General features: G+C 40.9%; 2 protein-coding genes across 8 annotated transcripts; one reads left to right on the forward strand and one right to left on the reverse strand.

Moving 5' to 3' along the window:
• The first annotated feature begins 34122 nt into the window (after positions 1 to 34122).
• On the forward strand, positions 34123 to 41904 carry PAQR3 (progestin and adipoQ receptor family member 3). 5 transcript variants are annotated; one of them, XR_014183908.1, is made up of 7 exons: positions 34123 to 34689; positions 35899 to 36054; positions 36784 to 36981; positions 38378 to 38468; positions 38802 to 38950; positions 39409 to 40951; positions 41234 to 41904. XR_014183908.1 is itself a non-coding variant. In XM_082051056.1 (7 exons), exons 1-6 carry the CDS (start codon positions 34253 to 34255, stop codon positions 38942 to 38944), a joined length of 936 nt encoding a protein of 311 aa, XP_081907182.1. In that variant the 5' UTR covers positions 34123 to 34252; the 3' UTR covers positions 38945 to 38950; positions 39409 to 41904. The 5 variants fall into 5 exon arrangements, 3 of the variants coding, with proteins under 3 accessions (XP_081907182.1, XP_081907181.1, XP_081907183.1); XR_014183909.1 differs by having other exon boundaries at positions 39409 to 39660; XM_082051056.1 differs by having other exon boundaries at positions 34123 to 34437; positions 34527 to 34689; positions 39409 to 41904.
• Positions 41905 to 43453: 1549 nt separating this feature from the next.
• BMP2K (BMP2 inducible kinase) lies at positions 43454 to 111222 on the reverse strand. Of its 3 annotated transcripts, none has more exons than XM_082051048.1 (16): positions 109049 to 111222; positions 88692 to 88810; positions 87303 to 87408; positions 85743 to 85885; positions 85296 to 85417; positions 84244 to 84325; positions 83496 to 83628; positions 80864 to 80967; positions 78610 to 78689; positions 76793 to 76953; positions 75113 to 75285; positions 72174 to 72263; positions 70778 to 70959; positions 66773 to 66930; positions 60349 to 60462; positions 43454 to 49005 (listed from the first exon to the last, which is right to left on the reverse strand). In XM_082051048.1, the coding sequence occupies exons 1-16, from the start codon at positions 109200 to 109202 to the stop codon at positions 47594 to 47596; spliced, it is 3333 nt and encodes a 1110-aa protein (XP_081907174.1). In that variant the 5' UTR covers positions 109203 to 111222; the 3' UTR covers positions 43454 to 47593. The 3 variants fall into 3 exon arrangements, with proteins under 3 accessions (XP_081907174.1, XP_081907176.1, XP_081907175.1); XM_082051050.1 differs by lacking the exon at positions 109049 to 111222 and adding an exon at positions 93080 to 93138; XM_082051049.1 differs by lacking the exon at positions 60349 to 60462.
• Between the last annotated feature and the right edge of the window lie 32957 nt (positions 111223 to 144179).

Raw genomic sequence — 144179 nt, forward strand, 5'->3', positions numbered from 1 at the left:
TATTAATACAGCAAGAGTGAAATGATGATAAATTACCAACAAGTCAAATGCCTTCACTGACTCACGCTTGCAGTGCCTTGCTCGCTGGGCAGGCACAATCACAAATGACGGAGCACAGAACAAGAACAAAAGAATATGGTTTTACCTAGGCAGAGCTGGAACCTCAGGCAACACTCACTGAAAGGTCATTTCCTCAAAGGTAACAGTTCCCTGCAGCAGCCAAGAAGCTGCTGAGGGAGTTGCAGTTTGTAAAAGCAAACAACAACAAGCAGAGAACTAACTTGACACTCCGAAATAAGAACGGCAAGGTTTGAAAAGCAGATCACATTGCTAATAACTCATTTCCTCCCACTGACTGATGCAGACAAGAGTATTCCACCACCATCTCCCTGCTAGAAGACAACGAAAAGACAATGAAAATGTTTTTTTAAATGCTTTCGAGTTCACCCCATAATTCTAGTAAGGGAGATACAGACATATATTTGTGCAGACGTCTCAGCAGCACAGCCCTACTACTCCAAAAGTGCTGATCCCAGGCAACCAGTTAGCTGAACACTCACCTATTTCTGCCTTTATCATTTCTGTGCTTCAGACAGCAAGTGAACTTTGGTGAGCCATACATGAAGTTATTTTTTGTTTCATCTTGTCCTAAATTATCCATTTGCAGCAGAAGAAATCAGAAGCATGTCCAAAGAATACATATTCACATTGGCAACTGCTCCACTGCAGCAATAGCCTCTTTCACAAAGGCAAACTGAGGTATAACTCCAAAGTGCTTGGATTAAGGCACTTATAAAAGGCAAATATATTGCATATATTTATAAATGCACACACATAGACATACAAACACACATACATGCTGTGAAAGAAAATAAATGTTTTAGTATAGTAAGCTTACTTGCAATGGGCAATTAAGTATCCAAAAGCACACACCAATTAAAGGAAGATCTTTGTGGCCTTAAATTGTTAATGTTTCTGTATTATACCTTTGCCTGTTGTTCAGTTTCTGTGGAGTTCCATCAGGGTAAAAGAGCAGGAAAGCAGGTCCCTAATTCACCACGTTAAAGTCAATATTTAAAACAGTGAAACTTGTCAAAATTGAATTCATATATTAGGTAAATGGACTTGCTGTTATCCTTTGCGAGTGGCAAAGCACTCAAGACAATCATTAGCATGGTATGTACCACCTCTAGGCAGGGGGCAAATGAAAAAAAAAAAAAAATCAGAAGCATACTCTGTCAGCTGGGATGCCCAGCCTTCCATAAGGGGAAAAGGAAAAAGCTAGATAAACAACCACTACTGGAGGCAGCACCCTCAGCTAAAGTCAAGAGAGTAGAAACAGCTTGAATTCCCTGACAACTTTATTTCTCTTCCTCTGTTGCTGGGCCTGTGCTCCTGCGCTTTAGCTTTGAATTTCCGATGTGCCACTCACTTGTCCTTTAGGAGCTAAAAAGTTGACATCATCATGCCTTTCAGAAGGAAATCTGTCAATAAGAGCATGAAGAAGAAATCAAATGGGTAGAAAGCAAAGAACAAAACTGCATTTTTACTCCAAAACATAGAAGTAACTTATACAGCACATAGGATTTGAGAGTTTTCCTGGCTTGTACAAGCAAGAGAACATGCATTTTGCTGGGAACTGCTCAGTCTGAAAGGACAATGTTACAACTCCTTCCACAAAACAAGTTTATCCTAAAGCTAGCTGATCTGTTCCTTTGAGAGGGGCAGTATGGGACAGAGAAAGAGGGGGGCTGGGAGGGGGAAGCTTTTCTTTACACTTGTGCTGTTCTGAATGTGGACCATCTGTGCCCCCAGCTGGAGTGCTGGAGATGGTCTGGCACTTGAACCACACCATATTTACAGATCTAAACACAAATGGCTACTGCCTGATTGTTTCATGATTCATTAGTCAGACAAGCTCTCCTCTCCCGCCAGCACAGCTGTTACAGAGTAAACCTTTGTCACTTAATAGGCCTGATTATTACTTTCCATCAAAGGTATTGATCTGTGTCATCTCTACTTAAGGGAAAAGGGGAGAAGCAAAAAGGAAACCAAAATGTGTTGGGAAAACAAGAAGGGGGGGGAAATAAAAAATTAAAAACCAATGACATTTGTATGGTGACTAGAGGCACCAGTCAATACGTTTAATCTCTCCTGGATGTACTGTATTCATGTATTCATTTACCACAGTGACTAGGTTACTCAGGGAGATGAAACATTTCATGGGATGTGGAATTTCTTGCACTGCACCAGACTGCTGCAGTCAACAATATGGCCATGCATATAACTGGTCAGCAAAATGCAGAATGTGAATGAATAAACAGATTTTAAAAAATAGAAATCAATTAAGTTATGTAGCAGAAGGTAAAAATACAGGTTCATCTCTAAATGGCATGAGATTATATGAAAAGATGCATAGCAAGACTCCAGAGAATCATCCCCGGGTCAAGTCCTTGACCACCCAAGTCAGCAGTGCTACCCCACTTTACACCAGTGGAGGAGCTGGCCCCTTTTGTTTAGCAAACCAGCTCAGGGTAGGACATGGTCTGCTACATAATTGCGACGTAGAGTGTATTTACCACAGCTGCTTCAGTAGCCGCCTGACAAACTGCCATTGCAGCAGTTTCAGTTTTACTGCAATTTCAATCAGAAAAAGGCTTGCAATTTCCAGATTTAGAGTTTCATTGCCTCTCCGACTCACAGCATTGTTATTAGTAGCATTGTTGCTTCCCTACTGTATTTGAGGTGGTACCTGGTAGACATTTCAGAGCCATGGATGTGCCTCTGTTGGGAGGGTTGGCTGTGGGAGTGAGGAGTGAGCTCTTGAGGAAAGATGGCTTCACTCTTTCAATTTTCTTTGTGTTTAAGGCATCATCTCTCTGAGTCACAAGGCCAAATCACAAAGCCCTTGTCCAGTCCACTTCCAGATCAAACAGTGTTGAAGGTCCGGGAACTGTGGGAGAGCAAAGGAGCCACAGCAGAGAACTTCTTGGCTTGCACCCATAGCAGCATCACTACTCAAGCTACTGGAATTGAAGAGGAATAAAAACCTTAGGTGCATCTTTGGAGCCAAACGGGACATACAAAATGTGTGAGAGTTTCAAGTGTGGCATTCAGTTCTCTGTCCCAATTTGGGAACAGTTTCAGGAGCAAGCCCAAAATTTCTGCTGCTTAGCTATTCCAGAACATGTTTTTTCTGGGTGAAATCCACTCCCCTTGTTCCAAGTCTCAACAGCTTTAGGACAGGGCAAGGTGTCATTGTTTTAGCCCTTTTAGATCAGAGAAGTCTAGAACCCAAACACATTCCTACACAGTACAGTGTGCCCTTGGTTATGCCCTGGTTATATCGGCATACACACCTGCAATATAATTCCTGTATTTTAAGTAGAGACCAAGGTCTAACACCAAACAGGCAATTACAGGATTGGACGTAATTTCTGCATGAGAACAGAACAATAAACAAATGCATAGGCCACTGCTAACTACTTAATAAAGGAGATCTGGTTTTCCTTGTGCAGCCTGTTTGCTGTGCAGTCCTGTGAGGTCCAGCTCGGTTTTCTGCACCTTCCAACAAACTCCTTTCCCCCCCACCAATACCTCTCCAAGAACAGTCTATAAATACAAGGAACTCTTCCTCAAACCAAGACTTGCATTTTCAAAGCAAAGAGGTCAGTAAGACGTTACACAAGGGAATATCTGTCATTTAAGCCAAAACACTGTTGAGAGAATGAAGGAGAAAGAGTGGGAGCTTAAATTAGCGGTGTGGAAGACTTGCTCAAAGCACTTCATTTTCACCTGAGGTCAGACTCCCTCCTGTGTCCAGCTGAGGTGAGCAGAGTGCAATGACAGATGACGGCCCAGCACATCAGTGGACAGGGAAGCAATCAACAGTCTCATGAGAGAAGCACACAGGTATGTTGGCAGCTATGACATGGCATATTGTTACAGTCCAGTTTCCACCCAAAGCTCTGAAACACATCAAAAAATACATGCTTTTCTGATTAAATCTGTGCCCCTAAGGAAACCTGGCCCCTCCATCGTAGTAGTTCCCACAGCCTGCCAAGATCCCACTTCTACCCACTCACTCCCACATCCTGAAGAACATGCATTTTCACTGGATGGAAAGAAAAATCAGAAGACTGCAGCATGTGACACCAAGCAAGAGTTGTGGCACACACAATCCATAGAAAAGCATTGCTTGGCAATACTGTGTGTGCTCAGCTTCCTGCCAAGGGACCAGCGTTGTCCCTGTGCCAGGAAATCAGCCATTCAGCTAACAGGCAAAGCAGCGGCCACAGAAGACAGAGAAGCAGAAGGGAGCCGTCAAACTGAAGAGACATGCTTGCTCTCTTCTCCTCATACACTACAACAAATAGCAGGGGGGTAGGGGTGGGTGTGAGGAGTGAGGAACCAGAGAGATGCTGTAAATTTTAGTTTAACCCATTCATCTTTCTAATGCATCAAGGAAGAAAACTGCTTAGTCAGTTGTTAAAGGAGGACCAAACCCAACATACTGAGACAATACCTTAGAGTTCAGGTTATGAGCAAAATCCCCCCCATTTCTGAGCCATCTTGGAATGCAAAAGGCTGACATTTCGTCACCAAATGATTTTAAAGTAGGCTGAGTAAAGCAGGCAGAAACAGGCTGTTAGGAACAATCCTGCAGTAGGCAGGTCTTTGCCATTGTCAATGCTTTGTTTTCTTCCCTTGGAGACAATGTTAGATTCTTGTAACTGGTGACAGGACTAGAGCAAAAAGCCAGCAAAAGAAAAGAAAGACACTGAAGGGGGAAAATAATAATAAAAAAAAAAAAAAGAAAAAAAGGAGAGAGAGAAAAAAAATCTACTGAAGTAGCTCTTGAATAAAACCCTAGCTTTCCAAAATCTGTCCTTTCTGGGGATTTGCTGAAAGGTTTTATTATTGATTCATAGAAGTGGGTTATCCTTGACATGTCAATGCTGCTAACTAACTTCACTATCCTTTTTAAGAAAGTGCTGCTGATACACACCAGATTTATTTTTCTTCCTCTTCTCACTTAGGCAATTCAGGAACAATTGGACATAAGCACAGCATCACACCTGCTTACAGCCCAGTAAGATCCTGGGTAGACAGCATTAGCAGCAACATCTTTTCAACTTCACAGCAAAACTCAGGTATAAATCTTTTTCCTGTAGTACATAACAGAACCTGCCCCAACACCCAGACTTCTGCATTTTTCTTCTTAAGTCAACAGGCACTAATGGCCCACATGGATTTCCTACTTATTTCCAACACTGAGTTTCTCCGTTCCCTGTTGTTTAAAATAAACCCTTCAGACAGCCTTGACAGGCACATGAGGCCTAAGGCACTGATGACATGGTCTACCCACCTGCCAAAAGCATAGATCTGAGTTTTCTGAGAGAAAGACACTCAACTACATTGTTTTGCTCTTACTTGTGCCCCTGTTGCTGTGCTCAAAACAATGCTGAATTAATTCACACCTATATAAAGCAGAGGTTTAACAGGTTAGACCAACTGATGTCAACTGACAGAGCTCCCCTGAATCCTAAGGACCTACTTTGCCCAAGTATTTCCTGGCAGGAGGATCCTCTCTCTGAGAAACAGCACAATGCTTGCAGTATCACTGAACATCTATGAGCCATCATCCACAGTTTTGAAAGGACTCAGGAGACATTCCAACACAGCTCTTCAGAGGGCTACTTCACAAAGCAGAGAGATCTTCTGACCAGCTGCAGTACAAGGCAGGAGCAGACACAGCCTGTCTCACACAGGCAGGGAAGGCAGCTACCTGAGCCAGCAAAAGTGTTTCTTGACTCTGGGTTGCATGAGTGGCCACAGCCTGAAGAACATGGCCAACGATTCTCAACTTGCCTCAGGCCACAGGTCTCATGCTGGATCTGAAAGGGACCAACTGGCGTAAAACTCCTTGCAGCTAGTGATGGGAGGGGAGAGTAGGAACAAAGACCTTCTCATCTTGGTTGTGACGAAAGGATGTTGAGGCTGCAGGAACACTCAGTTGAGTCCATCCCCAGATTTTCCATATAAATATATAGGTTGTCGCTGGTATAAGTTGCAGCAGACCTGTGTCAGGTTCCTTCTGCAGGTCTTGTGAAGTACCAAGCCTTACAACTGAACTGTGTTGTCAGCCAAAGACATTTTCCGTGGTAGGGGAGGTGGGGGGGGAGGAAAAAAGTAAAAAAAAGGGGGGGCAGAAAGCTTCAGGTCAAACGATTGATTACAGTTTTGAATTACAGGGGGCTATTGATTTTTCATTAAACACCATGTACTGCTGTAAAGCAGAAAAAAAGTAATTCATTGATCAGAGCTGTGGGCCATGTTCACTTATTGGCTTCCTGCCACATCCCATTATTCCCAGTTCTAAATGTATATTGAAGTCAGTTCATTCTAATCATTGCCTCCTGTCACCAGAAATGTCTCTCAGTAACTATTAGTTTAATCACCCCTTTCTTACAATGGTAATGAGTGATAATATCCAGCATTATGGCAGATTCATGAATATTATTCATTGTATTACAGCATTGCATTTCACAATGCTACAGTTAAGGGTCTGTCAGCATTTCCATTACAAAGCCCCCAGGCCTTAGACTTTATAAATCACTCCTAGAAATTTGCTGCTGGCAGAATTGACGAGCAGAGGGTGTCTCAGTTCTGGAGAGAATATTGTTGGAACTGCTCTCCGCAAAAATCTTTCTGGCCACAGTTTAGCTGTGTTGAATGAGTGCCGGAAAGGGGAGAAAAAAGGGGGAGAAAGAAGAGGAATTTTGCCAGCTCAAGCTGCTTTTTCCAATTGATTAAAATGCCATCATTTCAAAAACAGGATGATCTTGCTGTTACATTGGATGGTAATTCAGGAGACAGGCATTCTCTTCCTAAAGCTGACACACACAGACAAGACTACCATATTATCTTGCTGATAGAGACACAATAAATTTAAGAATGTCTTATTTAAACCATTTTACTTCTGCAGTATGCTTTTCTCTCTACTGGCTTCTATGTTTGCTAACCTGCAAATTGCTTCCTGTAGGGCCAAGTGTTGAAGTCCTCATATTTTATGCAGTGTTTGCTTAGGTAAAGCTTTGACCTGGGAACAATGGCAGGTACAATTTTAGGAAAAGGTTTGTGTCTGATTCCAGAATCCAGCTTGGAGGTTTAGAGGGAAACTAGGCAAATTTGGGGTTTACATCCACACCTATTGGAAGCCTTTCTGTTTCAGTGATGAGCAAGACATAAAGGTGTTACTGGAACTATATGCCCTAAAACTGACAGCAGGCTCTGACCCATTATTTTCAAAACCCTAAGCTGATTAAGATTTGCTGAGGTGAACAGTTGTTTTTACACTACCCTCAAGCAAGAGGAGGAAAAGCAGATATTGCAGGATTCAAAACTGTGCTATGATGATTGAAGATAAACAAGTAAAGAGAACAATAAGCAACAAGGAATATCAAGTGAGCGTGCTGTCTTAGGCTACTCAAGGATTCTTCATGATTTTCAACTTTGTCCTAGTTTTCCAGATGCCAAAAGTATCTCTGGTACTCAAGAACATGTACTTGGACTTTGCCCTGGCTGTCTAAAATCATCCTCTGGAAGGAGAAGATGTGCACAGGTTAATAAATATAAACCAGATTTATTTATTCCAGTATGTGAAAGCATTTAGAAAGGAAAGATCCATTATAGGAGAAAATATGGAAACGAAACAGATTAGTACCAAACTGTAACACAGCCCTCACACTAATTAGGTAGAATTAATATAAGACAGACACTCCTCCAGTATCCACACACTGATGGTGGTATCAATGACTTTTGTCTGCCACTTTGTAGGCATGCTCCAAGCCATCAAGTCCAGTCTCACACAGTGCTGGAAAAATTTACAGAAAAGTAATTTCAACTCCCTGCACATAAGCCTCCTGTTACATACAGGCCAAGTTTCATCTTTATTGCTAAAACTTCAGCTGATTGCTTTCATTGTTTAGTCCAGAGGTGCAAGCGCTACTCTTTCCATCACCATTTCATCACCAACATGTCTATCACCAACATTTACTGCTGGTGTGAACAAGAGTCATGACAAGTGGGATCCACTGTTACACCTACCCCAGGTAAGGAGCTCTCAGGGACAGATTCAAAAGGGGCAGGCAGGGCACACTGAAAAGGACTGAAGAATGCCACCTTGCCCATTCAAGGAAACAGAGACCCCTGTGAATGCAAATATTTGCATCAAACACCTGAGGGAGTCCTCTTTTTCATTAGGGGTCTTCAGGCCCTCCAATCCTGCCAGAAAGCAAATTCCAGCTACAGGCAGAAAAATAATAATTCATTTACTTACCCATGTTTTCTTGCATGAAGTGTCATCTACAATGTGTTCCAATACATTGCCTCTCCCTGAAGCCAAACTCCTGCTGAAGCTCTTCACAGTCTGTTGTGAAGGAGAAGATGAAGTCTGCTAATTCCTGCTTTTGAGTCCAGAGCCTGTACTTGAGAGGTCAAGTGGGGCTCAGGGTGACCATCTGGGCAGAAAAGAAACAGCAAAATCCAGCCACAAACTTGCTTTTGTACAATGGGGCTCTGGGGTTGCAGGGGTAGAAAGGTCCTATACATGATGCAGCAGAGGAGGTGGTAGCCATTGTAAATAAATTCTAGTGAGGAAAAGGGCTAATGGGTGAGTTATAGTGTGTGGGAATAAGTTAGTGGGTGACAGCAGGGCTAGCAGTAATCAGCTTAGGCACATCAGGTGAAGCCCAAAGGGAGCTCTTGCTTCTTAGAGGATGCTGAAAGGATAAATAACACTTTTTCTTACCAGACATGTGCACAAAAGAGCAGCTTATCCATGTCAGGTATTTATATGGCTCCTACTATCAAGTAAGCACTTTGCAATCTTTATTGTGTTTATTGTCACAATACCTTGATGAGGGAAGAAAAGAAAATTCTTGCAGAAGGGAGCAGGTTCATCTGGGTACTTCGAGTATGACAGGGAAAACAGCATCATTGAATCTAAAGATAGTAGGACTCAAATTGTCAAAGACACTTCAGCCTCTATATCCCACAGAAAATTACTTGGAAGTCAATGTGCAAATATGTCTGAGGATTTTGATCTAAGTGCCTAATCCAAGCTCACACAAGGAGACTGCAGCAGAGCAGGAGACTTACCTGTGGTGTTCTCAGGGAAATCTTACTTTCATTGCTGCTAAGACAGACACACCCAATATGGACAGAAGGATCCCATATTTGCATGGCATTCATCTAGCCCTACAAAAAGTTAGAGAAAGAGCGATCAAAGCTGTTATTTTGGCTGCCTGAGCATTCATCATCTCCCAGAAAACCCTGTGCCTACAGAAGCCAGGTCATTTTAAATTAACTGGTTGATGCTATTAAATCTACACCCTAGGAATGAAGTCCTTTCTGGCAAGACCTGTTTTTTTCCTCTAATGTCCTTATGTCGTGCCAAATAAACAGCGTTGATTTCACATCATTTGCAAAGGACAGAAATCCTCTGCAGTGCTGCAACAAACAGCCCTTTTTCCATGCCAGTATGCAGCATGCACCTCTTGGGGTAATAAAGCCTTCATTTCATGCTTCAGCACACCTGATCTAAGGCTCAGATTCAGCAATGTATTCAACAACACCTCAGATTCAACAATGGCTTCCACCTAAATTCACTATTAATGCCCCCATATTTTATTCACATGTTTAACTTTTAACCTGGTTTCCCATGGGAAAAAGAAAACAAAAACCATTCAGACTTTGTACTTTCCAGTTCTCTGGTAACCTTTGTGCATACTGTAACCAAATCTGAAAGAGTACTGACAGTCTTCAAGACAGTTGGGCTCCTGCAAGTGTCATGAAAATAGATGGCTGGTTGCAGAGAATGAACATTTTACTTCAACAGCAACTTAAACCAAATCTTCAGAATTGACCCCTTCTCTAACTCTCTCAAGCAAGCTATTTCTTGCTGTGTGTTTTGTAATCAGCCTGTATGATTGGTCTATCAGAGTCCAAGAGGATTCAGAGCCCCCAAAAATTCATGTGTGCTTGTCAAAAGCATAGCCTAAATAGTTACAGTGCTGTAAATATAAACAGCTGCTGTACTTTACAGTTCAAGGTAAGACAGAATAGCTGATGTAAATTGTGCCAGCATGCTATCAACACATAAAACAACAGGGCACAATATATCACTCCAAGCCCCAAGCATTTCACATCTGTCTTGACACCATCGTAAGTTTGATACCCATCAGTTCAATAGGTAAAATACAGCTTGCAAAGGGAATCATTTTGGCCCTGCATCAGACCGCTTGTGCCTACCACAGGGCAGGAAGACAGAACTCTCTGTTCAGTCAGCATTAAAAAAAATCCAGGCAATGAAGCATGAGGCAAATATGCTGATCCGTTCTACAGGAAAATACCTACCAAGACAAGTCCTGGTCCATCTGGGTGCTTCTGCTGGCATATAACCTCAAGCACCGATTTGAAGAGAGCTGCTTGCAGTCTTCAGGTTATGCACATACTTATGCTGTAGCCATATACTAGAGCAGGCTAAAACAGGACCTACCAGACACTACCTCACTACAGCATTTCAAACAGACTAAACGATATTCCTTGCCAGAGCCAGTCTTCAACACAAATTTCACCATACTCATTACCATCTCCACTGATTTAAAAAGATCACTTCCCCACTCCTGATGGGAAGACTGCTTACTTCCTTCTGGGCAACAGGAGGCTTGCTTAGATTCTATATTATTTTAAAGCCAGCAAATACACACAGACACCAATAGGGTATAACAGTGAAGGCTCATGTAAAAATTGGACATTGGAAAAGAACAATACAAGCCATAGTCAATACCTGCTCTTCTGATCCAAGCCTTTTCTGACCTTAGCATTGCTTGGAAGGGAAGATAAAAATAAGTAATTCTTTATACAAAGTCATTTCTTATGGGGCTTTGGTCTGATAGAAACCCTTGGCTTTCAGCTATTCCTCACTTTATAACCACAAAACCTTTCTCCCATCCTGCTGTGATAAAATCCTTCTCCTCAGGTTTAATTGGAGGTACCTGCGTGATTTTACTGAGGTCATTGGCCTCATTTGCACTTCCTTGTGTGCATCTGGGAGCTGGGAAGGATTTTGGGATCCCTGAGTTCGGAGGGACACAACAAGACTGCATGTCTTCTTCAAATTAGAACTTTAGGGTTTTGTGGAATGTCAAATAAACGTGTTCAAAGCATTCAGATGGTACATTAGCAGAGCACATCACTACAGGCCCAGCCTCAAGCACGTTAGCTATCACACTAAAGCCTGGCACACATCTAAGCAGCTTGCTGAATCAAGACCTGAGCTCCCAAGAATTTGAGAGCATGGGAGAACCAAGCTGTCACTACGGTCTTCTCCATATTTATTCTGCAATGGCATAATCTATTCTGGACACCATTAGAAGCATTATTGATTTTTGCAGATAATCCCAGTTGCCTTTACTCAGATATAAACCTTCAGATGCAGATTTAGCCCTAGGGAGTGAATGGAGCAGAAGAAGAGCAGAGCCAGGCACAGCAAGCATTTGTGACTGCTAGTGAGCACTGAATATTGCCAACCATTATAAAGCACAGGAAAATAGCGAGCAAGGCTTTAGCCAGTTTAGATAATCCTGCAGGGAATACTACCAACAGAAACTAATGCATATGCAAGCTACAGCAAGCTGCCTGGGAAACTGAGCATGTTGCCTTCGGTGTCAGATAAAATGCAACACTTAAATTGCCTTTGGTCCAGCATTACGTGTATTATTTAACATACATATACCCCCAAAAGACTATTCCCGAATATCTACACTGATCTTATCCCCTCTTGTTAGAAGCTTTAGCACAGGAGGTCAACACTATGCATGTGGTCTGAATTAAGAGCAACTGATTTTGCAAGTCTGGAAACAGTCAAGATTTCTCCCTAAGTACCTGGGAGGAGAATTAGACCATGTGGAGACATATCCTAGGTGACAGCAGTTGCTTTTGTTTTCTTGGGAATAGTCAGTTTCTCCATTTAAACATCCTGCATTGTACTGTTTTACTTGCATTGCCCTAGACCTGCTCACTCATTCGCTCTTGCTGTTGGTGTAAACTCTTGGTCTCTCCTTCTGCAATCCCTTTCACTTCTTCTAGGAGGGCTGTATTGCTCTCCATTGTGCAATCCTGCTGCATATGTTTGTAAAACACTGACGTCCCAGAGAAAGGGAGGGTGCATGGGCCCACACGCAACATAATAGCATTGCTATGCCCAGAACAAAACATCCCCAAATGGGGGTGGTCAGCAGTACAAGTGACTATCAGAAAGTCGGTGCAAAATTCAAGAGGCTGAGCACTCTCAATTACAATTAAAATCTGCCATTTAGTTCATCATGTTTATTTAGGCATTAAAAGCAATTTTCCAAGCACATGTCTGTCACATTTAGACACAATGGGCTAGCCTGTAATTAGGAAGTATATGATCTCACTGGCTTTAATTGGGAGAAGCCTGTATCCAATCCATTTACCAGATGATAGAAGGCAACTGGCATTAGAAGGGAAGTTTGGTGTCAGCTGGTAGAATGCAGACGATACCTGCTATAATGGCCCTCAATTCATCATCACTCCCTCTACCATCAGGACTTTGTCAATGGTTTGCTCATCAATTTGCTTGTGAACCAACACAAGAGATCAGGATACAGATACTGCATCACAGAGGAGGACTTTTATCACATATCAGGAAAAAAAACCAAAACAGCAGCAAAAAACCCCAAAACAGTAATAGCAAATCTTGCTTTGGCAAGGGAGCAGGGCAGGCATGGAGCCAAAGCCAGGTTTAACCTAAGTGGCTGTAACTCAGCTAACTTTACACCTGCCAGAATTTAGCCCATATTACTCACCAGGGCACACTGTAGCTTAACACACAAGAAAGAAAAAGAATACATTTAGGACTGAAACAGCCTAGTAGAAGGCAAGTATAACAAAAAGTCAATTGTTGTAGAAAAACACAACAAAGAACTGAAAATTCGGCTAGATGTATCCTATGAAATAGGATGTACATTTTGAACTGGTTAAGAGCTGACAGACCTATTTCTCTACCTCCAGTGCACCTCCACTAACTTCTGTAATGCTGCACAGATGCTCCTGACTGCTAGACAGGCCACATAACTATGACCCATTCCAGGCACTGGCTCTCAGAGATGAATACAGCTGTTGTCAGTAGTTTCAAACACAGGTCATCACCCTTCAAAGGGATCTATGTGCAGGCCCAAGAAGTCCTGCCAATTGATTTTTTCAGAAGAGGGAGGAGACAAGAGAAAAGCTACTGTGTATAAGTTAAATGTAATTTTTGTTTTAACTGTGATAGCAACAGGATCTGCAGCTCTACTACATTAAGAACATGACTAGTTAAAGACATATGGGCAAAGAACATGCAAGAAAAAAAGTTAGAGATAAGAGAGGCTCATGTTCCCTTCATCACCAACTATCTCTGTACACTAAAATCACATCCTCTGCATTCTGGGGATCACTTGTCAGCTCTGTTTGCTGGTAGAAGGATACAAGGATTTCCATACCTCTAAGAACAGGTCTCAGGTCAGTCACTGCATTTATTTCTGTTGGCTATTCTGCTTTGCCTTGAGCAAAAAAACATCCGCTCCACTCCCTCGACTACAAGCAGCCTCTCTCTTCAGCTAACAATTTCATATCACCAGCAGAAAAAGTGAAAATTGAGAATTTTCATCTCTCACGGTTTTCTAATATTTTTAAAAACATATTGATGAAATGTTAGATGGATAGTTAAGTAGACAGATCAATTATTTTTTACCTCAATTTGAGATAGAAAGCCAAGATCTCAGAACATTTTGCAGAATGAAATTCTGTTTCTGTTGAGCATCCTCCAATGGGCTAAGATATTTTTCCCTGTACACCAGCCAAAACATTCTCATTTGTGAAACCAGCCAAAGGTCAAATACATCAGCCTTCTTATTACACAGATTTCTTGTACGGCCTCAGTAATTTCACCTCTAACTCAGACAACAGAAAGAGTATGTAAGCACTCTCTTGGCATTATCTTGGAGAAGGGAAACCAGCCTCCTATCCTCCTGCAAATTGCAAGGAAACCTTCAGGTGCCAAGAGGAGTCTAACCTGTGATTCTGGAAGCTGAGGTGAGCTCAGAAGGAAACATGCTCCAAGGTGGGAAATATTGTCAGCTCCTGCTAAACCCTGCTGTTTCACAGGAAAGCTGAATAAGCAGCTGGTGTGGAGGGACTCAGCAGCCCCATAATTTGGCTATGCTTTCTGCAGCTCCTGGGCATTGAGGAGGTAATCCATATACCATCCAAAACCAGGGTGGCTGGAAATGTGGTACATCTGTGTACAAGCTTTCACTCTTTTCTTGAGTTCAGTCTCTCTGTCCTGGCTAGACCTTTATTTTGAAGAAAATGTTGTATTTCCACTGACCATACCTGCACAAGATTTAATTCAGAGAAGAAATAGTTCAGAGATGCTGGTCAGATATTAATTGAAAGGCAGGGTGAAATATTTACAAATATATTTTTGCTTCTACTCACTTGGCCGTAAAAAAACCAAACAAAACCAACCAAACAAACCCCACACAACACACACCAAAACACCACAAGGCTGACATATATGAAGAGTTAGCACCGTTTCTTAAAAAAATAACCGCCATAAGTGATATGCACCTGCTGCTGATTACTAAGTGACCCATTATAAGCTGCTTGTGGTGAACTCGAGCACAGTGACAGAACAGGTTCACAGTGATATCAGATCATTGTGCTTTGTCATTACTTGGAGTGCAGTGTGCAAATGAGTGATCTGGCAGAAAGTAGTCTCTAGCTAATACAAACATCCTGTAAAAGAACAACTGCATTCCCAGCAGATTTCCACCTTTGTTTTGGCCTATGTCAAACCAGCTAACTGCTTGGTCTTTTTGTGGCTGACACATTTTACCGGTGCAACAGAGAACCCAACCAAGGTGAGACAAATATTCAGGCACAAGGAAACACAATGAGTAAGTAAAGGACAAAGCCACCCAGATCTTCCACATAACTAGTCTGGCTTCTGTTCTTAGCACAATTAATGAGCTCTAATGCCGAGCAACTGGCCTCCTAAGAGACTGCCAAAGCATGCACTGGTTGTAGCAAGGCCTCTTGCTTCCTTGCACTCGCAGTTCCCTCCTTCATGCCTGTGCTAAAATAACCTACTTCTCCACATGATTTCTGTGTGCTCTTGGCCTGCTTCAGTTTTCCTTCAGCATCACAGCTCACTGGGTTCATCCCATGCTCCTGTCCCAGTCATCCACAGGGTCTGCCTGAAAGACATGACAAAGAGGGAGAGTGGAACTAGTTGCTACAGTGCACCTGATTTGTATGCAGAGCACAACTTGGGGACAGACCCCAGCCTCCAGCCACAGCTTCATGATATAAAGCTGGGCCAGTGTGGGAGAGAGAAGCTACCTGCTTACTGTTTCCAGCAGACATAAATTATGATTCTCAATGTGTGCTCTCATTAAAGAGGGGCTGGGGCGGGGGGGGGGGGGTGTGGAATTAATAGCCATTGAGCATATCATGTAATAGACCGATGAGCTAAATAAGTAACCAAAAAAAAAGGCACGCAGAGCAAGCATACAAGGGGAGGCTTATTACGTTACTTGCATTAGAGCAAGGGAGCAGACGATGGGCCTTGAGGGCCTCCAGAGCAATAAAACGCCCTTGCTGTTTTTGGATAGGCAGGGCTGGCCATGGCTTTGACTTGTGTGCAAGCCTGCAGACATGGCAAGCACCTCTCTGGAAGCTGCTGCTCTGACTTGGAGGCATCACATGTGAAAGCTGTCAGTGTGAAAGCCAGTTGTTTGAAAGCAGAGGCTGGTGTTGGTGGAGGGGGTGGGAATGCTGGTGGATGGGCTGCGCAGTGCAGAAATGTGTGCCCATGGGCTGGGGCAGGTGATGGGGGGGGCAAAAATGTGGGGCGGGGGTGTCAATTGCAGAAAACACAGTGCCTGGCACTGTACATGGCTGAAGAGTAGAAGAGAACATAATTTCTTTAAACTCATCTTGCTTTCAGCCAGCTGCATATAAATTTCCCTCTATCTCATCAAGCTCTCACTGTTTGGCCTCCTCTGACTGATATTGGCTCATCATACTTAATCTAGGGTGAAATTTCCTCGTCTGAGCTAAATTACTCGCAGCCATCAAGGGAAATGATATTTATTTTTCGTGGGGCTAATGACCTGTCCCCTGGACCCACCCACTGATGGTTATTTACTAGGGCCCAGATGCTTGGGCTCAAAATGAGTGCTAATGTCAGTGGGGGCCATTTCTCATTCAGGTCTCTGACTGAATTGGAGCGATCCCATTGACATTGACTCTGTGACTTTTAAGGCCATTACCCTCAGCAAGAGATGAACCTCTCATCATTGCTCCAGCACTGACAGCTGATTAGCGACAAATTACAAGCAGGAAGAACCTAAGGCTTTGTTGGGTGAGGGAAGGGTGGGGAAGGAAGAAGAGGAGGGAACCAGAGGAGGCAAGGGGAAAGCACAGAGTTGGGGAAGGTGGAATGAGTAGAAGAGGGGAAGAGTGGGAGGAGAGAGCAACACTCAGAAGCTAATGCAGCCTGTTGCCATTGGTACTGCTCTACAGACTTTTCTGAACACAGAACAGAGCTCAAAGCCAAAGGCTGGAGGGAGTGGTGAAGATGTATACTGACTGCAGGGCACTTCAGTCAGAGAAGGGCTGGGAGGAAGACAGTGGGTAAAGAATGGACAGCCGGGCCAAAGCCACAGCAAGCAGTCAAAGTGCCATCTGGGGAGCACAGGCAGAGAGCTCAGTAGCTGTGTGCTCTCTTGGAAGCCGTGGGTTCTGTGACAACAGAAAATCTCTAAGAAAGCAAAAAACTGCTGCTGTGAACTGACAGCCCCAGGGGTTGAGTAGGAGTCTGTCACTAGCTCTCACTGTGCAGCCTCCAGCAATCTGCTCACCTCACTGCCTCAATTTCCCTACTAGGAGGCTGGGCCATCAGGAATGCCAGTAATCCAGACAGCACCTCCCTACATCCGTCAGCCACCAATGTCTGACACACAAAACACGTGCTGTGGAAAAAGCTGCCTGACAACTCTGCTACACATTTCAGTCATGGCCCTTGCATTTTCAGTGTTCTTAGCTAACAGGCAATAAATAATACATAAACATAAAACACACTGTCACCATGACATATTTTGCCAAGCACGGTGGTACCCAAGCTCCTCTTTTCACCGCTATTATATTAAGGATAAAGTTTTGAATTATTCTAGGCCATACTCACAGTTTTGTTTCTAACTACAGAAACACAGACACTCCTGCTGTGAAACGTGGGAGCCAGCCAGTAACGTGCACCAGCTTTCAGAACCAGCTCCTGCAAGGGAGTGAAGAGTGGGTGCTATTTTAAAGCTGCCAGAGAAAAATTCCATACCTTAAAAATGCTACCTGGTGTGGATACAGTTCTTGTTACCTGGATGATTTTTCAGGCAGACTATGCTCCCCTAAGTAAAAGTGAATATTTTTAGTGACACAATTAATATAAATGGAGCCATCCTGAAAGACATCACAAGGAGGCTTGTTGCTCTGCAGTCCTGCATAAGCAGGCTCAGAGACACTTTACAGCTCACAAAACACCAGGCCTATTTAAAAGAAAAAGTGGCATGAAATACCAACGGAGAAAATGCTTGCAAGGCTGAACTGCCACGGTCACAACTGCACTCCCTGAAATAAAAACTGACTTCGGTTACTCAGGCAAATAAATGCAGTATGGCTAAGTACAGCCTTGGCATGCCATGTAAGCACCAGAACTGTGATATCTGTTACTCAAGACCTAAAAAATCCAAATGGACCTTCAACAGTGGTGAGGGTGTTAGAATCTCAGCCCCCACCTGAAGAAATGATGTTCTGAAGGAACTCAAGCCTGTGATCAAAACCCCCCATGATAGCACTTTACAGCTGTGTTTGGCAAGTGTCTGCCCACCATTCCTACAGAAACCCAGCAAAAGCAGTTCCACTGCTTTCCCCTCCCCTGCCTTTCTACCCTCCTCTCCACACCATTTATTTTATTCAGGAGTACACTGTGAAAGATAACACATATTCAGACACCCTAAAAACCTCTTGGAGACTTGGCAACAAACAGTGTAGTGGACTAGCTGCACAACTCACTCCCTGTTATGGTCCACGTAGAAAAAACTGTGATCTCATTTATGCTGATTGAAGTCCAGAGCTAATCCATTCAAGTAGATTTAAGATACCCCACTGCAGAGCAGATGGGTTTGTGATCAGGTTTGGTTATAGTTGACAAACTGACATATATTTTGATCGAGCAACTGACTAACAACCCCAGACAGTGCTCTTCATATGTTAAATGCACTGTCCCACCTTCGGTCCTGCGTGTTTAACACTCATTAGCTTCCACAGAGTATCCTACAAGTGAATGCAGGCTGCCTTTTCTTTACATGAGCATAAGCCACTGCAAGCATAACAGCATGAAAGATGTGCTGAGGGATGAATGTCCATCCTCTTGCCAGCCCACATCTGATCCTCATGGGAAGTTCCCTGGAGTACTACACAGGTTTTAAAAGATCCTGGTAACAAAACTTCCACCCAAGGGACCACTCCACGAGCTCATAGCCCACACTGAGGTTCTTCTCATACAGGGAACTCATACTCCAGAAGTTAACTCTCCCTCTTACCCAATTTTTATCTACCCCTACGTAAAGGGCATGTCCCCGGCACTGGTCAAACCTGCTTTGAGAGGAAGCATTGCCAAACCACCATCTCCCAGCACTGCAGAACTATGTAAGACATTTCCTTCTCCTGAGCTGTCACTTGGCCAAACAAAACTCAATCCAGTCACTAACTGCAGCATCACAACACTTGGTAATCAAATGACATCTCAGAGCATACAAATATTGCAAAAGATTTTGCATTATCTCTTGAAAACAACAACAGAAATCAAAAGGAAAATAAGATTAAGCTTGCTAGTCATAGGACGTTTGAGCTAAGCTGACAGGTAAAAACAGCTGTGATTTCAGTCTGCTGAGCAGCAGCAGGAAAGAAAAGCTGATGGAGTGCCTGACTGCCTGCACAAGCTGCACAGTTGCTGGGGTGGGCCTGTAAGACTACACATCCAAACAGGCTAATGTTCCCCTTAGCAGCCTGATTGGTCAATTTGGACGACATATTTTGGGCATCTCTGCTTACTCAGTGACTGCGACTTGTACACCATCCACAAATCTCCATCTGCATCTACAGATGGTCCACTTTTTTTTCCCCTTTCTTCATTGTGTGTAACAGCTCTTCGAGGTTGCAGAAAAGAAACAGAGAGATGCAGTTTTACTGTATCCTGCTCCAGAAGGCAGGTAGCCATTAAATTCAACAGAAATAAGGCAAAGCCAAATTTGGTTTCTGCAAAACTGTCCCCTCTGCACTGTCAAAAGCCTGTTTTTCTGGTTCAAGCTCACACACAAAGCACAACCTAAAAGCAGCCTTTAAACACTGATGTTGGAACAAACCAGAAAAAGATCCTGTAGAGCTTTTAACTTTATGGTCTTCATTTAGTGTTTAATATACTTTTTTCTACACTTTGTGAAACATTCTCTTTTTCTGCACCTTATGAGGAATTACAAGATTTACCCAAACCTGGGAATGAATACTTCACAAAACCTGGAAGATCTGATGAAACACCACAGGGAAATCAAGCTCCAGTTTTATTCGTGCTGCAAAATACCTACCTGTCTTTTCACATTTCCTTGTTCTTATATTTTTTCTTCTTCACTATTAGAGTAGACACACAGAAGACAGAAAATACCTGCTTCACCACTCATCAAGTTTCAGTCCGCTCTAGCGAAATTGGACCAAAATCAGAGTAAACAAGTTAAATAGGGAAGATGAAAGAAACATTTTCTGCATACACATATACTCACACACACACACTGCTTCTTTCAAACTGCTTCTTCTGAAAGGAGGAGTTAATTTACCTGTATGTCAGTATTTTATGCGGGGCTGTTACTGCTGTCAACCAAACTATTCCCAAGACCCAGGGCTTTTGCCTCAGAATTTATATATTTATTTATTTTTCCAGTATGTGTACTGGGAAGAGTCCTGCACTTGTAGAAGCTCACCTTGAATACTAGTCCAACTCTGAAAACACATTGCATATGATATTTTGCCAGCTGGGCCCAAAACTATTAATCCATTTTTAAAACACAGACCATTTTGTTTTTAATCACACACTTCTATTTTGAGTTGGGTGCACTGTAATCCACAGAGTTCTGTAATTTTCTGCTTCATTTATTTTGGATTTAATGAGCTGGCAATAATGTATATTTCCAGCTGAAATGACTGCCTGAAATGTGGAGTGGAAAGTCACAAAAGTAAAGAACTTGGGGAGGGAACATCGCTGCCTGAAGCTTTATGGAAATAAAATTAAGCAACATTAGAACATGGAATATTCAAGCAGGGTCTGCTAGATATCACAGAATAAAAACCACAGTTAAGTGCACATATTCCTTTTTTTTAGTACCTTTTTTTTTTTTTTTTGGATTTAGTACTAATTAATACGCTAGGCTGGACCACTGAAGAAGTCATGGCACACCTCAACACTGCATCAAATACAACTACAATTTTGAATAGCAGAGGGGAAATCCACTCTTCATTAAAGCCTTTGACCCAAATCCCATTGAAATCAAGCTGGGAAGCCTCAGATCATGAGCCTCCAAAGTTAGGCTCCTACCTTTTACTTAGGCAGCTAGGCGAGGGGGGTGATTTTTGAAGGTTCTGAGCAACAAGCAACTCTGAAAGACGCTTGAAAATTAGGGCACTTAATTAGATGTAAAAACATGGGGCACTATTTTATACCTTCAAGTGTACTCTCAAGCACATGTCATTCCTTTCATGGCTCGAAGACACAAACTGCTTTTCCTCTGCTCCAGAAAAGCAGCAGTTTGATCACAAGCCAAAGCAACGAGAAGTTTCACGTGTTAAATGCATGTTTATGTCTAGTGTGTGTTCTTTTGCTCCCTCTGGGCATTTGACACCATCACATCATTATACCATTGAAATGTGGTTTGGTTAGCCAAAGATGGCAAGGATCAGATATCTACAAAGTAGCTTTGCTGCATGTGAAAATACATGGGGGTTTCATCTAATTTAAAATAATTCAATAAAAATGTTGCATGTTCTTGTACAGCAACTTTTAAATACAATAATAGGTGCAAAATCAGCCTAGTTATCTACTCTTTGTCAGTCTGACCAAGCGCCAGGAAAGAGGGAGTACTTCCAGCAACTGTTAGACAACCACGTTCACTGCTAGCACGCGCAAGCCAAATTCTGTGTTTCAGCATGGCTACTCCAGCAAGGATCTGGCCTGATTGGTTCTGTCAGATCTAGACCTCAAGAAGAAACTTGGCAAAAAAAATAGTCTCTCTCTTTAACAGTGAAACTGCTTTTAAAGATTATATTTAAAATATTAGTTTAAATGCTACATTCACAGTCCTGATCTGCAAACTGTAAACAAAAGCTGATTAGCCAAAGACATTTTCCCCATAATTAAATTCACTCCTCGGTTTGAAAAAAAAAACAACCAACCAACCAACTAACCAAACAAAAAACAAAAAACCACCAAACTCTTAAGAAAAAAAAAAGCCATGTGGTATATTTTCAGTGCTTTACACAGAGCACTATGAATAATGTGGCTGTGCTAATTGGTACCCATTAGGGCACTGAATCAGAATCCCACTACCCCAAACAGGCTGCCTTTTCCTAATAATTGTAATGCTAGGAAGCAATCCCTCAACAATTTCAGGGCTAATCACAGAGAATCCTGTATATAGTGTAACGTTACATTATTCAAAAAGGTAATGAAATTCCAGGAAACATCAGATGCAGCAGGTACATGAAGATAATTTTGTTTTTATAACCAATTTCAGTCAGATAAATACTAGAATCCTTTCCAATTTTCCCCCCATGAAACTAAAGTGTCACTGAGATTTACAGCCCCCTCAAGTTCTCTTTTCAGAGGAACATTCATTTACATAAACAGATAATCCCAGATAAAAATTTCCATTAGACAAAGGTGAAATGGATCAATTTTCTCTGCCAAGACAAATCTTAAATCTTGAACAGATAGGGTCATTATTACACCAGGCCTATTTCAGAAATAATGTATTAAAAAAAAAAATCAGCCGATAGCAGCCATTTCCAGCTTTCCAATTATCTTTAAGAAAAGCTTATTCTGTGGACAATAAAGCACATTACTGCACAATATGATACAGTCCATAAAGATCACAATGTTTTATGAAAGGTTAAAGAAAGCTCAGCACATTTAGGGGAATGTCATAACCCACAAAGTCTTTCAAGACTTAACTGAATCCAAACGCAGGCTGTGCAAATATTGTGCTACGGTTTGCAGTGGTCCCCTCTTGGTAGCAAAACCAATGCACTAGGAAGCATATGCCATCCTGGTTCCACCCTGGAAATCGGGTATTTGTGTGCCATAAAATGGAAGGTGAAGGAGGCACTTGCACAGCTCTTCTTCCTTCAAGGAGGAAGTTAATTTACCCCTCTCGATGTTATGTGCTAAGAAGGGAGAGACGGTTGCTTGTGAATACTTACCAAAACATGGGGACCTTGTCTTCAAGATCAAATGGCTCTCTTCAACCCACACAGATGTTGGCCCACTCAAAGAAACATGGGGGGGAGGTCACTGTCCATCTCACCCAGCATGTTGCCCCTTCCTTCTCCATCTCGACTGGTTTCAGCATTAACATAGCAGAAGCAAAAGCACAGCCTCTCCTCCCCATCACTGCCCACTTGCTCCACACCTCTTGGATCCCTTCCTCTCACACTGGCTGCTGTAGCCCTTAATGCGATACCAGTGAAGAGCAACCAGCTCTTCCCCTGGCCCAAAGCTCCAGGGGGCACAGAGCAAGGCAAGGCAGCTGGGGCAGGAATGCCCTGCTGCCACAGAGACGCCATGCTGCTCTTGAGTACCACAAAAGTTTGTCAAGCCCCTGGGAATGGAATTTATGAGGGGTGACAGCAGCAAGAAGAAAGTGCTAGAAATCACTGCCTAATAGGCACAGCCATCACAGCAAAACCAAGCAGCAAAATACCTGACTTGTTTTTTCCTCTAAAAGGAATCAGATTAATTTGCCATTTAACTAACTAACTGCTCCTTACAGACATCATGTGACGAACAAGGAGAGCAATGACATGGGACTGAGTGAAACCTGCCTAGTGGCAAGAAATGAGATCCCACCATAAGACATAACCTGCAGAAAGACTTTATACTGGTCAGTACCAAATGCAGTCCTATAGAGTGCTAAGCCTTCTTATGAGCTAAGGTGATAAGGCTGCACAAATCCCTTCGAGAGTTTGAAAGACCACAGTGCTGTCACTAGATGTGAAACACAAGAAACAGGAATTACCTGAAAAAGAAACAGAGACCAACAGGCACATCTGGACATGCTTTTCCAAAGTTTGCCCATGTACCACAGTGTAAGGCCAAGTTATTTTCGCTCCTTCATTAAGAGCAGCACAAGACTATTGGGCAAACCAGTCTTCTCCTGAGCAAGGACCTGATTTTCCATCAAGTAAATAAATAGCCCAGTGATGAACTTAAATAATTACTTGAAAATAATCACAGAAAATACACCTGTTGTATCCCATCACAAACAGCAAAAAACTCAGAAAAAACAACACTTCAACTTTCTAAACTCTTAGCCTACATATAAAAAAAATCATTACAGTTCAAAAAGGATGGAAGAAAGTAAAATATAAAGCAGAACCTCACCTCTGCCAAATCTTATACTTCAGACATAAAGACATTGTGATTTAATTCTCTGCAGTCTAGTGACATGTAAGACATGATAAGAGATACGCCATTTTTGAGAGAGACAAAGTGTTTAATTTGGTAGTAGGTTTAGGCTGACTAGAAGAGATCTCAAAAAGGCCATGTGATTTAGTGACCATTGCACAGAAGTCATTGTAGAGGAGGGACTTGCTTGCCCAGAGAGGGCTCACTGGATCATCTTGCAACTCTAGATTGGGTCCCACATGCTTCTGAATAAAACAAGGTAACCCTTGTACACCAAGAGAACACAAAACAAAAAGCAGGCTTTTCTTATGAACCAATGTAACTATGGTAAATCAAGATGGGGTCTAATCTGCCTCATCATGCAGCATTTCAGCTGAATTTGATTGGCTCAAGATGCAGAAACCATGGGAAAAGAAAAATAATTTTGATTTTCAAAAGTGTCAGGCAATGTGATTAAAGCTGTCAGGTGCAAAAAACAGCATGGCTTGAATAAACAGATACTTGTGGTTCACTAGAAGAGAAGTGCATGCCTGTCTTGATCATTTTAGAAAATTGCTTTAATTTTGAGCTGAGAAAATCTTCCAAGTAGAGCCATACTTTCTTCATCTGTTATCTGAAACTTTTTTAATGTCTGGAAATACTTACTACTGCAATCACTGGAGTATCAGTCACAACATTAATGATGTGGAGATTGTTGCCTTATAAAATTCACAGCTGGGTAGCTACATGGCTCAAGGCTAAAACCCATTTTAAAATCCAATGTTTTAAGAGGGAGAATGTTTATTAAAGTGTTTTGCCCATTAAAAATATATGACATATCATTGGTCATTCCATGTGATGCAGTGCCAGCCTTTTTTAGGCATTCCATTCAAGATGACTGCTGAAAACCTGGCAAGCCTGTTTGACAAGTCCACATCCTAGTAATTTACTATTCTATCAAATATTAAAACAAACAAAAAACCCACAACAAACAAAAAGAAGCATTCCAGCAGCCTGAAAGAAACACACCAGTGCCCCTCACGTAGCATGCCCAGGAACTTGCTCTCACATACAGCCACAGTTGGTCTCTTCATGCTGACAGTCAGATATTGACATTCAAAAAGGAAAAAATTGCTTGATCTCCTCATGTCAGAAGTTACATTGAAATAATAATGAGGCTGTAGGTCTGTCTTTGCCTTTATTTTGGTCTTCATTTTTTTTTTAAGAGAGGAATGCTAGTAAATATTCTGTCAGCATTTCCATGAATTGATGCACATCTTAACATGCAAAACACAAGGATGAATACTACGAGGCTAAATTATATCGAAATTGCTGTATCTTCTACCATTCACCCATGTGCATTGCATAAAGACAGTGCTTGGTACTCCACAGGAAGGATCTCAGTTTTCATGGGTGAAACTCTGTCCCTCAAACAAGTACTCCCACTGAAGCCAGCGAGACTACCAAGGGAATGAGTGATCACTAAAGCAAGTGACAGAGTTGACCATCTGATCCCACCTTAGACACAGCTAGTATGTCTGCAATCACTGTTTGAGAAAATGATCTGAAAAGCTCTGACATAAAGTCAAGATGACTTGGATACAGAGAGATGGATGTGCAGTCAAAGTCATCTATTCTCCCAGGTTATTTGCTGGTCATCCTGCAACTCTCTGCCAAAGGGCAGCTCAGGAGTGTGAGAATAAGTGTAGACTAGACTACACAAGGAGGATGGTAGGTCCCCAGATCAGAGGCAGCAACTGTATTCTGTTTGGTGTTAGCCCTGTCAAGGACAGCCAGACAGCAAAGTTACCTGCTCTTTTTACTCACTTCACAGAAAAGAGGTCCAAGAGCAGAATAGATGGAACTTAACAGCTGTTAAAATGGTTTTCTTGCTGAAGCACAGGTTTCCTCAGGGAAGTTCAAAGGGACACACACAAATATGTCCTGAGGACCCAAAAGCACAGCCCATGCAGTAGTAAGTCTTTGGTTTTAAAAGATCCCAGCTGAGCCTTGGCTCTGGATTACCTCTTCAGCAAAAAGAGCACAATGTTTTGTACTTCAAACAAAAATATCACCGTTGCTAACAACCAGGAAAATAACCCTGACCGCATTGAACATCCTCTTGTATGACAAAGCATGGATACTGTTATTCATATTCAGACCGTACAGATGTCCCCAAAAAGTCAACCTCTCCTAATGATACTAAAGTGATTGAAAATTAAAGTGCTGTTCTGGGCAGGGAAGTGACTCTATTAAAAATAGAGACAGAGGGTGACCATGGCCATTGCCCATAACTGTTCCTAGCTGTCTTCCAAGTTGTATATATTAACTAAGCTTATGTACAAAAGCCATTTTTTTAACTACTGTCAGCACTGCAGAGTCAATACAGCAGCAATAGAGCAAGCTGTTCTGCCTCATGCCTCATCAACATTTCTCACACTCTGTATCAAAGCATGAACATAAGCAAATTCAGCTGCCCTTCAAACTTTCAGCTCCAGTCAGGAGAAAGCATCTGTGGCTGTTCATCTCCTTGCAAGCCTGCTGAAAAAAAAAAAACTAAAACTTGCCAGAAAAATCCATAATAGGCAAGCCCAGTTGTTCTCCATGACAAATGGCCATAGGACAAGTGAGAGAGCTGTTGAGTTCAGCTCACTTGGTCGCTCCGTAATATCCACACTGCATTCCAATTACCACTCAAAATTGCAGCACAGATCAGTGGGTTAGCTGTAAACTTTCATAAGTCACTCATACCATTTAGCATGTCTACGAGAATCAAAAGATGTTAGAAAGGGAAGAGGCCTACTGCAAATGTTTGTAAGAGCACTTCCAAGTGACATACCAGAAGCTAATGAAATAGTAGCTGTAGCAATATGTCCGTTGTGGAGTAAAAAGCTTTAAATCTACCAGTAGTTCAGAAGGCAAGAACACTGTCAGAAGACATCCATCACTTTTTCAGACAGTAGGAAAACATTAAACAGAATAAAGACGGGCTTTGGGGAAAAGTAACAGAACTTTAACTCCTTATGGCTTAATGTGTACAGCACAAACAGGGAGTTACTTCTCTACCTCATTTTACTGAAGTACAGCATCACAAGAAGAGACTATATTACCTTTATTCCAAGGTTACAGAAAAAGGAACAGAAGCATAACAGAATTCTCAAGGTGGGTCAAATTCAAGTGCTCTGCAGGCACTTTTGGGACATACTAATGATTCTTGTGTGACCAACAAGATACGGTACAAAGCATAGTTTGTGAACCAAAGGAAACAGCAAGGAAGATGCAACTGGAGAACAATAGAGAAAAATTCTAACAAATGCTTCTAAGATTGTGAGACAATCTTGTATGGATTTTACCTAATGATTGGTGACAACAAAAAAAATCAACATATTAGCTTAAATATGTGGAATTAACTGATGAAACACCAAAGTAATGTGATGAAAAAGGGGAAAATTAGGCAGGAAAGCAGGCTACTGACCCCCCTTCCCCTCTCTGCTGCAGATAATCTTCAGTTTAAGTAATTGCTGAAAAGAAGCATTCTAGGGCTCCCAGTCTCACATCAAGAAAGGACCAGAGCATCTACTAACATAAACAGTAGACAACCAAAAGACATTACAAAAAATATATTAAAAACAACTGCAGGATTTTGCTGCTTACACTGTACTTCATTCTTCACTGACTTCCCAGCACTTCCCAACTCATTGTCTCTTCCATACATCTTCACACTTAAAGGTCTGAGTGACTTAAAGGAGCCAGACAGACAATGAGGATGAGAGAGGGAAGACGAACTGCATATCTTCGGAAGAACACAATTACGGGATTGCAAATATAGTAATCAAGAGAAGCACAGAAAACCTAAAATCTTGTAAGACTAACTAACTAGCAAGGGGAGAATCCCAGTCGTGGCAGATGAGCAACAGTACACGCAGTGCAGTCAGCAAAACAAGGCAGCTGTTTCCTCCCTGTTTCCCAGATCACTCCACCTCAGGATGCTTTTGGAGGCAAGGCAAACATTTATTTTTGACAACTTCAATTCTCAAACTATACCACTGCTACTTAGGCATTCAGCAGCACAGGAAAAGAAAAATGCATGCACTTATCTTGGCTGGTGAAGAAAAAACAATACAAAAGTGGAGTGAGATGATCCCAAATGCCAAGTGCCCAAGTTTTGTTTAGGATTCAAGTGGCACTTCACGGGTCAAATTTAAGAGCACATTAAAAGTTTGGAAGGGATTTTGAAAAAGGTCAAATGGATTTAGGCATACAAGTCCTCATTAGAACCAAATGAGAATATGTGTCTCCTGTCACATTTATAACTACATTCAAATACCTACAGAGGTCAGTCAGCAACACTATGGATTTACAACTGAAGTGTTGCAACAGGCACCTCATCCCGTGACACCAAGAAATCATTCTGAGTACCCACACAGCTCATAACATGCTTAAACGTCACTGAAAATCCAGCCTTTCTTCTCTCATGCTCTATTGAGAAGCCACTATAGAAATTAAAATAATGTAAGCCACAACTGTAGGACTACTTTACAGAAAGGCTATTTTGACTTTCAACAGTGTCTTGGAAATGACTCAGACTTTCACAGGAATGGTCTGGTTCTTACTTCAGCAAAGTCAGAAACCCACACGGTTGTCCAAGAGTGAAAATACTGTATTGACCAAAGCTGTCTACAAATCCTGGAGTGTCGCCTTTGTTATAAATAAATCAACTAAATTCACCACAGCTAGAGAAATAAAACCTCTGTGGTCAAAATAGTTTGTCTGGAAATGCCTTCTGTCATGGCACAATTTCTAGCTGTGATAAAATTTTATAGGCAAGCCAGAGTTAGAGAGACCTTTAAATATGGGAGGGGTTGAGGGCGGGGGGGGGGATGTGGTAACAGAACACCAAACAAAACCCCAAGCTCCTAAAATTCAGGACTCCAAAGAAAGGAGTTCATTATTTTTCTCCCCATCAGTTTCACTGGGAGCAGGTTGTTGTTGTGCTAGGAAACACCATCCCACATGATTGAGCAGCTTTCCAAACAGTTTCTTTCTTTCCCTAAATATACTCAAATTTCTCAAAAAAATCCTTTATTGCCCCCTCACCACTTGCACCTTTGTAACCTACCCAGAAGAAAAGCCATTTGTCAATTAATTCCAGTCCTTCACATTCATTACTCTATTACACTGCACATTCACATGTGTCTACTTAATATGGAGGGAAAATATGCTGCTAAATAAATAAATAAATAAATAAATAAAAGTAGGCTGGGCAGAAAAGGTGCCTTCTTCCATTGTGTGCACAGTGCATTTTTGCTGACTGTAAGCTCTCACACAGCAGGAAGAAGCCCAAATCTCATCCTTTCTCTTGCTATTGGCAGCTGTTCTCTTATCACCAAAGAGAATTTATTGCACCACCGACAGATGCTGAGATTCGGAAGATGGAGCTGAAAGCCAAAGGGATTGAATCAGAAAACAAAAAACAACAACAACAACAATTAAAAAAAAAAAATAAAAAGACCCCACCAAAACAAGTCACTTCATTGGACACACATCTCTCCGTGGGGAGATGAAAGAGACAGATGTCAGGCATTCTGTTTCGGGCACTCTTGGAAGTTGCTCAAGTTCCATACCAAGGACTGCACTACAGGAAGCCACAGAGAACTTCACAAAAATCTGAATGGGGACAGTGCAAGGAAGAAGGATGTATCTTCAGAGAAGACGGACTTGAAATCAAGTTTTCTTAGTGTTAAGGTCACTCTAATTATCAAACACAAGGTACTTGCATTCCTAATGCTCTCTCATGAAGGAAGTCTGTGGATTGGGGGTATCCCAGGATTTCTATTCTTCCCACATACGCATTCTTTCAAAGACTCTTTGACTTCCACAAAGCTATGAACTTTATTTTCTTATACGCAACTCCACCACATATCAACATCCAGTAGGCAGTTTCACAGATGCTTTGGCTACTTCCAAGAAAGGATGAGACAGGATACATCTGTTTTACATAACAAGGGGCTTTAAATGTCTTCCTCTCCTGACGTAACTGTCAGTAAACGTGTATTCTATACACAGCCATTTGCAAGTTTTCTTTGCACACTGATACAGAACCATAAGTGCTTTATGCATGGAAGACATACGATCCCTTTGACCAGCATTCCCAAATACATTTTCTCAACTAAGGTCAGACAGATGACAGGTTTTATTCCTGGGCAGTAAACTGTCATTTCAGGACAACTCAGAGCAAGCTGAATACTCCCACAGCAGCAGATTCCAATAGGACTTTCAGAGCACCTCCCATTTCTTTGCTTGCAATGAACATGTGAAAAAACAGATCGGCATGAACAAAAATCAGGAGATGTTCTGCGAGCACTTCAATAGAATAGAATCAGACACTGAGCCACAGCTGCTTTGGGAACACCAGCACTGACCTGATGGATACTGCTACAGGTCTGCAAGAAACGGCAGTGCCAAGATGAGAACCCAAGTGACGGTCTCAGGTCTTTGTCAATTTGAAAGAGAAGAGGCACCTCCTGGAGCCGGGGAGGCTGAGGAGTTCCGGCTGCAGGACGGCAGGCAGGCGGCCGCCCGCGCGGGTAGCGCGGTGCCAGGCTGACACCTGCGGGCAGAGCCAAGAATAAGCCCGCGGGAGGGACTCGCCTTTCGCAGAACCACACACACACAGAAGCTGCCTCGGATACTCTTAGCGCTTACAGCTGCAACCAGCCTGCAGCTGGAGCAGCTCTGGGATGGGTCTCCTAGAAACAAAGTGGTGGTGGGAAAACATTTCAATGTCTCAAAAATCAGCACCAAGAATATTCTAGACATTTTCATCCTTACCGTTTCAAAACTGAATAGCGATTTTCTGTTGTTCCAATTTTATATGACCATTTGAGATACTTGGTTTGAATAATTGTTCTTCCAAGTCATTTGCCTCTTGACAAACAAACCAGAAGGGAGCAGGGCATAAAAAGATACTATCAGTATTACAGAGTCAATACAAGTTAGTTCAAATAAACTTGTTCTTTCCTAGGTTTTCCTCAAATTGCAGGCTAAACAGTGGTTCCAAGCTTATACTTCACATGCCTAAATTATACCAGTAGACTGATGACAACAGAAATCAACTCAGCAAGGCGCAGTTACAATTAACAAGAGTTTGACTCATTTGTGATCTCTTCAGCTATCTCTTTGAAAGCCTCCCCTACCTTTGTCTTCACAAGTGGTTCCAGTTTCAACAGAAAAGTATGGAACTCTCAGGCACGATTATCTTTATTCCCAATTAAGCTTATCTGCCTATAAAATTAGGGATACAGTACAGGAATTAGGGCAAGCTACTTACTTAGTCAAGTAGGTCAATTTAGGTCAAAGCTATCTTGCACAAATGGCTAATTTCAATCACTTATGCATACAACACAATTGTTCAATAAGCTAAAAATAAATAGTTTAAGTAATTAATTTAAAGCTACCCTAATTGTTTCTCAGTTTTCCCTATTAATTTAACCTGTAACACTTCTGCTATCAAAGCTTCAAAGCTTTAACGTAACAGCCAATTAAATCTCTTCCAAAAAAAAGTGCTGTCAGCTCTCATTCCTTCTAACTGAGTTGTTTGAAGCACTTGAGGTTTCATTTAAATTGGACGGGGCTTAGAAACAAAGTGTTTTTTCCAGGTATAACGTTCTCAGTGAGCTAATGATTTAATGGACAATTAAGACTAATTAAGCTTTTAACTTGGTAGCAACTTTCTAAGCAGCATTTGGCTTGACAAAAGTGAGTCACCACTTGAGTGAACAATGAATCTCCTCATTTATCAGCAGGAGCTGGCAATAACACGACTTCTCCAGCTCAGTTTTGCCACAGCAATGAGAGACTCCTTGGGACAGTTGGTGTTCACTCACCTGAATTAACATGGCAGCTATATGCTTATTCCATTAAATGCATGTGTGTGCATAAATGCATATTATCTCCCTCATTCTCCAAATGAACATTGAAAAAAGAAAAGCCAGTGGAACACTCCATAGGAAAAAAGGTTGCCATCGTGCAGATATCATTGCTAGCTTGGTCCCACTAGTCAGGTTCAGAGATTATAGCTTTTCAGTGCAACACACAGACAAAACAGGACACTTTCCTATTTTTAGCACAGCTGGTACAGGTCAGCTGGAAATTGAACTGTTCTTCCACCACAGAACAGAAACATCAGCAGCATATGAATTATTTCCCTTTTGAGTAAGCTACCAAATAACACTTCCATGGCCTCTTAAGATCTTTTTTTCTGAGTAAACTGGCTATCTGAATTCTGATTACTTTTGCGACCCTGTCATGGGCGAGACCCACTGAGCCATCTCCCATCTCAGCCAACTTAGCTCTTCTCCACACTGTTTTGTCCCACAAGGCGCTTTATTACACTGTGCTTTCCTGTGTACCCAATATGACTCCACAGAAAGGATATCCTGTGTTCCATCCTAAACATAGCCAGCAGTACTATCTGGATCTCTCTCCTCCTGTCAGGAAAGCCATGTCTAAGTATCTTTTTTTCAGTATGCATATTTCTATATATCTCTCCTAAAGTATTCTTATTAATTTCATTAACAGCAAGCTAAGGTGAAGGGAAAAATAAACAAAACCAAAAAAACACAACAAAAACCACCACCACCACAACAAAACAGAAAAAGAGAAGCCATATGGAAAGGAAGACAGAAACTAATTAAAATATGAATGAGCCATTCAGAGACATCCCAGAAAGATGAGAATACAAAGAAGTTTCTTAAAGCTAAGACTGCTGAATTATTACTATGAACATGATTCCTCTGGGTACCTCGCCAAAATTCTGAGGTACATGCAAGAGAAAAATGCACCCAGAACACAGAGCAGCTGAAGAGGAACTAGAAGGCATGAAGAATTGCCAGCAGGTTTGCAGAGCTAGGAGAAATACCATTTTCAGAGCACTGACATTAAGAAATTTCAGTGAATGATTGATTAGTAGAAATATTCAAGAGCTGTTATTGACCAGAACGAACTTAATTTGGGTAACTAAATGGTGTAAACATGGAAATTTGGGGGTGATGTAGCACAGCTGGTTATATTGCAACGCCTAGGATTTGAACACCTGGTCTTTACTGTCTTTCTTGATTTCAAATGCCCATCATCCTGTATCTTTTATTTCACAACACAAATCTCTCTGCCATGGGAAAATCTTTCATACTTGTCATACCACGTTGGAGACAAGCTCTCACATTTTCTTTAATGAAACAGAAAACCTTTGAAGAATTCTGCATGGCATATCACTAGAGAGGAAGAGCAGGTGAATGAAGACTACCATTCAGCACACTTGTTTTCAACTTTGAAAACAAGAACCAGATGTAGCAAAAAGGATCCTACTGATACCCAGCAAATTACTTCTTTCTCCCTTGTTATTTTAAAAAGAAAATAATTATAAAGCAGCTAGCAAATAACTCACAGGGTTGTTTTTTGTTTGGGGTTTTTTAATATTATTTAGGCAAGACAAATCCTTTAGAAGAGTCTTCTTAACTAATAATATTTTTGCTGGGGTCCTTGATAGACAACTCAGAAAAAACCCCAAATGCTAATCATTATTATGTCAATTAAGCAGAAATCGCTCTTGCAAGGTATAAGTACAATTCTCACAACTGATGAGATTACACACTTTTTAACTTGAAGTTTTTCTGGCCCTTGTTTAAGAAAGATTTGAAGCACTGAGGTGTATCTGAAGTAAACAGCTGGTTTTCAAAGAGAAACATTTTTCTTCAATAGCTTCTCAGAGATACATTTCTTTCTTTTTGCATTATATTACCTGCCATGACATGAATGTAACATTTTACTGTGTGCCATATGCTACAAGAACTACAACCAGAGCATTAGTTATACCCCCACAAAAAAATGCAAAGCAGCGCTGCATTCTGCACCACTTCCATCCAGCCTGGGCCACTGACGGACGTCACACGCAGGCCACGAAGCACCCGTTTTGGAGAACGGGTTCCTTCCAAAGCACTCTCGGAAAAAAAAAAAAACAACACCAGCACCTCCTCCACCTCTGACAGCACAGCCCCGCCTGTCCGCAGCCGCCCAACCGCTTCGACGGGAATTACCGGGGGCGGCAGGACGGTTTTGAGGGCGGAAGAACCTGCGCGGGTCCCAAGGGCAAGAACTGACGGGACCCGGTCTCCGCGAGCCCCCTCGCTCCGCCCGCAACGGCTCCGCGCGCGGCGGAAAAGAGCGCCGCCGCCCGCCAGCAGCCAGAGCTATGCGCAGGCGCCGCAGCGCTGTGACGCGATCAGCTCGCGACGCGCGCAGGGTCGCCGCCAGCCGTGACGGCCGGTGCCGGGGAAGCAGCGTGGGCGGGGGGCGGTGGCCGCCCCGGGGCGCGGAGCACGGGACGCCCGCGCGGTCCGATGCGGCGCAGCGGGCAGGATGCACCAGAAGCTACTGCGGAGCGCGCACTACATCGAGCTGGGGAGCTACCACTACTGGCCCGTGCTGGTGCCCCGCGGCATCCGCCTCTACACCTACGAGCAGATTCCCGTCTTCCTGAAGGACAACCCCTACATCACCGACGGCTACCGGGCCTACCTGCCCTCCCGTCTCTGCCTCAAAAGGTGAGGGCAGGACCCGCTGCTCCGCCCCGGGCCCGTCGGGCTGAGCCCCGGCTCACCGCCCCACCCCTGCGCCTTATGTCTCCTCGCAGCCTCTTCATCCTCTCCAACGAGACCGTCAACATCTGGAGCCACCTGCTGGGCTTCGTCCTCTTCTTCACGCTGGGCATCTACGACCTGACGGCTGTGCTGCCGGCCGCCGGCGCCTCCCGAGAGGACTTTGTAATCTGCTCTGTGTGCCTCTTCTGCTTCCAGGTACGGGCCGGATGTGTGTGGGCTGGGGAGGGTGCTCGGGGGAGCGCTGCCTTTCAGAAATAAACTCTTAAAGCCCACTGGCAGTGCGTCCCTGTACATTGTGTAAATAAGATTGCATGCATGGCCCTTGGCAATAGCTGGGCAGAGCAAGATGGACCAGGGGCAGAGCTAGGAAAGCATGTTTTAATTGCACTGTTGTTAAGGTAACTGACATGCTCACCGTTTGATTTTAATCTGCTTAAAATATGGAATAAACCAGGGAGGACTGAGCATAGCTGGCTTAGAATAGAGTCAGTGAAAACCACTTGTGCAAGGCCACATTTCACAGCTTCAGCTGGGTATTGTGGTGTCTGATGTGGCTCCCAGACAGCACCAATTATTGCTGGAAATGGTTACTAGCCAGAACATGAAAATCAGCCATGGCCTGATGGTGGTCTGGACTGGCACTGGGGCTTGTATTCTTTTTGCCTGCTATACGCCAGAGTTTCTCTGTCAGATTAAATCTGTTCTCAGCAGCAGACTGCAAGTGTGTCATCATTTGGCTGCTGAAGCTCTGGTAAAGTATGTTATCCCTAAAAAAGCATGAAGAGCTGAAGAAGGCTGTTTGTATTCCCTGAATAGAACTAAATACCTTTGCATAGCTAGAAATGGGGAACATTCCCTTGCTGGCTTGGAAAGCACTGATGTTGTGCTCTTCTCTATTCCTGTTGAGGGTTGTAGAGAAACAGAAAAAACATTTCTCAGTGAAAAAAAAAAAAATATACCAACTTAGAAGCAAATAAGTAGTCTGTGTTTAATTTCTCATGTGTTCTCTCAGTAAAGTAATGTGGGTGCTGGGCAGCTGGAGCAGATTTGGACTTTGGTTTCTGCTTGTGGTAGTTTGGCCAAGCAGAATTCATCATCCCACTGTAGTCATGCAGATGTGGCCCTGTTCCCTTGCATACTTGCTCCTCTCTGGCCTCATCATCTAAGCCTCCATAGCCTAATTTTCTTAGCTGTGCAACTTGGGGTTATCAAGTCTTGAAAGTTTTATTTTCCTCCTCCATTCTGATAGGGAAGCTTATGTTAGTTTCTTTTGATAACTGGCAGGAATCACTTGCACTGTAAAACATGTAACAGGTTAATTTAATGCTCTCAGCCTCAGAGTTCAAGCTTGCATTAATCCAGTGTTCAAGAAATTAATGCAGCCTTGTTTGGATATTCATATAGGTCTGTATGCTTTGCTCAGTGGGATATCATCTTTTCTGTTGTCACCGCTCAGAGAAGACCAGTCGACGATGGATGGCATTAGATTATGCAGGAATTTCCATTGGTATCCTGGGCTGCTATGTGTCAGGCGTGTTTTATGCATTTTATTGTAATAACGTAAGTTTGAAGCACTTGTTGATGTGATGTTTAGTTTCTGTGGTCTCATTGTTGTAGTTCCCGTGCCTTAGGAAGGGGGGTTCATTGCAGTGTCCAAACAGAACGCTGGTCAGGAGACAAAGATGGAAACTGAAACAAATTCCTTCTGGCAGGAACAGAACTTTGCTTGCTGAAGTGATAGGCAAACTGAGATTTTCCTTTCAAGCTGTCAATCACACAAGCCTCAAGAAAATAGCTGAACTCATATGAAAGCAGGATAAACTTTGCAGGTCCTACTTCTGTGAAATGCATGAGGCTGAGGATGGGATGTGTCCCTATCACAAGTAATTTACACATCATTTTCTACTAGGTAGCTCACATGAGGCAGGAACAAGCTTATTTTCTCTTCAGCTAACAGAGAACGAGTAAATTAGTTCCCTTCAGAGGCCTAGATTACATCCATGTCTGCAGCAGACGCAGCAGTCAGGTAGTTTAACAAGTCCACTTAGGCAGAGGTATATTTAAATTGTTTTAGTAAAGGCAGTGCTTGGAAGAAATGATCAGATGTACCCAAGCAATAGAGTCACTTCCCCTCAAGTATAAGTCTATTCATTCAGACCCTATCATTTGTGCTTGCAGAAGTGACAGGAGAATTGATATATCTTTACTAAATGTAACTTTCTACCCAGAGTTTACTTCTGCACATGATGAGAAAACCCAAAAACTTACTCATTTCTCTTTTTTTCTCAGTACTGGCGTCAGGTATATTTGATCACTGTGCTGGCAATGATCTTGGCAGTATTTTTCGCTCAGATTCATCCCAGTTACCTCACACAGCAGTGGCAAAGATTGCGTTCCATCATCTTTTGCTCAGTGTCTGGATATGGAATTATTCCCACTATCCACTGGATTTGGCTCAACGGTGGCATGGGTGCATCTATTGTACAGGTAAAAGAAAAAAAAAGAAGGAAATAAGATTCCCTTTTGCTTTTCACTTGGCATCTTCCTTCAGTCCTATTACACTTTGGGGAATGAGGGGAAAGCAGCAGCAATTAGAATTTCTTAAAGCAGAGAATTCTTTCAGACAATAGGATCCCAATGCTAACACTTAAAAGTTAATTGAGAACCAGTAGACAAGTTGAGTAGATTAAATCTGTTTTACTGATTTAAACCTGCACTGTGAGAAGGAAAACTGGATACAAATGTGAGTGTGCACACCTGCCTGAGGGACAGAGCAGCCTGTGTAGGGGGCCCACACCCTTGGTTACCCCAGGGTGAGGGACAGGAGCGAAGAGCTGACTTGCCTGCAGAATGGGAAGTAACCTGTCAGGCTGCAGAAGTGCTCTGAGTTGTCCCCTCCACAGCTTGAAAGGAGAGAGGGGAACCAGAAGATACTGATGGGATGGTTATTTCTTTCCTCTTCTGTTTGCTGGTTTGCAGTAAATTTGCCTGCCCAGTGCTCTGTCTCTTATGCAACCCTTATTTAACATCACTGTGAAGTAACTATTTTCCTGTTCTTGCTTTACCGCTTGTGCTCTGAAAAACGAGAAGCACAGCTAAAGAAAGTATGCTCAAATCTGAAAACCCCAGAAATCATTGCAATTACCCAGTGACATAATTGTGTTGAAGAAAACATTTCCTTTTTGTAGTAAGCAGTAACTGTGCAAGTTCTGAGACTGGCCCTGCTGGAGGACTGTCACCTGGGGTGATGGTTGAGCCCGGTGCAAAGCTGCTGTTGAATGTGGAAGAGCAGCATTTATGAATATAGGTAGCCTTTAAACAAGGCACTTAACACTGGCCTCCTAAGAATCAGATAAACAGTAGCCATCCCCCTGTGTCTCCCCCCATTCAGTTTGTCCTGGTATGGCAGAATGGTAGGTATGGTACTCATTTTGTATTCAGACTTCAGAAAAACGCTCTGCTTCTGGTAACAAAACTTTCTGTTAAGGAAGACTAAAAGCAACTCATGAATGTGTTGCTTGATTATTTACCTTGGCCTTGGATTCTAGCAACTGCAATCCCAATGAGTAAATGAGATTTTGCAGTGAAGTCATACTCCTCACTTATCCTGGCCACTTTGTGTAAGATCACTGTATGAGATGCCCTTTTACTGAGAAATTTTACATAAACACTAAGCAGTTTGTGTGTTGCAGCTGAGAGATCATGATAAAACAAGTTTCTATCCATTCAGATTTTCCCAAATTTTGGCATTTGCTTCCCCCTTGGATTTTGTCCATAGATAACATAAGCAGTGAAGTAAGATTCAGTTTTGTTGTGCCTTTTTTATATTTAGAAACTTCATTTACCTTCCAGCAGAATAGGAGAGCTTCATTTTCTTTTGCAGGAGTTTGCTCCGCGTGTAGTTGTCATGTACTTCATCGCTGCTGTAGCTTTTCTCTTCTATATTTCCAAAGTTCCAGAAAGATACTTCCCAGGTAGGAAATTCTCTTGTGGGTGTTTTTTCTGCACTTAAGCTTCCTGCACTGCCACAGTCCTTTCTGTGAGTCCTGAACTTCCTGTGAGAGAACAGGTTGCCTATGTTCTACATGAAGTGTGCTTATATGGGGTAAAACACTGCATGTACTTCCATCAAAAGAAGGCAGACAACTTCCAATCAAGTTTGTTAAAGAACTTTCACTGCCTCCCAGTAACCTGAGTGTACAGTTGAGCTTTGGAGGAGACTGATTGCTAATTGTGTTGCAAGAGCTATTGTTGAATTTAACAACGTAAACGCTTTTTCTTCTCTTAACCCATTTTCTTCCCCACAGGGCAGCTGAACTACCTCGGCTCTAGTCACCAAGTATGGCACATCCTTGCGGTTGTGATGCTGTATTGGTGGCATCAATCCACAGTGTACATCATGCAATACAGGCACAGCAAACCCTGTCCTGAGTACAGCGCAGACTTGTGAGTGAAGGTATAGCAGTTTTCATACTCACGGGAACAGGATATTTTAACAAGTGTAGGGTTAAATAATCCTGATTGTAGCTTGTCACAAATTTCACTCAACCTCCCTAATTAGCCTCCCCAGAGAAAATGCATACTGGTGTAACACTTGCTCGTAAATCAAGAAGTAGTTCTCTTGATGGCAGGCACTCTGGTCACGTATACCGTTGAGGCTCCCTGAGGCTGCAATGCCCTTGTGTGGTTTTAGAGCAGCTGGGCAGAGGTATACCATATACCTTTCACCTGTTTCACAATTCTAATAATCTCAAGCAATCATCAGTCTTTGTTCCTAAGTAGCCTTTTCCCTGGGCTTTTGTCAGGTTTTCAAGACTACTCAGCATTGATATGGATTTTTTTGGAAATCAGGTAAAAGTTGATTATTTCATATGTGTAGTCAGTGACTAAAGTTGTTTCCTCACTGTATTTCAGAGGCACTCTGATGAGATTTCTGACTTTGAGGCTGTGGACCTTGCCTAATATGCTGAGCTATGAAGTTGAGCACTGAGGCAGTTCCTTTCTGACTTCTGGACTGTTACCCTGGTTGCAGGGACAGCATATTACCAGGAGGTTTGAAAAAAAACAACAGCATTGCACAGGATCCAGGATGCATTTCCTTCTCAGTCTTTTTCTGTTCTGCAATCAAGTACAAAACAGGTCTTCCTGGAGTAGGACAGTGAAAAGGTGGGCAGTAAAACTAAGCATTTGGATCAAAGCATTATTTTTTTTTTGCTTGCTAAACACAAACAACAGAAGTACCTTTGCTGAGCTAACAGGCTCATATGCCAGGTTTTCAGGTTTTGTTCAAGTGCATAATTAAGAAACCGCTCCTGACAGTGTGCTTTTAAAACTGTTATAACTGTGGGATATGCTCTTGGCTCCAAATCACAGCAGTTTGGTGTGTTGCATTCTTCCGCCTCATTAAGTGATTTGTATACGCTTCAGCATTGCTCTGGTAACATATAAAATTGAATTTAGTGGACTCTTCTACTTTTCTGGACAGCTGTTTTTGCTTTTTTTTTTTTTTTTTTCTGGAAAATCAGATCACATTTCATCCACCATAGCTATATCTTCATTTCAAATCTTGAAAATTGCCTCTCCCAATATGGGTAGTGCCATTACTTCCAAGAAATTTCTCTAGCTAGCTCCTTTTGGTAATTTGGAATTAGTATTCTAAAATATTTCAGTAGCAGCACTAACCTGGCATGTTTGTTACTATATTGCAGTCAGTAGAGTTGGTAAGAATTTTAATTTAAATTTTTTTAACAGGATGAAATAATATGCCCTGAGTAGTGAACCTGCTGTGGATTCAAATCACTGAACTTTGGCCTTTTGCCATGTGACATGTACTGTACTTGCAGGCTTAGTTACTGAAAATGACTTCTTCCCATAAACTTTCCACAGTGAAAAGGTTGCCTTGTGTTTTATAATTTGTCTTGAAACCATGTTTTATAAACTCAACAGTAAAGAGATGTGAAATATGCTGGTGTTAAGCTCTGTGTGTTCCAGTTTTTCAACCAGAATTCTTTGGCTTTTTAGGTTAGAATCACCATTTTTAAGTGGCTTCTGTATAGCAGCCGTGCTTGTCGTTACAGCTGGTTTGAGCAATGGTAGCAAATGCTGCTGCTGCCCACAATCCAAGTGTTAGTCAACATTAGCCATTTGGAGGTTCCTTTGCATGCCTCAAGATGCTGTTGCGACTTAAGCCCAAGTAGTTTAAGTTTGGCACTAGAGCTGTTAAAGGGCATGACTGCAACAGTGTGGCTAGCCCTACAAAGTGGGAGATACCATCACTGTTTCTGCTTTGACTACATGCAGAAGCATTCTGTTCTAGGATTATAAAGTGTCACAGCTGACCTCACTACAAGTCCCTCTGTTATCTGCAGCGTGGCCTTGGAGGGTGTTCTGGCATCCTCTCTCTTATTTTGTGATCAGCTGACAACAGCCAGATGATGGAAGCCTTGTACGATTTCAAGTAAGTCTGACAGAGCTCAGGAAGAGCTGTAAGAGCCTGCAATGGGCTAGGAAAACCCAAGGCAAACATGCTTAAAGCTGCATAACACACAAGAAGCCCTTAATGAAGTGTTGGCCTTATCAATGCTGTGCTATTGCCTCTTTCCTCTCAGAGAGGGTTTTCGCACCCTCAGAGCAGGGGTGAGGCTGGCTTTGGCAGTGCGGGCAGGCTGCAGGTAGGTCCCTGCAATGCTGCCTACTCCTTAGGCTAAACAAGCCCAGCCCCTTCATCCTTTCTTTTCAGGATGTGCCAAGGAGATGAGGAATAGCGACAGAAATTTACTGTTGGGCACCTGAACACTCATCAGGGATGGAGAAGACGGGATACTAACCTGTCTGTGGGTATGCTGGACAGTACTGCTAACTGATGATTAAATTCAGATTAAGTTCGGGGGGTTGTCAGTTTTCTTGGTTTTGGTTTTTGTTTCTGGTTTTGTGGGTTGGTCAGGTTTTTTCTGGTTGTTGTTTGGTTTTTTGTTGTTTTTTTTTTAACCCCATAAACAAATAGTAGCAAGAACTGACTTTGCATTTAAAAGCCAACTCCCAGACCTTTGAGCCTTCCAGTGTAAACACTGATTTTTATTTAATTTTTTTAAACTTAACAGCTAAGCGAGTTTCAAATGCACTAATTACTGCTACTTAAGACTGACAAGGAACCTGCAAGTATAAAAGCCTGTTTCCAGTGTTATGTGAACAATATTTGAAGAATGTGTGTTTGTGTATTGAAAGCATACTTACTTGATAATTAGCTAATGTATTTTTTAATGTAAACTGTTAACTACTGTAACAGTTTTCACTGGATAAGGAAACTGATGGCAAAGTTGTACATTTTTATTACCCTGACAAAATTTATCAAGCTGCATGATGGTCTTTTATGTACATACTGAACCTGTAAATAAATTTTGGTTCATTGGATGTTTACTTGGAGTAACATCATTCTTGCATCTCACATAGGTGAAATGACAGATGTGAACTGCTCAACCACACAACTTCTGTCAAAAACCCCTGGGTTTTAAATACACAGGGTTTTAAATATACAGGGAGACTGGCTCTTGAATTACCAAGACACAGCATGGAAGGGCAGGCCAGGAGTTCAAACTGCACTATTCCAATAGTCGATATAGTATATTCTCAAGAAATCTAGTGTACAGTATGTGTTTCTGAAGGAGGATTTCTAGCTTATTCTGCTGATGAACACAGCTTTGCAACCTTCCACCTTCAGATCTAGACAGTTTCCAGGCAGCGCTTTGTTCTAAAGAGTTCTGGCCATTTCTGTTGCTGTATCCTAAGCAAAAAGGGAAAGTTCATTCTGACTCAACAGTACTATTTCCAGCCTCAACTTTGTAAACGTGCTTTCACCCTAAGAGAAGTAGTTCAACTGCATGCAAAACACAGTGATGAGAAATCACTTATACCGCAGTATTCCGCAGTTATACCGGAAAAACAAAACAAAATTTTGCCAGAAGATTTTTTAACTGCTTTTGTCACTGCTGAGGCCTGAAAACAAATGTTCGACCAGAGATGGCAAGGGCAGAAAACCTTTGACCATATGCAGACCTTGCCTGTGCATACAGCCTGAAGCAGGCAGCGGCTCAGGCAGCAGGAACTACTCAGCTCTGTTCAAAGCACCCATTCTCATTCTGTCCTGCAGCACACGGCTGGTGTTCTCAGAACGCTGGTTACCAGTAACCCTCGGGACTGCCCCAAGTCCCCTTCCTCCTGCACTCTGCCAAACCTTTAAACCACAGGTAGGGTGCAGATTGAAAGACCACATTATCCATGAAAAACTATTTAAAGCAGGAGTTTAACGGCAATGCTTGTTCATGTTTGTTTAAGCTGAAACCTCCAATTAAATTGTATCCTTGTGAATTTGCTTTTAACAAAATTAAGACTGAACTGGGACATAATCAGAAGGCAGAATGGCCAGGACACCAATTACTATGTCGTAACTGAGTTCTGTTGCTGCTCAATCTTTTCTTGACCATTTTTTACTCTTTCCTCAGCTTATCCAAGAGCAAAATCAGTACAAGCAGCATCCAGAAAACTGCCCTAGTGAACAGTTGGTAGAAGGGTTCAAATCACATGAAAGTTATGTCTAGAAGATTAAGGGCAGAAATCCATGGAGGCAGCATGGGAAACTACTTAAAATTTTGGCTATAGACAAGGGACTAAGCTTCAGTTACCGCCTAGGAATCAGAACACATTCCTTCAGAACCATTCTGCTAGAAGGCTTTAAGAGTAATAATGAACCTTAGGAATGAAAAACAACACATGATCAATGGGTTAACAAGCTGAACAAAGAAAGATGATTGGGCAGCAAATACAAGTATTTTAAAACATTAAAAAAATAATAGCAGAAGCCTACAGACACTAAGAGCAATCAGTAGAAGCAGCATTGCTTATAGCAACTAAATTCAAGCCTAAATATGAAAACTCAATGCAATGTTTAAGGAGATCTGCAAAGTCATGTTATCATGTTTGTTTATTTAACAACTCCAAGTATTTCATGACATACATCGGTTTCACAAAAAAGTTAAAGTTCTCTGTTTAGTGGTACATAAAAAAGCTTTAGAAACTTGAAGTCTAACAAGAAATGGAAGTATAGTTCAGGAAAGTGCACTTAAAAGCTGAATGCCAGCAATTTTAAAATAGTTTTGTTGCTCTTTAATATTACGTGATGCCTTAGTCACAAATTTTGCTATACACACAATTTCCTTGATTTTTCCTTTACAAAAGAAGCACTGTAGACAAGTAACACAGCAGCTACCCTTTGCACTTTTTTTTCTTTTGCAGCTTTCACTCATACTCACTCTCTCACATCAGAAGAAAATGATTGTGGCTGCTATGTCACCTAAAACACAGCAGCTCCAAGAGATACACAATGTATGTGAGCATGTGTATATTTTATATATACTTTTCATATATAAAAATACACAATAAAGTATAAAAGACTCCAGATAAACTCATTCTCACAGTAGCAAATATATCAACTTATTTTCACAGTACTTTGATTTACTAACCGGGACACCCAGAATGATTAAAAGTTCTTTCCTCCGAAGCTGTTATCAGAGGTCCCACATTACACAAGTCAGCCAAAGCAATCACACACATCTCAAGGCCATTTGAGAGTCTGCAGAGAAACAGAACTATGCTATTTTTCTTTCAGTGACCGTAACCATTCAGGGCTTCTTAGTACCTTATAACTGACAGAATCTCTCTCTCAAGCAGCTGATGATAAAAGGCCTGTGGTTCAGTCATTCAATGTGCTGAAAGTAAAGCTGTAAAAATCAGTATTTTCTGATGCAAGTATCAGTTCCTTACCTCGCTATTATTGTCTCCATAGACAGTATGGTACATGTCCAGTGCAGTAAGGCCATTCCTGTGTTACAGGTAAGGTCATAATACACCCCATGGCAAGTGCACATGTGAGCACACACACACACACCCCAAATAAAGGCAAAAGGATATGACATTCCTCAACAGTACCACATTTTGTCTCTCTTGAATAGTGGATCTTAGTAGAAATTAAACCCAAACTTCGGTTTAATTGTGTATAAACAAAACTTACCACAGAAAGTCAACTTACTGAGGCATACTAATCTCTTTTCAGTCACAAGGAAGGATAATTTTAACTCTAGAAACAAAAAAAAATTACATTTATGCAAAACCCTGTTTCATAACTAGAATACAAAGAACAAGACTCATTAAGGCCATTAGAGAGCAAATATCATAGGCCATAACTCATAGCCAGCCAGAGGCATTATGCCAGTTTTAGAGTAACTTGTGTTTACAGTTTGCTTTTATCTCCTTTTTCAGTTTATATGCACAACCTCGCTTCAACTTTCCTGTATTGTACTAAAACTGCTTATGGACCCTCTGCCAAAAAAACAAACCGACCCACCACAAAAGGAGTAAACCTGTAGCGCTCCTCAAACTGAAGTCTCAGGGTAAACAAATAAAAAAACCCCATGCTTCCTTCTGTTTTTATTTAACCTGAATATTTAGGCCCATGCCAAGTCCGCCAATGCACCACCTTTTCCTTCTGTGTCAAACACCAAACCATCTCTCAGGCAGCGGAGCTAAGCCCCAGTTTTAGTGCATGTTGTTAACCTGCTCCTTTGGCACCAAATTGCCAAGCAAGCCCTGAAGTCCCTTTTCCAGCAGGGAGAGCAGTGGCTGCGTGGTTTCCATGAGGACTAGCCACAATTGAGACTGTGAGTCTGTTGCCTGTTGATTTTTTCTTGTTTTATTTCCACTCAACTGCCCCATTAGTATTCTGTTCCAACAGCTCTTAAGGCAGGTGAGTAACAGTTCAGAAGGAAACCATAGGAAGGCAGCTCATACACATATGCAGAAAAAGGAAAAAAATGACGAGTTAACCTGAGTATCAGAAAATGCTACAAAACCTGGTGTGTGCTTCTTACAGCCTTTGGCACAAAAAACCCAGGTGAGAACAGTAGTAATAAAGCCTAAGACACTCCTGTGCAAATAGAGGTGAAACATTTCTACTCATAACCTGCTAAGAGCTTAATTTCTAAGCCTAAAAAAGACATAGTTAACCAAGCACAGCTGTAATAATTCACTTCCATTTTGTGAGCAAAATGAAAACGAGAAAGATAATGGTAACAAAGGTACGTATGAGCTACTTAAAAATTCCAGGAGTAGGGGAAACAATCTCGCATATATCCGAGGGAGTGTTTTATCAAACCAACCCCCAGAATCAAGTGGCTTGTTTTTAACGTGGTGTTTTCAACAAATATTGTAAAGGGTCCACCCCTGACTCTCACAGATCTTGGGATGACTGTATAAACCAGCACAACCCTCAGTATTTAATTTTACCTCCTGTGAAAGAGGGTGGGACAGACATTGGGACACACAATGATGAATGCTTATGGATTCCATATATAAACATCCAATTATCTACTCATCAGCATTCAGCAGAGCAGGATATCAAGTTGAGACGAGCAAAGGAATCACCTCCTCATGAAGGCTTTCTCTTTAGGATTGCCATGAAAAAAAGGCAAATCGGACCGTCCCAACTTGTACTCACTCTGCAGACACCGTAAATGGCTTGACACAAGTTGTGAAGCAGTCAAGAAGCCATCCTGCCTACATGCAGCATGTGCTTCTATAACAGTAACAAAATCTTATCTTCGACGAGCCTGTTCACATCTTCCCATCACCTACTAGCACTGCACTTGCAAGCTTCTAGCCATGTCTCATGCACCTAATGTCTAAGAGGTATTGTGCAGCAGGACAGGAGTCCTGCCTGTAAGGCTTTATGGTATGAAATGCAGTTTACTGGTACAGTAGCCATCAGCTTCTGCAAGCTACCTGCTGCTTACTGCTTCTGTTCTGAAACAAATCCAGTTTCAGAGAAGTTTCTTCAAAGCTCAGTGCATTTAGCAAAACTTTCTTATAAAATACACCTAAGTACAATAATAGATTCATCAAAACGTAAAGGAACATTAGGTTACAGTAATTACATAAAATTATTGTTTTAAAAAACAGCAGGTTTGAAAGAATACAAGTTTTCTTCGCAATAAAAATCCAAGAGAAAGAGAAAAAGTATTTTCAGACAAATCTCAATTTGTAATCGAATAAATCTGATGGTTGCATCTCATGGCCAACTATACAAGACATATAAAACATTCCATATATGGCAAATTATTTACTTGTGTAAACTAGCCTTTCTTCCCAGTGTACTGAGTAGTCTTTAAAAGTGCTGCAAACACTGGATGCATGCCTGCTGGTTTACTCCCCTACATTCAGGCTTTCTGTCTTACAAACCATTACATTCCCTGCATCTTTAGTTTTAACTCTAAACTTCCAGTTTGCTATTTTATATTAACGGCACTTATCGTAAAAAACAAAACAAAACAAAAACCAAAACCCCCTGAATATTTAGGCACACACAAAAATAATTTGCATTTCATCTCTGCAGCTGCATAGATGTCTACTAGGTCCCAAGCCACAGATGTGCTCTGGAATTCTGGGCCACAACCCCTTGAGGACTTTGCTTCTTTATTTCTATGATTAACCAAGGTAGTTTAGCTAGGAAGCAAAGACTCAACTATTTCCAGCAGATCAGTCTGAATATTAGTACATTTTGGTTCTTAGGTCTACTGCAACTGAGATGTGATGAACCGTCACAGTTCTGTTAGCCTACCTACACGTATGTAAAACTTTTTTCATGTGATCTCTGCCTCTCCCTCTCCCTCCACCCCAGCACATCACAGAGGACTGAAAAGGCAATGCAAAAGTACAAAATGACATCATGTTCCAGGGCTCAAAGTCTGTGACAGGCAATGATTCGTATCTGATTTCTCTTTTCATTCTGGCAGCCATCTGTCATAACCAAATAATACTCCTGTTTTGGTTTTTTTTTTTTTTTTCTATTTCTCCCAGAAAACAAACAAACTAACTAAAACCCAACAATATAAATTCACCATCATTACATCATGCAAACTGTCTGTGCCTTCTTGAACTTGAACGAACTGTACAACTCAGGTCCCTGTCAATTCAACCAGATAAATTACTCCACTAATCAAAACCTCTATGAAGCAACTCAGAGAGGTGGAAGGGTGGAACCCCTTGGAAGCTTTTATGGTTTGGAAGGAAATGGAGCTGCTCCGAAGGGATCTAACTCTAGTGCCTGTTGCTGCTGGCTCTGCGTGCTCTGCACAACCAGTTCTGTGAAGGGTACTGCACCAAAGTCATCTATTTTCAGCCCGTCACCACTGTGAACAGCTGCATGCAAGGAGCTCTGCCTAGGTCTACCACCCACTACTGCAGTGCCATGATCTCCACGGCTGTCACTGGAACCTTGATGCTGAGGATGCCGCAACAAGTCTGGTGGGTGGAAGGGTTTGGCTCCAAAAGGATCCAGCAGACTCTCATCTGTCTGCAGAGGGTTGCTCCGATCTTTGCTGTCAGTCAATGAAATGCTTATGTTCTCTTTGGAGTCCGAGATAGTCAGGAACTCATTGCTGCTCTGCGAGTCCCTGCGGCCTGCTTTCTTGTGCCTGCGGGCTCTCTCAGGGGTGCGGTAGCTTGGCTTCAATGCCTTCTTCGTGGTTGTCGGGGTGCCGTGGTGGCGCTTCCCATTGTTCTTTGAGACCTCCTGTTTCATGCGCCTTTGGCGGGAAGAAAGTTTCTGCAGGTTACGCTGCTGCTTCACCTTCTGCTGCTGCTGACTCCCTGTGACCTCTTCAAAAGGAACCAGCCCAAATAGGTCCTCTTTACTCCCACCGGTCTTGGGGAGAAGGGAAGGCTGAAATGGGGTGCAGCCGAAAATATCGACACTCTGTGGAGAGGTGGGGGAGAGCAGAGTCTTAGTTTCTGCCACCTGGCCATCTTGCTGAGACACCTTTTTGCTGAAGGGGGCTTTTGTGAAAACATCAAAGTCATCCTGCTCTTCGTTTAGGCTGGGAAAAGCAGTCTGAGCAAAGACATCTTTGTCCCTCTTCTCTTTTGCCTGAGGCTGAAGAGTGAAAAAGGGCACTGCCCCAAACACATCAAATTCTTGGCCAGGGCTCACCTTGATGACAGTACTTGGCACCTCAGACAAGGATGTGTGCATTAAACTGGGTTCTTTGATTTCACCACTGGCAATGCCACCGCTGAATCTACTGCTTGGGAGCCCTTCCACAGATTTTTGCTTGGTACGACCAGAATCAGAGTCAGAACTTTGCTTCTCTTCCTCCTCTTCCTCCACCTCTTCCTCAGAGTCCATGAGGAGGGGCCGGTGGCCTAAATTCTCTGGTTCTGTATCATTGTCGTCATTGAAGTCTCCATTCGCTCCTTGCAAGACTTCTTCATCCTCCTGTTCTTCTTCCTCACTGCTCTTGGGAGAAGGAGGATCAGATTCAAAATCACTCTCTGACTCATTGCCACTTTTTGTCACATCTCCCTCTGCAGTTTTACTCCCATGGCTCAGTTTTCCAACCTTGTTTGGGCTCCCTAAGTTATTTCCTTGATTGCTGGCTGAGTTATCCACTTGTTTTCCAGGGGAACCTGCAGGTTCGAAAAAAATGCAAAACAAAACTTGAAATACACTCTTAAAATCAACACTTACTCCACACGTGCCATAGCCACACATACAAAGAGTTAATGCAAACATATATTCTGTAATTACTGAAGAAAATAAGCTAAAAATCAGATCTAATATTTCAAACAGCAGTCATAAAATTGATTAATAGTCAGACTTTCCAGCTTTACTCCTCAAGCTCAAGATATCTAGAAATACAGCACTAGTACTTTTGTGGGATGAAGAAGGGACCAATGGACACAGGTGGTCTCTAGAGCCAGCTTTTCAAATGCACTCACTACGCAGCCGCACCTCTCCAAAGAAACAGGAGCCAGCATGCTTGAAAGATTTTAAATATATTATTATTTTTTAAAGCAAGCTACTTATTTGTTAAAGTGCTTAGGTTTTGATAATCTGCTTTGACAACCTTAATGCTCTAGTAATAAAAACAATCAGCATAGGCAAAAGTATTCAGCAATTTCAAATAATTCACTTCAGATCTCGGGTACCACTTCATAGCAACAACAGATCTCAGAGTGCTCTGCTCTACTGACCTACCTACTAGTGCATGTGCAGTTTCTGCATTTCAGAAACTAAATGCACCTTGTTGACAATCACATCCCTTAAGGCTGCCTTTTGAAGAGGTTCTCCAAATCTAACCCACTGTATGAAGGGTTTCACCACACAGTTGAATACATGTGGCAATACTGACATAGTCAACATCATTTTTACACCTTGTTAAGCCTCCAGTCTTTCCCAAACTTTCATAGCACTAGCCAATCCTACAAAACATCTCCAAGATAATTAGGTTCCTCTAAAGTCCATGAAAATCAGGGACAAGGCAAAAGAGAAAGTTTGTTCACATCCAAGCTGGAGGAAAGATTCCATGACAACCCAATGTTGCAGAATAAATTTAATCAAACTAACTTCTTAACCATATTGCATTCTTTCAGCAGTATTCTTTCGTTTGAATAACCTATTGCAGCATAAATAGCGAAAATTAGCCTGAGTAGCCAGGCTCACTGGAATTCCAGGCTGCATGTCGTGAATTTTATCTTAACCTGGTTGCTCGGTGATGGAGGGACCTTGAAGACTGGTACAAGGAGCTAGAGAGGAAACTGTCAGCAGAGGCTGAAAACCACCTTAATAAGAACAGTAAAAAAGCTGCCTGGAGGACAGAAAAGAACATCTATTAAGAAACAAAGAAGCCCCTAGATGCAGAATTACCATTGGACCGAAAGGCATGTGGGCAGCACATGAAGGATGCATGAAGTGTGGATGCACAGACTAGGAGGGTTTAAAAGCCCAAGACTCCTTTGTCTCAGGGTCCTCCCCCTTGAGAGGCACCCAGTACAGACTGTTTCTTTGCTGTACCTTCCCATTTATTATTTTAGCTTTTAATTAAATTACTTTTTTCTAAGCACAGATGTCTGAATCTATGCTACAGGAAACCTAGGGTCAAGAACATTTCTTTAACAATGATCTCTGTCCTGCCCTCAAGGGCAACAACTCCTTCCATGAGCTGAACAAGCATGACTTTGAGCCTGTATACAGCCACAACAGAGCTATGTGGTTTGGGGGTTTTTGCCTCTCTAGTGTGTTTTAAGGTATACAAAGGGAAAGGGACTGGACAACAATCCCCACGAGAAGACAGCAAGGTGATTACTGACATAATTATACGGAAATGGAAATGCAGGAAGAAAGATGTTTTCCAGCATGTGTCCTAGTCTGAAATACTCCATCCCTCCCACCCATCAGTGCCAAAACTCTAATTTGGATTGAAAAAATCCCACCAAGAATTAAGCTTGATGGCCACTGCCATTTGTGCATTTTGAAAAGTCTCTCAAAGTGGTTCCCCTTGGTTTCAGCAGAAATAGCCTCTCTCCATCAGGGCCTTCCCCACCAATAATGCCAACAAAGCACACATTGTGATAGCACAACAACTTTTTTAAAATTAATATTTACCTTGGTATTTCAAACCTGCGCTTAGAGAATACCTTTTCCCCTAGTGACACTGAAGCTCCACATTCACGCCCTTCTAACTTCTAGTGCAGCAGTTCAGGCCACCCCCTCAAAAGCTCTTGTTTTAACTCAAGCTTGAGAGAATTGTTTCTTGTTTCTTGTTTGTTTCTAAATACAATCTGTGAGTTTACTCTCTCTACAGTTTGACACCTTGATCCCTGATATTTACTATCTGACAACTAGGCTAAGAGAACAACTCACTGATGACTCTTTCATGGGGTGTTTGGCTTCGAAATACAGGAAACAATGAAAATTTTACATCAGTAAAGAAAACAGATGGCAAGAGCCCACAGACAAGATAAGCCTGCACAGCATAAATTAGTATGAAACTCGTCAGACTCATTGAAACCAAGTTTCTCCCTATGTTGGAGCCCCGCCACTGCACAGCAATGTCTTCAGAAGCATAACTGATTGTCAGATTTCTATTTGAAGAGACTGAGTAGGACAAAAAGCAAAACACTTGATCTCAGCTCGGGAAAGCAGATTTGCTCATGAGATGTCCTTTTCTCTAGGACACACATCACAACGCAGCCATGCTGCTCTACGAATGTATAACTGAACATGTAACACTAATAACAACAATAATAACGCACCTCTTCACAGAGAGTAACTACCAAAAATTTGTGTGCAATACTTAGAAGTGGGCTATATTACAGTCACTCTAGACTGAATATTACGCATGATGAAGCCAGATGAGGGCTAGAATGACAAAACCAACTGCATTTTTGCTTGTGTCAGCAAGGACTTCAACTGAAAACCAGTTTATACTTGCTTAACATTCACCTTGAGTTCCCTTTTACCTGGCTAGGAACATCCATGTATCCCACTTCAAAGCCTCAACTACCGAGATACTGTGCAACATAAACAATACACCATGAGCAAGGCATACAAGTTTCTCTGGCATCTTGAGGACAGACACTAGTTCTCATGAAAGCAATTATTAGAAGCTCTATTCACAGCACTGCACTAGATTGCTGACCCTCTCACCTAATCAAAATTAACACATTCCATTTACAGGTTTGTTAAGCAGTTGCTGGAGTTTAAAGAAACTCAATGTCATCACATGATTGAAAAATCTGGGGATGGATGTGTGCACCAGTTCTTCTTCTGAAAAAATAAATCTTCAGCCAGAATCCAGATTGTGACTCTTTTTTTCTTGTAATATATAAAATAATTTCTCAGATAGTTTATTCTTTCACAAGGAAACTAGCATGCAACTTGCAGGCTAGGTCATATTTTTCTCTTTTTATGCTTAAGTTTAGACCAGAATACTAAGTTCTACAAAGTCAGTTCCTTCCTTTTTTTTTTGGTTGGCTGGTTTGTTTTTGTTTGTTTGTGGGTTTTTGTGTGTTTTTGTTTTGTTGCTGTTGTTGTGTTTTTTTTTTTTTTTTTTAAGAAGGAATTAATAGTGGGTTTCTTCATTCAGTAACCATTTTGATGTTTTCCAATTACATTAAAAAAAAAAAACAAAACGAAAAATCAGCAGCAATATATTTTATGATGGATTTAAAAACAAGATGACCAGAATGACTAAAAACATCAGGTGATTATGGCTTTGAGCTGTTGCTTCTTTGCTTCTAGTGTCAGATTGCTTCTTATCTACTGTAATTTTAAATACTACATATTTGCTTTACCTACTAAATTAGAATCTGGATTATTTGTCTGCTTACTTTAGATTTCCCAAAGGTACAGCCTTCACATTGCACTGTATAACTCCCTATCTTCCAAATCCTGCTTTTTCCAATATGTACTGAAACACTAATGTTAACATAAACACAATGAGATCTCACAAGGGGAAAAGAAAAAATGTTTCTAGGTTAAAAGATACCACCACTTATAGAACAAAAAATTCAAACCTTTTTGATGTATGTCAATATCCACATGAGTTTCCACTCCCAAAGAATGTTTGTACCTTTATACATTATATCAATACAGTGAAAATAATTTACAAAGTTATTTTTTTTAAATACAAGAACCGAATCACAGTATATCTAACATACCCGACATACCATGAAGTTTAAATATTATTTGTTAATTGCTGCCACAGCCACACTCACTGGAAAAGAAACCACAAAGGACACTGACAAGGCATAAAACCCCAACCTATACTAACAGCCACTGACATGCTAAACAAGTAATTTAATCCACACGATGTTTAGCTCTCAGCAGAAGACTTCTCTGGACAGAACAAACATCAAACAGGACTCAAGGATAGATGGCAAAACACTTAAAGACATTTCCCAAACCTTATTCAACGTGTAAGTACTGGCACACAAGCCCTTTCAACATCTTTTAACTGGAGATTTGTGTTCTATAGTAAATACATAGGCTGCTTGCTTACTATGTATGAAGCTATGGGGTTTGTTCACATACTGAAATCTGAACCACTCTTCGTGAAAATGCTCAGCATGCTATTCATTGTCAGAGGCAGAAATATGGAAGGTGCTTGAATAGCTAGAAACAGCATTTAAAATTTTGAAATACTTGTTTATTTTTACAGTAGTTTACACACACACACACACACAAAATAAAAATCTATCTTGGCACTAACTAGTCAATTTTGTGGCCTCTTGTTTTATGAGCAACACAGAGCTAAGCCATCACATACTGAATATAACACACAATATACTTTTTGAACCCTGGCAAGAATGAAGCAGCACACAGGAAAAGGAAGCTTGAGTCTGTGCATTTGTCAAGGTCTAACCTTGCACATGAGAAAACACTCTCTTCAGTATCTCCATTCTGAGGCCACTCAAAGATACTGCACACATTTTTTTTTTCCAGCTGTAACATCACAGCACCAGGCAATTAACTGCCTATGAGCTCATCAGCTTCAAACATCTAATTTCAATACAAATTCTGAATTTCTGGCTCTCTAGCCCTGGGATTACTACTTATCCACAACCTTCCTGCCAAAGTTACAAATATTACTTCTTCACCACAGCAGGAACTTTATGTTACTGTATATTGTTGAGAATAAAAATTATCAAAAAGACAATGGATTTTGCAGCAATTAGAAACTCACAAGCTACAGTAACAGCTCAATGTGATGACAATTTCAGAACCAGCATGTATGACCCTACATGCACCACAAGAAAGCAAGTGCCACACATCAAATGACGCTGGGAGCTGTAAGTGCTCCAGCAACACAGTTCTGAAGAAAAAACTTATATTTCTGAAATATTTTAAGAGTGGTGATCTCACTGCTCCCACATTTGTCTTTTTTAAGAAAGGGAAAGTATCTTGATTTTTCATTTTGTGTTGAGGTGTTATAAACCAACAGAGCCATCTGCTCCAAGCAGATATTAGTCTAAGATAGAACTGTCATTGCTCTATAGTCTAACATGGTAAAACTTCATGGAAGAAACTACCTCTACATGTGCTTTCTCATGTGCAGTGTCTTCGGTTTACTCCCAATGACAGAGAAAATTGCAGCAGGTTGGTGTCAAAACCAAAGCAAAGAGATAAAAATATCCTCCCTAGAACTGTCAGCTTTAAACCTATGACAGGAATATTTGGGGAAGGGTTGTGTTTTTTCCTTTATTTCATGCTTTGTTTTTTACACTACAGTTCCTCATTTGTCACTGCAAAGAAGTTAGCAAAGTAAATAAGTATGAAGAGCACTACAAGTAGAAAGTTAATGTCCCAAAACAGAAAAGACCCTGGTTAATGACAATTCAGTGCTCTGATCAAATAGATTTCAAAAATGAAGTGTTCCATGATGCTGATTTCATGCAAACTTCCCAACCTCAACTGCTGCAAAGACTATTCAGATATATATTGATTAAAAAAAAAAAAAAAGCTACAAAATATTGAGTAACATCTGTTTGTAATGTACTGTTCAGATTACTACACTTCTAATCAGGTTTGCATCTTGTAGGAGACAATTGTTCTTGGCTCAAATGAAAGCCAGGTGGAACCTCTTTAATCGTATAAGAAGATCCCAATCTTCAAGGAAATTTTCTGTTCCGATGTTCTTTTTCGAGACATCCGATTAGAAGAGGATGAATTCCCTCTAACAACTGGTGTAATTACATGCCTTATGATGGTTCATAACTTTAGGATATTGCGGGGGTGGCAAAAGAATGGGGCATAAGAGCTTTAAGCTTTCTTTGAATTGGTAACATACTGCCACCATCATTTCAGAACAATTTGCCACATGTCAGGCTCAAGGATTACCGGCACGCTGCAACTTAATCTGCACTGTTTCTTTGACAATAGCCAGAGCAGCAGCTGCTGAATATTGTAATGGATTTACACTGCTTACCACCTTTATTTTAAAATAACAAACAAACAAGCAAACAAAACAAAAAAACCCAAAACACTTCTGCCTGACATCTATTCCTTAGACATACTTTCATATAATTGGTCTACAGGTCAAGGCATATTTTTAAAAAAAATAGTGAAAGGTGACCATGATTACTCTAAAATTTCACACACACACACACACACACAAATCACTGAATCATTTTGCAGGAAAAAAAGTACACCACTGGCACAGCCCACACATATAATTTGTTCTTGTGAAACGTGAATAATTTCAAGTCACTTCGGAAGTCATCCAGAAAAGCTCAACTCTAAAGAGGGTCTTGATAAGGCAAAACATCCTGAACATGTCTTCTGCAAATAATGTGAATACCTGCAGTCACAGCCATGGAAAGGTTATGAAGTAACATAAGCAATATTTTCAGTGAGTACAAATATTGATACAAACTTATTTTAATTGTTAAACTACCTAAATCTGGACAACTGTGTAAGAGCCATATCAAGTTGCAGGTCTGGGCATCTTGTAAGGAGTAATTGCTGAAGAAACATGAACCGACAGCATGAGCTGTTTCCGTGCTGTAGAGGAAATTGACTCAAGTCTTTTAGTTACTTCCTTTCTTATGTTTGTAATTTCTTGCTATATTATAGCAAGTTGTGTTTCATTTGAAGCTCCAGACTGGACAGTAGTCCAAAGGCTCCAAAGCTGTGGTATAGAAAGTGACAGTGGTTTGAAACCTTGTTAGAAGCCGTATACGAATAGCCAAATTCACAGTCATCACCCCCACTTCTTCATGCCAAAAGAACACACTTTTCTGCTGTAACGTAGTGAATGCTAGTAATAAGCTACTGCAGAGTCCTTTCAGTGATGTATTGTGTCCAAGTCTCCAGAGGATTTCCATTGTACTGCTATTTGGCATGCAGTTAGCTGTTTTTTTGCCAGATCCACACAGCTGTGATTAGCTAGTTACATACCACATCACAAAATGTCTCTTATTCCAAAACAGATGCCTATAATGACAATTTAAAGACACTACCGAGTGAGCGCAGGGAGTCTGGAAGTCAAGAGGAAGACACTACAGAACAGAACTTGGTTTTATTCCTAGTTTCTGCACAGTGAACATGCACGCAGTGACTGGGTAGCGGTTACCTACATACATTCAAAAAAACAACAGGGACTTGATCAAGAAGCAGCATGTCTACAGTACAGAAGATGAGCTTTACAAACATTCACTAGAACAGTTAAATAGATAACCAGAAACAGAGCCATATCCCAGTAAAAAAAAAACAGAAGACAGGTCACTAAGATACTCCATGGGAGCAAAATGCTTAGCAGACACCTTCAGGTCAGCAGTTGTGAAGAAATTCCAGTCAAGGCTTCCCAACATCTCCATTCCTCCCACAGCCCATCCATATAATTTTGAGAGTTATTTAAAATATTTTATTACTTCTCTGAATTCCAGTTTTAAGCTGAGGGAAGCAAAAGGCAATCTATCCTAGTTTAACCCCGGAAAGAATTAGTGTAAACAAACATAACATGGTGAAAGGCCACTGAGTACAACTCTACAGCAGACTGTACTATGTTCATGATATTTGTTTCTTATAATTTGAAGATATCAGAAAATATGCATCTCTTTCCAAGTTTCTTAAACACTGAACTTGATGTTGACAACGGATGTTACAATGAGAGCTGGTTAACACACACCAGAATCAAAAGTTGCCATTCCAAGATGCTGACTGCAGGAACTGATGTTCTGCTGTTGCTATCCAGGGGTTCAGGCATTCGAGAACCAGAACGTGTTTTCCACATGCTAGGTGCCTGTCCTTAATGTCCCCTTATGAGCTATTCAACTGTGCAAAGTTCACAACTTCAGTTTTGTTTCTATCAGATTGAGAACTGGGATTCTTTCTCAAGCCAGGTTTCTTTTCCAGGTATCTTAAGTTCTGAGCCATTACTATCTTCCACAAACATTTAGCCATAAGATAGGGTGTATCATAAGTTCATATCTATCTGCCCTCTACACAGCCTGTCAAGTGACATACATGTTGTTGCTGGCTCTCCATTCCCACCTGAGAATAAGCATTGAAGCTCTGACAGATAAGTAGCCATAGTCCATCCAGTTCCAGGTTCTCCTTCCTGGTGATCCTTGCAACAGCAGTGGCCTCAAGTGCACTCTCGGCTCCAAAGGAGAAATTCCAAGGGTTCACAATTCACAGCACCTCACAGCTTTTTCCAGTGACGACAAAAGATTTCAAATTTCAACTTCTGCATCTTCCTCAGCTTTACGCCACCTTTCCAGAAACACGTAAACATACCGGATAGCACACACTTTACTGGACTACCAGCACTTTGTTAAGTTGTTAAGTCAAAAGATGATCATGATCTTCGGCTTCTTGCTGCTATCTCACATCAGATATGAGAAATTAGTTAAGTATTTAATCAAATGCTGCTTTCACAAGAGAACCCTGAAGCCTCTGAAACTGAAGTAATACTCTGGGTGTCTCAACTTGGCTACATTCCATATAAAACAACGTTTATGAACCTGAGACTTATGTCACACAAAAAAAACCAAAGCACAAAAAGACCACAGTTCCAACTCAAAGCTTAACACGGTCGAACACATCTTCTATAGTAAATATCACTTTTTAAGGAAGTACATTTTGTTATTTACTTAAAATAATCTGTATCAGTAACATCTTAATGTCATCATAGCTCAAAAATTCAAAATTCAGTAGTCAGAAAGCTGGGTGAAGAGTGATAAAACACTCCATATTTGCACTGTAGACACATTACAAGAAAGAAGTTAAACTTGCTCTCTAACTAGATAAAGCCAGTCTCTCACCCAAATGCTGGAATTGTGCTCAAGGTATTAAACCTATGTTCCACTTTCTAGTCAGTCATCTTCCCTTTGATGCCCTGAGTAAGGTATGCTTGCAGCTTACTTCTCAGTTAAATCTTTTAAAATCACCAGGAACAAACCAGAAAGAACACGTTATACAGAAATGTTAAATAAAAATAGAAATAAAAATATTTAGGACATTTGACAGGTTTGTCCTAGAAAGCTCTCAACTAGAAATAAAAATTTATCTAAGTTAAAACCATTCTCCTTTTCTAAGTTACAACACCTCATTTCAAGACATTTCTAAGAACAATTCCTTGGGGAAAACAAACCAGCTTTTAAAAGACATATCATCACATCTAAAGATTTATCATTTGTTTGGTAAGCACAATTCCCTGTTAACACCAAATTAAAAATACCTTCCTTGAATTCAAGACAGCATGTACACATGTTTAAATTCCAGGTATGAGTCAGTAGGAGAAAAGGCTAATGAAAAACTTCTTCTTTTTCCCCATGAAACAAGTATCACAGTTAACAACCAACTCAACATTTCTCAAGCAATCTGGTTTTTGAGCCTTGACTGAACTTTATTCTTTTTCTCCTTAAGAGAAGGTATCTCCCCCTGTTTTTTAGTATGTCAAGTATTAAAGCTTGGATTCAAAGTAACCAAAGCAAAACCTATGACAAAATATAGGGAGGCCATTCATTAAAATCTAAGCTATAACTATGTGAAAAATAGCAATGAGCAAATAAATTTCTGAGACCTAGGTAAGAAAAAATAAATCCCTAGACACGTGGGTATGAACACTCACGTCACCATTTCAGACCGAGTGGGGGTTTTTTTGTTTTGCATGTGGATTTACGCTCACCTATAAAACAAAGAAACCTCTCTAATTAAGACTATAGTGTAAATCCTTCTGAACTGCCACCTATAGAGAGAGCAAACAGTTCTTCACTTAAGAACTGCTTTCATATTTTTTTTAACTACCGAATATTAACAGGATGATAGATGGTAAACTTGTTCTTTCTGAATAAGAACAACAAGAGAAAGACAGTAATAGACAAAGCAGAAATAATTCAAGTGTCTCTAACAACAGACAACAACATTCATGCAGAGATACTTTTACAAATTGCCTTGTAGTGTACAACAGCATTATCCTGTTCACCGTGTATAACACAAGAGCACTTGTAAGCATTAGGCAGCCCTAGCAGATGACAAAACCAAAAGGAAACAGAGATACTATCTGAGGTTGACCTCAAGTGATTTATTTTAAGATATTTCATCTGAACCCTTGAAATTCAACAGGAATAGCTTTAAAAAGTCATGTGAAGGCACCTTTATCACACAAACACTCTCAACAAAACTTAGATAGACATCTAAGTGGCTTCATAAGTAGATGAAACTCTTTTTACCATTTAACTGTCAAACAGACTTTGCCACAGGCACCAAAAAAGTGTTAAAGTGCTGATTGAGCAAATGTTAAAACTGGCACTTAAGTTGCAGGATGAGGCAGGTTCACATTCACAGTCAATGTTCACATACAATATTATTTTTACTTCCATCCAAAGTAAAAGTAGCCCAAATTGAACAGAAACACAATTATGAACCGCCCCACTCCCCTCCAAATGTACAGATGACATCGGATATTTTGCTTGTTTTGACTCAAGTTGCATCAAAACTATGCATTAAATGCAGCAGAAGCTTACTGTCTTAACCCAACAAAAGAAACAGCAGGAGCTAGAAGCAGACTACAGGGAAGTAGCAAAATTTGGTCTTATCAAATAATTTGCATTTAGCAAAAGCTCTTCTGGTTCTACGTGATTTACACTGCATTGGTCCAATGTATTTGCACTGTGAAAACTACATAGTCTGGACACCGTGAAAGTACCAAGAATTGGATGCAAAAGTATTTTTTAATTGGAGGTAATCAGTGTTCTAAAAAAACCAAGTGATCTGCTGTCATGAGGCAGCCAACACCTTTATCCTTCTTTGGTCATTTAACTGGATGTACACAGTTCAACTGATACATATGTACATATATACACACATATGTGCATACACGTACGCATACACGTACGCATACACGTACGCATACACGTACGCATACACGTACGCATACACGTACGCATACACGTACGCATACACGTACGCATACACGTACGCATACACGTACATGTGGTAGTGATGTTACAGATGTAACTTGCCTGGCTGAGAAATGAAAGGAACTGAACCAAAGGGATCTTCAGGAGTATTTTTCTGTGGAGCAGTGTGTGACTCCACATTCTTATCTGAAGATGCTCTCCTGTCCACCAGTCTGCCTGTAAAAAAACAAAACAAAGAAACCCACCCCCCTACACACAAAAAACAATGAACAAAAAATAAAATAAAACTGGCAGGTCTTACATCTATGCAAAGATTTCTGCTGTATGGAATAAGGGAGAAATATATTCTTGGTTTTTTTTTTTTGCATGGTTTAGGGATATCCTGCAACTTGAATTTACACTTTTGATCATTCAGGAAAATTCATCCACACAAATCTTTCGTTAATTACCCTGTCCCACCAAAGGTACCATGTACTTGCTGATGGAATGCTTTAAATGAGGATCTCTCTTACAGTTTATTTGCAGTCTATGCACTCTGCAATAGAAATCACTAGTCCTCTGTGCTCTTGAAGTTACAAAGCCAGAATCACTGTGCTTATCTAAAACAAAAAGTCATTCATTATATCCAAGTTTTGGCCAGCCTTTGCCACAAAAAGAGAGAAGGTGACAATCCCAGCAAAATAGCTGGCAATACTTCTCATTAAACATGTAACATCTGTTTGTAATTAAAACCAATTTCAGTGTCACATAATATGGAGAAACGCAGTGTCTGTTTTGAATGGTGTTCAATCCTTAGAATACCGATTTACTGTCTTTTAAAAGGAGAAATACGAAAGGTGTTTGACAGAGTCAAAAATTAGTAGCACTACAAATGGGAAATACAGGTTTTTGTGTCTAAGCTCTTAAGCTAAAACTGCAGCAAACTTAAGATCCAGACTGTCCAATCCCAACCACCACATCACAGCTCAGGAGGGTCCAGAAAAGCCCATCAGCAACTTCACACCACCACCGCGACACGACATTCCACCTTCAGCTATTATCCCACATTCCCTTTGGAGAAGACACCACATTTTGCTCTTCCTCTTTTTCACAGAAGGCAGCTGCTCTTCTAGACTATTTGCAGCACAGTCATCTTGACAATTTACCACTGCAGAGATGCAGCTAAACTGTGCCGGAATAACCTATCAAACTACCTGCACTATTCAGTCCTTCCAAGCAGCAACCACGAGGCTTTATTAAGACAACCACCAGGGACTAGAGAGCAAGCTAATCTACTTCAGATATAGGCATATTAACTCTGTGTACAAAGCCCAAGAGTTCTGAAATTACATGCCAGTTTTCACAGACAAGGGTTCTGCTCATATAAAAGTGACTGTAATGTGAATTGTCTTCCTCTTACCTACTGTTAGACTCTCCAAAGAAATATGAGTGGGAGTTGTTCCATTACAGGCAACCCCTACTTAAAACTGAATCCCAACTGAAGAGGCCTGGTGCAGGAGATGAAGTAGCTCATCTCACCTCAACATATACATATTGAAATAGGCAGAGGCTAACCAATCCAGGCAAAATGATCTTCCAGTGACACAGCCATGCAGAAGAGAATACTAGCAAAGATGAACAAAAGCCAAGCATGTTTTATACCATCAGCTTTGACCCTTAGAGAATAACAACTGCCAAGCATCACATCCAACAGCAGTACTTACTCTTGATTCAAAATAGCCATACTGACATGGCCTTCTCTCCTTAAGGAAGAATGGGTTGGGTTTGTCTTTTGCTTTTTGGTTTTATTTGTTTGTTTTGGGGAGGATGGTGTTTTAATTTGATTTGGTTTTGTTTGTTTGGGTATTTTTGAGTTTTGTCTTTGAAGAAATATGTGCTACCTTCAACTTGCATCTTTACAAAGGCAGACTGAGAGATGCATTTGTTCTAGAATCCTTAGTGTCCTGCCTCCAGAGGAAAACCAGATGTCTGCTGCACAACTTGCAGGCAAACTCTAGAGAAACTTTCAAGGCTGCAGCAACCCTTAGGAGAGTCCCTGCACATGCTGACAGATAAAACTACAGAAGTAAGTTCAAGTCCCCAGGTGATAATCAGATCTCCCAACTTGTGCAGCAGGGCTAGGGACAGCGGAAAACAAAATGGACTGAAAGGCTAAGTACACAAGAAAAATTAGGCAAAGTGAGAAAATAAAAAGTTTCAACCCCTCCGTGGCATCTAGACTCACACACAGTGAGGATACCTGTCCCTGGAAAATTTAAGTTTTAAAATCCTCAGTTCATCAAATCTAAGGCTATTGGAAAAGGATATGCCCTTTTCTCAGTATTCTGAGGCTCAGGTATCATCTGTCCACCTTTTAACAAGACCCACTTTATCAGAGCATTTTAGAGAAAATAGTGATGGTTTCTCTAGCTTCATGCAAGCAGAAGTAGATGCAATGGGACTGTCAGTATTAAACGTTATTGTTCTTCAGATGGAACTTCCTCAAAATAAAGATTCAAGGTTTTTTTTCCCCTCAGTGAATAATCATATGAATGCAGCCCAGACTGCTGCCAAAGACATGACCATGTGTCACAGGGCACAGCAGATCCTTCCACAGAAAGGCGCAGTTATTTAAAACCAGGAACAAGGAATCCAGCTGTTCCATTCAAGTGCTAGGCAGAAGATTCAGCTCTCTCAAAACTTTCAGAAGTATGAGCAACAGCCATGCACAAAGACAACCTGGTAAGAACCACAGCTCTTTCCTGCACAGATGGCCTAAGTAGTTCCTTCGTACTGTACACACTGCAAAGGAGACATGCACAAGGCTTAGTAGGCTTTGCACACACAACTGTCTCTGTTGAAGCACCAAGACGATTGTGGGCCTAACAAGCATATTTCTGCAATTCAGCATGAAGGCTGTGGTCGTACTTTTCCTGGTGAGAAAGCTGACTTGTTTCTTTGGCTCCCAATTCTGCACAGATTGTTAAGTGGTTATAGGAGCTCTTTGTAAGAAATTGATTTCTTCACAATGTTGTCACAATCTCAGCATCATGTGTTGCTTCTGGACCATCGTTAATGCCAATGCAATGTCAAAACAACAGTGCACACAAAACCCAGGAACTTTAACCTGTAACTCTGTATCCCAGTTCTCTGCAAAGATGCTCAGTTTAGAAATCTTCATTCAACTGCACATCACTTTTTACAGAAACAGTAATCTTTTTACTATTAAAACTTACACAAAGCATAAGCAAGTTATTCTGTTCTACAATTTAGCTCCATTTTGAAGGAAAAGTGATTATCACAGCAATTACCATGGCATGTGTAGTGATGGGTAAGACTGATGTTAGCCTGAAAAATTTTGCTGACATCTTGATACTCTAACAAAGGCGGCATATACTTAATTACCTGTGTATTATTGTCATGAACACAATGGCTTTGAAAAAAAATTTAACTCACTTTAAGTTATTTTTAATTTATGTATAAAGCATCAGCTTTAACAATACAAACCACGCTTTGGAAAGTGGTTAGAAAGGATTAATGTTCTGAATGCTACTCAGCCCCACGTCACATTGCAAAAAGACAAACTTATATAATACTGTACATGAGTTATAAAGCACAGGACAGACACTGGGTTTAGTAACAGAAAATTTAACAATTTAACAAACCCATATCTTCAATTCTCCTTCCTCAAGAAGGCAAATGATTGACAGTTAAGTCAAAAATGGAGGAAAAAAAATTGCTTGGTAGTAAACAGCAGGTTTGTCTCATAGGAGATAACCTACATCTAAAGAGAATTGAGCATCAATCCTTAAGACTTACCTGAGAAAACACCAGAAAGTATTCTACAATTAAAGACAATTAGCCTAAACTTTAATGGTACAATACATCTCCCCATTTCTCATTACTCCACATAAGTTTGAGATAGTACCACTAGACAAACTTAAGTATAAATATTTCTGCTTTGACTGCAATACAGGCATTAACACTGCAAGGTAAGTTAATACGATCTTTGGCACAAAACACATACTTCTTATCAGATCTTTGAAGTCTTTGATGTATGTGTCTATGTGCACACAAACGCACATACAAGCAATGTTCCCTTTCTGCACTGGACCACTTTAACAGAAATCAAGCCAAAAGGCCTAATAAAAGCTGCAACTGCATCTCAGGTTATGTATAAACAAGCCTGCCATCTAGTGTACCATTAGTCCACTTTTTTTTTTTTTAATGTTTTCTGTATTCAAGTTACTAAAAAACCCTAATGCTGGTTATTACTAAGCAGAACTATGCTGTTATATTCACTTTTCTCATACAGCATACGAAGTTTATTTTCACATCCAGCTCTTCTGAGTATTCAATTATCTTAACCAAGAGGTAAGCCAAGAACATGGCTAAATTAATTCACTCTTTAAAAACTTTAGACTATTTTCAAGCATATTGTACAAAAACTGGACAAAGAAATTACAGAGATACATCACTGTATCATTTAGATACAGCAGATAGCAGCATTTAGCTCCAAGGTTTTTTCCTTTACTAAGACTGATGCAGGTCAGCATTGCAGCATATAGAAAGGAGTTGCAATTGGACTGCCTCGTCATGCTCTCACTTCGTGAGCTTGACTTAGGCAAGCAACAGTAGTCATGGCCTCCAAATAATTTTGGGGTTGTCTTAGTAACCCTCTGCTTTGCATTTGTAGGGTTCTGCAACCAATTCTCATAACCTAATCTAAATATAAAGTCTTAAGTCCTAATAACAAGGTATACAGAAGAAAATACATGTAACTTAGGTGTCAAAGACTGCTGTAAAACCTCCTGACTAAACATAGTTATATGAAGCTCACTAGAGCCTGCAAGGAAAAATCCCATTCTTAAAAACAATGAGTTATAAGCAATTGGATATCACTACTTCAGACTGTATTGTGTTCAAATTTGTGAACAATCACACTGTGTAGAACAGACTTGCAGAAGTTTGGTTTATGACTCACCTTATCTAACATTGTCTATTTCTCCAGCCTACTATAACCAGCCTAGGCTGCTACTTCAGGCAAGCACATTTCTTGTATAGCATTTTCCAGCTTTTTTGTAAAGCCATTTGGAATAAGCCCTTGACTAATTTCTTCTTCACTATTCATATTTATTTAAGCCACATGTTTTGAGCAAATCAATTTCACAGAACTTACCATAACTACAGTCGGCAGTCCAACAGTCAGGTACAGATTCCAGAAACAGGTAATGTTGTGCTGACCCTTTGGTTGAAGCTAACCTTCTCCAGAATCAAGAAAGCATAATTTCAAAAGACTGCCAAGGTTTCATTTGGAAGCAGCATGCCTTAAGATATTCACTTCTAAATAATTTAAAATTCTAAACTTATATTCACAAAGGGAACTTATGTTTTGGCCAGCACATTAGCCATTTTCCCCAGCATCCAATAAGTAATTCTACCCTAAAATGTGTGCAGGCTACCTCCAAATCTCAAAAATAGGAGTCTCATTTGATCAACATAGGATACAAGCAAGAGAAAAAAAAAAAAAAAAAAAAATCAACTGCCCCTAGAATCTGGGGAAAAAAAAAAAAAAAACACACACCACACACACACACACCAAACCACACAAAAAACCAACACAACAACAAAAAACACCAAACACATCACCCTGCACAAACAAACAAAAAAAACAAACCAAACCAAACAAAAACAATCAAAAACCAAAACCCCAACTTTCCTTAAGGATTAACAGGTAATGTGCACATCTTGCTCAGTGACATGCAAGCAAACAGAAAACCAAGAAGAAAAAGACCCAATTGAAGGCATAAGGGTTTTTTTCAATCACTTGAAATTAAATTCTACTGCATTTTTAATTGCAAGGAACTTGCTGACAGTCCACCAAGTATATACAGTACAGATTTTGACACTGTGACATCTTACAAGTCTCACAAATAAATCCGGTCTTGATAAAACCAGTTTTAGGAAGATCATCCAAAGAGTATGTGTTAAGGAATTAAGAAAAGCCTGACTTCAAGAGGAAAAAGTTTATTCAACTATTGCCATATCAGAACAATAAAGCAGCCCTTACACATAGCCACTCATCAAAAAGGACATTACAGAACATTAACATAATGTAATAGGTCCATTTTCTTTCAGGCATTTTCAAAGGACATATCAGACCCACAGGATCTCCTGCTTTGGAGTGCAAGAAAGAAGCTGGAAAGGAATAAAGCAAACAGCCAAACTTTCCTTCCCATCTGACAACATACCTCTGCTGTTCAGAGCTTCTTGACAATCAAGGTGACACAAGCAGGACTTAAGAGCTAAGGTGTAACCATTTCTGCCAGTAACTACCAGTTTTAGACAGTGAGTTCCTAGTGGGCACACATTTTCAAAAAGGGAAAGGAAAGAAAGGAGACAGGCCCAACTCTGTCCTCAAACGCTCCAAAAGAATTTTCTGTACACAGACTGCATGGCCTTTAGACAAGCCAGGTGTTAGAACTGCTGAGCAACCACAGAGACCTTATTTATTGTGAAGCAAAATAAGCCTTCAAACGTCCCTTACTTGATCTTAGCAGGTCAAATTCTCTGTCCAGCAGCTCCTCCTCTGTCAACTTGGAAAAATTGTCCTCTCCAAATGGGTTCCAGCCTGACATATCAGGTGGGTTACTGATGTTCTGCTTTGAGTAGGTGGCAATTGCCTCAGCATCAGGAATACCTGACCTGCAAAGTCAGTTAATGGAAACAAATAAAAGAAAAACATAACAGAATTGTTTATAAGAGTAAAAATCTATTACATGTTTCATTATGCCAAAATACTACATAAAAGTAACACACAGGCATGAACAGCTCATCCCAAATGCATATTCAAGGTAATTGAAGATAAAATGGATCACTTGAAGTATGTGGTTTTGATTGCATAATTGCTGTATGAAATCCCTGGATCTTTCTTTTTGCATTTTTTCATTGTAGTCAAAGCACAGAAACATTCATCAAGACAACATGCAAGGGCAAACACTGTCTTTTTCCTGTGTTCATTTCTCTACCACCATAGGAGACAGGCTTGTTTTTTGCAATAAACCTCTAATAAATGTCTGAAGTTTATCTGTTCTCAATTTTCAAATTTCTCATGAGGCACTATAAGCATCTTTAAATTCTACATCCATTCAACTGATACAATTAACTTAAAACAAACAGTTGTCATGACAGCTTCTGCACATATGAGTCTTATCTACACAGACAAGGAAACCTTTGACCAGATGCGTTTTTCCTTTCACGCATGTTTTAGCAAATTACACCTACCAATAACTCTGTTCAAAGTGGACTAAGGAAGAAGGAATCAAGAAGTTACTGCCTGCTAACTGGTTCTCTCTCTATGCCTAGGCAAGCTCTGCAGGCCACACCTGCAGCCCTTAAAGACAAGGGCAATGGGCTCCTTCCTGTCTGCAGTCGAATGGCTGATGCCATTCCACAAGACTACTGGCTCCTTCTGCTGAGAGAAGGACGACAGGTAGTACACTGCAAAGCATTTAACACAGCAAGGGAAAAGAAACTCACCCCCTGTTCCTTTAATACAAGAAGTCACCTTTTTGCTTTACAATATTATTCTTATGCATTGCAAACCCTTGCTAACCCTCAGTCATTGATGTGAAGCTAAACTTAGCAGGATCAAAATCTTCAGTTAAACACACAAAGAATCCAGAAACATACACATTTACTTCCAGACTAGAATGCTTCCTTTCAGAAATTAGTTGACACAAAAGTAGTCTGGCAATAGACTTGATTGAAGTACAACTGTTAAGTCTCAGATATGGGCACAGAAGTGCAGGACAACCCCCTCTGCTAGGGATAAGACTACCAAATTGGCAAAATAAAGCCAAACAGGTCACAGTGAGATACAAGATTGTATCAATCCTATCAACAGCAGGAAAATATATTGCCTTTGCTCTTTCAATACACTGTAGCCTAGAAAAGACTCAGAATGGCAGCAGCACCTGATACATCTATGTCATTATATGAACTAAAAGCCTGTGTCAAGTTTGACTGCACTGAAGGCTTTGGCACTCCCACAAGTGCAAAGGGTTTCTCCTTCAATATACTATATTAGTTATCTGTATTGAAATATATCCTAGATCAGAACATGAGTGACACAAGACAAATATGTGATTATTATACATTTATTTTTTTATTAAATTGGGAAAGGAAGGTTTTTTTCATTCCACACGCTGTTTTTAGTAAGACTTCATGGGAAAGTTATTATTTATTATACTTCATTAAGCGAAGGTAAGTCCACAGGCCTCTGTGTCGAGGGTTTTGATTGGGCGGTGACAATAAAACCATGGCAGATGTATTGTTAACCTCCTCTCCCACCTTCCCACTAAGGACAGGCGATCGGGAGGGTAAGAAGGACAGAGAGAAGAGAGTTGGAAAAATTAAAGATGTTTTACTAATGCTACTAATAAGAATAGAGAAGATAATACAAAATATACAAAACCAATCTTGAAAGTCCCAGCAACTGCAGAGCCAGCACCCAAAGTCCTGGATTGGACTCTGCAGCCAACCGGAGCTGGATTCAGTCTGTCACTAGGCCTCAGTTTGCAGGGACAACTAGCAAGATCCTCTCCTAATGTCGGCCATAAGCAAAAGGGGCGAGACCCTCGTGATGTCCCACTTTTATATGAAGTATTCACGTGAATGGGATGCTATACTCGGTCAGTTTCTTGGTCACCTGTTTCTTGTTGCCCCTCTCGCAAGATGTGCATCAATTCATTATCAATAACCTCGCATTCCATTGTTATGTTTACCAACCAGAACATGTATCTGGTTTTCCAGGAAAATGCAGCTAATATTAAGGTTTTAGCTGACAGGCAAATTCACTAAAAGAGAAACTTGTTTTTAACAAAACCAGGACACTCTGCAAAGGGACCATATCCCTGATTAGGTCTACTCCATGATATTTCACAGTTTCACAGTATGTTTGGGATTGGAAGGGACCTCAAAAGATCATCTAGTCCAATCCCCCTGCTGGAGCAGGAACGCCTAGGTGAGGTCGCACAGGAACATGTCCAGGTGGGTTTTGAATGTCTCCAGAGAAGGAGACTCCACAACCTCCCTGGGCAGCCTGTTCCAGTGCTCTGTCACCCTCACAGAGAAGAAGTTTCTTCTCAAATTTAAGTGAAACCTCTTGTGTTCCAGCTTGATCCCATTACCCCTTGTCCTATCATTGTTTGCCACCGAGAAGAGCCTGGCTCCATCCTCGTGGCACTCACCCTTTATATATTTATAAACATTAATACGGTCACCCCTCAGTCTCCTCTTCTCCAAACTAAAGAGACCCAGCTCCCTCAGCCTTTCTTCATAAGGGAGGTGCTCCACTCCCTTAATCATCTTTGTTGCCCTACGCTGGACCCTCTCCAGCAGTTCCCTGTCCTTCTTGAACTGAGGGGCCCAGAACTGGACACAATATTCCAGATGGGGTCTCACCAGGGCGGAGTAGAGGGGAAGGAGGACCTCTCTCGATCTACTAACCACCCCCCTTCTAATACACCCCAGGATGCCATTGGCCTTCCTGGCCACAAGGGCACAGTGCTGGCTCATGGTCATCCTGTTGTCCACCAGGACCCCCAGGTCCCTTTCCCCTACACTGCTCTCTAATATGTAATTTCCCAACCTATACTGGAACCTGGGGTTGTTCCTGCCCAGATGCAGGACTCTACACTTTCCCTTGTTAAATTTCATTAGGTTATTCCCCGCCCAACTCTCCAGCCTGTCCAGGTCTTGCTGGATGGCAGCACAGCTTCTGGCGTGTCAGCCACTCCTCCCAGTTTAGTGTCATCAGCAAACTTGCTGATAGTACACTCAATTCCCTCGTCTAAATCGTTAATGAATATATTGAATAATATTGGCCCCAGTACTGACTCCCGAGGTACTCCACTAGATACTGGCCTCCAACTAGACTCCGCACCATTGACTACCACTCTCTGGCTTCTCTCTTTAAGCCAGTTTGCAACCCACCTCACTACTCTATTGTCTAGACCACACCTCCTCAACTTAGCTGTGAGGATGCTGTGGGAGACTGTGTCAAAGGCTTTACTGAAGTCAAGGTAGAGCATACTTAAGCCAGACCACTGATCAATGGGCACAAGAGTTAGAACCCTAGCAAATAAATGCCAACTATGAAGCCTCTCTTCAAAAATACTACCCTCCAGACTGGGTCAGAGGACAATAAAGTGACAAAAGTACTGTTTGAGATGACTTTCACATGCTCATTACCTCATTAAACACAGGCTACTGACCACCCAAAGCAAAGTGTTTAGGAGTCAGCTTCTGGATTAAGTCCATCAAGGAGAAAAAGGGGAAGGCAGGTTAAGAAGATGAACCAGGCTGATCTGTTGATGAGTTCCATGTCACATTCTCCTCCAAAAATAACCTTTACCACTAAACAGCAACTACCTAACTGCTTTCAGTAAGCAAGCAAGCAATTCCTGCAGAAAGGATTCCGTTGGGCTCATCACAACTAGCAATGTGAGCAGTAAGTAACCCTTGGGCACATCTGTATCAAAGTACTTGCCTGCTTGCAGGGTAGGGACAATCTGCCACTGTTCCAGCATGCCCTGGAAGGGACCCAGAGTAGGAAATTAAGGCTGGTGAGAAGTCTTGCGGAGAAATGGTATATTCAGGAGACCACGCCTGTTGCAATTGCTGTTGCTGCTGAGCAAGCATCTGCTGCTGTAGGAGAGCCTGCTGATATTGCTGCACCAAAATAAGATAACAATCAAGTTACTAAAATTCACCTGGGCCAGCATAAAACTCTTCTGCTGAGTAACAATACCAGTCTTGCAGCCAAATGTACCAAATACAATACTCCAGAAAAGCTTGGGAGTTCCAGCAGAAACAAAAAGCCAAACCTGTCTACTAGACAGGTAAAAAGAAAACTGCCCACTAAGTCAGTGACACCAGTCTTCTCTGCCAATGTATTACCACTTAGCTTTTTGCAATTGTTACAAGCTATGTATATGCTACTGCAGCACAAAGCAGCTCGTTATCATCGTAACACTGTTCTTAAAAATCCCTAATCAAAATTTCATGACAATAGCTCCTGACTTTTGAAAAACATGTTATGCCAGTTAGCTTTCTTGCTTTATCTGTACTTTTTATACATGTGTACATTCTTAAATGCAGCTTTAAAGTACTGGAAAATATTAAACCAGTAGAGAAGCCATTGTTTCAAAACTTCAATGTCAGCAAATGACAATATATTTTCCAGAGTATCCCTCTTATGACACACCTCAGTATGAAACAGTATATTGCACAATATACTTGTTAACAACAATATCTCTGCTTTCAGCATGCAAGGATTTCTCTTGGCTAGATAGGCTTGTTCTGTATAACCTTGGCTGAATTATATCACTCCAGAATATTGTTTCTTTTTTAACAAGCAACATGCCACCCCTATTTTAAGAAATCCAGTAATTTATGGGTGTCACCTGTATATTTTTTTAATACTACTTTAAGGCTTAGGAATTTTGCATGGTTTCATCAGGTGCACTTCCAACTGCAAACGCCACATAACACAGCTATGTAACTATAATACATACACAATAGGCCCTGAAAAGGCAGTTGCTGGCTACCTCCACTTAGATTGTTGAACTACTTAGTCATCTTAGGCCTAGAGTAGGAATTTAATGCCACTATGTTTTCCGTCACTCTGTAGCATAACATATAATCATTGCTGTGCTCATTACTGGAAACTTCAAGCCCCAAGTAGGTTTCAAATTAGTAAATCGATACTTAATGAAGTATCTGATTAAGACAACTGCAACTCCAGATAAGCTTTTTCAAGAAAGTCTGGATCAACTTTTCTTTCCCCCTTCCCCTCAAATGCATCCACAGCTCATTACAGCTACTCAAACTTCTCGTACTGCATCTTTTTTTTACAAACCACTTCTGTTCCATTCTTGACATACCATAGCAGAATACTGTGAAGGCTGCTGTTGGTACATGGACTGCATCACCAGCTGTTGTTGGACCATTTGCTGGTGCATCGCTTGTTGATACTATATTTGAAAAGAAGAAAATATTTTTAAGAAGTCATGATCCTCACTTTAGAAAGATACAGATGTTTAGAAGAGGCATTGATTAAAATATCACTTCTGTGCCTCAACAGCATTTTTCAGTTAAAACACCACATAATCAAGAATCAGCTTGCAATTCAGTCACTGCATTTTTATGACTATCTGGAATCTTCTCTTTTTCTTCCCTGCCCATCCTCCCCTATTAATACTTTGCCCGTTTAACAAAAAAATTAGACTACACATTCTGCACTGCCTTTTCTAAGCCAAGTCAAATCACATCCCAACTTCTGCAATTTTCACCAGTGCTGAGCCCATTTGGAAAATAATTCAGATCTGCTTTAAATAATAACATGCCTCAAGACAGGAGGAAAAAAAAAAGAAAAAAGAGAAATAGCAATAGATCTCTTGGACAGAATCTGAAAGTTCTTGGCTGACCCAGTTGCTCTTCTATTATGCTTACAGTTATTTACAGTATGCAAAACTTAAAAGGTATGCAAGCTGGCTGTGTTAGAATACACAGTAACCATGAAAAAACTGTGTGGACAGCACAATTAAGAAGAGGAAGCTTGTCAATGACCAAGAAAAAGCGAAGAAAGCGAAAATTGCAAAAATCCAACTCAGATGCTGTGTATGTAATCATCTACTCCAAGCACAGAATTGTCACCTAGATAATTCCTAACATTTACCTCAAGCATATTTACACATAGACAAAACCTTTATTTGGGCCACACAGCAGGAACTGGAAGCAAGCTGAGATTCAGGGTCAAACAGTAAAAACAAGATAGCACAAAAAAAGCAACTTTCTAGGCTAAGCTTTACAGTGCCCATGAAGAGACAAATGTGCAATCAAAGGTAAAAAAAAAGAAGGGGCAGGTGCAATGATCCCCTTCTTCCTCGCAGCAGCAAACCAGCAGGCCACAGCAGCAGCAATCACAGAATCACAGAATGTTAGGGATTGGAAAGGACCTCAAAAGATCATCTAGTCCAATCCCCCTGCCAGAGCAGGCACACCTAGATAAGGCTACACAGGAAGGTGTCCAGGCGGGTTTTGAATGTTTCCAGAGAAGAAGACTCTACAACCCCTCTGGGCAGCCTGTTCCAGTGTTCTGTCACCCTCACTGTGAAGAAGTTTCTTCTCAAATTTAAGTGGAACCTCTTGTGTTCCCGTTTGAACTCATTACCCCATGTCTTACCATTGGTTGCCACCAAGAAGAGCCTGGCTCCATCCTTGTGACACTCACCCTTTCCATATTGATCACTATGAATGAGGTCACCCCTCAGTCTCCTCCAAGCTAAAGAGACCCAGCTCCCTCAGCCTTTCCTCCTCCCAGATTGGTGTCATCAGCAAACTTGCTGAGAGTGCACTCTAGTCCCTCATCCAAGTCATTGATGAATATATTGAATAATATTGGCCCCAGTACTGACCCCTGAGGCACTCCACTAGATACAAGCCTACAACTAGACTCTGCCCCATTGACCTCAACTCTCTGGCTTCCCTCCTTCAGCCAGTTCGTAGTCCACCTCACTACCTGATCATCCAGACTGCACTCCCTCAGTTTAGCTGTGAGGATGCTGTGGGAGACTGTGTCAAATGCTTTACTGAAGTCAAGGTAGACTCTGCCATCATCTATCTACCTCGCTATGTCCTCATAAAAGGCGATGAGGTTGGTCAAGCACGACTTCCCCTGGGTGAAGCCATGTTGACTGCCCCTATTGAGCCTCTTATCCTTGATATGCCTTGAGATGACACCAAGGATAAGTTGTTCCATCACTTTTCCAGGGATGGAGGTGAGGCTGACTGGTCTATAGTTACCTGAGTACTCCTTCTTGCCCTTTTTGAAGACTGGAGTGACATTTGCTTTCCTCCAGTCCTCAGGCACCTCTCCAGTTTCCCAAGACTTGACAAAGATGATGGAGAGCAGTCCAGCAATGACCTCAACCAGCTCCCTCAGCACCCATGGGTCTATCCTATCTGGACCCATGGATTTATGGATGTCCAGATTGCCTAACTGCTCCCTAGCCCAGTCCTGATCAACTAAGGCAGACTCCTCCATTGTCCTGACTTCCTCTGGGGCCTCAGGGGTACGGGGCTCCTCAGGACAGCCTCCGGCAGAGTAGACAGAGACAAAGAAGGCATTCAGTAACTCTGCCTTCTCTATATCATCTGTCACCAGGGCACACACCTCATTCATCAGCGGGCCTGTATTGCCTCTGGCGTTAGTTTTATCTGCCATGTATTTGAAAAAGCTCTTTCTGTTGCCCTTGACCCTTCTCACCAGGTTTAACTCTAAGGAGGCCTTAGCTTTCCTAGTTGCTTCTGTACACCCTCTGACAACAGCCTTATATTCTCCCCAAGTGGCCCCTCCTTCCATGATCTATAAACTCCCCTCTTCCACCTGAGCTTACCAGCAGCTCCCTGTTTAACCAAGCAGGTCTCCTGGCTCCCTTCCTTGACTTCCTATGTGTCAGGATGCTCTGATCTTGAGCTTGGTAGAAGCAGTCCCTGAACACTAACCAATTATCTTGGGCCCCTTTACCTTCAAGCAGCCTTGCCCATGGGATTTCCCCCAGCAATTGTTTGAAAAGGCCAAAGTTTGCCCTGATGAAATCCAGGGTTGCAATTCTGCTTGCTATTCTGTTCCTGCCACAGGAGATCCTGAACTCCACCATTTCATGGTCACTGCAACCAAGGCAGCCCTCAACCTTTACCGCTTCAACCAGACCCTCCTTGTTAGTGAGTAAATGTTTAACCGGCATGTAGAGTCAAACTGTTATTAACAAGCAAAACATATGCCTCTCACAGCAACTTGTATAACACCTTTGACTTGTACCTGCTGAACGTAAGCATCTTGAATTGTAGGCTGCTGCTGCGGCAGATGGTGTAACTGCTGTAGTCTCCAGTCCCCTTGCTGCAGTTGCTGGAGAACTCTGTTCTGCTGTGGGTGATGTTGGTTGGTTCCTGGGGACTGTAACATTTCTTGTCCATTCCCTGGTCGTGTGCTTCCTGTAATATTCAGACAACACTACTAACATACTGATCTCTGAAACTGAGCTAGAGACCTCCCTAGCAGTTAACTTTTTCATTGAACAATTACAAAACGAAACAATTTACAAACTTCCCTTCCCAGTCTGACAACTAGTAAAGCTGTTAGATACTAAGTTCACTTCTTAAAAATACTTCCAGGCCTGTCAATATACAATTTCTAACTATAACATGGAGGAAGACTCCTTTGGTCTCATCACAGAGGAAGCTGGGTTCAAGACTTCTGCTTTACTAACTCTTGAGTTTTAGCTTCTACTATCTCAAACCCTAACCCTCAAAGCACAAAATTTGGTACGCACACAAAGCATACATGTTTTTATTTATTTAAGGGAACTATCAGGTCTCTTGTCAAATTCCCTTCAACAGGACACAATTTTGTCAATTCAACTTTTTTTTTTGCAGCCTTTTAAGTAAGCAGCTACTAACAAATCAATCTCTCTTGCACACTCTATTCATGTTCTCAAGTGCCCAGGATTGATCTGTTCCTTGTCATAACAGGAAACGCTTTCACAGTTGGATGTTATTTGGATCCTGTGCAGTACAAGTTGTTGACACCTGGGACACGGATATTCTCAGTGGCCTTTCAGCTAGAGGTTTTCCCAATACCACCACTGAAACTACTCCTCCATGAAACCAATCTACACTCGATAGCCTGAAAATTTAAAATAAAAATTAAAAAAAATAATCAACAATAGGGCAATATCTTGTCTTTGAAAGAACAGCACTGCCAGGCAGCGTGCTGGCAGTGACTTCCAACCCTAGTTCGCTTAGCACTCAAAACATGTATTGCAGTGCAAGTACTGTAACAGACATGTAACAAAGTGTAACTAGGAAAGTATTCAAGAGATAAATTAAAACTAAGTGAATATTTATTAGAGCCAGAACTCTTTTTGAATGAGATAAAGAAAAACTCAAAGGATTTACTGAAAATCCATTTAACTTGATTGAGTCTCCCTCCATTACTCCTCTCCTGCCCCTCTATCACACTGACAGTGCAATGTGAAATGCAGTGGTCAATCACTAGAGAAGTGAAATTTTTACCTGGCTCCAGCCCAGACATAATACCAACATATTGTGGACATTTCATGACTTAATCAGGCACAGGGAAATATTTTTTCTACTACAATGAAAGCAGTTTGTTACTGAAGAGTTCAATAGTTTTAGTGATTTATTTGAAAGTCAAAGCTGAACATGAACTTATCACACAGTCTGCAGTGGCAAAGCCAGTTTAAAAAAAAAAAAAAAATCATTTTTAAGCACAATGATAAGAATACCTTCACTTCTTAACTACTTGCACGTAGCTTTTGTGGCATTTGATCAAATTTATTACTTGGACATTTACAGTCTTTCAGAAAGTATGAAGATTTGGGTTTTGGCATATAAAAAAAACAGATGGACTAGAGGCAATAAAGAAATACAAATTCTTTCTTCGTTTATTTTGGTCCATCTGTAGACTTTGATAAATTACCTTTTTGCCCATGATTACCCAATTCAGCAAGAATTTGTGCTTTGACTGGAGTTGCTGAGCTCTGTATGGTCAGCACACTAGAAGTGGCAGTGCTTGAATTGGCCTTTGGTCTTTGTCGCGGTGCAATTGAGGTTTCTGTTGGTCCAATGGTATCTGTTATTCTGAAACAGCAAGTTAAGAAGAGACTTGATTTAAAAAGTTTCTATTTCTTCTTCAAATTAGATACAATATCTCTCTTAATAGGTCAATTACACCTTAACCATGTGCTGCTCTATTTCTGAATTGGAATTTAACACCTTAACCTTTGTTTCCCAAAATTCCCCTGATCAACCATTGCAGCCACAGGATACATAACTGTTGCAGAACACCATTATGAAGGAGATAGAAAACAGTCTTATTCCCAAGGAGACCAAGGCACTAGATGAAATTTCACTGTACAAGCTTTTGTGAGGTTACAGTATTGAAAGGTATGTGCAGAGCTTGAATCAGCGATCCTTTAACTAGAGATATGATCACTCTTCATACATACAGAAAATAAGATTAAAAATCTTCTGTTAAGTCAACTCATGTCTATTTTGTTCAAAAGAGAGATTTAGCCTCTGGCAGTTATAACACCCATAAACTGCTCAAAACATTCACATCTCCCATTCAGTACTTCAAGGCTGTTTCACAATCCACCAGGGTAATGAAGATGTTGAAAACCGAAGTATTTCTGAGCTTTAATCCTGTTATCAGTTTATAGGTATGCATTTTTTAAACTGTCCAGCTGCTCAAAAACAATAATTCACCATCTGAGCTCCAATACCTAACACCTCATGCTAGTTCCTCACATACTATGTCAAGACATCATCTGCCTTAGCCTACTGTAACCCAAGCCATCAGAAAAATCATTTTTAAGAAGCACTGTGAATCTTCCTGCTCTTGTCAAGCAGATTTAGTCAGAGTTTAAAACACTATTGCAGTCTAGGCCTGCCTTCTGCTGCATGCTACCAGCTGACAGCACAGCCAGCAAAACCAAACATATCCAGACTGTGACATTAAGTTACAACAGCACAGACACCCATATATAGCTCAAAAACACAGCTTAGGTGATTCTATTAATTTGCTTCTCATTCACAACAGGCTAATCAAGCCAGAGCTGCAACAGAGCTGATAATTAGCGCTCAATATCAAAGTACTTAAGTCAGACATGTTGGTAGACTCAAAACCCAAACTTCTGTTAACAAGGAACAAAAGCGTAAAGGATTCTTTCAGCATTAGCATTAAGCAGACAACATACACTACAGCAGAAGTATTCAATAAAAAGAATTGCTAGGAATTCCCAAGGTTTTGGTTTTATTAACAAGTTAAAAAAAAAAAAAAAAGGAATATTTTGGTATAAAACCTGGAATTTTTGAAAGAACAAAATCCATTTACCTTCAACAAGCATATGATAGCACATTTAAATAAAACTCCTAAAAACAGTTTACATTTACCATATTATCCTCACCTCCCACTAACATCTCTTCATTTCTTAATTCGCTCATCCTGATAGGAGAAAATGAGGTAGATCAGGAGCAGACTGCTAGAACTTCCTCATTCCATCACAAAACAGTCTCAGTTTCTCTCTGTAGATTCTCAATGCAATCAAAAAAGCAATGCAGTGGAATCAAAGAGAGACTTGAAGCACTTAGAACCGCAGATTATCTATTCTAGTGACCTCTGCTACTAAGATGCTTCTTCATTTATTAGCAAACTGACGAAAACAGGTTTCAGACAAATGCAATATTTAACAGTATTAGTAAAAAAATAAAAGTAAAGCCACATCCACTGCTCACCTTGCTTTTATTTGGCTTTTTCTAGCAGCTGCCTCACTAGCTGTCATGGGTTCAGGAAGAGTTGAAGGGACAGGAGAATTCTTGGGAAAAATAAATTTGAATACATTAAAAAAAATCCTGAAAGAAAAAATCATTATATATTGGAAATAAATACTTGGCTTCAAGTTTTTCATGTTACAAGGCTTCATGCAGAACTCACTCACATGGCTGTAGAGTGGAAGTGTTTTAATTTCACAGTATCTCTATTTTAACTTATCTGTTACAAAAGTAAAACACAACAAACATTACTGGTCTGTCTCTTACAGCAACTACTTCATTTACACTCTATAAACTATTAACAATAAAGTAAAACATTTTCTCCAAATGTGAGAACACTTATTTTAGCCTCAAGTTGAAGAACTAAAACAAAGCCTAACCTTTGGATGAAACCACAGTAGTTTTTCAGCCCATGCAGCTCTTCCACTGCAATACAAATTCCAGAAAACAATGCAGTATCTAAGCTTCTGTGGTCCTTTAAGTTATCCCCATCTCAGTTTAATTCCTGAATGAATTATGTTAAACCTAAACTGCACTTAACTGAGGCGAATGGAACATCTGAGGGAGAGAAAGAATACGCTCACAAATTACTCATATGCCAACTCCTTATGTACAGTAAAGCAAGCAAATTGGAATCTGGCCACAAATAGTAGAGACGGTTACCAGTTTTCAAGTACTGTTTCTGAAGACTACCGTCAGGGCTGGAATTAGTCAAGAGTCTAAGAACAGAGACTCTGACTCTCCCTTGAAAAAATAAGCTGCTGTCAAAGACAGGACACTGGACACAGCCAGCACCTCTCTTCTAACCTAAAATGGTCACTCTTATATTCTCAATAAACTTCAAGGGGGAGGGTTAGGAGTGCCCACATGCATGTTTTTGTGCTGCTTCTCTTTGAAGGCAGCACCAGGCACTAGAAAGGCAAGTACTACAGAGGAAATCACCAGCAACAGGAACCAGGTCATAGATTTACTGCTATTATAACAATGACATGGTAAAAACCAAACAAACCCAACACACAAACCAACCCAAACCACCTCACCGTGCACTCAAAACAGCTTCACTTTGTAAGAATACCCCAGGCACTTTAACTTTTTTATGTCTGTCTCAAGGCAAAGGGCCAAGCAAGCAGGCAATTCCTATCCACAGCTAAAAAAGGAAAAAAAAAAAAATCCAAGAAACAGATATATTCTCAAGTCACTCTAGTGAGCTGATACAACTCCTCCAATGAGTAACATAGTAATGTCCCAAATTATGCTATGCCAAGATAAAGTTTTATACTTGCTCATACTTCAGAATGAAATACTGAAAGGAAAGTGTAGTTATTGCACCTCCTAACCACACGTCACAACATAATGCAAAACCATTCAAAACACCTGAAATTTAGCCTTTACCTACAGACAGTGGGCACTTTAAGGTTTTCTGACTTGTTTTTAACATATCCTAGGTTTCAAAAAAAAGCAACACTCACATTTACTGAACACCTTCTTCTACAAGGATCAACAACGACAGAATTCAAAGGGATCTCAGCAAGTTCACTTGTCTGCCTCCAAAGGCAGGGGTTACTAGAATTGACATCTATTCCAAAATGAATTGAGATAGATTTTTCCTAATGCCTACCTCAGGAATCACTGAACACCACTGACAGGCCCTCAAATTCCATGGCACAGTAACTACATCTGCACATGAGAGATGATCTTTGTTTTAAAGTCTGAACTTTCTCTCAAACTCACATAGAAAGTAAGAGTAGGAATGCAGGCTAACCAAGGCACTTTTCTGGTCACTGTACTCCTTCCAATGGATTAACAGAATTGCTAAGGATGATTACGCAAAAGGGTTTATCTAGAACAAACACAACTGCTCTTGACACAACATTAAACCTTCTATTGTCAACAAGTCTAAGTTCTGTAGTATATTTACACATTAATTATACCAGACACAAGAGATTAGTAAGGGTTAAAATCACAAATCAGTTGGTATTGGTGCAGTATCAATACAATTCATTAAGTTATGCCTCAAAACTAAAATCTATTTTGTTCAGACAGTTAATAGTGTATGCATACAATAGCAACTTGAAGTGTACTCTGCTCTGTTTTAAATTTAGAAACAAGGTTTAAAAGAAATTGGAATAGTCTTTCTCAGCTGCTTTCATAGACCTTTCTCAATGCTACCTAGAAAATCTACTAAAAAATATTAAAAAAAACCTTAAAGATTACTTACATTCATATTAGACACTGGACAGTCCTTTTTGGCAAGTTTAAAGGCAACGTAAGACACTTGAAAGATATCAGGTCTCTGTTCCTGATCTGGTTCAAGCATATATCCTGCAAAAATTGATAGGATGAAATTATCACCATTGGACATTAAAGAGCCTATTGAGGCAGTGTGCTACCAGAAGAAATAAAGCAATTCCACCAACCGAGCTTTCCTCAGAAAGAGTACTTCTGATTGTTATGGCTTTTTGGGTAGTGGTTGTTGGTTTTTCACTTGTTGTTGACGGGGGGGGGGGGGGTCTGGTTGGTTGCTTTGTTTGTTTGTTAATTTACTTTTTGTCAAATACTTGCTTGGGTCAAATATAATTTGAGAATACATACACTGTTTGACATTTTGACTCTCAGTTGTGGAAAGGATAGCTAAACTGCAGTAGTAATTAATAATTTCCAAGTCAAACAACATAAAACCAAGGCATAGTACTAGTATTTCCCAGGGTTAATACAAAACTCAGTGTACCCAACAGAAAATTCACAGATTTCACTGTTTCCATCATGCTAAGGTTCTGTGCCATTTTTTGTCTTGCAGGTTTAGTTGGTTATGCCCACTTTCCTATATTAAAAAAATACCTAGTTCTATAGATGAAAAACGACATTTTCCTGAAAAGATACGAAATTTCTGACTTCCTTCTCAAATATTAGCTTCCCCAATTAGATGGTTTGCTGCTTTTCAAGCAAATAAAAGTTACTTTACATTATTTACAATATGACAGAGAACAAAATCAGGAAATCTTGCCTGACTGAGGAACCTAAATAAACAGTGAAAGAGATTTTCTAAACAAGCGAAGACTCCAAAATATGTTCAGCTACAAAGAAAATTAACAAAATATGAAAACTTAAGTTCTCAGTTTTGATGAGAAAACACAAGCTATAGTTCCAAAATGCTTCAGTAGTACAGCCAACCATAAACAAGATGATGTAAAAAATGAAGGTTTTTTTAAAATTAATGTAATTTTAGACACATCCTACAATTTTGCTCAAAGCCATTATTTTGCAGCCAACACAGTTCACAGCAAGTTTTATTTTCAATGGGTTCTACAAAATAAAGCAGATTAAAAGTGACAGCACCTTTAAGCAGAAACAGAACACTTAGGAAGTGACTTCGGCCATTTGATTCTGAAATATTAGATTTATGAGGTGGAGAACATTCAGCTTTTTGGGGCTGCTATTCCAAATGGGAAGGGAAGTTTACATTATTAAATTCTTCCCCACCCACATATATTCCATGCCAGTACAGCTCATCTTAGCACAGAACTTCATTGAATCTTAATAAATTAGACTTCTTGCTTATATGGAGACACGATTAAAATCTGTACTCTTCTATAAAAGGAGCACTGTCTGACACCAAGAGAAGTATTTAATCATTTGAACATGAATACCTCATTGTGTCAGTTATTAAGTATTTACAGAAGGTAAATGCTTACCATGGAAACTGCTTCTTCTCAATTAGAAATGTGTGCTCAAATGAGTGTCTTGCATTTGCTATTTCCTATCATATAAAAGCATCACCTATGTGGTCAACACAACTTAAAAATAATTCATAAGAGCTCCCACTCAAACTTCCTGAATTTTTCATATTTTGTCAGTTGCACTCTTTGAAGTTAACCTGCTCGAAGCTGAAAACAAAAGTAACTGAAAATACTCATGACTACTGTAAATATTAGATCCACTATCTCCGTACTTGCATAAGAGACTAATCACTAGCCTCAGAGCTTCCTGTTGTCCAAATATTTCCTCCATACTCTTTGTGCTTTCAAATGTTTGTGTCTGACACCCTGGGTTGCACAAACTTTATCAGATTTGTCTTCTATAAACCAAACTACTGTGAAATTCTCCCCAGTGCAATACATCCCAGTACATATGTTGCTACGCTAAACTTGCACTTCCAATTCATCTAAGCACAACTGTCCAACTTGAATAGAAAAATACTATGAACAGCCTGACATTCCATAGAAGATACACACTTAGGAGCAAAAAGGAACTATGAATAAATTAAGACCTATTATTTTCCTTCCCCTTATCCCTTTGTGGTTTATAGACATCTGAGGAAAAAATCATCCCTGCCTGCCAAAGAAACCAAAACGTTCTTTTAACTCCAACAAAGCTCTTCTGACATTAGGACTACAATTTCACCTGGTAGGTCTTTGCAGTGTTTATTCTGTTTCAGTCTGGAAGTTATCAACTCAATCACTAAACGTCCAGAATACAGTAGCTGATTTTAACATGTTAGCTTGTCCCTGATCCAAGGGAAAGACTTGCTTGTACTTCATTCACTTGGCTCACTTTTAGCACCATTTCAAAGTAGTTTTCTCTAAGTTTCTGAAATTCCTCTCTAGACTGGCACCTCAATTCTGCACCCTGTAGTACAGTCCTCCATTGAGCAAAGGGATAAGAAAGCCTCCTTTTAAGGGCAAGTGCAAGACTTGCAAGACAGATGGTAGACAGGAGCAACTCCCGCTGTTCACTCAAGAACCCAGCCAGTGTGCACCACCCATCCCAGTCACTCACCTACATTAGTGGGATCTTTTGTGTTTTATTCGATCGATGAGGCTCAAGAATTGCCATGCTGCCCAGATACTTACTTATCAAACAGTGTATACTATGAGAGTATCGGGAATTGTCCGGAACGGTAAAGCTTCCATCACAAATAGCAACTTGACTTTCTCCAAAGGGAAGCGAAAAGAAACAAAGCTTATACAGCAAGCAGCCGAGTGCCTGTAAAACAAATGCAGGCACTGTAGAGGGATGAGGGCAAGCCATTTACACCATAAAGCAGCACCAATAAGAAACAAATTGCATTCTAGCTACAGCTGCCTTATGAAACTCTCTGTTGATGTGACAAGCTGACATGGAAAGCAGCTCTAAAAAGGCTTTCTTTCCCACTGGTTTGTATGTTACATAACCGACTACCAAAATTGGAACGTACTCCAAGAGCTGCATTCACATTGCCGTACCACTCAGAAATAACACTAGTGTTTCCACTGCATTTAGTCTTTACTGCAATGGCTCTTAAGCACAACACCTAATAAACGCACCCTTTTCTTATCATGCTGCCAATAGTTTTCCATGACAAATCACTGCTGACTATCGAGCAGCAACCTGAGCAGACAAAAGGAATAGAATTCTAAATTATCTCACCCTTAACTCAAAATGCTCATCACACATAGTATTAATGTTCTTTACAGAAGACATAACTACCAAAGATGCTTCTACTATCTTCAGCATAGTATAATGTCACTTCCGAAGAATCAGTTTTTCAGTTAGTCAAAGCTGCTTTTAACTCCGTCCCACTTCAGACCCCACCTCTTGAGTCCCTGATCTTTTGCTTACCCAGATATCTGCCTTGGTAGTAATTGGTTTTCCTTCATAAAGATTGATCATTTCGGGAGCTCTGTACGATAGGGTTGTATACCTAGCAGTACACAATTAAAAGAAGACACAAATGAAAAACATGCCTCCGAACTGGAAGTGTGTTTTCCTGTATCTATGATGCACACACTGTTTGCACTGAAGGTTCAGATATAGGCGCAGAACTGTCTTATGCAAGTCAAGCCAGTTATTGCATTTGCAGTATCACAGAGAATATTTGGAGTAGCAACACACTATTTCTTCTTGTGTATGATAACTTTAAGGTAGCTAAACCATGTTTTTCATGTTATTTCCCCAGCACATGTACTTTTGCAAGAATCATTTTGCATAAATAACTGCAATAACCAGTCATTTGAAAGATATACAAATCCTACAAGAGTAATCCCTATCACATATTGAAACATATAGAATACATACTTAAAAACCTAACATCTCAAAATAATTACTAAGCCTGTAGTCAAATTATTTTTCAGAGATGGGGAAAAAAAACTTCAACTTTATTGCTTTACAAGTTGAGCACAAAACCTAACAAAACCTCCTGCAGTAGTAAGCCTGAAGGGGCAAAACCAAACTAATACATGTTTTCAAGAGTATGTCTGTAATAAAAGTTAAAATATTTTTCCAATAATTCTCTGGGAGAATGAACATGGATCCTACTTTATAAATAAGACTCTACATAAATCCATTCTAATGTTGAATTACACCAGTTCTTACTCCTAAAAAAGCCAGTAGCCAGATATTTTTGAATTATTTCATTTCAAAACTACATGCTTTTTGTCAAACAGTTTTATTCTTAAGAGTCTCAGTTGTGCAAAAACAATCTGTGAATAAGTGGAAGAAATATATGTCATCATATAGTTCCACTGTTTTACTCAATTTACACTAACATTTGTTAAAATTCAGCCATTAAGTTACAATTCATATTAGTAAGACGTGCACACCACGCAACACCACACTGAATTTCATGGTCCCACAAGCATTGCTCGTGATAGGCCACTTAAAAGTGAACTTACTTTTTAATTTCTTCTTCAACCACATGAACACCATCTTTTTGAGGATTAAGATATTTGTTCGTAGCACTGCCAAAATCACAGAGAACATAGTTGCCGCCATCATTTAACAATATATTCTCCACCTTGAAAGGAAATCAATACACAGAAACATTAGAGGAAAACAATTGTATTAACTTCCCAGGTAACTTATTACACATTCTTTCCATCACACACAGGAAAACTTGCAGAAAATAAAATTAAAAAAAACAAAACACAACACCAATACACTTGGCAGCAGCAATAAGTGAGGTCTTACGGTTTAGTCTCTCTGTTTACAGCTCCATCAACAGCAAGTGCTTCCCTGAGTAGAAGGACAGTGTCTTAGTGATATACCTCTTATATTCCTCATCCTTGTTAACCTAGATCATCAATTTTAACCTAGACAATCCTGTTTTTTGAAGTCCATACCTTTAGGTCCCGGTGAACTATAGGTGTTTTGCACTGATGCAACCGAGCAACAGCTTCACAGGTATCACAAAATATTCTCATTACTTCTGATTCAGTAAAGCCTGTCTGCAGACGCTGATTCATCTGATTCACAACTTGCCCAGCTAAAGAAACAACACGGTAACTTTTAATAATTCTTTTCATGGACAGGAATATAGACTTATTTATGGGCAAAAAGCCCACAATTAAGATTCACAAAAGTTTTCCACAGTCATGGTATTTAAATAAAACAAACCTGTTTTCCAAATTCATACTCTTATCATCCTAGGTAGAAAAATGAAAATGTGTCTCGAATGAAAAAAGAATTCCTTATGACTGAAACCCACTTGGGACAAAATGCCGCAAACACAAGGAAGCATCCATCACACAAAGATGTTACCTTAAAAGTGCTTCTTGTGTTCAGATACTTAGCCAAAGCCCCATCAGCCGAGAGAAAACAACTGATTTCATATTCTAGACACTCTGTCTTTCTGGGAGACAATCTTTAAAAGAGCACCCTGAATCCACCTTTCAAGAAAGGCCTCACAGAACCTCTTCAGAGGTTTTTTTTTCTAAGATCAGGAAACATTTCCCTGTTTCTTTAAGTAATTTTACCAGATCACACTAGGCTATTCCTACCAAAATGCTCACTTAACACTAACATGGAGCAAGACTCAGTATCTGCAGGGCCTTAGCATTCCATCTAAGCAAGGATGCTTGGAAAAAGTCCTGATGCTGTCAAGTCATCTGACAGCTGACATCCATATGGCTGTTTACCATTCTAACTAAGGAAAGAGTGCTATCAGTAGGGAGTCAGGGAGTGCGCTCTCACAAGGGTACAGAAACTCACCCATACAAGCAGCATAGAGGATCAAAAATTTGGCCATTAGTTTTCAAGTTCTCTTCTTATTTCCTTTCCCAATCAGGTCAGTACCTAGCTATCCTAATTTTAGACCAACTTCAGAAATTAAATTCTATTGCAAGTTTATTCCAACACATATGTGAGATGGGGGAAAAATAATCTACATGTTTTTATATATTGTTTGAAACAAAGCTAAACTATAAAGCAGGACCACAGGACTACTACATTTTTGTCCAGTGTTACCAACAATAACTATGCTATGCTCATTTATAATAAGTCACCTGTCAGAAAAGAGTAAACAATCTTGAATATTGTGATCTGAAACAAAAATAGCAGAGGGAGAACGGCAACAAAAAACTTGCCAATCTTTCCTATCCCATTATGTTCTAGCTACATGTTGATCAGCACGAACAGCAGAACAGAAGGATTTCACTTTATCCTCATACGAGTAATTTTCTTGTTTCTAATCTTACTTAATTACAAAGCTAGGCGAAACTGACTTTCCCATTTTCTCAGTGTTCAACAGCTCAGCGCTTAAGTAACAACGCAAACAAAAAAGCAGAAAGAACTGGATTCCAGCTGTGAGATATATGTTATCCTGTTAAAGTAAGGGAACTATAAGTAAGAATCTCAGGGGATTAACACAAACATTTTCCCTGCATTTCCCTGCTGTTTCTTACCTCGACAGTACTCCATGAGAATGAGCACCTCCCAAACATTATCACTGATAGAGTTAACAGTGCAATCCAAATAGCTCACAATATTCTTGTGCCCAGATAACTCTTTCTGAAAGAGAAAGTGCACAGTAAACCTCAGCACAGAAAAATTTAAACAAATAAAAGATAGTAACAGTTTTCAGACAAGCACTTCAAATTCAGTTAGCCACTGCCCCACAGCCTCTAGTCTTGAGAAAGTACCACAAACACAGAACATCAGCTTATCACTGCCAGCAATGTCAGAGTGACTGCTACATATGGAACACAACACTATGACTACTGAAAAAAGAACATCTATGTGCTACCTGTTGGACAGTGCAAACACATTTGAACTGTTTTTGCTAAAACAATCTTACAAATTAGTAATATCAAAAGCCTTGATATGTAGGAGATACAGATTACTCCAGCTACTCAGGACCATCCAAAGCTAAACTGAAAAAGTCTCAGTTATTAAAAAAGGTAGTCAGCAAAAAGTCACAATTCTTGCTGCCTGAACTATTACAAAGGTATTAAACGCAAGCAATCAAAGGTGTCCCCAAGAAAAAAAACAACTTAAGAGCCAATTTACATGTGGAGTTAAGCAATGCTTATTTCTCATTTGACTATAGAAGTGTTGTCATCTGTACTACAGAGGTTCTGCCTATAATGTAACTTGCTGGTAACATCAAATAGGTGCTGTTATAATTAGAACACAAGTAAGCTAGAAGTTTCTGGAAATGGAGACAACCTTCACAGTACCTGCTGGAAGGCAGTATGATAGCTTTTCTCTTGCCCAGTCAGCAAGTAATTTACTTTTTTTCTTTAATCCTTTTTCTATCTGTCAAGTAATCATAAGCCCAAGTGCACCTGAGTAAACCTTCTAGTTTCTCCTTATTTGCTGATCATCTGCTTAAAACCAATAGAAACTCTGATGATATAAAGGAGTTGTGCTATACTCCTATCAGTTATTTCCACATTGGATGGCAACTTCAAGAAAATGCTTGCACCTACTCAAAATAACAATACCTGTGGAAGCAACCAGTAGTGTCATTCAGCTAACAGATCTGTGACACACGGAGGGCTTGAGTATTCAAGTTACCACTGCAGAACTACCAGAAGTTATTTTCAATTGGGAACCAGATTTACTGACTAAATTGACTGTGGTATGAAATAACTTTTTTAATCACTGCTTTAGAAATTATAATAATGCACCAACCCTCAACTGAGCACTACTTTCTGAAACTAATAGTGTAACACCAGGACTGCAAGGTCAAAAAGAAAAGTCATCTATAAGCCATTGTCATTGAAGAGGCATTGGGTGTATGTACATTACAAATTAATACATTCTCTAGCTACACAAAACAAGTTTCTTACCATAATTGTAATTTCTCTCTTGCATACGTTGAGATCCATCACATTATTAACATACATTCGTTTCAGCGCACAACGTATCCCACCATGGGTACGTACAAGAAATACAGTTGAGAAGCCACCTAGAAGAAACAATTACGACTGAATGAAGCTACTTAAGTTTTTGTTGTTCCTCCAGCCAACACCACTACACACTACAAAATGTATGAGAAAGTATAGGTCAGTCATTGCACGAGGAGTAAAAGTTACAGAGATTTGCCATCTCAGTCCATTTCACCTATGTGAAGTGTTCTTGACAAAAATGTAAGGATCTTACAATTTTATTACTACATTAAACAAAAATACTTGAAAAGCATTTTCATATTCAAATAAATTTTTAAAGCCCAGTGCAAACTAAATATGCAGGTTATCAACCCAGAAGTGCTTTCAGAGTCATTCAGAAACATGAACGAAGAGAAGGTATTCTCCAGATCTTCACAAGTTCTGAACCCCCAATACTTGATAGAGGTTAATATTAATTTCCTAAATTTATATCTTAAAACATAACAAGTAAAATACTTAGAAAAAATAACGTTGTAAGCGATGCTAAAGAAGTCACACAACTTGCCAGCATTCTCTAAAGACTGGTAGAACCTCAACACAGATGGTACAAGCAATCAACTCTAAAGTAGTGTTTTTATTTAAACCCATACTAAATATGCAGTTAAGAATTAAACTTTTTCCCCCAACTAGTCCAATCAGGAGCATTCTTAGTTAAACAGTAGCATGAACTGAAAGCCATATATAAATACTCAAGCCCACCTCCCAGTTTCCCAGCAGCTGATTTTTGTTTTTCTCTTCTCTAGTAGAGAAGAATCATGCAGACAGGAATTACACACAGAAGCGAAGTGAAACAGCCTACACAGAAAGTACTTCCAAACACTCATGCAAACCCAAGGGAAAAACAACCACCTCCCACTTTATCTGTCTTCTCTTAGCCTTAACTATTGCTCAAGGCCTCAAAGCACACTACATTAGCATCATCTCAAGGGTCACATGCACAGGTTTCCCACAGTTTTTAGAGATCTGCCTCACAGAAGAGCTCATCTCAATCTGTGCTTTCCTTAATTGACTATTGTCTGATGGTAAGCCAACTATTATTACAATGGGAACTTTCAACTTGTGCAAAAACTAAGGTATATAATCAGGACAGAAAGATGTAAATTACAATGATTAATCAGTGATAATTAGGTAGCCAACTGAAACACACGCTTCATGTTTCCCGATAGAATCTGCCATGTGCATTTATGAAGTATAATGCACCTCATCTGATACAAGTCTCATGTGCTTGAACCAATTTACAACTGAAGAAGCTAAGTTGTATTCAGAAATTTTCTTTAATTTTAAATATCAATTATTTTTAAGTCAATTGCTTATTTAGCCTAATGAGACCCTATGCTGCCAAAACAGAGTTACTGCCAATTTTAAGACAACAGCCTAAATTCTGCAAAATTATTATACTTAAACTAGTTTACAAAGGGCTGCTCCCAAAACACTGACAGGACATCTGCTCTTAAAATACTCAGGTTCTACTGCTAAATTATAGCTGGGGCTGGAATGATCATATAGGACTCCCCCAAACCAGCCTAAGGAATTGCTTTAGGAGTCAAGTACAGGCCTACATTAGTGTAAGATTTCTGCACTATTCACTCAGTAAAAAGAGACTTCTTTTTTAAGCACCAATACTTGACCAAAAAAAGAAAACAATATGTGGCTAAAGCACAAAAGTCTCACGATGACAAGACAAAAATCACTTCTTGTCTTTTTAACCAGTTTTACAGTCTTAAAATTCTCAGACTAGCAGGAGATCAAGAACGAAATGCTGGATTTCAAGTTTGCCCAGCAATTGCTTTGATGTAACCAGAGCAGACGTGACTGGGTAAAGACAATGAGCGTAAAGTACTGAAGTAACCTCAATACCCAGAAAACTGCTCTTCCTGCCATTAGGTGCCAAGATTGAGGAATACTTGAACCCTGAAAGAGCCATAAAAGCAGACCTAGTGTCCATTTTGCCAAGTAGATATGTGACCCTAAATGGTTTTTCATTCGGAAATACAACTGCTATAAAAGTCCTTTCATCAAAGAGCCAAGTAGCATAACTCTGAACAAAACCTGAGCAAGTATATTACTATTTACAGGAAAATTAATAGTAGTCAATGTTCAGGGAACCCTGATCCAGCAAAACCCTGCACCATTATACTTCCAATCTTTCCAGTAATATCTGATGTTCAGCTTCACACTGAAAGTACCAAAGCAAGCAAGCAGTGCTGGATGGGCAGGGGAGAGGGATGTGGTGACACAAAGAGGAGGTACATACATCGCCATGTCTTATATGGGAAACCAACAAGAAATAATGACTAGTTGCTTTGCCCATAGACTCTGTATCTGGAGATTTAACAGAATTACACTCCCATGTGTTGGTCAGCATAGGAGCTGGCATTTCAACGGCATTTTCAGAAGCTGATAAAAATGTTTTATTACCTCATGCCAGTGATGACAGAAAAAGTACTCAGTTCTCCGTAACATAATGCATCCAAAAAAGGGTTAAAACAAAACTGTCATATGCCATGGCACATAAAAAGATGACAAGGAAGTTTCAGATCACATCTTTCATTCTTTCCCACCCATTGAGACAATTCTGCTTGCCTTAAATTCCCAATATAGTCAAGTCACAACCCCCCAACAGCATCCTACAAGTATCTTCCCACAGACAAGAAACACCACAACATGCTGCAAATGGTCTCAAGACAGGTATGCAGGTATGAACTGACTAGCATATATCCCTCACCAGCTGGACAACCAGCAACAGCTTTGTTAACTTTGAGGCCTTTTGATAAAAAAGCAAACACTGACAGGCTTGAGGCATCAACCACCTTTCTAGGAAGCCTGTTCCAGTGTATATGATGCTAATCATATATAGAAACATTTAAATTCTTAATGTACTTATACATACGCCCTCATGTATGTACAAAGGTGTATTTTTCAGTAAAGCATATTCCACAAGTCTCAGTCATGAATGCAGGGCTCCGAGACACAGCTCCATCCAGAAGAGCAGTTGACAGATGTTGCCTCCAAGCTAACGAGCTAAGCATTCCCAAAGCCAAGAGCAAAAACAGCTCCCTACCTTTAAAAGAATGCATTTCTTCTACGCACACGTATTTTAGAGTTCAATATTTCTCCACTTTGTTTTAAGTGTGCAGACAATGCATACCAAGGGACACAACACTGTTCTTTTTCCCACTGCCCACACAAATTCCCACTGTGTAACAATCCAAATATCCTGGCTAGTTTAGACAAGGAGTACCGCTTTCTTCAAATCAGCCTCTGCTCTTAAGTCAGCACTGTGAAATCAGCAACTGTGAATCACATACTCCATGGGACAACCTCATGAGCAATTACTCTCACATTTTAGTTCTAGCACCAACTGCTGTCCAACTTGGCAAAAAATATGATAAAAGCACCTGAGAGTACTTGCAACATCCAAGACACTTCAAGTTACTAAGGTGCTCTGGGAAAGATGAAATAAGGTCTGCTACAGATTTTCACGAAAAGTTGTCTTATTTAGTAACATCTATGCAACAGATATGCCCAGGTGTCACACTAGGGAAAAAAAAATAACCTGGTGTTTTTACTGGGAAGAAAGAAGCAGTTACAACGCAAAGCTGAGCATCCAAATGCACAAATTATTTCTTAGCAATTTAAAAATAATTAAATCACCTGATACCATGTGCAGGCATACCCAAAACTCATAGATGCCAGGGATGCAAACAGATGCTAGTATTTCTACCATGAAGCAGTAGTAAAGCTTTATCCCCAAAGTTCACATACTTAAGAGACTCCAACATATCAAATGTACTTTCTAAGTTCATGGCAAGCACATGTATGTTTCTGTGAGAACAAGAAACTAAGATACTACTAACTGGCCTTTTAATAAGTTAGTCTCCACAGAGTTCAGAAGATGTCATTTTTCTTGCTGCAGTTTGACTCCTTTCTGAGAATGTTGCAGAGAGAAGCTTGGATCAAGTCTTTCCATGCACAAAAAGTATTTCTACAGACCTCTATTCTGTCAAGCCACTATTAAGGGTATTTAAAAAACTTACTTCATTGGATGATACAGCCTTCAGAACATTCTTTTTTCTATATAGAGCATAGCTGTTCTAGTCAGCTAGCATCCTACAGCACTATGCTGCATTGTCAACTAAATCTACTACTTACAAACTGAAGCACTAACACTGTTGTTTAAGCATATTTTATCCGACAGGCAGCTAATCAAGATACTCAAGCTTTGATCCAGCCAACAGCAAAAGGAACAACGCTCATTGTTCTGCATTAAAGACAATCATATTACTCACCCTACATGCTTTTCAGAGTATCCTGGTGATTTGCTATCCATAGTTGACTACTAGAATAACAGAACTGTTTCTGTGCCATCTTCTGTCTGCCTTGCAATTCCTGTAAAATTCTGTCAGGGAAAATGAAACTACATTGTCTGATTATATAATTTAATGCATGCTCTAAAAAAAAAAAAAAAAACCAAGCATCTGATATGCCCTATAAGTAATACATTTTATGCACCCAAGACAAAACGTTGTAATTCTCAAAGTAAAACTGATCCCTTCTCTACTTCATACTCCTGTTAGAAGAAATATGACAAACCTCTCTACATTTCAATTTTGAATCAAGCTGCCTGAGAATTAGCCACAAACACTGTACTACTTTGATAATACTACATTACACCTCCTCTTGCTATTCACTGAAAAAAACCACACCCCCACGCATCTACAACTGTATTTAACAGCTTCCTCCATTTAAGTTAACAAATACTTCCCTTCTCCTTAATAAGGAGAGAGCACAGAACACAACTAGACAGTCACCTAGAGTTCAGCTAATTAATTGTGAAAATTAAAACACTAACCTCTTCACCTACAGATTTTTGTGACAGAAGCACTCCTCCTGTTTGAAATAACAGAATTTTGGTCAGCAAGTAGGCCTAACCAAAGTTAACCCTACTGTGCGAGGCTATCAGTGAGCATATAGCACCAAGCCGCAAAAAACGGTCCAGCTGAAGACTGGGCTGATAAGCAGGCAAAACCACATCAAGACAGCAGAAAAATTGACTACAAATCAACTATTTGACACTTTAAACAGCTACAGCCATCAGAGTGCCTTGAATTCTCCCTCCATAGCAGCTGGCTGCACAGTTGTGATCTCCCCTTGAGCAGGGACACCTCTCAAGGCTGCCCTTACATGACACCAGACATCCATGGGTTGGCAGGTGACGTAGCATTTAAGATATGCATAGTAAGCTTATGCAATAATCTTTGTATCCCACACTATAAGAGGAGTAAATAGTGGAGTATTGACCACCAATCCACCTGTAGTTATTAAATCTCTTACATACCTAAATGCACTGATTAGAACTCAAACTACTCAATCAGACCCACCTGAGTGATCTCTTACCTGGACAATTCTGAAATCACATAGTACAGAAATTACTTGTAAGTATTGAATGGGTCCATTATCTATACTAATTGAAAGTAGAAAATGATGGTAAAATCCAGCAACAAGTCACAATCCATTTGGCTTCATCACAAAGTCAGCTCCTACAGCTCTAGGGCTACAGCATCATGCAGACACTTGCTACTTGACTTACCAAAGCAGAGAGTTAAATTTAACACAGACGGAGGGGTACTGTAGTTTTTTCTAACAACAAGAATGAGAGCTTACAGAAACAGTAAAAGAAGAGACTTATCCAGTCTGCTCCCAGCATTGGTGGGGACCAGTGTGGTGGCTTGACCTTGGCTGGAGGCCAGGTGCCCACCAAGCCACTATATCATTCCCCCTCCTCATCTGGCCAAGGAAGAAAAATATAGCAAAAGGCTCATGGGTGTAGATAAGGACAGGGAGATCACTCAGCAATTATTATCACAGGCAAAACAGACTCAAGCCAAGGAAATTAATTTATTACCAATCAAATCCGAGTAGGATAATGAGAAATAAGGACAAATCTAAAAACACGTTATCTCCACCCCTCCCTTCTTCCTGGGCTAAACTCCACTCCCAAATTCTCTATCTCCTCCCCCAAACACTACAGGAGGATGGGGAATGGGGTTGTGGTCAGTTCATCACGTGTCTCTGCTGCTCCTTCCTCCTCTCCCTCTCTTCCTCTGCTCCAGTGTCGGGGTCCCATGGGGACAGTCCTCCACTAACTTCTCTAATGTGGGTCCTTCCCACAGGCTGCTATTCTTCAGAAACTGCTCCAGCATGGGTCTCTTCCATGAGGCGCAGTCCTTCAGGGGCAGACTGCTCCAGCATGGGTCTCCCACGGGGTCACAAATGCTGCCAGCAAACCTCCTCCAGTGTGGGCTCCTCTCTCCATGGCATCCCAGGTCCCACCAGGAGCCTGCTCCAGCATGGGGTCTCCACACAGTCACAGCCTCCTTCAGGCACCCACCTGCTTCAGCATGGGGTCCTTCATGGGCTGCAGGGGAACCTCTGCTCTGACATCTGGACATCACCTCCCACTTCTTCTTCAGTGACCTTGGCATCTGCAGAACTGTTCCTCTCACATCTCACTCTTCTCATTTACTGCTGCTGTTGCACAGCAGTTCTTACTCCTTTTTAAATACATTATCACCGAGGCACTACCACTGTTGCTGATGGGTTCAGCTTAGACCAGCAGCAGGCCTCTCTTAGAGGTGGCTGGCACTGGCTTTGTCAAACATGGGAAAAGCTTCTGGCATCTTCTCACAGAAGCCACCCCTGTAATTCCCCCACTTCCAAAACCTTGCCACACAAATGAGGAATACAACCAGAAAACACTTCAGCACAAAGCAGGCTTATTCAAGTTATCTTATGCAGTTCACTGTACAAATACAGCACAATTATTTTTTTACAGGCACATCAGGAACTAAAGCAAAAAAAACATTCAGTTCAGCATCTTCTACTTCAGTGCTCAAGGAACCAGCCTCCAGCCTGGGAACAACGTTATGTTCCTACAATGTTTCCTGATTCTGAATGATCTTAAAGCGATATTTAGTTTTCAGACGCACAGTAGCACAACCAGTCCATTTCTTCACTCTTTCTTCCTTTGCAAATGTACTTCCCACATATCCCAGTATGCTTAAACAAACATATCTTCTATTTATAGAGCAGGTCAGCATTTCTCAAGTGACTTCCCTTCATACAAGCCTACCAAGTTCTGTCAAGTGTTGCTGTTGAGTTTCCCATCCACTAAGCATTGGAGCAATTGTAATTGCATTTCTTACTAACTCTGCATTTTCAGATTCTCCATAGCTGGCATAAACTAGCTCTGGAGTTAAACAAAACAAAACAAACCACAAAAACAAACAAACAAAAAACACACACACAAAAAAAGAGAGAAGTTCAAGAAACACAATCCAGATTTCTGAATGCAAGAAACACTTGTCAAGTGACAACTGTTTGCAGAAGCAAAGTTTTTCTCCAAGGGACAGAGGTTCATGTCACTGATGCTTCCCTTTCCAAACAGTATGTTTCAAGAAAAAACAGAAACCCACACAACAGAACACTACCAACCAACCTGAACACTTTTTTTTTTTATCAAAGGTAAGACTGTTGACTAAACATCTATATAAGGGATTAGGCTGTGTAATCTAGGCCAGAACACTCAATTCAAGTTCCTTTCACTGTGCGATTGAACCTCGAGTCTCTCAAACTTTAGTACACTAGATACATTCCGTTACTCAAGATGTAACCAAGGTGATGCCTTTAAGTGGGATGTGCTCCCTGCCCAACTTTTCACAAGAAAGCTTCTCAAGTTGTCCAGTTGATAAGACACCTGTAAGCAGCATCTGCTAGCATGGTTAAAAAACAAAACCAAAACAAACAAAAAAAAACAAAACAAACACACACACAAAACCAACCCAAACAAACAAACGAAAAACCAAAAACACACAAAAAAACCACACACACAAAAAAAAAACCAAAAACACACACCACACCAACACAATATTTTGAACAGCAGTTGTACCTTCCACATGTGGCAAGGTTTTTTCCCCATCCCTCCAGACTTTCAGTTGGTTCACTGAATTCAGCTCCATCTGTACTTTACTCTAAACTGAAAACAGAGGGAGTCTGAAAAATCAGGATGATGACATCTGCAAATATAGATTAGACAGGAAAATTAAGTTGCTCATTCTACAACACTGAGGCTAGGATCAATAGAACCCATGAATTCCATTCATTTTATAAATTTTATAGATTTCAAATGTCAATTGCTAACCATTTTTAACACACACAATAGTTTGGTTTAAAAAAAAAAACCACACACAACACTTGATTTGAGCTCCAATAAACAAGTGTTGAAATAAAATAATTACAGAATAGTTTAATCAGTGGGTACAGACACATTATGTACTTCATGTGCCACCACTGCAACTTTCTTAGAACTGAACTCCATTTTCATACTGAGTGGTTACCACCCAATTAAAAACAAACAAACCTTTTAACTCTTATTTGCCCTGTAGCTTATCTTTCATTTTCCTTGAAGTCACAATTTTAATTGTGATTTAAATATGTGAGCTAAGAATCCACAGCAGAGAAAGTCAGAGAATGCATATGTAACCTCACACATTAATAACTCACTGAATACTGCAAAGCTACCACAGCAGAGAAACAAGGCAAAGCATAAAGTGCCCAGCTTCAGCAAAATAGTTAGCTCTACAGCACCTTAGAAAAGCACCACCTTTCACTACAACAGAAACAAAAGTCACCAAGCCAAACAGAGATGGACCAAGCAATTCATAACGCAATTCATTTCAGACTAAGGCTGCTGTCATAGGAAGATTCTCCAGTTCACTGTTTTTCTAAGGCATAATACACATACTAAATTAGCAAGATGAAATCTCTTCACTGCTACAAAGAATCTACACAGTCCCCCCCACATCTCCACATCCAAATGTCATCACCAGTGAACTCACTGACCATTTTCCAAAAATAAGCATGATCAAAACTGGATTAACTGGCTGGAATTAATTAAGAATACCTGATATGAATAATTGAGGCTATCAGTAGAAGGATTTTCATTATCTCGCCTCGTGAGCTCATCTGTCTGTAAATACTGGTGTACATTTGAACTCTAAACATACCAAAGGAGCAGATACAGACATATCTGGAATACGAACAACAAGGAACCAATACACTTTAAAAGCAAAATAGCTGAGATTCAACCTGCTTACACGAATAAATAGAATTTAAAAATATTTGAGGTAATAATACTTCCTTGATACCTGCATGGGGGCAAGCAGTCCTTAAAAGTTCTATTTGGTACATTTTGAATTCATTTGAATACTTCAGTTGGCATACAAAAGACCTCTTTATTAAGACTGTGATCCAATCATTCTACATCACATTTATGCTCAGGATCAATTTGCTAAAAATACTGTAAATTTAAACCAACATTGGAAAAATGTCAAGAAGTCTACAAGACTAAACCAAATTAGATGAAGAACACTGTCTTCTTTTGGTAAGTTCCTACACGGTTACACTGCTTTTAGAACTACCATAACAATATGAACCTTATTTTCTTTCTTCAGAGCACCTAAGTCATCTCTGGATATCTCATTCTGAGAACAAACATCCCCCTGCTGCTTTTATAAGTTCTTATTAAGTAAAAGCCAAGTGATAACACACAACTGATATCTAAACTGAACTCAAGGTGAAGGTGTCTACTCCACAGACACAGACTATGCTACTGAGGTCTATGGAGAGACAACAGGCTCCAAAGGATACAGTTACTTAATTTTTTTGTTTGCTTCATTTTGTTTTTGTTCTTCCCCAAAACTATGTTTTCCTGCACATCATGCACAAAACAGAACTGATCCCATGTCATAACAAATTTCATTAACGTTTCCTATTTTTGCCTGTTGGAACACACGCTATATTCAAGTCAAGTCCTTCTACATTTGTGTCAGTAAATAAGTGCCTTATGTTCTTAAATTATCTATTTGGTTTATATCCGAGTCATTGAGTTCAAAAACAAAGCACAAAGAGGAATCGCATCCTGTGGTTACACAACTGCAATCCAGAAGAGCACCTGCCTCAGTTAGAGTTCTTAAATAGCACAAACTAAGCCCATACACATTTAGCAGTTACATGATTATCTCAGTTTTGTTCTTCCACAGCTTGTCTCTCCAAAGAAACACTGCTTTTATACAGTTTCAGGCATATCATTTAGTAATTATCAAAAACCTAAAGCAACAACAACAACAAAAATTGTTTAGCAACCATTTTTCCAAACAAAAGCATATGCAGTTTTTCAACGTACAGGAATGGCAAACGAACATAAGAACATGTCATACTGACCAATGACTCAAAACTATGAGAGAAGTAGCAAAACACTGCAAGAATAACTTTTTAGAACTGCTGCTGAAAGATAACAAGATGCAGAGACAGAAATCACAGTCCAAACAAGAATTAAACCAAGAACTGGACCATTTCTGTATCTATCTTAGTGACTTGTGCATTAAAGTTTCAAGGCACTACAGGAACAAAGTTATCCATTAAAATAATGGGCAAGTTTGGAAGGAAGCCCAACATACACACTATGCGGAACAAAATCTCTTCAAGGCTTGGAAGATCAGAACTCCTTTCATGGTTTTGTATATGGCAATCAAGGCACAGCATTTACAGAAGCAATGAGAAAGAAAGCATCCTAGAGCCAGGACATTCCAAACTCTACCCATAGCTCTTGTAGGGACCTGTTGGATGACCTGGGGCAAATCTCTCATCTTCCTTTGTTTCTTCATCTGCAAGATAAGGACACTCCCTAAGGGGATGCCACATTCTAGAGATCAATACTAGCTTGGACACCTCTCAAAGAACAAGACAAAAAACGCTAAGAGGTGTGCACTCTCACATGAGTCTACGTAGTCATTTCTTCAATATTTTTACCATTTGCATCAGAAGCGGCAAGGCAAAAAGGATGAGAAACAAGGCTAAGAAAATGCCATCATATCTTTACAGCGAAAGCACTGCGAATTAACTAGTTTTCAGTTCCACAACACAGACAATGTTTTATAACGTGTTGATATTGCTCAAGAACAAAGCAGCAGTAAAATGTCTTTTCCTACTCAAACCAAAATAAATATTCCCCACGTAATTAAAACAGACCTCTAGGATCAAGTTGGCTTTTTATTTCCAGTTGTTAACCTGTATGTTTCAGTGCGTTCTCCTCCACACTGCTTCTGTTGAGAGACCCAGTTTCACAACTGACCTCATCCTTATCCAAGACATCCCACTGCTGCTAGTAAAAAGTAACTAACCTAGACAAGTAAGACTAACCAAGACACGCATGAATCAGAGGAGAGGAAGGTAAAGGTTCCTACCTTCTTAACTGTCAGACAAACACTCCAAACACCAGGAGACTGACATCCATTCTCAAGACAACCAGGAAAGCAGAAGAGGAATTCACTTGCATTCCTTGTCAGCAGGTAGACATCATGAAGAGAAATAACAGAACCTAGCCCTTCAAGAGAACAGGGGTTTCACGTTCACAGCCTGTCTTCTTAAGCTAGAGAAGAAAATACAGAACAAGCCATCTCAGACTAGAGATCACATCACCTGTGTCAGAGCCCTGGTGCTTAGCATCCCTGTCATCTGGAAACTAGTCTCAGACTTTCAGCTTAAGGTATCAGGCAAATACTCCAAGCATTTCTGGAAGTAGCTGTTCATCCAGTATATTAACAGCTCTTACGCTAAACCTATAGAAACACAGGAGGAAAAACTTTCCTTAGAAAACAGATGGCTGCAAACCTAACAATTCCTTAGAAAAAGGATAGCACCTCAAGCAACCAACTTACAATTAGGAGAGTGACCATGTCTGTGTTCCCAGTTAGTCCCAAAAGCAGAATAAAATTTGCTTACTGGAACCATCTGCTATCTGACACCCTTACACTCTGCATTTTAGCAGGCCTGGAGAATGCATAGTGTCAGTTAACACAGCTTCATTTGCACACAGCAACTCAATCAACTACAGTAACCTACCTATCTAGTCTATTATGGAGGCAAAAAATAGCCACAACAAATAAGATATAGTCCAAGGTTAAGCAAGTAAATATTTTCAAGAAGGAAGACTTAAAAAGAATGCTGTAAACCAAAACAATGCAAAAGCCAAGAAGCACAACCTAATTGATTACCTCAAGCATCTTTCCTCTGAGTTTGAGGTAAAATCCATTTAGCAAGAACTGAGGCAGTCATCAGCATGTGTGCACACATTTACAGCTAAAACAAACATATACAGCAAGAAAAATGTCAAAGTTCATGCACTTAATATTAAAGCATGCTCAATCTTCCCAGATACGAAAGGAAAGTAAGCCTGTAATTAAGCTGCTCCCTAGAGACAGAGTTCCCCCTCTGCTATTAACTTCAGTTCTCTATGCACAGAACTGTGCAAATACTTCCATATGGGTAACACACTAGTTTATGACTGACAGCTCTGATATTGCAGTAACAAAAGCCCAAAGAAATAAACATACACTTCCCAGAATCACTGGTTTCTAATTAACATCTGTCTGAAAATGAGTTCTACTTTTATTAACTAATAAAGATTTTGTTTTCTACACTGACATCCAAAATACTAAGGTCTAATAAAAAACTTGAAAAGTCAAACCAACAAAACCCACGCATCCAAAATAAGAACCTGTGCAGCTTCTTTTAAAGCTAGGCCAAGTCCTTCCCATACAAAGCTAATCTGTCCTCTGTTATTACATGCTGCCTTACCCTTTGAGGGTGTCCAGGAGTTTCACCGTAAAAACACCTGCATGCATACACCCTTTTATGACTACTGTAACAGTAGCATACTTTATCAGAACACATCCACAAGAAAAAAAAGCCAGTAGATGGCACATACATTAGCTACATCTGTCTTTTGTCAAAATTTGGCAAAGGAAAAATGGTTTGAGTTTGTGCATCATGTTACTATGACAGTGCTACAGATCAAGCTGCTGCTTCTAATAGCACCATCTGACTATTGGCCACTATCCCAAAAACTTACCTCCAAACTACGAGATTACAAAGTAGTTGCTCAGTATTTAACTACTTCTGGGCATGCAAAAGTTAGATTTATGATCTTGAAAAAGAATAGAACAATTATGTGCAGTTAACAGAGGTGTAATAGTACATGTTCATGGACATTGCAGTGCAGAAATGAGTGTCCTTAGAGGATGCAAATACATATAACTTGACAACCCAAGAGCATTAGACCATCCATGTGTAAGAGCTGAGCTTGGTCTTAGCTGTACAACAGAGACCTTTGTCAGCTTAAAGAGGTTTCCTAACCGGTTTATTTCTTCGTCTATGTAGAAGAGGCACATGACAGCTCTGGACAGTAGGGTGAGAATTACTGTTCTACTGAAGAACCACCAAAGTTCAGGCAGTACGCTAGCTATCCCACTAACAAAACTCCAAGCTTTTATTTGGTGTGCTGTGTTAGATGAAAAGACATTTTTAACTGCATCTTGATGTAAGACCAGGATCCCATGTACATACCCCAAACTACTTCCTGCTCTGTTTTCCTGTTCATTACACAGAATATAGCCACATACTGTAACATGCAAAACAAACCTCTTGTTTCAAGCTGTTAGCTGCCTGCCTTAGGCTTGAAAAGCCTAAAGATCAATCCCAAGTACTACAGCATAGGCTACCTATCTTTCATCAGCCAGAGATCAAGACTTGGTTCAGCATCTCACTGCCTGCCATTCTGAAGCTACACTTGAACTAAGGCAGCCATGCATATTATTGGGACTGATAAGAGCTTTAAGGTTATTACACTATATTCTACACCAAAAGGAAAATCAGAATGTTTTATTTGTGCTGCTGTTTTCACCCTTCATCTTTTTAACTTGAACAAACCATTTCTGCTACCCAAATACTAATTAGCAAAGGAAAACTGCTGGAGGCAGAATAACAGGTGTGACCTTTACAGTTATGGGGGAACATAGATTCAGTGATGTTACATACTGGGGGGAAAAAACAAAGCAAAACAAACCAAAACCAAACAAAACCCCCAAACCCCACAAACACAAAACAAAACCAAACAAACAAAAAAAAAACCACACAAAAAACGAAAAACCCACAAACAAAAAAACACAACAAAAAAAAACCATGACCAATCCCAACTCAAATTCCACAAGTTATCTTTCAAGACAACCTTCCAGCTCATAATCCATTGGAACAACTGAACTATACTAGATTCCAACTGAAATTAAAACTGCAGTTACTGCAAAGAGTGGCCAGTAACATGCTCCACAAACCATAAAGGAATGAAAAAAAACAATCATGAGTGTGTCATGAGATTGCCATGCCACACAGTCATGACAGGAAAAGTGACTCTGCACCACCTATATTCCTAACACCGGACACAAAAATAAGCTTCCCACTGTATAGTCAGAATCTCACAGTTCAAAAGTCAGTCCAAACCACATTTAAAGGCTTTGAAGTACAAAGTTAACAGATACAATGGCACTTCTCCCCATTTGCCTCTTCAGCACAAAGCATGACCAACAAGCCACGTCTCCACAAGAAAGCAAGCAGTGTATGCTGTATAGCAGCACACTTAAAGAGTTTATAGCATCTTCTGGAGTTGCAAATCCCAAAGATAACTTACTCAAAAGACTTAAAAATCAGGGCATGAAAGGTTTATCAAAATGGGTCTTAACAAGTCATTCTAGAAGGACAAGAGCCACCTTACACACATCAGAAACTTCATCTACTTAGACTACAAATTCCAAATTCCACTCCTATTGCTAAGACATGTAAGGTTTAACAAAAAAAAAAAAAAAAAAAACCAAAAAAAAACCCCACACACCAAAAAAAAACAGACAACAAAACTTTCTAGACTATCCTCATTTTAGGACTGATGCTGAAGAACTTACTACACCTTCCTTCTGGAAAATAGGCAATTTGACCTTTACCACAGCTGTAACACTTATCACATATAAAGATTGCCCTTCTTCCCTTAGACAGTTCATTGAAGAAAAACCTCCAGTAAAGGACACTAGCACTAAAGATTAGCATGACAATCTACAAACACACAGCACAAGATCTCACAAAACAGAACTTGGATTCCTCTGCACTGAGGTGCTAGTTTCCCTATGCCTCAACTGGAACAGTATGAAAATAAGATACCAAGTGAATAATCAATGTCATCAAGTACTTGCAGAGACTACATGCTCCATTTAAGTAGGATGGTAGAGCTTGCAAGAAGTTCACGCCTTCACTAGTTTGCCAGTAATGACTCTAAGAGGTTGCAGGGCAAGTTGGATTATAAAAGAAAGCAGAATTAATTTCCAGCCTTATAAAGGGAAGACTCAAGGTTTTCACTTGTCTTCTGTATTGAGAGGTCCCTCTTCACAAAAAACTGTGCCTTAACCAGCATGTTAAATACATGAAGCAAACTTCCTGTGTCATACTAACATTAACTCACTAACTCAAAAACAATTATCACCTGAGTGTTTTTTACCTGCCTCTCCAGTTTGACATAGCAGGTCACTTAGAAAAATAACAGCTTTCCGAAGATAAATCATGAGAAGACTCAGCACCACACAGCTCCAAACTCACTATTTTATCAGCTAGAACAATTTTTAAAAAAATAAAATAAACCACACATTATAACCACTATCACATGACTTATTTACACATTCTCTATTTCCTTTGCCCTAGTGTAAGTGACAGTGCAAGAGCAGTAATGTGTCCTGTTCAATCCTTCCTTTCCAAAGTTTCAAGACACAGAAAAGCTGAAGAACAGCCTATTGCCTTTTCTAAACACAGTGACACTACCTACCACTACTTTACATTCAGTGTGGATACTTCTGGGAGCAAGCAGCACAGGGTGTTACCCAGTCTGTTCTGTGTAAGTCTCTAGCATTTTACCTCCACTTCCATCAGCAATGGACCTACTGGTGGGAGGGTGAGAATAGAAAAAATTGTACTGAATTAACGGCAGGAGATTTTTGCTTGCTCCAAATACAGCAAGCCCAACATAGTCCTTCCCAAAAAAGAAGGTTTTCAAAGGCAAGATCACCACCTCTTTTGCTATATTCACAGCACACTAGGACAGACAGGAGGATGGACACAGGACTACTGCCTGACAGGGAGTTACCACATTTCTCTGTTGTACTAAAAACATATCTGGGAAGCACCCAGATATGGTAATAATTGTCCTGGACAGCAGGAGAACAACCAGCCTGAAGAATGCCTTGTAACTGTGGTACTTGAAATACCAAACCAAGACACTCAAGACACTGGATGACAGTTTATTACCTGTACCACAGGAGACAAAAACCACTACACAGTACTTGTTTTGTTGTTGTTGGTTTTGTTGTTTTAGGTTTTTTTAATATAAAATGCAACTGCATATGCTCCATGATTCCATGAATTAATTCTAAAGAGCAAAGAATGAAAGCAATATGATGAGCATCTTTCTATGCCCACAAAGTAGCTTCCAAACCAAGCCAGTCATGGTCAGGAGTGAAGCTTGACAATCTACTGCATATTTCATGTACAGTCTCCTTTTTTTGTTTTGGTGGGGTTTGGTTTTTGGGTTTGTTTTGTTTTGTTGTTGTTTGTTTTTAAACCACTGCAACTGTCTCTGCTTGCTTTACCTGCACTCATTAAAAACATATCCACATACTAAGTTGCAACAAAATGCCCAACATGCCCACTTCTGTCTGCTACTAGTACAAAGACAACTTCAAACCTGGAAAAGTCTTTATTTACTTAGTTTAAACACACTGAAGATCTGCCAAGCCATCAAAACGAGAAAACAATTTAATATCTTCCAATGGCTACTCTTACAGTATCCAGTAAAATTAGTTACACTGCAGTTCTTACACTTCACTATCTCCTTTCTGTTTAAGTCAATGCAAAAAATGAAATATTACCTCCATGTCAAGCCACAACTTTCTACCTCCTTCTTCTAGAAACCAAAAACAGCTTAGAAGGTTGCATATTTTTAATTACCTTTTCACTCTTGACAACATTAACTGTTTTGCACTGACATTTGAGATAGATTTAAAAGGATGTTTCATAATTTGTCACATCCAGCTCCTGGTAATTTCTGAACCAGGAAGTCTTTTTCAGTATTGGAGTCATCATAACTAACTTTGGAGTCCCTGTGCACCATCTGTAACTTTGAAAAGAAAGAATTCTCCATGTATTTTTCAGATTTTTCAAACTTCAACTGCATCGCATATATTCTTATTCAACAAAAAGATACAAAGAAAAGGCCTCTGCTCTGCCTTGATCAGTCACTATTTCACAGACCTTTGAAATGGATAGGAACTCACTGTCTACATCAAACCTTAACCCAAACGGATTTGGTTTTCCCCATGTCTGGGTAATCAACCTTAACAACAAACACCTCCATCCAACAACACACTGACCCTTGGGTAATTAAGGCTAAGAAGTCACCAGAAGAGAGATGTGTTTAAAACAAAAGAAACAATCTAGTAGCTTACTATGGATAGCACTTGAACCTTTATACCTACTTTGCTACAAAAGGCTGCTGTTCCTCTAGACAGTAGTATACATTTTCTAGCAAAAGCGCTAGATTATAAAGGTACATATTTTTGCCTTCACAACACCGCAATAAAACAATATCAAAGATGACAGAAAGTGTTTTGTGGGCAACATCTGTATCAACATGGAGAATCTACCAAAGATTCATTCTTGCATCCTAAAAACATAATTACTCCTTGAGCCTTTTGGCATCTCTACTACCACCAGCTCTAGTTAGAGAGAACCTTCCCAGGACAATTCAGATGCAAAATTTGGAAGGGGTCTATGCAGGGGTGGGGTGTCTGAACAGTTCAAATCTGGCTGACACAAAATGGTATTGACCCTAATAGCCAGCAAAAAAGCCTATCCATATCGCTGCTAGCAGAACATTATATATCCATTCCGAAACAGGCTTGTTGTTCACTACATTCATTAATTTATTAACAATGCTTTGTGTTACACAACCCAAAACCCTGAAAGTAACTTGTCAATAGTTTTACATCAGTACTTAGTAACAGAAACTACCTGGCCAACTGAAGACCCTCAGTAAAACTGGGTTTCTGAAAATGAAAGGGGACTTGGGGGTGAAGAGAATTTGTTTCCACCCATCCCCACAAAGAAGGAAGATTCTTAAGCAGAAGATTTATTAAGTATTAATTAAGTATTAATCATAGATTGTAATATGACTCATATAACATCAATAGCATTACTCACTCTTAATCATTACTATTAAGTCCAGGGAAAACATGACTGTAAAGAAGTAATTCCTAGATAAAAAGCAACTTTTTCACTCATAAGCTATTGTGCTCAATTAGGAGTACCAGAGTCCCACTTGAAAACTTACTCATAGTGACCTTCTCATCAGCCACCACTGGGCACACATGCGTTCCCAACACACACACTTTTAGCCCAGTCCCAAGAGTTGGGAGAGCATCATTCCCCTGGCTACCTCACTTCTGCCCTACTACCTCAACCACACAGTTATGCCACCTGTTATTTTCTTCTCCTCTAAGCCGTTTAGGGTCCATCCTACTGAATAGCTCTAGTGTTGACTGTCAAGACTTCGCCCAAGACATAGCAGATTTTCACTGCTCTGACTCTTATCAGTTCTAGTCCTAGTCACCTGTATTTAAGAGAACACATGAATGCTGTGGAAAACTTTCTATTTCTGTCTCAAAAGTAAGGAAGCCAATTTATACAACACTGTTAAAAGTATTATGCTCCCTGCCCCCAAGACCCTAAGGACTATGAGTTTGTTTCTGTGAGCTACATAAAGAAGAAGAAAAAGTAGTGATCTATAGTGGCTCTTCAAACTGCACATTATGAGAAAACTTTGAATAATATGCTAAACTGAACCCAGCACCATGCAGTTTTGCTGCTTTCCCCTTACATATGAGTTTACTGTTATGTCCTCAATTTGTTCAGGAGCTTTTTTTAAAGACATCTCTGTCCTGTAAGCAGCCCTGCAGAGAAATGACCTTCTGTCTGACTACAGGGACTGTGAAGGAGCTCTCAGCAAGAACCACTTATATTTTAGGCAACCAAGTATGCAGTTTACTAAGCCCTGACCTCATTTTCATAAGCCAATGACAAAAGGCTGTGGTCCAAAAAGTACCAATTCCACTATACTACTAAAACTTTTTCAAAAGAGTAATGAAAATTTAAGTACTCCCTATATGGCTCCATTTTCTACCTGCATGTCCTTGTTCAAACTGCATCTTAAATCATCATCAATAAACACACTTAAGCAATAAGTTTACAAGTACATTTATGCATAAACTAGTCCAATCAATGCACAAACATAGAAGTGAGAAAGGTAAATTATTTTACCCACAACATCCAAAGTAGCATGTTCTAGTGCTGCAAAAATTCAGCATCTACCAAGTACATGGGACTAGCCCTCTGCTCAGTGACCTAGGAAGGCAATTATGCTTTCTACTTTACAACATCATCTGCCACAAACTATAAGATATCAGCACTGCACTGCTTCCCCCCCACACAGAGTGCAACTCAAAGATGGCTGTTGTCAAGATGCCCCACGCCAGTGTCTATTAAAGTTGTAGAGCTGACAAAGTCTAGCCAACTCTGTGACTATCCGAATTCAAACACCTTTATAAAGACCCAGTGGAGGCCTAAAAACATGAAGTGCAAGTTTCTGACAAGAATTACTAGTCAAGCACCCTGCAAGAAGGGGAGAATGAGGATTAGCTGGAGCAGAAGTTGCTAGCACTGCACGTTCACTCGTGACCCAGCCAGAAATCTACTGCATCCCAGCAATAAAGATCACGGGGTTTATTTGATGCATATCAGTAGAAGGAAAAAGTCTACTACAAGATTAAAGCACCCTGTTCTGAGGCACAGCCTACCGGCCACACCGTCTGCAACCCCAAATGATCTGACCGACGAAACACCAAGCCCACGAAGTCGTGCTGTTATCTAAGGCATCTAACACGACCCTACCCGCGACAGTATGCTAGGAAACTCTTAAGCCACTAAACGAGCCCCTGGCACCGGCCATCAGCCGAAACAAAAAAATACCAACAAAAAAAAGAACTTCAAAATAACCCCCCCAACCGGCTTACAGGGGCTTACTCAGCGACGGGAAGAGCGAGCGGCTGGCAAGAAAGGCGGCTGCTCGTCCCGCTGCCCTCGCGAGGGCGGCACGGAGCAGGGCAGCGCCCCCCGCCTCTCCCCATGGCCGCGCTCGGCCTCCGCCGCTCCCGCTCTGCCGCTCTCTCCCTGTTCCACGGGCACCCCGCACGGTAGGGTCCGCGTCCCTGCGTTACCTTCAGCCAACAGCTCCTCAGGAGTGACCTGGTAGCGTCCGACGGCGAACACCTTGCCCAAGGCGACGCCGCTCCCCCCGCCGCCGGAGCCGACACACGCCGTCCCGCTGCCGCCACTGCCCTCGGACTTGGGCATCCGAGAAAACTTCTTCATGGCGAGCGGAGCCCCGCCGGGCCCGCGAGACGGGCGCCGGGCACAGGCGGCTGCCCGGCCCCGCGCGACGCAGGGCGGCCGAGGAAGAAGCCGCCGGTCGGGACGAGCGTAAGGCGAGGGCGGCCGTTACCCGCAGACGGCCGCTGCCCAACGGCTGCCGGAGAAACGGGGGGCGGGATGGGGGCTGCCCCGGTTCACGAGCCGGCCGCGGCCCCCGCCCCGCTTCTCCTCACCCGCTCGGCCGCCACCGCCAGCTCCCTGCGCCCGCAGCGACACCCCCTCCAGAAAGGGAAGCAGGGGGGAGAGAACGAGGAAGAGGGCGGGCACAGCCCAGCCCAGCCACAGCGCCGAGACAGGGGAGGTTCCCACAGCTCCGCTGCGGCCGGGACGCTACGCGCACTTCTCCCTCGCTCGCGCAGCCGCGAGGGCCGGCGCGCGCCGTAGGGAGGCGGGCAGACAGGAACAGCCGCGCTGCCGGGAGCAGCCGCCTCTCCCGTTTGCGGCACGAAAACGCATGCGCAACCCCAGCGCCCTCACACTCCCGTGTCCGTGTGCTCCACCCCTGCCGCCTGGCCGGAAGTGAGGTTGTCAGCCTCGGGCGAGCACGTGGAGCGGCAGTGGGGGAGAGCGAAGCGCACCGTGCAGCCCGCCCCGCTCCGCTCCTTCGCCCCCCGACGCGCGTGGCCACCGTTAGGGGTCCCAGCAGTGTTACCAGCTTTGCGCCCTCACTGTGAGGCGCCGCTGCCGCCGCGGGGCCCGCGCCTGTTCGCTCCTCCGGAGCTGTCGCCATGGTAAACACACGTGGGGCGGGCGGGGCCGCTCGACCTTAGCGGCGGCCGCCTTCGCGACGCTGATTACGCTTCACTGACCCAGGCCGGAGCCGGACGTATCCCCGCGAAAGAGGCCTACGAAGAGGTTGGGCCTGGCATGGTCGAGCGGCACCATTGTAAAGCACCTCTGTGATGAAAACAGCTGTGAGGTTGCCTGTAGATCCTCTGGGGTCTGTTGAGTGCTCCCAGGGGAATAACTGTAAAAAGCTTTGGTGACGTGTGAATTCCCAGTGGTGGGTCTCCACACATGCTAAAGAGAGGTTAGGAGGTAACTGACTGCGAGGAAGTGCTGTAAGATGGATCTGGACAGGAAAGTATCAGCTGTGAATTTCACACTGTGGGAGGTACACTCCATGGACATCTTCCCTACAGACACTGACAAAGCAACCATGGGAATTTTCCAACACAAGCTTTGTTTCACCTGTTACATTTTTGTTAAATAAGAATTGTATTTGAGGACCGGTTCCTGAACCACCAGAAGCCCTGTGTCATCAAGTCACTTGCTCATCAGCTTGATTGGCAAGGTGCAGAGCCACAGCAGCCAGGGAGCTGCCGGCTGTGAGGTACTTTATTATCACCATGCTACTAGATGGCAAGTGCAGCTATTTAAGGCAATACTTGCAACAGTTCCTAGAAATAATACTTGAGAAACACCCTACGCTTCCAAATTATTTCTCTCAAATGTCTGATTCAAGTTTACAGTCAAGACTGACACCAAATTTCAAACTGTCCAAAGTGCCAAGGATATACATTTTGTATACTTAAATAGTGGTTCTAGTCCCCCCAAAATGGCAAGAAATGAGTAATCGAAAAGGTAGCCGTATGGGGATATAGCGGAAGATTTGGTGAGGAGATTAGTTAAATGTAAATATACTCAAGTGACTTGCACCTGTCTGTAGAAAAAGCACATAAATCACACTAATTGTTTTTCTGACCTGTGTGCTTGATGAGTAGGACCTCTGTGTTAGATAATATAGGCCTGTGAGAAACTCTAGGCACCTTATCACTATGTCTGAGATTCCTGCTTTGTTGCAAGAAAGAGCGGGAGGCTGCACCTGCCTGAAGCCTTGAAATACAGGCAAGCTCAGCAGGCCCAGCGATTTTCCAGCAGGGCTGAACTGACCAGCGCCTGCGTCCCCGCTGGTGTCACCTCTGCCTGGGAGCTTAGGTGTGGCTTCAGATATCCCCCAGTAGAGAGGTAACTAAAATAAAACTTGCTCTTTGCAATGCATTAGTGGCCTCTGCCTCTTCTTGCGATGTGCCTGCGTATGCGTACACAGTAGCTTTGTTTCTAGTGTGTTCTCCTTGTGTAGTCACCCCTGTGCAAATACAAACAAGGGTTTTTTTCACCCTTAATGGATGAAATAATACAATCAAAACAAAATGGATATGAGATCTCCTGTCAGTCTTCCATAGGAATGAATGAAGCTGCATTTTTGGCATCTCTTGTGGGAATTTAAGAATGCAGTCTTTCACAATGAACATCTAGTTTTCGATGGACATCAATTACAGCCATCAGTTCAGTAAAAGCTCTTGAGATGTCAGAAGCTCAAATCTTTGGGTTAATGTTTCAATAATCAAATTAGTTTTGACTTAATCATATTGCCATACTTACGAGTCAGTAACCAAATGACAATATTTCTCTTCTGAAGCGACAACTATTCATACATTGAAAGCACCAATACAGCTATTTGCATAAGTAGTCCCTCTTCCTGTAGTCGCTGCCATCCTTTCAGTAACTAGAGATCAGATTTTCAGCAGCAGATACTCTTAATTCACAGTTTTCCTTAGAAGAGAAAGGTATTTTGACTGCAGATGAAAGAAGCAGAGTACTGTGAGGAGAATGGCATAATCAGTGTCATTTCATTAATAAGACAGTTTTATAGTGATATCTGCCTACACTCCTTAGATAGATGCTTTTAATTATGTCTTGGAGAAAAATTGCAGCTAGGTTAAAAGCATATAAGTTTAGCACCAGTGAGTAATGCAATTTTGCTTGTCCTCAGTAAAATTAATGTATTTTCTAAAAGTCACTGCAAGAAGCTAGGATTGGCTTTTAGGTTAACTGGTTAGTTTTTCTTTGCTTTGGGGGTCCCTAGCATAGCCCATGTATCTTTGTTCTTTTTAAAGTAAGAGATTAAATTATTGCTTGAGTTACTTATTTATAGGCTGGGCAAAATGAGCACTCCTGTTATACTGGGACTGAATGCTACTAACCTTTGTCTTGACATACCAGTGGACGTAGAGGTCAACTGCTAGGCACTGTAGGCAAATAAGTGTATCACTGTTACACATGGAGTTGTGGCAAAGAATGCATAGATAGCCACAGAAGTGTGAGTCTCTCATGAGGATCTCCAAGAGCCACACCACAGCTACCTCCTGAGGATCTCCAAGAGCCACACCACAGCTACCTTATGATGCTCCACAGCCCATTTAATCACAGACTCGCACATGAATGGTCTTCTTCTTTAAGATGTCAGCATGTTGTGCAGAGGTTTCATATTAAGGATTCCCTTTTATTCACTACAGGTCAATGAGGTTGAATAATAGAGGCAATTTTGACAGGTAACTAAAAAAAATGCGCCTGGTCCTCCAAGCAGGTGAGCAATAACTTTGAATAAGCGAATAGGCCCACTGACTTTAGTTCCTCACCTGAGCAGAATGACATTTTGACATTTCTAGAAGATATCTTAATTTCCAGAAAGGAAGACCTGCAAGGCATCTTTCACTCAGGGTATGAAACCCAAAGTAAACTCTGCTCTCCCATACTGAAATGAAACTTCGTGTTTGGTTCAGGCAGAGCAGGGATGCTTCAGTCATTTACATCTGGAACACATGCAGTAAAACCGACCTCTTTAATGCTTGACACTGTGACAGCAAGACAGACGGATCAGAAAAGTCTTTTCACTAATTTAAAAAAAAAAAACCACACACACGAAAACAAAACAAACAAACAAAACCAAAACAAACAAAAAAGCCAAACCAAAACCACCACAACAACCAACCCAAAAAAACCCAGGTAACAAATTTTAAAACCTTGAAAGTACCCACAAGCACAGTTATTTTCAGGGTGATGTCAAACAGTAGGCGGTCTGAAGAAAAAATCCAGTGACAAAGGACAGAAAATCAAAAGTATGAATCCTAAAGTGAGAAGAGATGAACTACAGGGGTGGAAAAGGTGGGGGGATCTTAGTGCAGAGGCTCCATTGAGGCCGGGATATCAGTTATCATTATGGGGAGGGGGGTGGTATACGGTGTTTTTTTCTTAAACCTTCAACTTGATAAATCATGAAGTCTTAAGAGATATTCAGCTTTTGTTATCAAAAACCATAAAAGAGCAATAAAGGTCACCTTCTGCTTTTTATGACTCTGGAGTCAACAGTGAACTTTGATTGCACAGAAACAGGAGAGAAGACAAGTGTCCCAGCCACATGCTGTGTATGTCTCCATTAAATATTGGTGTATCTTGCTTCTTCCTTTCTTTTATCACCTGGGGTCTAAAATGCTGATGCTTTCTTCCTGTTTTAGTGATTGAATAATGGTAGATCTATAATAGCATGTAAGTTATTCCAATTACTGCCTTTATGCAGCACATAGTATGCATCTTGAAAATTCTCACAGTTAGTTTCACAAAAACAAACCTCCACAGGTTTTTTCATACAATAGTAGCTGTCTTCTCAGTGTCAAGGTAGTGAGAGTCATAGCTCATGTCAGATAATGCATCTGTGGCTTTATTTCATTGTGCTTGACATCCAGGTCCCCCTCCTGTCTCTTGAGCATGCTGTGCTACCTCAGTATACAAAAAAAGTTTCCTGACTATAAATCAGGATAAGGTAGCTTTAAGTATGCTGCTTCACCTCCATACAGGAAGAATTTGCCCCTCTATGAAATTATGGTAAAAATTATTTACTCCATTATAAAAAGCTTTGAAGATGGATTGATCGATTAAAGCTCTAGAATTTCTGCTAGTTTATGCCATATCTAAGTAGGTACATTAAAATTATAATAATAATAATTCATAATTTTGCAAGAGCCTTTCCTGAAATAGGCTGTCCGTTGTTCCACTATGCAAAAAGATGGAGACAGTGATATTACGCATCCTAGTGACTGTCATTTCATGCTCTGCAGCCCAAGTGCATATTAAATAGGATAAATAAATCTTTGGCGTGAGATGGGAGTTCTGGAAAGCAGAAAAGCTTTTTAGGAGAACTATGTTGGATCTGGTTTTGAATATGTTGAAAGTAGTCGTAAAGCTAGAAGAGTCAAGTGTTTTGAGTGAAAGTGATCACAAAACAATTAAGTTCAACGCGTAAAGAAAGGTGTAGCAATGATAAAGCAAAGGTAGAGAACTTCAGAAAAAGTCAATAAGTATCAATGGAACTTACGGATGAGACCTTGGGATAGTAAGCCAAGGAATAAAGGAGTGCAGAATACCTGATGACTTCGGAAAGGTCTATAACAGACTAAGCAACTGAAAAGATGGGCAGCTTAGTAAGGAAATTATATAAAAATCTGAGATGGAAACTTTTTAAAGGATTATCTAAATAGACTGAAGAATTCATGCTAGGGCTACTATTGCCTATTTGGCTGTGAACTGGGGCACTGCAGTATAACAGAATATTTCAGCTGGAAGTAACCTACAACGTTCGTCTTGCCCAACTGCCTGACCAACTTCCCAGCTGACTGAAAGTTAAGGCCTGTTATTAAGGGCATTGTCCAAATGCCTCTGAAACACTGATAGGCTTGGGGCATCAAACACCTCTCTAGGAAGCCTGTTTCAGTGTTTGACCACCCTATCTGTAAAGAAATGCTTCCTAATGTCCAGTCTAAACCTCCCCTGGAGCAGCTTTGAACCATTCTCAGGCATCCTGTCACTGGATACCAGGGAGAAGAGCTCAGTACCTCCCTCTCCCCATCTCTTCCTCAGGAAGCTGTAGAGACCCATGAGGTCACCCCTCAGCCTCCTTTTCTCCAAACTAGCCAAACCCAAAGTGCTTAGCTGCTCCTCACAGGACATGCCTTCCAGCCCTTTCACCAGCATTGTTCCCCTCCTCTGGACACATTCAAGGACCTTCACATCCTTAAGTAGTATGTGCTGGAATGGATTTTATTCAATATTACTGGATAGCCTGGCTGACAGAAGAACACATACTTCCAAACAGTTTGGGTGAATCAATACCTGAACAGCGCTGGAAGTTCTTTGGAGGAGAGAATCCAAATTTGGTGGGATCTTGAGAAATGGTATGAAAATAACTATATAAAAATCAGCAAATACAAATGCAGTAGCTAAGGACGGGAGGAAAAAGCTTATTCAGTAAAAAATCAGAAGTATCTGACAAAGCAGCAGGCCTGTCAAGAAGGGTCTGGGGGCAACAGAAGCTCACAGTCTGAACAGAAATCCCTAACCAAGAAACAAAGGCAAAATTCAGTCCAGTTTACACTGAAAGAAATCATGTCTGAAGGACATGAAGGTAATCAATTTGCTGAGGCTTCATCTGAAGTACCACATCCCATTTTGGATATCATGCATTAAGACACATTATTTTACATCAATTAGTTCAGGGAAATGCAGCAACTACAAGAAGGTTAGAAAAAGTGTCCTCATTAAACACAGTACTCCTATCAACGAGGCCACAGAATCTTTAAACTTTTTTGGTTGGTTGGTTTTTGTTGGTTTTGTTTGGTTTGTTTGTTTTAAAGGGTAAATAGACAAGTATCAGTTCAGAAGATATTAAACTTGAGTTGTAAATACACATGATGCTCCTCAGTGCGTGGTGCTAGAAGAGCTAAGTAGGTTCTTCTCAACTCTGTATTTCTACATTTGCTTTCAGGACAAGGAAATACAAACCAGATTGAATTTATTGTGATATCTAACAAAGATGGCACAGAACTTAACAACTAATGGCTCCAGCCTGCAGCATGTTCCTCTATGCTTGGTTGGAAGGGGCCTTCTGACTGCTGTGGTGTTGACTTCACTGGGTAAGCAATTCACATTTTGATTGTTAAGTCGTACAGGTTAGCTTCCAAAACACATGAAAGCTAGTTTTAACAGCAGAAAGAAAGACAATTTTTGCCGCAGAAAAAAACAACACAGGCCTATACATGAAAATTTGTGACAGGATATGCTTGGAAGGAGGGACGGTGAGCTAAACTCAGCAAAAACATAAAATGTTTGTCAAGTTCACTTTTTAAGCTGGCTTGGAAGTTGAGAGAAGATTGAAACAATCTGACAAGCTCTCAGAACATGCATTCTTTTCAGAGCATGCATTGGCTTTCCAATGCCAATAAAATTGTGTAATCCATTTAAAAAAAATCCTTCCTGCATTTTTTTCCCCTTGCTTCTTCCCAGCTTGCAATAGCAATGTCTCTGCAGGATCTTGACCCTTCCCTTCCTTCCAGCCTTTTATTAGTCTCTAGGAAACTCCTATGCCTAGTCATTATTGTTTCATTGGAGTGTCATCAAATAGTAGTTTCAGTCCTTACAAGGGTGATAGTGTGAACCAATGCAGGCACATTGCAAGAAGAGCCAGAGGCCACAAATGCATTTACAAAGAGCAGGTTTTATTTTAGTTACCTCTCTACCGAGGGATCTCCAAAATAGCACCTAAGTTCCTATGCAGAGGTAACACCAGTGGGGACACAGGCACTGCAGCATTTCAGCCCTGGTAGAAGATCACTGGGTCTGCTGCATTTGCCTGTATTTCAAGGCTTCAAGCAGTCACAGCCTTGTGGTCTTTCTCATAACAAAGCAGGAATCTCAGGCACAACAATAAGGTGCCTTAGAGTTTCTCTCATGCCTATGTTATCTAACAGAGGTTCTACTTGTCAAGCATACGAGCTCAGTAAAACAATTAGTGTGACGTATATGCTTTTTCGACACCACAGCTGCAAGTCACTTAAGCGTATTTACATTTAACCTCCTTGCCATTCTTGCACAAATTCCATACAGTGATGAATTAAGACTTGCAGTGTCCTTGAGAGGAGAATGAGTAACAGCAATCTGATGAGCCAAGAACAAAACCTGGGTACTGCCCACGTAAACACAGTTATTGCTGACAAGAGCAGAAACAAAAATACATGAGCACTTTAGACTGCAACCACCAGAGCCTGGCTCTTCAGCAGTGAGTGATTCTTCATTTATAAGCAATTCCTACTCACCTCTAGACCTTCTAACAGACCAGGCACAGGTTTTTAGCATTTAAGTTCTACATTTTTTTTGTGCCCTAAGACTTACAGCCAGAATTGTCTGAAACTGCTAAGCATTATGACAGTTTCTGCAACATCACTACTCCAGACCTCCTGCCTCCTGAAGACACTGCATCATCTCTAGTTCATTTTGTTCACAGTTACAAGGCTGTGAACTTGCAACAGTTTGTGAAAACACAGGATCAGACAAGAAGATGTCAGCCAGCCCAGGAGGTTAGTTCTAATTATCATTTGTAATTAGGTGCTCTAGCTAGGACTCCACACTGAGTTTAGTAATCCCAGTGGCAAAAGTAGCTTCCATCAGGCTACAAGTCTTTTCCTCATCAACATGAACAGGGGGCTAGTGCACAGGATAACAGAGCCACTTCAGCGTTGACTGTGCCCCTCCACACATACAGTGCCTGAGAAGCATCAGAAGAGAAGGGATCAAGGCTTGGCAACAGCTGTTTACCCTGTGGGAGCAAAGGGAACCTCTTGACTCCTGCTGGGTCTTTAATTTTGATTTTTAGGGACAGCCCAACTATGCATTGCACCAAGCCCAGGTTTGACAGTAACATCCAGCCATGATAAAGACTCTTTACTTAATTCACATTAGCTGATATATCAAACATTCACCAGTGCCAGTAGTGATTAAATTCAGGGTGCTCACATTCACTCCCATGTAGCAGCACTGATTTAGATATGAGCTTAATTAAATCACTGCAGAATGCACATTGCTTAAGCAGTTTTTAAAGTGATTTAATTCAATCAGTCAAGGCAAAGTCTTTATTCCAACTTTGCTCAAGTATTTCACCTGTGATCAAAGCGATCATTTCCCCCGTTCCCTGTGAGCAGTGGGTATACCCAGAGAGTAGTGTGGCATTTGTATTTATTTGTCACTACCCTGCTACCACTCAAGTGTCTAGAAAATAAATCAGTAAAAAGGCCACATCCAAATCTAAAGCAACTATGTCCATCACTAATATCTGTTAGTGTTACTATAAGAAACACCAGGGAAAGACTATGTGAGGAAAGTTAGGGGGGACTGGACTGGGTAATGTTGATAATGCTATGACCCTAGTATTGGTATATAAAAGAATAATATAAGGACATTTATTTAGCATGCTCTATATTTGCATTCCAAAAACAAGGTAGTGAATTAAACCCCAAAGCAGACAGTTTGAACTGCTTGTGGAAAAATGTAAATATACAACAGCAGACATACAAAAATAGAGATAGAAATAATATTATGTATGTATATGTCATGGTTTAACCCGAGCTAGCAATACAACCATGATAGCCGCTTGCTCTCCCCCCACCCACCCCCCCACCAACAGGGGAGAGAATCAAAAGGGAAGGGAGAAATTTGGATTGAGATAAACACAGTTTAATAAAATAACAAAATACTACTACACTGCTAGTAAATATATATAAAATAGAAATAAAAGATACTCAAAGGAATTTGCCACAAACTGTGTCCATGACTGAGCAGCCAGTCCCAGCAAGCCACACCTAGTCCTAAAGCCAATCCCAGAGAGAGACAAAGGAGGAAAAGGACAGAAAAGCCCAGAGGCCTCTGCAAAATGGCAACAGGCTGGCCTAAACATCCCAACCGAAACTCCCCCAGCTCAACAGCAAGAGCAAGCAGGACAAAGTGGAAGAGCAAACTGTAAGATCCCAACTATCCTTATATAATTAGCATGACAGTAATGGGATGGAATACTCTTATTGATCAATCTGAATGTCTGTCAAGCTCTGCCCTATCTCTGCCACACCTCCCTTCCTCGATGCCTCACACCTGTGGGCAGAGCACTCAGAATGTCCTTGGCTCTCAGACCAGAGCAATTAAAAACATTAACTCTGTGCTGGGCTGTTATCTGCCTGTTCTCAAACTATGTCCAAATAACGAGCATGCTAGCTATGAAAAAGAAAGGTTTCTAACTGCATGAAGAAAATTAACCCATTTTCAGTCAAACCAGCACAGTATATATTACTGGACTAACCTGTGGAACTCTCCACCACTAAGGTGTGGAAATAAAGAGCTTAGGTATATGCAAAGGAGACATCTATTTTGATAATGAGAAGAGTCACAATTACCTCAAGCAGCTTGATAAATGAACCATTAATTAATGAGCACTATTAACTTTAGTGCTTTGTTCCTAGTAATGAGAAAAGTGTCTTCATTATTGTCATACAGATTGTTTATTTTCCCCTTTTTAGGATCTGGTATGGTTCCCTTTCAAAGTCCAGATGAATCAGTGCCCATTACCAAATGATACTTCATACAACAATATATTCTAATATAGTTATAGGAATATTCTAATTTACCTAAACAGCACATCTATCTCCAGAAGACATCTCCATGTGTGCTAGAATTTTTAACAGTAATGAGATGTAAACGTTTTCCCCCAAAGTGGCCCATTTATTTAAAAGCAAAACCTGTTGGGAGGGATTTATGTTCTATTGTGGTAAACAAAGTGTTATTGTTTTCCAAGCTTTGTTACATTAGATACTTTGAAAAATGGAAGAAAAATGTCACAGTTGTGCTTCATTTAGTTTGGATCCATTGATTCAGGAAGAGCTGTTTCCAAAAGCATTTTCAAGCCTCAGCCTTAGCGTGCATAAGATGATTTCTGCTTCCATTTGTGAACAGTATGCTTTCAAATATAAAACACTTTAGGATCTTGAAGAATAGCCAGCCTAGATTGTCTTAGCATAGGCTTGCTACTGAAGGCACCCATTTCTACCAGAAAAGCACATTATGATGCCCTTTTTTTAACAACGATGTGGCAAAAGTCACAGCTTCATGACAGGACATTTGAGTAGTCTACAAAAATGAGATCCAGGCTTTGCCTTGCAGAACCCATTCATGAAGGCTAAGTAAATAAAATTGGATGTTTTGCAAATCTTTGTATCAGTATTTAAAATGTACAAGTTACCTTTTTTGCCAGAGATGAAAAGAAAAAAAAAATCTTCCTTTTAGTGCTACATAACTGTTGTGTAATAGAAAAGGGGGTGAGAGGGGCCATTTTTGCAATGATATGAACTCAGCTCTTTGTCAAAGAGGAGAACATAATACCAGTCATCAACTTAAACATTTCCATGGTGAACACGTGTCTGTGTTTAGGACAGAAGTCAATACCAGCATATACTAAAAACCTGCATGACAGAAAACCATTGAGGACAGTTAACTGCAGTACAGGTTTTCTTCTTTTTCTCTGTAATGATGTCTGAGGTTCAAAGCTACATTCTATCATCAAATGAAATCACTGCTCACCTAAAATGAGGTAAGTTGACTAACTTGGAGACAAATGAACCCCTAAGTGTGGTTTTGCAATTTGGAAACACTAATGCCGCTAATCAATGGCAGAAGACTGAAAGGGGTTGCACTGATTTCTGCAAAACCACAGAAAGCACCATTTGCCCACAAGTTTCATCTTAGTCTTTTACCACAGCACCAAACTGCTGTCTGAATTCATCAGCATCATTTATGTACAGTGAGGAAAGCCAGTGTATCCTTCAGAATCAGTTTATACCCTGTCTGGAATGCAGCTTATCCTCTGATGTGCCTCATCATCCCTGATGACCACATATATCTGCAGGTATTGAAATATTCCAGTACACTAATGTTAAGCCTGGGCATTCTGAAGGGAATCAGCAGAGACAGAACCATGGCAATAACTGAGAAGCAAATACAACAGGGGGGCCTCCCCATGCTGAGGGCCAGAGCATGTAGAACACTCATCCATGCCAATGAAATAGATCACACATGGTCATTCTGCCCTGTGTTCCTGGGCAAAAGAGAGGCAACTCAGCATTTAACAGAGTTGGAAGGAAGTGGTCTTTATATTAGAATTCTACAGCTGAAGCCTGTAAGAAGGTAAAAATCATGCTACAGAGTACCAGCCTGATAAACAACCACCACAATACCCCAGTCTGATGAGAGCACAACTTTTCTGCTGAGCTGTGCTCTACGGTTCTTCCCCAAACACAGTTCATCTCTGGAAAAATGCATGTGCAGCATCATTAAAAGCAAGATACAAGCTTGCCTGTCATTGATGAAGTAGATAAAGGATGGTTGATGTTCTTTGAAGTACAGAACACACGGCATATTTAAGAGTCTAGATTAGATTGCCCAATATAGTATAAGTGAGAAATAATATGTCACATTATTAAAGACACACTAATGCACAAAAGAACAGGCTTAAGGCAGCAGACTCAACTTGGCATTATTATTTCTTGGGCTTTTCACTCCCAAGTGGTATATATAATTACATTACAGCTGCAGGACCCAGTGGGAATTTGGCTGTTGACTATCATAATACCCTCAATAAGTATCTGTAATGAATCAATTATTTTTTGTTGTTTTTTCAGGAGAGGTTGAGCTTGCATCATCCTTTCCCTGCAATTCAATGAACTTTATTCTGTCATTTACCTCAACAATAGCTTGTCTAAGGGTCTGCTTTTAATTGACAGAAAGCTAAAAGGTTTCAAGTCTGCATAAAGGAGGCAAATGTGCAGCATTATTTTAAGACGGATTACTACTTGACCTCCTGTGAACCACTTATACTTTGAAGAATGAAGACTGAAGGCTCTAGTGTCTCTCTCAGCTGGTATTAATGCACAGGCTAACTTCTGTTTTACTGGTTTTTGTTTCCATGATTGCTATCCTAGTGACAAGCAAAGCTCCCATTGCCCATCCAGGTCTACAATGATTTAACCAGACAGCACAGCTTGAACTTCCTCTCTTCCTCCACTGCCAGCTCAAGTGGAGAATTAAGCCATGTTCACAAATATAATTCCAGCCATTTGATTTGTAACCTCATACACCAGCCTATGTTAGCAACTGCGGACAAAAACATGCACAAACACTAAAACAAAAGTACAAAGAACAGCTTAATACTACAGGAAGCAATTATAACAGCTGTCTTGGTTTATCCTTCCCACAGCACAATGTTTTCTTCATTGCCCAGCATCTCTCTCTGTTCCAAAAAGTAAAGCAAACCTTTGTTAGTGCCTACCAATTAGGCAGAGCTGGATAAAGTTGACAAAGACTTCTTCATTTGTTTCCCTTTAAAAGATAATCTTTTGTTGCCTTTTACACTACTGTGAGGTTTGTGTGTATGTAAGTTCACGCTTTCAATTCGCAGAAGTTACTTTTGTACAGACACGATATATATGGAGACTCACTATTATTTGCAGGCTTAAGGATTCTTAGTATCTTTGAAAAACGTTTTTTCCCCATAATATAAATGGCCAAGAAAATAGCAGACTCCCTATGAGAAACAATAAAGTTGAAAAAATATGATGCCCTTTCTCTCCTTTTTCCCCAAATATAGAAAATACAAAATGACCAGGTTTCTAAAAGTATTACATTGTGCTGAAATCATTCAAATAGGAAGAGTTCCTTTAACAAAAAAAGGAGAATGAAATATGCTAGAAGTGCATGTGAGAGCCATACCTTTTCCATATTGGATTCAGTCTTAGAGGCAGAGTCCAGTTTGTCATTAATTTGCCCAACATCCTGTGTTTATTTTTCCCTCTCCTCCAACTTCCATCTTGTAACCTTTGCCCTTGTCTGGTGAACTCTTTTGAAGAAGGAGCATAATTTCTCATATTGGGAAAGCACACGGCTCATGGAGACGTTCTATCAACAGCTGAAGACAGCAGCCTTGCAGTTGAAAGTAAAGAAGTTCGTGGGGTTATCAGAATTAATAATTCCACAACTTCATCTCAGGTCTTCTAAGAATTCAGTCCAAGTCACTTGCACTAAATACGTGGGATAAAACAAGGAGGGAAAAGCTGTTCATACCGCACTGTATCAGAGGGATGATATGGGTGCTCTTGGGCTTTGCAGGACATTGAGGAAAACAGTGTTCAGGGGAAGACAGGGAAGAGCATTCCCTCTGCATTTGAGGGCACTGGAAGTGACAAAGGCAGAGAAGCCACTTCGCAGCCAAAGCACACTGCCATGTGAGCCTAAGGCTTAGTTCCCGCTTCACAGTTGATGCTGTTTCCTGACACAAGCAATAAATCCCATTGACCACCTCTAGGGACAATAGTATAAAGATAGCCAGAGGTCAGACCTGAGTATCTTCCCTGCTGCAGTTCTCTTCCATCCCAATGATGGCACACCTTGTTACTGCAGACCTCAAAATACCACTGGCGTGAGTTTTACGGGCATTTTGCAGCTCTCTAATGAAGCTTATTAAATCCACACAGTGCCATAGAACAGCACCAGGATGTATAATACAGCTGTATCTATTTGCATCAGCAGCGTATCTACCTGGTTATTTCCAAATTTGATATTAACATACAAATCCTGCTTCTAGTTCTGACTTGAGGTGCATCTTGCCACCTGACTTTTCAGAGAACTCCAGCCAGTAAAGCAATACTGATGTTCTACTTCTGAGACACTCTGCATGTGGTTGCAAGCTTGAACACAATTTCCTAGGCTCGAGTTGGGCAGAGAGGGAGCAAGCGTGTTACCAAACATGCCTGCAGATAAATTCTTGAAGCAGGTTTTCAAGTAACACAGCTTTCTTTAAAAAAAGTTGACAGTACAGCAATAGCACGTTTCAAACTAACACCCCTCAAGCCTGTGTCCACCCACTGCACCTAAAAGCACACTGGTGCAGTTGCTTGAGCCCACAGCACTGAAAGGTGGCAAGCTTTCAGCATGGGACATGAAAAGGGACAGAGCTGACAACTAGCTCAGTCCCAGTACAGATGAGGTACTTCAACTGGCCACAATGCAAGCCAGGAGGGGACAGAAGACCAAATCTCTCCAGTTTTAATCTATAACTTTCAGAGAGTGATGTTGTCCCCCTTATTTCCAGTGCCTCTGTTTCTTTACAAACTTACCATGAGGAAGCCATGTATTTTTCACCACAAGATCAAGTCCCAGTGAAGCTGTTACAAAATTAGTAAGAAGTGAGTTTATTTGGCCTACACAGATCTCTTTAAATAGATACTTTCCAAAAATAACCTGATTTCAAAGGCTTCAGCAAAAACACATACATAGAAGTTGTTTATTCTCAGAGAGATGAACCAAACTATTCTCTGCACTCTGAAGGCTTTTCCAGAACTGGATTCTTCCCATGCCATCTTTTCATTTTAACACGTTTTATTTTAAGTGGTATGTTTTAATGTGTATCTCTTTTGAACCTCATCCACCTCACACTCAGCAGGAGTATCGGTGTTCCTTATGCGATAGCATTGTGGCATGTTTTATATGCTATGACAAGCAATCTCTTCTGGTCCAGCATTTCCTGGGCTATTTAATTGCAGCTTTTTTAAAATGGAGTGTCCTGTAAAAGGAAATCACGTTAGAGAGAAAGCAATAAATGTTTCATTCAGTGTGCTTGGCCTAAATAGCTCACTGAGCCATGGAAGTAAAAGACCCATGTCTAGAACAGTACAGACACAATTACAAGCACAGGCAGGATGGTTTTGTCTAGAAGGGGAACATGCCTTGTAGCATTAAGGAGGAGGGTGATATCTCTTCACAGGTAGGGTGATCAGTTTGATAGTCATTATGACATTTATAATGGGGAGTGGGGAAGAGATGGGAGGTCAGAAGTGCAAAAAGGGGACAGAAGAGTGAACCTCTCAGCTTCATAAGGAAAACACTTCCTCGTGTTCCCTTCCTGTCTTCCTTAAGATAATGTTTAGGATAATTCATCACAGAAACATTCCAAGGAGAAAAACCCATCAATTCTCTCTCTCCTCCTCCATTGTTCTTTCTCAGCCCTACCTTGGAAGTTATCACACCTTTCTGTTTCATCCTTCTCTTCAGTTGTTTGCATGTTACTCCTTTTCCCTAGCACACTGTTCTGGTTTGCACTTTGCCTTCCATTGATACCCCCTTCATCCTGACTCTCCCTTTTGCCTCTCTGGCCCTAATCTGCAGTTCCCCTTTGGTTTATTTTTGTAGCCTAACTTCCCTCTCCTGAGGGATTCATGTTGTAGGTGACAGCAGCAAAAGCAAATTGAGATGCACTTTATCGGCCTAAGCCACAGGACCTGGACGGTGGTTTGCCACAGTATCGGATCCCACAGGGATATCATCTGGTGTCAGGGGTGAGTCAAGACTGATGCCTGCTTTTATTTGCCATCAGTTAATGGCTCACCAGGCCAACTAAAACTATCCCACAACATTCAAATCATTATAAACACCATCTTGCAGAACTGCAGCAGCGCTACAGACCTCACAAAGGAAGCTGGACTGAGGCTCAGCACTTCATGAGATTAATTTTCTTGTTTCCCTGAAAGTAACTCACAATTTGGTCTGAACAAGAAGGACCAAGCAAGCAGCAGTCATGCCTCAAACAAACATTTTACTCTAATAATGGAGTTATACGCACGCACACACACACAAAAAGTTAGTCTTTTGGTATGGCTATAAATGCCAAGAAGATGTCAAATATAGGGAGTGCTGCTCTGCACATCTACAATGCAATAACTGTTTCTGAAAGGTTCGTTGAGATATTACAGCATTTCAGTCCCTTCAGGGAGAACTGCTTCCAGCTCCTCCTTTGATAATAAGTTCTCTGACAGGACTGCATTGGAAAAAATATTGTTACTTGCATACCCTTTTCACGCTATACTCTCTTCATGCTCATGATCACTAGACTTCTGTGCAAAGACAAGCCTTATTATTCACCCCACTTGGCAGTACACAGGACATTTAAGGTAGAGCAATGCATAGCGCAGTGAACTGTGCATGGGACTCACAGTGAGGAGACCCAGGTGCTGTTCCTGCTTCTGCAGACAACCTGCAGTGACAGGAGACTAAAGAGTCTGTGATCTGGCTGTCTACATGGACAAAAACATTCTGTGCATCAGTTTACTTGACCACCATGAAATCTGCAAAGATAAAGAAGAATCACCTGTTTTTAGTAGGAAGAAATAATATTCCATTTCTTGCCACAGCAACAGAATTTCTAAAGACAAATTGCTCTCATAGTCCTCTCCTTTGTAAGAGCAATAGGATGTGATTGTTCCAAGGCAAAGTGCTTTCTGAAGAGGCTGTTGCATGCTTTCCAGATCTCTCCATACCATTAGGGTATGCTTAGACAGTACTGCCAGCAACAGGAAGCTGCTGATATGCTTGCTGGTATGTTTTGAGATGCCCTAAGGTGTGGTGCCAAATTTTCAAACAGAGGTTTTTCTGGTTTGTGAGCCAAATATTTCTTAAAGAAAACATACTATGTTTTCTCTTGTCTGTGATATCACTCGTTTCCCCTGCTGGCAGGGAGGTCATGTTCAAGTCCCACTGCAGAATAAGAGAAAACAATTTTTCCTTTTTTTTCCCCTGGAAGTGGAACCAAGTAAGACACATAAATAGTTGGTTAAATTACATCTTCATATTGAACACATTTAATAGAAAAAAAAAAGTCTGTTGATATTGCTATCAACTTTCAGATAAATAATTACCTGTAGCAATCTCAGAAGTACTCCCTGACATTGTTTTCAAATGGAAAGTTGTCATGGCACATGCAAACATTATGTCTTACACCACAGTCTAGACATAGCCAAAATTAATCTCAGCCTTTACTGACACTGTTATGGCAACAGAGATAAGTCTGTAATATAGCTTTTCAACTCACCCAACACAATGCAAAAAAAATTTCTTTAACTGGAACTAAAAACTAACCCAGACGACAGAAGCATCTTGGCGTACTAACACAAAGCACAATTATTTTTGTCTTTACATGTCAAAATGAAAAGCGTGTGGCTCTGTTCATTCTTTTTATGTTATAAATAAGAAATTTGTTCAAGACGGAAAAACGTAAAAAGCCAGAGACAATTCCTCAGGGAAAAAGCATCCCCTTCTCCCCTCCCCAAAAGCAGTAGAAATTTACTCACTTAAGTAAATATATGGCAACTCATAGATATCTGCTTAGTCTGAAATTAAAGGTTTAAAGCACATTTTCTCACCACGTGTATTGTCTGATCTCTGAACTGTGAGGCACAAAGTATAAATAGAAAGCACCAAACTTTGATTTTAGCTTTAGTTTGTCTTTAATTGCTTTGGGGATTTTTCCTCTGTTACTCAGTTTACCTGTGTGTATACATACACATGTATAAACACATAGAGAAAAGCTACATTTCTTACGTAACAAGGTGACCACAGAAGCTGAAACAAACTAATTCTGCAAACCACGCAACATCACGCGCTCAGATTCAGCCTATAAATCTGCAAGCAAAATATGCTTTGCTCAGACCACTGAGACACATGGTTTAGGTTTACCTGGTCTCTGCTGCCAATTCACTGGATGACACTGGGGAGAGAGAAAAACAAACAAACAAACAAACAAGCCACAATACACCACACACCACAAAACAAAAACACACACACACGACTCTGACTGTCTCTTTGTAAAATGAAAGTGATACATATCTCCCAAGTCCCATTTGCTTACTTCAGTAGGAGTTTTGCTTGATAACAAGTTGTATAAGTATAGGATCCATTCCCATATTAGCCTATGCTAGATGGCTTGTGTGTCACAGATACTATTCTGAGTCACCAGCTGCTCAAAACAGCTCTTTTGAAACCTCAGAGTTTCCCTTTAAGAGCTGATGAGATCTGTGTCATTCAACAGCTCATTTTACTTCCTCAGCATTTTCTCACTTCCACATTGTACATACTGGCAACCACAATCAGATTGTTTCAAAATAGTGCTCTTCTGAACACAGGAAAGTTTTAAGCACCTGTTCTGATCTCACACCGGCAGTGAGACAGCAAAACATCACTAAGTTAATAATTACTTGGGATTGCTATTAGAATAGGAGGGCTGAAAAGCTGATCTAAGCTCACTTGCAAAACATATAAATGCCACTCTGCAAATTATTGAAGTCTATCACTTTTTTAAGACAAGAAATCCTGCTATCAAGAGAATTGAATAGCATTATCTCTACTCTGGCGGCATGATCATCAGAAATCTAGAGAAGCTCTCACCAAATTATGCCTACAGTGTAGGGAACATACACCTTAAATAAAACCAAATCAATCTTTTAAAAAGCCTTCTAAGGGATGCAAGTTTGTTTCTCACCTTTCTTCCCTCCCACCCAGTGAAGCAGCACTCTGTAGCATACAAAATTGACATTTAACTTTTGCCAAAGCATATGATTCAAGAGCTCCATTGTTCTTTCCTGCAGTTCTTTTCTCCATTTCAGAGGAGTTGTACCTGCTTTACACCAGGCTAAATGACAAGAGAATTGGACATTCCATCTTCAGTGCTTTTGTTTCAAAGATAAATGACTGTTTTGCTGCTTTCCCCATGCCTTATTTCAGAGATCTGCTGCCAAGTTCAGGCTGGCTCAGGGTCAAGACATGGCACGCAGCGAAAGCAGTTGAAAAGCTCTATCAGATCAGCTAATTTGGAAGTTTTGTGCTCTCAAAGCTGTAATAGTTGGGAAGGTAGCAGACCCACATCATTTTTAGATACCAGTTTCTATCAGCATGCTTTGCAGAAGTTTGCTCTGTGAGTTTTGGACAGGAAGCAGATGATTCCAGGAGCTGAAACACTGAAAGGAAAGAAAGGGGGAAGGGAGAGAGAAAAGCGAGAAGCAGCGAATTGCTATAGAACGCATGCAAATGTAAATAAATGTGCAACAAAGCAGGGCACATCAATGTGTCACATTTGGACAGAAGATAAACTTTAGCTAGAGCAGTGCTGCAAAGACAAATCGAGGACACGCAATTCAAGTCTCTTTTATAGATAGCAGCCCAGTTCCAGCATTTGAGTTGCTGCAAGGATTCACAACTGGTTTAAAACTTCTCACAAGAGGAAAAAAAAATTTTATATATATATATATATATATATATATATTTCCTTCCCACCTTAGTTTAAAGACACTGAAAGAAGCAGGGCAAGATTAATTTCCTTTGAGGCTTTTTCTAGTGATCTGTCAGAAAGAAACATCTCCATAAACACTTAATACATTTCACCCCCCATCAGTAATCAAGTCCATATTGGTGAAAATAAAAGCATTAAAGTGAAACAGACACCATTTCCATGGGCAAATTTTATTTTACATCAGCTCCAGAGCTGACAATCAGATTCACATCTAAAGCAGTTGGCACATGGTGTGCTGTTTTGGAAGCAATTTTAAGTTAGAGCGACTACTTCATCAGGAGTAACTCCTAGAACTACAATGTGTAGGGGGCAGAAGTGTTCAGTCCCAATCAGAAACACATCGGCTGTTCATTTCATGTTGTCAGGTACTTAACTCATTAAAACAGAACAAACACATTTTGGCCATGGATTTTAGCTTCAGTCTAACAGCTGCTTTCATATGAAATAATTTCATAGGTTCCCTATGCCATTTTGAGTGGAAGCTTTACCTCACAGAGTAAATCTCTATATGAAGTTACCTGTTTATTTTAATTTTTTTTTTTTTTTCTGTGAGTGTCCAGAGCCACTGCCTAATCAACAGGAGATTCTCCTAGTTCTCCTCTTGGAGCTGAAGATCAAAAATAGTAATAGGAGTGAGACTTTTTAAATCTCACATCGTCAAGGAATAGGTTGCAGTACCATTATTCACAGCATGCGGAATTCCACTGTGTCCTGGTTTTGTTAAAAACAAGTTTCTCTTTTAGTCAATTTGCCTTCATATTAGCTGCATTTTCCTGGAAAACCAGATACATGTTCTGGTAAACATAGCAATGGAATGCAAGGTTATTGATAATTAATTGATGCACATCTCGCGAGAGGGGCAACAAGAAACAGGTGACCAAGAAACTGACCAACTGAGTATAACATTCCATTCACGTGAATACTTCATATAAAAGTGGGAGATCACGAGGATCTCGCCCCTTTTTCCTTTTCACTTATGGCTGACATTAGGAGAGGACCTTGCTACTCGTCCCTGTGAACTGAGGCCCAGTGACAGACTGAATCCAGCTCCGGTTGGCTGCAGACTCCAATCCAGGACTTCGGGTTCCGGCGCTGCAGTTGCTGAGACTTTCAAGATTGGTTTTGTATATTTTGTATTATCTTCTCTATTTTTATTAGTAGCATTAGTAAAACATTGTTAATTTTTCCAACTCTCTTCTCTCTGTCCTCCTTTCCCTCCCGATTGCCTGTCCTTAGTGGGAAGCGGGGAGAGGGGGGCTGAAAAGGGAGAAGTGGGGGGAGAGGGGCTTAACAATACATCTGCCAGGGTTTTATTGTCACCCTGCAATCAAAACCCTTGACACCTGTGAGAGAGACTAATTAATCCAGAAAGAAGGACATTTATTTTATTTTCTTTTTTTTTTTTTTTTTCCTCTTCAGGATGTGTGCAAGAAAACCTAGCTGAAATGTCAGCTTCTGCATTTCAACATTGACAGTTAGAAAAACAAAAGAAAACTTACTGCTCATCAGCTGCTGAAGTTTGCTTCAGGGAGACACACAGGAACTGCTCAACACTTTGATTCCACATGGGTTTTTTCCTCTCTTTTTTTAACAGTCTCTTTTAGGACTCCTAGTCCTGCATTTAAAAATCTAACATAAGCGTCTGACCAAAAACAGTGGTTTTTTAGAGACTGTTTAATAAAATACAGTGCAAAACTCCCACTATAAATAAGAAAATAAACATTATAGGGTCTTCGGCTTGTTTTGAAAGAGACATTCTTTGCCACCTCAGCTGCCTGTCAGCTTGGAAATGGCACCAAAATCCTTTTCTTCAAGGGACAGCTGGAAGCAACTGCAGGAGAGAGAGGAGCACTGTCACAGAGCATTAACACAGCTCTGAGCCCAGCTTCAGCTAAGTAACTTAGGATGCTTGATTGTTCCTAAAGGATCGACAACATTTTCTGCATTTATGGCTGTAGCAGAGCAGAGATGTTAAACCAACAGATGGTTAAATTCACTATGCTCTGGTGACTTCTTAAGGAAGGATCATGTAAATACTTCAGGACCTACCTCTTTTTATCCAAAAAAAAAAAAAAAGAAATCATTTACTCTACAGCAAAAGCCTTGATATTACTGATTACCTTAACTAGTTTGCTACCTCTCTACTTTCAAGTGCAGATCTCTACATCCTCACTGCTAGCTACTAGAAGTCACTCTTGGGAAAAAGATTTTTTTTCAGGTCTCTCACTGTTCAAGGCCATAACCCTTGAATATAAACATGAAGGTTTGCTCCCTTGGCAGGACTGCACACAGCTGGACTCATACGAGGGCAAATTGCAGATCATACGAGACGTCTTATTTAGCATTACATTTATTTCCCTCTTCCTCCCATTCTGAAATGCCCACATCCTCACATCAGTGACTCAAATGTGCTCTAAGTAGCCAGACCATGTACTCAAGTTATTGTTAAACCAGGGAGTCCCAACTCCTAAATAATAGGTGGGGTTTTTTCTTCTTTCAATCAGGATTATTTCTTAGCTTTCCACATTTATGCTTCTAGAATTTACTTTTTTAGCTCCTCTTCACCATCATGAAAGAGCCTTTTAAAAATTCCCCAGAAAACTCTCCCTTAATTATAAGATTTCCAGAGCTGCTCTTTCAAACAAGGAACAGCTCACATGGATATTTTTCCCTCTGTAAAGCACAAAATCCTCCAGAAATTGAATTGAAAGTTTCATGAGATCATCTACTGCCAGAAAGAGAAGGCAGTATCTGTCACTCAAGGTAACATAGCTGACTGCCTTCCAATTAAAAGGCCATTTCCTCAGAGGCAGATAGCTTTTATCTTGCACATCGAAAGCATTTAGTAGCTTCCCTCCTGAATTACCTCAGGTGTGTGCAGACAACAGTCAAGATTATGATAAACCTTACAGGTAGAAAGTTCCTTGAGTGTCACAAGAAGAAAAAACAAAACAGAGGCATAACAAATCATCACTTTCTTACAGGACTGAACATATGTCACTATGGAAATATCTATTTTATTTGGATTTGGGGTACTGTACTTCAGAAGATTCTCAAGTAATCTCCAAACCACAGTCCTAATTCTGAGGAAGTTTGAGGTCAACCATAGCCTTACTCACTGGAGCTGGAAATTACCAAAAGCCAACAGAGCCAGAACTGGGTGGGGTGCAAAAAGCCAGCAACTCATAGATATCTTCCCTTCATCATGGCTCACCCCAGGGTTCATTTGATTGGATAAGCAAACACTTGTGAAAGAGGAAGGCAGGGACCAGAAGGATAATGCATCCTGCCCCCTCAGCTGCAGAGCTCCTGAGCAGAGGTTTCCTCCTAAGTGTGGTACAGAGAGAGGTCAAACACATCCCCTCCAAGACTAGTCAGATCTCGGTTGTGATGCTTTTTTTAATGCACATTCAGATTGAGGGCTGCTTGCATCACACACTTTTCACATTCATGTTTATTAGCACAAGGGCCAACCCTCCATGCATTTGGTGTTAGACTAAACAAGGGTTCCTGGTACAGTGAAACATGCAAAGGGAAAGCTCTGGTGCCAAATTCCCTTAGCTTGATAAACACAGCAAGGGCAAGGTCATCTGGAAAGCCTGGCACTGCTTCTCTGAAAAAGCATAGATAATGTGTTCCTAAAATAATGCTGAAGGACATACAGGTGATGACCACAAGGGGATTTTTTAAAATACTTTCCTTTAGAAAAACTAGTCAGTTAGGCCCATAAACGACTTTCTTACTCTTCTCAACCTGGAGAGAGTCTCAGGGTTCCACACAGGCTGGAGCTGCCTGTCACACCATCAGCATTTGGCAGGCCTGACAAATGACCACAATCCAGTCCTATACCACCACCTCTGTATCAGTATTAAGGGAAGGGAGGAAAGGGAAACCCCAGACACAGCTCTTGAGCCAAAAGCAGCAGATGACAATGGAGCTAGGCACATGCCCATCACTATAGATTAGTTTTGCTACAGATTTCACCCCACCCAACCCTAAGCATCCATGATCAAAACCTTAGGAAGCTCCAGAGGAGAGGTGCCTCCCAGCCATGAGCCTCATATCAGTAGGTTTGTAGATGCAGGTGTGAATATCACTCCCACTATGCAAGACAAAACAAACATTAAATCCCTCCTCCACTGCTCCATGAACATGGTTAGAGGGTAAAAACCTAACTCCTTCCCCACATAGCCACACTAGACGGGTGGGCTCTGGTCCTGTTAACACACCACATACATGATCTGTCCAAGGCAGTGGATTTCTTACAGAAGCAACATATTCCCTTTTCTCACCCAGAGCCATTCCAGTGACAAAAGGGACTGGCATGAGGCACCACTTGACTCGTCCCATAAGGTCTTCTTCCTTATTGACAAGCTGCTGGGAGAAAGTAGCTAATTTCTGGAGAAGCCTGAGACACAGACTAAGAACTCCTCCAAGGATTTTGTGAAATGCTGAACCCATTATTCAGCAACCACAAAAAAAAAAAAAGTCTCAGATCCAGCTGCTGAGAAATGCTGCAAAGTGACATCTTCTCATTTAGTTTGGGCAGATGCACGATGTCTTATTTTAAGCTTAGAAGAAATAAGAACACTAGTATCACAGCCCAAGAAAAAGTGCTAAAACATCTCTACTAACATCACTCAAGATGGAAGAGCAAGCTGGCCTGGTACACTGCATTATAGCAAACCCACCTTCAAACAAGACCTCACACTTCTATTTCACAACAGCATTTCCAATTATTTGTCAGGCTATGTGCCCTATGGCCCAAGAAGTACCTTTTTCTAGCCCCCAAAAACTGCTGTCAGGTTTAGCTGCGATATGACTAGCTAGGAGAGCCACAACCGAAGCAACTGTTTTCCTGATTTTGTACACCAGGAAAATCCTGACAGGCCCCCAGTCTGTAGGCACATTAGGGTCAGTCATCAGAGCACTGCCTGGAAAGCAGCAGCTGCTGTGAATCATACTCTGGGAACTCTGTAGAGAGGGTACAGTTAAGTGAGGCCAGGGCAGCATTTCCTTTCTGGACTGAGACCTGGCTGTCTTACGTTCCAAAGACACAAAAGAAACAGTCTATGGGAAAATGTTTTAACAGAAGTGCAAAAACTGCTAGAAAATTCTAGTTATTAATAATCTACAGTCCAGATGGAAAAATGTATTTTGCAAGTTTTCATAGGGTATTTCCTACCTCATTGCTTTTAAATATTTCCACAGAAAATCTGGGTGATACTTTCAATGAAAAAAAAAATAAAAAAGAGGGATCATGCCTCTAAAACTTGACATTGAGCCAGGAGGCCTGCATGTACCACAGAACAATGGAATTAGATTTAAGCATGACTTGAAGAAGAATGCAGCTAGGTACAGACAAGAGTCAAGTGCTCACTGCCCTGGAGGCGGGAGAAGAGAGGCAACCAGTCACTGCATGAAGGGCTCAAGGGGTTACAGCAGATCACAGACTAGACCAAAGTCAGCTGTATCTTGTGGTTTTGACAAGGAGCAAACACTAAGTAGGGCCTTGTTAAATAAGAACAGAGGGTGCAAAAGGTGTGAAGTAACCCTTCCCTTCTATTCTATATCCACAGGAGTGCTGTGACCAAGTGGCATGCTGCAATTCTAAACACAGTGTGGACAAACAGGGTCAAATCCAGACGATGTGAGTGAGAACCATCACAAGTCTGAAAACCACACCACCTGTGCATAAATATTAAGTGGAAGGAGTGGTTTAGCCCAGAAAAAGAGAACACATAGGCTTTGACTTAAAAAAATAGCAAAGGGGAAGGGAACAGTCTGTGCAGCCATGTTCACTTTAATCAAAGCAGATAAAAGTGTACCTAAACTATAGCAAATGAAATGTAGGTTAAACATCATAGACAAATCATGTAGCTGCAAGGATAATTAGGTATTGAATGAATTAGCTGGGGATATGGTGACGTTTCCAGCACAGGAAGGTTTTCAGAACAGGTTAGACAAATAAGTGTAGTTAATCTTGCTCTGTGGTAGAAGAAGAAATAGGATGAGCTTGTGAGATCCCTTTGAGACTTATCTTGTAGTCTAGAGGAAACACTGAGAACTATGAGCAGCTTCAATTCCTCCTTTCTTCTATAAGTGAAACAAAGGGTGTGAATACATTTTCAGAATACAGTTCCTGACCAGCCCCATACTTCCCCTTTACCTGGTCAGTCCAATCTCTTCCTTACTCCTCCTTTCCAGTGACTCAAAAGCAACATATTAGTTTTACATAATTTCACATTCTCCAGTCAGTTCCTTTTTCCAGTGGCGTCTCTCTCTTTCCTTGAGGTTTTAACTACTTCATTACCATCCCTCAAGCACCAGCTAACTTCCAAGGGTCTGACATGTTACATATCCCATACAAACTTTGGCAACTTGCTCAACTTGGTAATTTACTGCTTCTGTTTCAGACTGGAGTAAAGCCTTGTGTGCCTTACTGTTGAAATATCTGTCTACTGATACTCATTTACATAATGAAGATGCAACCTAGTCCACACCATGTGGCTCAGCTAGAACCTAGACCAGCACCACTACCAGGCCTACTTGCTGCCCTTCCACTGCCACCTGAATCAATCAGTTCAAGTACCACATAGCATTTTGCGAGGGTTGGAAAACAGGCATTTTTGCTGGCTTGGCTGACAGAGCCAGAGTACAGAGCCTTGCCCAAGAATAGCTTCCTCTTTGCTAAGTGAGTTTCACTGAGAATCTGTTGGTGGTTTTCAGTTTTTCTCTTCCTGCTTTGGAAGCCACCCCTCTTTAGGGTTCTGTGGTCAGGCTGCATCTGGTGCCTACTAACAGCTCTACGGACAGCTGCTACAAAGACAGTGGGAAGCACATGTGAACAAAATGGGTGCACATTTCCAACAGCTGCTTTCCGAAAACATCTTCTGGAGCTTAATGTACATCAAGCACTTTGTACCCAGCTAGAGACAGTCGTTTTTCAGCCATGTTGCTTGGAAAAACAAAAGTCATCCCATCTCCACGTAGTTCAACTGTTCCGTAACAGATGATACTGCAGCAAAACTCTCCTCTCTCCAGCTGGTCAGGGACCACCTCCTAGCAATGCAAGGCATAGCACTGCTGCTGACTCCTAGGTCCTGTTTGATCAAGGCTTTCCCACCCATTTCAGAATGAGTGGCTAACCAACTGCAGTCACCTCCTTCACCCACCAAGACGCACCAACTGGCATCCGGGTTAGCTGTGATTCCTTACTGACATGGCATTTCTCTTCACACTTGGATTTAGACACTCAGGATTATGATAACTTCTAGCTAAAGCCTGTGACAGTTCTGCCTGTCTCTGGCCACACAAGATCAGGGAGTTCTTCAAGCTAGCTTAATGGTGAATTACCAATGATGAACCATTCAAATAGCCAGTCCCACAGCATAGTTCTGCCTCCTGTAGCCTCTTGCTTACTGTCCTGTTTCTCCTGAAGTAACAATGCCCAGAAGCCCTATTCTTCCAGGAAAACTTATCTAAATTGTCCCTGTACTCAGGTGTATGAAAGTGTGCAAACTTTAAAGCAGACACCACACTCCGCAGGCAAAGCAAGCTCTTGCATTTGCAGTGTGAAGCCTGCAAGACAAGTTTTCCTTTAACCTACCACCTGATAAGTAGAGAGTTTTAGCACTGCTGTCAGAGCTCCCTGAAGCAAGGGCTATAAAGAAGTCAGATTTGGCAAGAACTGCTGTCATCTGCAAGACTGCCTATTTGATCCTCATGATTACACTTCTGTAATCATGTGTTGTGGGGGAGTCAAGTGCATCCACCACATCACGCCAACATCTCTGCAAAACAGAGCAACAGAGCTGCTGCATAAAGGCAATCTCCTTCTCACTTCCTTTCTTCCTCTCATGGAATTTTTGCTTGGTGACACTTCTTTTTACACAGTAAGAAAGCCTCCATATCTCCCTCTCCACAGTCTCTACCTCTAAATTGCAGCATTCTCTTTCAGCTCATGGGAAGCCTGACTCAAATAAGTAGTGCTGACTAGGATACAGGACACTAGTCTGCAAGCAAGAAGACCCTCACACTGGCAGCCATTCCTCTGACCAGTCATGAAGCTGAGTAACTGAGCACTTGAACTCTACAGAATCACAATGGAATAATGTGTATTTGCCTAGCATATTGCCTACAAATTGTTTCCTGAAGCAAATTAGGGTTGAGCAACCCAGACTGCTGTCTGGCTTTAGGAGCTGCACAGACCATCTCCTGGACACGACGAAAATGAAGGGTACAGATAAACTGTGATATGCGATCTCCAATGTACACACACCAGTCCAGACAGGTTACTTACTCCATGCTGTGTTACAAGTATTTCCTCCGATTTCTCACTCTATTTTCATTACTATATTATGCTGCACAACAGCTGAAGAGTAACAAAGTCAGGGATGAAACTTGTTGTTCTGAAGAGTCAGTCATCACTAAGGCCTCACTCTGCTATGCCAAAAGCTCTGGCAAAGCTACAAGCAGCCTCTTCCAGGAGTTCATATTCATGTACTGTCTATATCAGCCTTTCAGAACACAGTCATTTGAGACAGTCAAACAGTGTTAGTATAAGTTCAGAAAAATTTCCCCTCTAGTTATCTTCTGATTTCTGAGCCCTGAAGGGAAGCACCAGCCCCATTTCCAAACCTTTTTGCCTTGTTCTTTTTTTAACACGGCAACTATGGTTTTCCTTTCAGTGTATTAACAGAGAAGGTTAGTCTATAAGAAAAAGAACCAAGCACTAGAGGACTACACAATGATATGCAGGAGCTGGCAATTTTAACTTAGAACATCTGAAGTCAAGGTTCTCCTTAATTCATGCAATAAAAAACTCTATGTACTTACTTCTCTAAAATACATTCAGTACATTAATAATTCAATATTCATTGCAGTGTGGCAAGATTAGCAGTCTAAAAGTACAGGTGGATTACAGAGTTGAAATGATGATTTTTGCTTGAGACTCTTGGCACATCGTAGATGAAAGCTGAAGGAGATAAAAATATAAGTAAAACTATCATGCAATTTCACTTGCAATTATGATCAACCTACCAAATCCTTTTACTACCTATGCTTTACCAGGTTGTTTCTGTTTTTGAAAGGAACAAACCATGTCCAAGTTACTGAACTATACTTACCTAGAGAGCCTGAAGTCAGAGCTTCCCAACATGAGCTTTTACAGTCAACATGCACCACATAATTAGTACTTTCTTTAAGAAAATGCATTTTAAGTGGCAGCATCTTTGAAACCTTTGAATAGGTATTTTTAGCTTATAAACAAACAGAATTTGGACACTCAAAACACTGTCTTTGTTCTGTGTTGGTATAGCAGCCAGTACAATGGGTCCTGGTTCACAGCCAGAGCTCCTGTAAACTGCCACAGTATTTGTTCTTAAAAACAGCTTCCCCAGTGTCAACTGCTAGTGTGGGAATGATGTCCTTCAGAGGATCTTGCATTTTGTGTGGCTCTTGATTATTTCCTTATTAAGGGCAAATGGTGCCCTTTCATTTACCAATACTTGAAATAAAAGGTACCATTTAGAAAAGATGCAGTATTATACTCCCTTTAACTTGTTGCCTGCAGTACAATTCAGTATTTCAATGCAGCAGTTGCTAGCATATTCTTGAACAAAATTAGAGAGTGAGGTATTCATCAGTACAGTATTCATTGTAAACATGGCATGAATTCAGCGACCCAAGGCAGCAGGCCAGGTTCAACAGTTATCACTTTAGATTTGACCTTAAATACTAGGCTTCCATGGATAGCTGTATTTAACAGATTTGTCCCCTAATCATGTGTCTTATTCTTTGTATAGTTACTTGTACCTGCTCAAAGACAGGAACATTTATCTGGATCAGAGTGATAACATCTGACTTGCATTCACTTAACCCTTCTGCCCTACATATTTGTCAGTCCTTTTTTTTTTTTTTCCCACTCATTTTCTTAAGTTGAAAAGAAAAGGGAGCATTTCAGAAAAGGGAGCAAAAGAAAATATCATTATTCCCTGCAGCACAAGGGCTGGATTCTCCTGTTGTGTCACACCATGACTAGGTGCCAGTGAAAGGCATTTGACTTTACTGTAGCACAAGAGGAGCCCAAAGCAGCCCAAGTGCTTTGCACCCCCTCTTTAAGCAGGTTGAAATGACAGCATAAGGTACACTGGAAGTCAGGTATATGAGACAGTCTGTAAGCTGGAAATGAACACCATCAACTGGACTGCAACCTGCCTCAGCTACCCAGAGCTCATCTCCCTTGCAACCAAGAAGCAAGCCTCTTGAATGCCAGGGCAGCTGTTGCTCCTGTTCTTGCACTGGCCTTATCCACCACTGACTTTAGTCCCAAATAAGAGTTCTAGCAAAGTAATTCAAGTGGAAAACCAGGTAAAATCTAGGGCAGATTGACATGGAGATCATATTTTTCATTACTGAACAACATTACAGTAAACAGAAAAATAACAAGCAGAGTTGCTCTTGCTTTCACCTCACACTGCAGGTAAAAAACAGAGCAAGTCATATTTGAGTAACAACAGGAATATCTACAGTGAAATAAAACACATAATAGAGTTGTATTGTTGGGGTGCTCTTTGTATTAATGCTGTGATGCCAGAGGGAGGCAATGAGAAATTTTCCATTCACTTGTGAAATCCAACCCCCACCTGCCAAAAAAAAAAAAGGTCAGATATGAAGTATTTTAAAAATAGAGACTTTTAATACAGTGCTCCGCGGTGATGTCTGACACCCCAGATGGCCATCCTCAGGCTTAAACAGGACCAGTCTACTTGTTTCTCCTGACAAAGCTCGTCTGAAACTCCTTTTTTATGTTTTGACTTGTGTTTTGGGGCATTTGATAATTTCCAAGCTATGGGTATGCAGTTTCATTAAAGCAATGGGCAAAAAGCTTTCTGCTGCAATACAGTTCTAAAAAAGAGTAGTTGAGAGTGCAAACTCAGGCCCCATCTCTTCTCCGCAAAGCACGGCCTTCCTGTTAACCAAATGCTTTATCATGAGCATTGTTCTGATTCCATTGACTGGTTTAACCCACTTTTTTTAAGCAGCCTGCTCTTAAAAGCTTGAAATTGTATTGTCACATGCTCAGTTACCTTCATACAATAGGAATAATATGATATTCTGCCTGGCTAAAAGAGGTCACAGGTTTTCTAGCCATCCTTTCAGTTCTCCCATTCCCTCTGTATCTATTTCTGAAGTGAATTGTTATTTCTCTTCTGCTGAGTTTTCATCTGGGCTGTTCTTGACAAGCCATCAAACATCCAGCCAACCCCACTCATACAACCAGTTATGTGATCAACAGGGAGAACAAGAGCTAGACCTAAAAAGGCTTTTTGCCTCCTACCGCGCTCAGGTTATGATTTCATGCTGAAAAGTTGTCCTGGCAACCAAATGCTTGGCAAAATAATGTCACAGCCAAGGAACAGGTCCAGGTCTGGAACAGGTCCAGAACAGGTCCAAACAAAAGTACTGCCCAACTTGTCTGCAGGCAGATCTGCGCCCTGCATATACTTCTTGTCAGTGCTTCATAGCAGCAAGGATTACATCTAAAGGAAGCATTATTAATAAACTAAGCAGGTCTGCAGTAAGTGAACAGCAAAACTTCTCCAAAACACTCAAAATGGACCTTGGCACCTCATTCAGAGTCCTTTCGTTCTGTTCACCAATTGCCACATGTTGCCAGGAGACAGCCTTGCTCTGCACAAAGGTTCACCACTGACAGCCATTGTATTTTCCCCCTCTGTCCCCCTCCTCCCATGTCCTGCTCTCGCTCTCCTCATTGACAGGAGCCTGGCAGTGCCATGTTTCTCAGTTCTGACAATTACCTCTTTTAATTTTGGAGTTTTCAAAAGCTTTTTGCTCTTTCTACAATGACCAACCAAGCAAAATTCCCAACCTGCACAACTCCAGACTTGCAAGACATAGGCTGGAAAAGGGATGCAAGTGCCTTTAAAGGATAGGACTCATCTAAGGGGAAGTTAGTGAAGCACACTGGGAAGGATCTGTGTCAGATGGATCAAAGACTCCTCGTTGGCTGCATGAGCCAGTGTTCATCTCCTGAAGTCTAAGATAGGGAGCACACACAAGATATGTTAGCCTTAGTTGTGCTGGGAACATTTTATAACACATTAAAGCATACCCTTGGCTATTTAAATGCTCCCGGGCTTTTGTTTCATCATATAGGTATTGGCAAGCTTAATCATATATAATCATATATAGATATTGGCAAGCTTAATCCCATGCAGAAATTCAGAAGATTGGCCATTCATTCTTCAGCCTTCATGAAGTACTTTCCTGATACCCCTAAAGGAAACCTTTTGGATGTAGATTCGCTGCAAGACAACACAGCCCTTTCCAATTCTCTTACTTCAGAGAGCTGGGCTATTAAGCAGATAAGTGAAGTTAAAGGCTAATCCGTTCCAGGGTTGGTTTGCCAAGTGCTGCAAACCAAGAATCAGTTTATGCTGCTATTTGCCATCATCTTCCATGGTCAGAATGAACTGAAAGGTGGCAGCTGAGGAGGAGACCACTGTGGTAGTAGGGACCTCAGCACTGAAAAGCTTTAAGAGAACAGTATAGGCATAACTAGAAACATAGTGCTTCAGCTTCCTCAAGGCCCTTGGAAAGCAGAAAGAAAAGGAGTGAGGATTTTAGTGCTCTGTTCACAGGCACTTAATCACACAGCCTGTCCCTGCACAGGCAATGCTTTTACAAGGCAATGCCTTTACATGTTATTCTCAGTGTTGTCTCCAGATTGAAGCATCAGGTCATCTTTCCCTGAATGAGAAATTCTGCACTGCCTTCAGGGAAACTAAATGGACTCTCCAGTCTCCATCACTGCCAAGACTACTTCTACTTCCAGTATTCCTGTTGCCCATCCTGCACTTTACCACTCCCTGACCACCTCTTTTCCTGCCCTCATGTCATAATTTTCCAGATTCTCCTAGGCACACATCAACTCCTCCCCCCACCTCTTCCTGCCCCTGTACAAACTGACACAAAGAAAATACTTATGATTAAGTGGACAGGCTAATTGCCTTGCAAGTAAACATGACCAGAACAAAGCCTCAGTTGTATGTGTGTGTGTGTGTGTGCTTGTGAACCTCCTTGCACTTATTTTACTGGCTCTCCACGTGCTGGTCAGTGTGTGGCTTATATCTTTAATCAAAGACAAAAGGAGAGGGATGGGTAGGCAGCGATAGGCAAACATAACCCTTCCATAAGTCTATTTCAGTTCACCAAAACTTCACTGTTCTGACTCCAATTCACTCCAGCACCATGGGACAGGTTCCCCTCGTTCATCTCTCCCATCACTAAGAGCAGTAACAGATGAGTTATGTCTTATTACTGTTTTGAGACTCCACAATTGAAAACAACATTGGAAAATAAAGCATCACCTCACTGTTTCCAGCTTTGACAATCAGAACAGAGCAGCTGTGGTGTGAGCCAAGAGCAATGAAGCAGAGGAGTAGATTCTCTATAAGCAGCCCCAGCTCTGTGCCTTACCAGCTAATACAAATGGTTGAAACCCTCCCTTGTACAAAATGGAAGAGCAATTTCAGACTACTCAGGCAACACAGTAGCTCCCCATCGTGCTAGGTGATATAGCGGCAGCTGAACAGTGCTGCAGTGCATGTAGAATAAAGGTGCACATGTAGCATCAAGCTGCGAATCGCACTCTCTCTCACCATGCAGTTCTAATAACTGGACTAGCAATCAACAGAACTCTGCTTATAAGCCTCACTAGGGCAGCTATTTTGTTTGTAGAGCTCCATGGGGTAATTATAGCTGATTCTGGTTCATCTGAACTTGCTAACCAGCTCCAGTTTTGCTAACAGGTGGAACTACACACAGAAATTTTTCGGACTCACCAGAGACATAGAATAGGGCTGGCACAGATAAACCACAGTTCTCCCAGTGCATGGAAGGGTTATGTTTGCCTCTCGCTGCCTACCTATCCCTCTCCTTTTGTCTTTGATTAAAGATATAAGCCACACACTGACCAGCACGTAGAGAGCCAGTAAAATAAGTGCAAGGAGGTTCACAAGCACACACACACACACACATACAACTGAGGCTTTGTTCTGGTCATGTTTACTTGCAAGGCAAACAGTTAAGCATTGTTTCTGCTTGACAAATTGTAACTGTCCAGCTAGGAGAGATCAAGTTCCAGCTAGTTAGAGCTGTTTTCATTTCTTACCTCCTTCCCCTCTCTCTTCAATAATTTACAAATCCAGCTTACCCAGGGACCAAAAGAACAAGTACAAGCTGCCTATTGCCTTCCTTCCCACTTTGAATTGATGCTGACCTAACTGCAGTTCCTACCTTGACTGCAAGCAGAGGCAAGATCCTCATGAAGCGTGGCTTGAAAGGTGTGCTCACACTTTACACATGTCTCTAAGTCATTAAGGTGCTGCACTTCTGTTATTATTAGCAGAAGTGAAGAGAAAAACCATTTTGTAGTACCGCTAAAGTGCTCTCAGAAGCTTGTCAGATGCTGGAGAACAATGGACATTTGTGTTTGAGCACAGCTGCAGCAATCTCAGAGCTATTTTCTGCCCCAATTACTGTTTTGCTTTCTATAGCACCTGGTGCAGCAGGTACTGATCATCCACCATGCAACACCAAATGTCCTGTACAACTCTTATTGCCAGTATCAGAAAATTAGTATGAGAGCGCTCAACCTCCAAACAAAGTCACTCATTTTCTCTCTTAGGCAGACATAGAAAAGTAATACCACAATGCCACTAAGTGTTGGATTCACACCCTCTTTCCATCAAGTAATTTACATTGTTTTCTAAGGCTGCTTAGTACTTTAGAAGGAAATTAAGCCTCAATCACAACAGAAGAAAAACCTGTCTCAAAGGGTTGACAGTGTTCCCAGGGAAGAGGTGGTAGAAGCACAGACTGGTATCAAGGGATGTAAGATCTGACTGGTATTTGCAAAAAGAACCCAATGGTCCACAGAACCAAAATGAAATTCCTTGGCTCACTAAGCCTGAAGTCTTGCTCCTAAAGACATTAGTATCATATGAAGTCTATCCAAACAGATGCTTATTAGCTTCACTGTTCTGCCAAGAGGGTGGTTTCAGAATCTCTTC

Source organism: Streptopelia decaocto (genome assembly GCF_964273445.1).
Source record: "Streptopelia decaocto genome assembly, chromosome: 4".
Lineage (NCBI taxonomy): Eukaryota > Metazoa > Chordata > Aves > Columbiformes > Columbidae > Streptopelia > Streptopelia decaocto.

Bases quoted from the DNA above. Each gene is read 5' to 3' on its own strand.
- BMP2K (XM_082051048.1), bottom strand. From the start codon at position 109,202: ATGAAGAAGTTTTCTCGGATGCCCAAGTCCGAGGGCAGTGGCGGCAGC. The intron at 80,968-83,495 runs GTAAGTATCTGG...CAATTTTTGCAG, and splicing joins TAGTATACACTGTTTGATAA to GATATATGCTTGAACCAGAT. The intron at 66,931-70,777 runs GCAAGTACTTTG...CTGACTTTGCAG, and splicing joins TGTCCCTACCCTGCAAGCAG to GTCAGGTATTCCTGATGCTG.
- PAQR3 (XM_082051055.1), top strand. From the start codon at position 34,234: ATGCGGCGCAGCGGGCAGGATGCACCAGAAGCTACTGCGGAGCGCGCA. The intron at 36,055-36,783 runs GTAAGTTTGAAG...TTTTTTTCTCAG, and splicing joins ATGCATTTTATTGTAATAAC to TACTGGCGTCAGGTATATTT. The intron at 38,469-38,801 runs GTAGGAAATTCT...TCTTCCCCACAG, and splicing joins TCCAGAAAGATACTTCCCAG to GGCAGCTGAACTACCTCGGC.